Source organism: Dama dama, chromosome 20, assembly GCF_033118175.1.
Source record: "Dama dama isolate Ldn47 chromosome 20, ASM3311817v1, whole genome shotgun sequence".
NCBI lineage: Eukaryota > Metazoa > Chordata > Mammalia > Artiodactyla > Cervidae > Dama > Dama dama.
Genome location: NC_083700.1, coordinates 28,640,810 through 28,784,988, shown reverse-complemented (window position 1 = coordinate 28,784,988; position 144,179 = coordinate 28,640,810). Strand labels below are relative to the sequence as shown.

Here is a 144,179-nt window from a genome sequence, read left to right as displayed (position 1 = left end):
TAGTCACAGTGCTGGCAGTTTTCACATACCTGCTTCACATATGCTCCAGAGCAAATCTGCAGGGCAGGCAGGGAAGTACTATGATCCCATTTTACAGAAGGAGAAACAGGTTTCGAGAGATCACAGCCAGAGCTTACACACCTGGGCAGGAAGAAAGCCAGAATTCAAACCCAGGTATTCTAGAACCACTGCCCAGTTTCTGTCCACTGCACCAAACTGTAATTCTAGACCCTGACACTTCTTAATTATGAGGCTTCAACTTTCCCTCTTTAATTGAGAAGGAACTAGATACCCCAGGAGATTTAGAGACTCACCATGGTGTGTGCTGACTGGTTGCACCCTACGCTTCACTGACAATAATTTCATGTTTTTGTGTTTAGGGAAGTAACCATATAATTGGGCTTCCCCGGTGGCACTAGTGGCAAAGAACTTGCCTGCCAATGCTGCAAATGCAAGAGAGAAGCAGGTTTAACCCCTGGGTCTGGAAGATCCCCTGGAGGAAGGCATAGCAACCCACTCCAGTATTCTTGCCTGGAGAACCCCATGGACAGAGGAGCTTGCTGGGTTGCCGGCCATATAGGGTGGCCAAGAGTTGGACACAATTGAAGCAACTTCGCATGCATGCATGTGTTTGGGGTATAATGTGTTCCTGAGGGTTTCTCTGCCTCCTGACACCAGCTTCACAGACCCTCTCCAAGTCTCAGTGTCCTAGTCTGTAAAATGGAGGCAATACTAACACATACCTCGTCAATGTTTCTCACACTGATGAGAAACATTCTACACAGTGTATGATTCATAATATGCCCTTAATCGCTGTTATCTATTGCAATTGTTGCGGCTGCTGTTGTAACCAGTGCTCCTGTCGTTATCATTGGTACTCAAGATAAAATTCAATCCCAGTGTTCTCCAGGCATGTACTCAGCAGTAATTGAGGGCCTGGCTCTGTAGCAGGCTCCGTCCTACATACGAGAGATACAGCAGTGCCTGGGAGGCCGTCCTGCCTGTCACAGAGCTGACACCCTAATCCAGGGGGAGACTCAACACATAAAGAAACACGGTGATTTCAGGCAGTGGAGAGCACTCTGAAGCACCTAGAACAAGAAAATAGGATGGAGTGATTGAGGCTTGGAGCGGGGAGGGCTGCTTCGGATTAAAGGTCGGGGAAATTATTTTCAAGAAGCATTTCAGTACATCAGAGCTGAACCCTGAGTGATGAGAAGGAGCCAGTTGAGCAAAGATGTGGGGAACAGCAGACCAGGCAGAGGGAACAGCCAGTGCAAGGTCCTGAGGTGGGAATGATCTCAGCATGTCAAATATGTTTTCCTGATTGCAGAACCTCCTCACACCAGTATGAAGTATTTATAGTCATTACAAATGCAGACAGACACTGGAGCCAAGACTGCTCAGTTCCATACCCAGACTGTGACCTTGGAAAAGTCACTCAACCTTCTAAAATCTAATTTGAAAAATTGGAAAAACAATAGTGAATATGAATGTAGTTAGATATGAAGACACATAACAGTTCGTGGCACATAATGAGCAGTCAATAAGGGAAAACTATTAATATGAAATTAAAAGATGCTTGCTCCTTGGAAGAAAAGCTATGATCAACCTAGACAGCATATTAAAAAGCAGAGACATTACTTTGCCCACAAAGGTCTATCTAGTCAAACCTATGGTTTTTCCAGTAGTCATGTATGGATGTGGGAGTTGGACTATAAAGAGAGGTAAGCACCGAAGAATGGATGCTTTTGAACTGCGGTGTTGGGGAAGAGTCTGGAGAGTCCTTTGGACTGCAAGGAGATCCAACCCATCCATCCTAAATGAAATCAGTTCTGAATATTCATCGGAAGGACTGACGCTGAAACTGAAGCTCCAATCATTTGGCCACTTGATGCGATGAACCGACTCATTAGAAAAGACCCGGGTGCTGGGAAAGATTGAAGGTGGGAGGAGAAGGGGATGACAGAGGATGAGATGGTTGGATGGCATCACCGACTTGATGGACATGAGTTTGAGTAAGCTCCAGGAGTTGGTAACAGACAGGGAAGCCTGGTGTGCTGCAGTCCATGGGGTCGCAAAGAGTCAGACATGCCTGAGCGACTGAACTGAACTGATTAATATTATTATTACAAGTCCTAATTAATACATACATAGCACTCGAACAGTTTCTAAAAGTAATTAGCAGTCAACAAGACCCCATGGGTTGTAGCCCACCAGGTTCCTCTGTCCATGGAATTCTCTAGGCAAGAATACGGGTGGGTAGTCATTTCCTTCTCCAGGGATCTTCCCAACCCAGGGATCAAACCCAGGTCTCCCACGTTGCAGGCAGATTCTTTACCATCTGAGCCACTAAGGAAGTACCAACAAGCATGAGCTGTTGCCCTTGGTGCCTGACACCTAGTGTGTTATCAATAGCACGTGCATTGAATGGGATTTCTCATGGTGCCCTTCCATCTAGATCGTGTGTAGAGGAAGGATTCTTCATATCATTTTAGGATTTCATTTACAAATGCATCAGTATAATCTCCATGGTCAGGGTGACTTTTGTTTATTAACATGTCTGCCTTATTGAATGGAAATGATGCTTTTAAAAAATAAAAGAAAAAAACAAGAGTTACAACACTCGGGGCACTTTTTTGCCAAACGATTTAACTACTGTCTCCTCAGTGTTGACTTGAGAATTGTGGTGCCTAATATCTCTGTTGCCTTCATCATTTCCTGAAGACGCTCTTCCCTTCAGGAGGTGAAATGCTGCTACGAAAGGGTCAGTTCAAATTCGGCCACCATGGAGCTTGGATTGGTTTCAATGACTTCCCATCAGTGTTTTTCTGACTTTCGTGTTATTACCTATGGGCTATTGGCCCTGGAGACACCATAACTCACAGCAGACATGGTTTTGTTTCCACGCCAGTCAGCGAGTGCAAATTCCCCCACACAACTGTCAAGAACTGGGTTTTATGAGCCTCAAACCAAGAGGGCCTGGCTGGACCATGATGGCACAGGTCTATTGGAGCAGGAGTCCCTGGTGGTATTTCTCTACTTGGGGGACCTTCCCCAGTGGTAGAGCCATGGGACCTGAGTACTGGCGCTCCTTGGGCAGCCTCCCATTCCAATTGCTAGGCCCTTCATAGAGAAACTGATTTTACAGATTCTCTATTTAGGACATCAAGATAGGTTGCCATGGAAAAATGACATCTTCTAATTAAAAACACAGAGAGGTCACAAGTTTCCCAGAACAACTAGGGCACAGATCCTAAGAGGAAAGAAACGAAACATTTGAGAAAAAAAATAAAAATAGTCAAACAAACCTCCAGAGCTGCGTCAGCCTGTAACTTTCCAAACCTGAATGAAATGCCTTGTGTAGACAGAGCATGCTGAGTGGATAGTGTAAATTCACCCCAGTTGATGTCGATTTTGGCCAGCAAGGGCTCAGTTGGGCAACAGATCAGAGATGCTCAGGGAATACTGATCAAGGGCAATGATTCAGGGCTGTCTTTTAAACTGTGGACATCTTAATCTGCCTCCTTGGGTCATGAAGCGTACATGAAAAGGAAGAACTTAAGGCTCAGAAAGCTGCTAGCTGCAGGGGAGAACACTCCCACCACTCTGTCAGCTTCCCTTCCTTACTTACTCTGGGCCTGTATTGAGAGCAGCACCTGTCACATGTGTTGTGCTAACTGCTGTCACCCCCAGAAAACTGTAGTTTTCTCCAGGACAGGCATGATGTTATATTCATCTCTGTATTTCCAGTGCCCAGCATAATGTTTGGCACATAGAACATGTACAGTAAATCCTGGTTGAGTGAATATTAATAAAAAATAATAACAGTTGTCATTTACTGAGCGCACTGGGCCTTGGGATATTATTAACCTCCTTTTACAGTAAACAAACTGCAATTCGAGGAGGTAAAGTAACCACATAAATCCACACTGCTAAGAAGTGACAGAGCCTGGATTTAAACCTGACACTGTCTGACTCCAAAGCTCAGGAATAAGTGGATCCTTATGGATCTGATTATCTCTCACTCAGAGACTGATGAACCAACATGTGGTTGGAGGGGTCCTTTGCCCCAGCTCCTCCTCCCTCTCCCTAACTGGAGCTGCCGTTCTCTAGGCTCCAGGAAGGCCTGTACCAGAGTGAGTAAGGGAAGAAAAACTTTGCACTTCAGTCCGGCTGTTTTAACCCAGGCTGCTGTAAAAAGGGGGCTTCCCAGGTGGCTCACTGGTAAAGAGTCCACCAGCCAAGCAGCAGACCCAAGTTTGATTCCTGGATCAGGAAGATCCCCTGGAGAAGGAAATAGCAGTGTGTAAGGATGGGGGTTCCCAGTTCTTTTCTCTCCTCTCTCTCTGCCCGTTCCTTGTGAGCACTCCCCACCAAAATCAGCTATGCTGACACATCCTCTATCACTGGGCATGTAGGTGTCCTTAGTGTGGATTGAATTTGGAATGGATTCCCCATCTACAATGAGTTGAAAGTAGGAGATTCTCATTTAGCAAACACCACCATGTTGCCCAACTCTGTGGGATCCAGGGGATAGGATATCATGTGAATAGCACCACTGAGGTCTGTGTAAGAATATCTTGGATGAATTTTTTCAACTTGCTGGTGTGTTTTGCATCATACATTAGAAGCAGAGGATCACAACAACAACATTGGTAGCCTTTGATAGTTTAAAGACGACTTTTCCACACATGCATTCATTATTAGCCTGTGAGGTGAGTAATGCTATTTACCCCCCTTAGGGATGATGAAACTAGGGCTTGAGGCCTGAGTTACTTAACCCTCTCTCAGTCCTGTTCAAAGTATTGTCCACGGACAGGAAGTAGCCACAGAAGCTGGAAGCTTGTTAGCTGTTTAAATGCTCAGGCCCCATCTCAGAACTACTGAATCAGGATGGTTGGGCCCAGGAACCTGAGTTTTAACAGCTCTCCGGGTGGTTCCGTGCATAATAAAGTTTCAGGAGCTCTGCCCTAGACACAGAACAAGTGATATTCTCTCCTACAGTGTTCTGCCAAGCTGGAGGTACGGGAAAAGGTACAGAACAAGTTAAAATCTTGAGTACATATTACAGGGCAACTTTCATTTGTTGAAAGAAGGTGGACTCAGCATTTAACCTCTCAGAGGTTCAGTCATTTGTTCTATACTAATAGTATAGAACTCTAATAGTATACAAGGCATACTATCTACTTAATTAACTTTAGTGGGCAGTTGTGAAAATCAGGTACATAAATGCAAGTTAAAGTACCTTATACACTGTTAAGTACCAACATCGATAAATTTTGTAGTTTGCTATTATTGTAACCACAGTAATTACTGTATTGTTATATTTTAAACATAGAAAAACTAAGGACAAATAGGTTAACTGAGGTTTAGAATATATAATAATTCCCCAAATGTTCCCATTACATAATCCTATTCTGTAAGTATAAAATTAATTTCACAGAAGAGAAAATGAAGGCTCACTGAGTGAACCCCAGCTGGTGAACAATGACATGAATCACCGAGATAATGCCTTGTGTATAAAGAGGTGCCGCACCGTCTGCCCACAGGGACCCGGCCTGACAGAACGGAAGGAAGATGGGAAGCAGCTTCCAAATACCTGGGCCCAGGCACCACCACTTACAGGCCATTTGATCTCAGATAAGTCACTTCACCTCTAAGAGCCTTGTTCCTCTCATGTAAACCTGAAATCATCATGATAGCTACATTAGAATAATAACGATTTGTTTGATGTGAGGCTTGGAGACAAGGATGTCTGTGAATATGTTCTGCAAACTGCAATTCACTGCACAAACACTAATTGTTCTGTTATAGTTTACAGTAGGAGAGACGCCACGGCGCTGCAGAGAGACAACAGTGGCTCCAAGAGGAACCGCTGAGCCCTGAAAGGAGAGAGACTGGGAAGGGAGAAAGATCAGAAAAAGGGTGTGTGGGGGGAGATTAGCCCCCTTAGAGACTGGACAGCAAAGGAGGACAGCTCTCAGATGTGGGGGAGCCTGAGGAAGCCCAGAGCCTGAGGGTAGCAGGTGCCACTGCAAAGACACCAAATTCTGGGAGGGTCCCAAGGTCACCCAGGAGCAGAGCATCAGCCCACTGGAACTGGGAGGACCAGACCAACACGTCCAGCTCAGGGCCAACACAGACCAGGCCTAACTGCCCAGGACTTACATTCACAATGGCTTCAAATGTAGGCTTTTGATGCTATTCCAGATGAATTCACTGGGTCACAGAGATACGACAGAGCAAGCTCAAGTGTGTCTCATCATTAGACTGTGCCTATTTCCAGTGCACTAGGAATTCCCTTCTTATAAACCCTTTGATCATATTGTGGGTATCCCAAGTATATTTTCAGTAAAAATACTGATTTTTAATTACAAAATGCTGATAATGAGCCAGAATTTTTATGAATGTTTTGCCCTGTCTCCATTTTTCACTGTATCAGGAGCCTCTGAGGAGCTCCAGTGAGGGTCAGCAGATTTAGAAATCCCGCTGCCTCGTGGGACACAGCTGGAAGATCCATCACGTTCAGAGATATGCTTGTGTGTTACCTGAATCTTCCTACCAGAACTCTTTGTGTTTGCATAATTTTTAAAACATACAAAGTGTTTCATCTACATTCTCTGCTTCATAACTTTATAAGTAAAGCAAGGTAATTTTTTTTATCCTTTATTGTTCTTATTCTCTATCGCAATATAACAAATGCTCTCAAACCAGGTAGGAGAAAACAACAACCAAATCACTTTATGAATGAATCTTCCATCTGCCCTGGGAAGGGACAGCTCAGCTCTTGCTCTACTCAGCATGGGGTGTTGTGGCGCAAACCTGGGACCTAGAGTCACCTGGAGGCTTGCTCACTTGCCCATGTGTCTCGGGTCCAGGCCAGGAAGATTTAAATTGGGGGGCTAGGACAGTTGGGACTCCTCAATCTTTCTCATGTGGTCAATTACTGATTGTAATAGAAGATACAGAGTATCTAAATAGGCTGCTCATACAATGGCTGCTCAGTAAATGACAAATACTTGCTGTTGAATGTACCTCCCTAGAGGAAACAAAAAAAAAAGAAAACATTATAAAGTTATTGTTACACCTTGGTTTAAAGTCAGGGAGAAGACTTGTGGTATGGTCAGATAGCTGAAGGTCTGAGTGGTATTTAGTTATAGGGGATGTTACCAAAATAGCCCATTCATTTTCTATTTTTGAATATGAGCACTACTCATGGTTTCATTGCAGAAAGCAGAAATGGACAAGGACACGGAGCTGATCACCTCAAATGCCCTAATACTCTTAACTCCCAAAACACGTCTTTGAAGAAATGGGCCTTGAGTAGATGCATACGTCTAGGTCTGTATGGGTTTTGTTTCCAAATTAGCTTGCTTTCCAACTCAAGCTGGGTTTTTCAAACTCACCATAGGTCACCCCCCTATGTGACCCAAAATTTATCTGCTAGGAATGAGGTGGCAAAAAGTCAAGTGGTTCAGTGAAGAACAGAAAATGAGAAAGCTGCTCTCAGAGGCTTTATCCTCCTGCTGCTTTCTAAAAAGCCAGACATGCTTTAATTGGGTTTATGTTTCTCAAAGCCGATACAGTTGTACCAAACTCTAACAGAAAGAGCTATAATGTAAAAGTTCACAAAGAGTGCCTGTCTTGCTGGGATTTTTAAGTGCCGTGACTAATCAGAATGAGGGCTAGAGGCACGCAAGTCTTTTCAGAATGCTGATCTATACTTTGGCAAATGTAGAAAATGCCATTCATCTTCACTTAATGAGAAGGGATCCTTTTTGAAGTCTAAAACCCGAACTCTCTGACCAGAACATAGTCTATCTACTGATCCTTAACTGTGCAGCAGTGGTAAATTCCTTGTGGCTCTCCCGGTAAAAGCGGCACCAGTGTATTCTCTCTGAGAAAGACACATTCAAATTTGTATAATAATATGAACCATGACGCTTTTTCTTTCTGCACTTTCAGATACATGGAGTTTAGGTTCTTGGTCAAATTCTGCCAGCCCTGGAGGTATGGTAATATAATAATAACAACAACAAGAGCAGCAGCAACAACAGCTAACACATAGCATTTACAATGTGCTGGACACTGTATTTCATGCATATCATCTCAACTAATCCTCTCAGAAACACTAGGTGGTAGGTCCTATTATTATACCAGTTTTACAGAGGAGAAAATTGAGACTGAGGGTAATTTGCTCAAGGTCACACTGCTAATAAGTAGTGAACCTAAGATCTAAGGCAAGGCAGTTTGGCTACAGAATCAATGTTCACAAAGGACAGAGTCCTAGCAAACTGGTGTATTTAGGGGTGTGAACAGAGGAAAAATGTTTGCAAAGCTCCAAACAGTCTGTCAGTCGCATGGTACTACCTTCCCTATGGAAGTGTGGGTGGGCACATGACCCAACTGGCCAATCAGAGCACCTTATCTAAGAAATTTGCTGGTGGGCATTGATCAAGAAGGACCAATCAGAATTCAGAAATATGTAGAGATTCTGGGAGGAAAGATCTCCCTTCTCAGATCAAAGGTGCTCTGAGACATAAAATTTTGAGTCATTGAGAGCCATTTTGAAGGGATTATCATGAAGGGAGATCATTCCTGAGAATAAAGTGAATACAGAGAAAACCTGAACTGAGTGATGAGTGGAGAGAGGAGAAACTGATGACACTCTTGAAACACTTGTGCTCCCTACCCTTCCCTACATGAACCAGTGCATGCCCTCTTTTTCTTAAGCCAGTTTGAAGTGGGTCTATCATTTTGCAAAGAAGGATTACAGGGAATTTTTACCAAAAACATTTAAGGGAGTTGTAGTGGGCAGAGCAGAACTAGGACCACCAGGCGTAAGTTATAGAGAAGTAGATTTGGTTTAGTGTAAGTCTATTCAGCGACTACCATGTCATTACATGCTTAAAAACAAACAAACAAAAAATACACACAAACTTCTGTTGAATGAAAAACTGAAAATAAATTTCTAGGTCTGACCAGACTGTGGGCAGTGGTTAGAGTTATAGAAATGACTCAAATTTCACTGGCTGATTGTATCCACATACATAGCTCAGATCCTGTAGTACCCATAATTATTTCCAAGTGGCTCTGGTGGCAGCAGACATTGTCTTCTGGGCCTGGTGACTTGTCCACTGGGACCTCTTTGTCTAAAGCAACGGGACCCTCAGGATCAACACTAGTAAATAGTGAGAGGTGAGGGGGGAGACCATGCCTTCTGTCTTTCCAGTGGCATGCTGGGGGGAGTGTTGCTCCTGCCCCAAGTCCTACAGACTTTTAAGTCCAACTGCTTGTCTGGGTTCTAGCTTTTTCTAGAATTCAGACATTAATCTTATGGAAGCTGGACTGGGAGATGTGAGTGACAGATATTGACTTATTCTCTCAAATGCTCCTCAGTGCCAAGGTTAATTTTTTTTGTTGTTGTTGTTCTGGGCAATGTTCTATATGTCTCTTTCTTTCTGCCCTTGGTATGGGTTGTCCCAAGGGACTTCTTGTGCCTTGACAAGTGATGGCCAACTTCAAGGTTACCAAACATGCCTGCATTTGTCTGATATCACGTGTATCACACACACTAAATATAATAAGGTTGAAAGACAGGGATGAAGCACAGAAGGACCCAACAGGGACTGATAGTGACTTTATAACAAATGATTTCCTGCCTGTGATGAAGACTTTGGTTCCACCCTCTGTGACCATTTCTGATAACATCAGAGCAGGTTTCTGCAGCTCTCTTGCTGCTTTAATAGGGAGCTTGACAGACATTAATTAATTAAGCTCAAGGCTAAGATCCTATCTGTTGCCCATATGACAAAGCTCCAACTCTTCATTAAACTCACATTCTTATAAGCAGACAAAATCAGTTTTTAACAAGACTGACACCCAATGTCAATAATTACCCTCTCTTTATCTTACATATCACCAATCAACCTTCTTCCCCAAGGACTATCGTTCATTCTCACCACACTCCACTGGAAAAATTAAGTCCTGGTGTCTCATGTGGCATTAGTCTCTAAAATTTTGCCAAAATAAATTCTAATTTCAGAGACAATGAGCTTTTACTTGCTCTTGTAGTGATTTCCCATGTCTGATTCTTCAGTAGATAAACTTGTTTGTGGGTAGAAATGTTGCATGGATTCCTACAACCTGACAATGAAGAGAGCCTTTCTAGTTATAATTTAAATCCAGAATCAATATAAGCAAATAGTGAAGTGATAAATTCAATGACTTCAAAAGGAAAAATAGACTTTTTGCATGCTAAAACTGTACTTCTATATATTGGAAAATAGGAAGGATCAATGGCTCAATAGAAACAGTGAGCCAAAGACACGAACAGAAAAGACTCATAAAAGGAAGTAAAATTGGCCTTTCAAAATATTAAAGTGCATTCATAATTTAAAAAATGCAAAATAATAGAATACTGAGATACCATTTCTCATCTATCAGATTGACAGAAATCCAAAAGTTTGATGACATGTTCTGATAACAAGTCTGGGGGAACCAATATCTTCATCACTACTCTTAGGAAAGGAATACCACAGCCCCTATGGAGGGGAATTGGCAACATCAAGCAAAATCACAGATGCACTGACCCTGGGATGTGGCACTGACCCTGGGATGTGGCAGTTCTAATTATAGCAATCTGCTCTAAAGATAACATTTCTAGTTGCAGTTCAGTCACTCAGTCATGTCTGACTCTTTGCGACCCCATGATTTGCAGCACGCCAGGCCTCCCTGTCTATGACCAACTCCCGGAGTCCACCCAAACCCATGTCCATTGAGTCGGTGATGCCATCCAACCATCACATCCTCTGTCATCCCCTTCTCCTCCTGCCCTCAATCTTTCCCAGCATCAGGGTCTTTTCAAATAAGTCAGTTCTTCACATCAGGTGGCCAAAGTATTGGAGTTTCAGCTTCAACATCAGTCTTTCCAATGAACACCCAGGACTGATCTCCTTTAGGATGGACTGGTTGGATCTCCTTGCAGTCCAAGGGGCTCTCAAGAGTCTTCACCAACACCACAGTTCAAAAGCATCAATTCTTTGGTGCTTACCTTTCTTTATAGTCCACATCCATACCTGACTACTGGAAAAAACAATAGCCTTGACTAGACAGACACAAAACAAATATAAAATTGATTGTGACCTTCTTTAATAAAAAGATTAGAATCAACCTGAATCTCCATTCCCAGAGGACTGATTAAGTAAATATGGTAAACCCACACAGTGGAGTACATGTAGCCATAAAAAAGATGAGAAAGAATTCTAGTAGTTTTGTGGTGTGATCATCAGAATTCACTCTTAAGTGAAAAAAGCAAGATGCAGAAAAATACAAATAATATTCTACTGTTTGTCTTAAAAGAGGTCATGTTATAAACAAACATTCATACTTGTTAACATTTGTAAAAAGAAATACCAGAAGCATAAATCGAAATCTAATAAAATGATTATCGTGGGATGAGAGGGAATGTGGTGAAGAGCTAGGAAGGAAGCAAGATTCACCTGAGTGCACTCCAAACATTCATTTAGTATACATTCACTCTACTTGGCCTTCCCTGGTGACTCAGTGGTAAAGAATCTGCCTGCTAGTGCAGGAAGTACAAGAGATGGGGGTTTGTTTCCCTGGGTTGGGGAGATCCCCTGGAGCAGGAAATGGCATCCCACTCCAATATTCTTGCCTGGGAAATCCCATGGACAGAAGGAGCCTGACGGGCTGCAGTCCACAGGACTCCAAGAGTTGGACATGATTTAGTGGCTAAACAATAACAACATATAGCTTATTTACTAGACAAGCTGAGTGTGATTTATTCTAAGCACAAAATTAGAACATAAAATAAGCAAAGAACAACAAAAAACTGCAAAGAAATCTTAAGCTTTATTTTTAGTTATGTCCTATTGTTAGAAGTGATATTAGCATTGGCATTTTGAAGCTATTTTCTATTTTCTAAGAGTTTTGCAGTGTAAGATTTATACTGTAAGATAGTATAAAAGACATAAAAGCACAAAATCAAGGGTATTAGATAAAATTCCATAAACTTGAATTTGAATTATAAGTATTGCTATCAATGTAGACTTGTAGATTTACACCTATACATACTGCCTTTTTTCTTTCTTCTTTTTTTTCAGCAATCTAAAGCTCTTTCTTTGCTCTGTCTTATAACAGACCCTGGAAGCAACATCAGCCCTGTATAAATGAACATCTTTAGTGTCCAGATTTGCTTTCTCACTATCATTCTCCATTAAAAGGGCTTGGAGTTCCTAGGAGAAACAGCTAAGTCCAGGAGTAGGGCAGGGGATGTATAGTATGAGCCTGACACATCTTGTCAGAAAGCAACAAAGCTATCGACGGTTAATGGTATACTATCAAAAGGGCACAGAATCCAGCCTGAAGGGGCTCCTGTGAGCTAAACTTAGGACAATCTGCGTATCAAAAGAACAGATTAGAACACATTGGCAATTTTTTTTTTAAGTGTAAGAAAGCCTCACGCTCACCTCTCAGAAAAATACCATAATTTGTCACCATTGAAGATATCTATTACACTGGCTTTTTGTTCTGAATATTGATAATTAAAAATTTATTTTCTTTTCCTGTAGGAACTCTATTTTAGGTTGTGACAGACTGTATTTTCCAAAGATGTTCACAATGCCTCTCACCCCATGTGCTCTTCTCCAATGTGACCGTCCCACCCTCCCATCAAGCAGGAGGTCTATGTCCTCTCCCCTTAAATCTGGGCAAGCTGTGACTGCTTTGACTAACAGATTGTGTTAAAAGTGATACTTTGTAGTTTCTGGGGATATCAAAGGGCAATTCACCTTCTGCCATATCTGTTGGAAGATTTATTCTGGAGCCCTGACCATCTAAGTAACACAGTTCAGTTTCCCCTAGTTCACCATGCTGTGAGGAAGCCCAAGCCACACAGATAGTCTATATGCAAGAACTCTGGCTAATTGTCCCAGCTGAGCTGAGGGTTCAAGCCAGTCTGGCCTGAGAGCAACTGAGAGTGGAGTTGTTTCCAGATTATTCAAACGTCCAGTTGCTGAGTCATCCCAGCCTGCAGGTCTTTCCAGCTGAGGCTCAGACAGTACAGAACAGAGACGTGTCATCTGCACAGTGCCCTGTCTGAATTCCTCACCCACAGAATCCACAAACATAATAACATTTTTGTTTTATACCACTGTCTGGGAGGCTAGCTGCACACTGATATTAACCAGGATGCAGGATCACTAAATAGGCCTAGTTAATAAGCTCTTGTTTACAGAAGTCCCATTAATAAATTGGAAAAAAAGAGAAAGTCTCAGTAGAATTCTAGTAAATAACATAAAGTGATAAAAACAGAAATTAATATTTTGCAACTCCTAGTGAGATATTCAATTTAGGTGATGTTCAGCCATGGATGCCAAAATCATTAGGGTAAAAACTGAAGGGGAATTGAATATTTGCAGGATGCTAGAACATCATCCCACTGATTACTTGCTGTTCTAAGTGGGAAAAACACAACTTTAAATTGGACTGATCAGACTGTCACTATTTAAACTCACTGATCAATTAATCTTATCATCGTTTTTGGTGGAACACTTTCATATTATGTACATTTATGGTCCCCTGTGAAGTATTTTTTTTTACCAAAACTGTGATTAAGATTCAACTTTTAATTTAAATGCAAAGATTAAGAGAATATATTTAATGACACTTCCAGGAAGCAACTCAGAAGGTAATTCTAATTGGAAACTGACCCAGTTTCCTCCACAAGTCAATGGAATAGAAAAAGACTGGGAACAGAGGAAGTATTCTAGGTTAAAAGGGACTCAAAAGCCATAACCACAAAATGCATTGCATGGACCTTATTCAGATTTAGGTTTGAGCAAATAAATAGTAAAAAGACATAGTGAGGACTATCGGAAATTTTGAATATTGACTAAAAATTAGATAATATTAAGGAACAAATGTTAATTTTTATTAAGAGCATCTCATACTGACATTTGAAAAAGTTCTTATAATTTAGAGATGCAAACTGAAGTACTTAGCAGTGAAGTGCCTTTTTGTTTACATTTTAAAAAGAAATCTGGAAATTATTTTTTAAAAATGTAAACAGCCTAGTGTTTAGCTATCAGGGAATACCTAATTTGGTCATGGAACATCTTCTGGACAGAATAGTTAGTTATTTACAATTATCATTATGGAGATTATAAAAACAAAAAGAGTTTGCAATTTCTATCGAGTATGAAGATACATAATTATGGTTTCATGGTGACTTCAGTTACACTGGGGGCTATGTATGTGTGTCTGTCTGTGTGAGTGTATAGTACCATCTTAAAAAATGAATCAGTTTTACGTCACTTCTCATTTTCTTGTTGATTGGTCTTTGGAACAGCTTGTCAGAAGGAATCAAGACTGATGACACCACGTACCAGGCACTGTATTGGATCCTCTTAGGGGACAGAGATCTTCTCAAGCATGGCGTTCAACATTACCTTGAAGGTGCTTCAGGCCTTTGGGAGGACTCCAGATTATCTCTTGTGAACCTCATTATGTTTTGTCACTCAGTTGCTCAGTCATGTCTGACTCCATGAACTGCAGCACACCAGGCTTCCCTGTCCTTCACTATCTCCTGGAGTTTGCTAAAACTCATGTCCATTGAGTCGATGATACCATCCAGCCATCTCATCCTCTGTCATTGCCTTCTCCTCCTGCCCTCAATCTTTCCCAGCATCAGGGTCTTTTCCAATGAGTCGGCTCTTCATATTAAATGGCCAAATTATTGGAGTTTCAGCTTCAGTATCAGTCTTTCCATTGAATATTCAGGGTTAATTTCCTTTAGGATCAACTGGTCTGATCTCCTTGCTGTCCAAGAGACTCTCAAAAGTCTTCTCCATTACCACAATTCAAAAGCATTAATTCTTCAGCATTCAGTCTTTTATATGGTTCAACTCTCTGTACATGACTACTGGAAAAACCATAGCTTTGACTATAGGGACCTTAGTCAGCAAAGTGATATCTATACCCATTTAAACTATTTAAAAAACCAATGGAGAGAGATTGCCAAGGTTAGAAAAAGAGCCATGTGAGATTCTTGATCACATGAAAGTCAACAATGGCTAGCTCTTTTTCTTTTTCTTCCCTGCTCTAAATTTCCCAGGCAAGAATAGTGGAGTGAGTTGCCATTTCCTCCCAGGGATCGAACCCACATCTCCTTGGCATGTGGATTTTCTACCACTGAGCAACCTGGGAAGCCAAGAAGATGATAACTTCAAGTTTATTCATTTCTCCAATATTCAGAGATTTTATTGAATGCCTATCACATGCCAGGAGAAGGAAATGGCAGCTCACTCCAGTGTTCTTGCCTGGAGAATCCCAGGGACGGGGGAGCCTGGTGGGCTGCCGTCTGTGGGGTCACACAGAGTCGGACACGACTGAAGTGACTTAGCAGCAGCAGCAGCTGCAGCATCACATGCCGAGTGCTGTGCCAAACCCTGAAATCTTACCATCTACTACTGAGGAAAGAGGTATGTAAACAGATGATTTACAATACAATGTGGTACATAATAGAACTAGGCACAAAGCATTTTGAGGCACTATGTGTAAAATAGGTAATCAGCAAGGATGTACTGTATAGCACAGGGAACTCTACTCAATATTCTGTAATAAGCTATACGGGAAAAACACCTGAAAAAGAATGGATATATGTGTATGTAAAAACTGAATCCCTTTGTTGCACATCTGAAACCAACACAACATTAAAAATCGACTATACCCCAATATAAAATCAAATTTTAGAAAACAAAGCATTATGGGAACACAAAGAAACTAGCTTTTCCTAGGTATGTCTGGAATGATTTCACAGAGAAAATGACAGTTGAGCTGGGTGACAAGGACAATTTATTTAACCTCCCTGTGCTTTGATTCTTCATCTTTGAGTGAGTGAGTGAAAGTCGCTCAGTCGTGTCTGACTCTTTGCGACCCCATGGACCATACAGTCCATGGAATTCTCCAGGCCAGAATACTGGAGTGGGTAGCCTTTCCCTTCTCCAGGGGATCTTCCCAGCCCAGGGATCGAATCCAGGTCTCCCATATTGCAGGCAGATTCTTTACCAGCTGAGCCACAGGGAAGCCCAGTCTTTGAAATGGAATTAATTTATGGAAGAACTATAGACTTGAGAATCAAGTAAGTTTTTGCATGATGTGGAGTATTTGAAATAGTGCCTTAAAGGCAGAGATTATTTGAAAAATAGCAACTATCAAATATCAATATCCAGATAGGATGAAGGAGAGGATGAAAATTTGCCACTAAAGGAATAAAAATGTTCTTGTCAGAAGGCACAGCATGGGCAAAATACGGGGTCACGAAAGAGCACAACATATTAGGAGAACAGAAGCTGCTCAGAGGAGCTTGAGCACCTGGGGGCTTGAAGCAGGTGTGGGTTTGGGGTCAAAGGAGGAGGATCCCTCCCTGCAGGGTTAGTTCACTGACCCATGCTGGTACTGCCTTATCTACTGGTTGGTTGGTACTCATGTCATATTATTCAATTCTTGGGTACCTACCTCCTTTACATTAATTGTAAAGGGGAATGGGCAATAAATGGGAAGTGATTTTAAACAGAGAGGAATTGCACAATCAGGCTCTTTTTAAAGGTGGTAGCACAGATGTGGTGGCCGGAGCTGGGACAGGCTTCCTGGACCATAAGGTGGAGGTGCATTTTGACAATGGTGGACTGATAAGATGGAAAGCTCTTTAGTCCTGGATGCCGTGAACTACCACATTAGCCCTGGCTGCCCAGGCTTGAACTTTCTGTGAGAAAGAAACCTCTGCCTTAACGAAGTCACCGCCATCTTGGCCTTTGTTACAGTAACCAAATCAGTATTCTAATATCCCTTCCCAGACAAAGTCTGCAATATGTATACATATATCTCCTCCTTTTTGAACCTTCACCTTCCACCCCATCCCACCCCTCTAGGTTGTCACAGAGCACCAGGTTGCATTCCCTGCATCATACAGCAAATTCCCCCTGGCTATTTTACATATGGTAAGATCTATGTTTCCATGCTACTCTCTCAATTTGTCCTACCCTCCCCTTCCCCCGCTGTGTTCAAAGTCTATTTTCTATGTCTGCGTCTCTATTGCTGACCTACAAATAGTTTCATCAGTACCATTTTTCTAAATTCCATATGTGTGTGTTAATATACGATATTTGTTTTTCTCTTTCTAACTTACTTCACTCTGTATAACAGGATCCAGGTTCACCTACCTCACTAGAACTGACTCAAATTCGTTTCTTTTTATGGCTAGGTAATATTTCACTGTATATATGAAGCACAATTTGTTTATCCATTCATCTTTTGATGAACATCTAGGTTGCTTCCATGTCCTGGCTATTATAAATAGTGCTGCAATGAACATTGGGGTGCATGTGGCAAGTATTTCTTCCACACCTGTGATGCTGTCTGAAACTCCATGACTAAAGTATTTCTTTCGATTAAGCATTGTTCTCCTTCATTTTAAGGAAGATAAACATGATCATATTAAAGACTTAACTAAAACTTTATTCAATAAAATGGGATACAGAGAGAGAAACTAATAACATCTAATAAGGGACCAACCCTTTCTTTTTGGACACTGAGAGATAAGAATGAAAAGATAAATATCTCCAAGAACAATATCTACATACACTTTCTGAACTTTTATAGGCCATATAAAGAAAGAGGCTGGAAGTGCCCAAAGGCACCCTTCTCCTGTGATCCAAGCCCGTCCAAGGTCTCTCCTGGTGGGTACAGAAAGCACAGAGGGCCTTCCAGACACAAGAGTTCAGTGTTGATTAGGGCAGCATGGGAAGACTTTGGTGGGGGGTGGCGGGGACGCGGGTGGCTCCAAAGAGAGAGGGAAATCTGCTTCAAACAAACTGACATTTTTGGATAATGGAAGCAATAAATGTCATAGTATAATTTTTAAACTGGTGAAGAAGCCAAAAATCCTCTCTCTCCCTCCTTTTTTTCTTCTTCTTTTTTTTCCTTTAGCTATATTTGGGTGCCAATTATACATAGAAAAGACAAACTCAGTTTGTTAATGTCAGACCATAGATACATGTGATCTGGCAAAGGGCAATCCCTTTGCAATTTTGGAACTTGTCATCAGGATTAATGGACTTGGAGCAAAATGTCTAGAGCAATGTTTGGCCCTTCAAAGACCCTGAAGCTCACATCCAGTGGGGCTGGGCAACCTCCCAGAGCTAGTCAGCCACATTCTCATGATTCCATATCTCTTGGCAGACTTCCAGGCCTGCTGCTCCCTCTTTCTTCCCTAACACCACAAAAAAGCTCAGAAAGTGCCGGTTACTCCCATGGGTCACCTGGCAGATGCCCCGTCCCACTGTGGGAGATCGAGTGGAATATTCCCTGGAACGACTTGTAGGTTTTCTCTTTGTCATCTGAGAAGTCAGGCAATGACCCCCAATCAGAGATGGCCACCTCTCCTGGGTCACAGGTAGCACTCTTTCTCCTCAGATCACTCACTTGCTGGGGGCCTTGGACTGACCTTGATGCATCTGTTGTCAAGAAGATCAAAATAGTCGTCTGGAGAAAACATCCAGGCTCCCTCAAAACCTTGCACAGTCTTGTGTTGTGAGAATATTATTTATCTTCTCCTCTGGAAGATAAGAGGGCTGAATCACACTTAGTAGAATCCTGCCAGTTATCACAATGGACTTCAAGTTCTGAAGAGATCTATGTTATTCAACTTGGTGCCTGCCTCTCCTGCCTGCTTTAAGAACTAATGATACTTCTCCTTTTTCTAGTGTGTTTTCAGTGAATCTTACTTTTTGGTGCATCTCTGAATTATTTGTGGAGCTTTTTTAAAAGTAAACTTGCCCATGCTCCATTCACAGATGCTCACCGTGTAGACCTAGAGGGGGCACTGTGCTGTGAAAGGCTGTGGTCTCTGATTTACCCAGTATTCATGATCAGTTCAGGCGAAGCCACCTCATTTTCCCCTGGGAAACAATACCCATCCCCCCATGCTGCTTGGAGGGAGTGTTAAGTCAACATTCCACCACCCTAAGCGAGGTATGAGCATGGAACCAATAAGTCACCCAGACTCTTCCAGTATCCAAATCCTGGAAGGAGGAAACAGGAATGAAAACTCATTGCCCCTGAAGTTAACTGCCTGTTATGTCCCCTGGCAGTTCACTTCAGATCCACCAGTTTCATCCTTTCCAAGTAGCTCTTCTACTTTCCATCCATTCTGTGAGCATTCTGGGTATTCCCAATGCATTTCTTGCTTGCTTGACGTTAGCCAAAGTAAGTTTCATGCTTATAACCAAGTAACTCTGGCTTCCACACCTGGACATCTTGATTTTTAAAGCTCTGCATCACTGGCCTGTGGAGTTGAGCTGAGAGGCTCTGGTCATCTGTGCATCAGGTTCTACGCTAAGGCTCTATGTACATTTTCTCATTCAACCGGCACAAAAATCCAGTAAGGGGAGAAACTGAGACCCTGAGAGGTTTAGTACTTCGCTGTAGGTCATATAGTCAGTAAATGGTTAATTCCAAGATTGGAACCTATCTACTTCCAAAACCTCTCAACCCCATTGATACATTGCCTTCCAGTGGAGATATATCACTCTCTTGGACTCACATGGCCCTTTGACTCTTTAAATATTAATTTTCTACTCTTTATTATACCCATTATGTGTCTGTCCTAGAAGCTGTATTATTAGACCAAAAGTTCCTTGAGGTCAGATATAAAGTAGGATATATCTTTATGTGGCCTAATATGGTACTTTTATACTTGTATACCACACACAGACATCCCCCTATATTTGTTGAATGAATGAATGAATGAATAATGATTACTGGTTACTACAGAGGGTGAATCAGTGAGTGACCAGCCATTGATGAGTTCACCTACCCAAGTGAAGGAAGCAGGAAGGGTTGACATGGGCTTACGTAAACATGTGGCCATGAAGGCATTTCTTCCTTTGGAGACTCATCAATTAATGACTTTCCCTGACCCTGGAAGTTTTCCTTCTTCTGCTCCTTGGTTCAACACCCAACCTGAGCTAACCTTTCCCAGACATCCTCCTCTCCTCCTTGCCCCAGGTCTAACAGTTGAGGACAGGCAGGTAGGATGACTCATTCTCCATAAGCTTAGAGAACTTCTCTTGGTCACCTAAATATAGAATCTCGATGAGCAAGGGCAATAGCCAAAGAGAATGAGGCTAACACTCAACCTTACAATTATCTGGGTTTTATAGATTTGCCCACTTAAGGAAATGCTACTAGCTCTTCTAGGACAGTAATTTATAACATACTGAGCAAATATTTTTAGTTTGCCTCCTATCTGCCGTTTAAGTGAACCGAAAGAGAATCCAGATATCGGGGCCTGGCCAGAGTTCTTGTTCAGCTGTCCAACTGTTCACAAAGTATTGAGCACCAATTTCCTTTCAGGCTCTGGTCTTGCTGCTGAATTAAGAAGACAGAGTCCCAAGCCTTAAGGAGCTCATACTCAACTAAAGAAGACCAACCTGTAAACAGGCTGTTCAACACCATGTAATAAGGGCTGAACTGAGATGAGCACAAGCTATTTGAAAGTGGAGAGGAAGGACATAAACCTGGCCCCATTACATCAGTGGGGCTGCCTAGAGAGGGTGTGTTTAAGAAGATAAGCCAGAACTTCCCTCCCACAAAGTCACTCCCTTTAGGCTTTTAGTGCAGACGGCTCCACAAAATAGCCTTTTCCCCCAACTATCCCCTCCCCCAAGTGTGGAGACACTTTGTCTCCCACAGTTGGTTCTAGATTGTAAGTGACCACAGGACCCAGTTAAGATGGGGTAAACCGAGATGTCAGGGGATCATTGGACAGTGGCCAACCCTGACTGAGCACTTCCTCCACGTCTGCCGGGATACTGAGAAATTCACTGCAGTAGCTCATTGAACCCTAACCACAGACAGATTTCATAACATAGGCATTTTGATTGCCATTTTCTAGATGAGTAAAATAAGGCTCAGAGTGGTTCAGGGCTTGCTCAAGATCTCACTGGAGTGGAGCCAGGGTGTAAGCCCAAATCTCTTTGACCCAACAGTGCTTGTAACCACTATGTATCTGCTTCCCAAGCTCAGGCTTGTAGCATATAGTGTACTGATGAAGATTTCACTCCAAGAAAGACTTAACAACTCTATGAGAGAAACAAATGACATTTTAGAGTTTTGTAGTTAATCTCCACCTGCCCCAACTCAGTTTTTAAAGTTGCAAACACAAAACAAAATAAAAACCCGAAAAACCGAAGTTCAATTTAGGGACAATTTCCAGTGCACAAGATGGTGCCCATAGGCCTGAACAAGCTACTGGAGTCTGAGGAACTCCTTTCCGTGGTGTGATGAGCAAGCTGACAATTGTACATGCTAGGCCCAGCTTCAAGACCCTCCTTCTGGAAACCTTTCCGGATTCCCTCCATGAACATAAAACTCTCTCACCTATTCATCCTGACCTGTGTCTGTCTATACTAGGAGTCTGTAAGATATGGACATCAAGGCACATTTTTCTTACTCCCCTGTGTATTTCCCCTGTGGCCAGTTGTGCGCGAGCATACAGTAAGTCTCCAAGAAATGCTCATAAAGCACATAGGACATTTTGGTAACAGTAGGCCCATTCTCAACACAAATAATCACCCCTTCGCCACTGTATGCTGTGCTGTGCTTGGTCACTAAGTCATGTCCAATCACTAAATCATGTCCAACTGTTTGTGACCCCATGGACTAGAGCCCAGCAGGCTCCTCTGTCCATGGGATTTTCCAGTCAAGAATACTAGAGTGAGTTGCCCATTTCCTACTCCAGGGGATCTTCCCTACCCAGGGATCGAACCTGCATCTCCTGCATCTCATGCATTGCCAGGCTAATTCTTTACCATGGCGCCATCTCGGAAGACCCATCCTTCATCACTCAGTCCTCTCAATACTTGCCTGAAATATAAACTAAATGAGAGCCCTCCTCCTCCCCCAAAGAAGCCCTGTGTTTCTCATAAAATACTTTGCAACATATCTCTATCTACATTTTTCCGAGAGCAGATGAATGGCACTCAAAAAGACGTTTAGCCGTGATTTGAGACACACTCTGATCAAGCACAAACTATGCTATTTTAAAATTAGAAAATTGCAGTGCCACACGCATGCACACACACACACACACATACATTCTTGATTTCAAAGGGCTTGTTTATTTCCTGAGTCTCACAAAAATGTCAGTCTGTAAAATAATCTGAAAAAAATCACCTATGGCAAATTCTTGCCAGACTTGGATCTCAGAAGCGATGTCTCCCTCAAAAGTCAGTTAGAAAGTCTGTGGTACATAATTAAATCAAAGTCGTTTGTTATTATTGCCCCGCAGACTCTCTTCAAAGCTTTGAACCTCAGTGCATTAGCCTCCACAGCCAAACCATTTCACCAGCCACTCGGCATGTGTTTATGCCTGCTGCCCCCGGGAGCTCCCTTTGGGGGGCCTCCCAAGCTGCCTATAGGACCCCTGTCTCACCTCCCTTGTTCTAAACGTGTCCAGATGGCTCTGGCTTGCCAGCAGGGTTTCAGAGCCCCCACAGAGAAAGCCTATGACATTTTTAGGGGTAGAGTGGTACATGGCTCACTCTGAAAAATAATTTGGGATCTTGAGAATTTTGCTATTTCTTTTTATTGAAAATTCCAGTTGCTGGGCATACATCCTGGGAAAGAACTGTGAAGCTATTCTGTAATGCTCAATGCTTCATCTGCGATGCGTGTGCTCAATCACACGTCTGCAAGTTCCACGAGGATCAGAGCCACATCTGTCCTGTCACGTTGCATCCCCAGTGTCTAGACAGGGTGCTGAGACATAACAGGTACCCCACAAATGTTTGGAGAATGACTGAGTCGCTGAAAAGGGAATCTTTTCATAAGCTTTCGATGTCACCACTGGAACAGATGATGTTTACTAACCAGTTTCATTTCTTTTCTCCACCAAACTGACCAGCCAGGTAGACTGACCATCCAGGTATCTGACACAAACCTTGAGTTCTCTCATTCAGGGCTGACATTGGTCCAGCACACAAAAGAGCCCCAGTGTCAAATGGCTGAGTAATACATGTAAGAATAGAATTTGTTTTCTCTTCAGCAATATTCAATAGAACTTTCTGTGATGAAAATGTTCTATTTAAACAGCCACATGTAAGCTAGTGGTTACTATACTGGACAGCACAGCTGTGGATATTCTTGATTAACTAGTCCATTGTCCCAAGAAGAAGCTGAGAAATACACTGCTCTGTCCCTTGTTCATCACAGGCTCATAAATAATCAAGCCTGTCTGGGTGACAATCCGGATTAAGAGCATTTCAGTTCTGCACTGCGCCAGGGCCCATCAGCAGAGGCAGGATTCTCAGAGCACTATCCCGATCACTTGTCATCTGGGCATATGTGTTACCTTAGTTTTTTAAATTAATTCTGGGGTTCTCTCCACTGCTGCGCATGGGCTTTCTGTAGTTGCAAGGAGCAGGGGCTCCTCTCTAGTTGTGGTGCAAGGGTTTCTCATTGCAGTGGCTTCTCTTGTCATGGAGCACGGGCTCTAGGCATGTGCCTAGCTGTGGCACATGGTTTAGCTGTCCCGTGGAATGTGGAATCTTCCTGGACCAGGGATCAAACCTGTGTCCCCTCCACCGTCAGGCAGATTCTTAACCACTGGACCACCAATGGAAGTTCCTCTCTTAGTTTTCTGGCACAGTTGGAGGAGGACGTGGTGATCCTGAGCCCTGTTCCATGAAACCCCGGGCATGCCTCAGGTCCTCTATCCTCATCTACGCCTCAGCCATTGGCCCGTCGGAGGTGAGGCTGGAGGCAGGAGTAAGGCTGAGGTTCTCAACCTCTACAGTGATCTAGAGTCTGCATGTCTAGCTAGCACTCCAGGTGATTCTGGTGTTTATGGGTCTCAGACCCCACCGGGCAGCACTGTAAACAGGTGTAGACAGTAGACAGGTCACTATTCAATGTCTCTGATTGAAGAGTAACACTGGGCAGGTCACCAATCCCTGGGAAGCTACTGTACCTCACCAATCCCCTACATGTGCTCTTCCTGTCCCTACCAAGGGGGTCCTTCTTTCCTTCTCCACCCAGCAGAATCCTTACCTTCTGGATCCTGCCACACACCACGTCCTCAGCCTGTGTCCTCCCAAGTCACCCATGCATCTCTTTGTGACAGTCAGTGAGACCCACTGGGTAGGAAGGGGGCTTACTCATCTTTGCAATCACAGAGCCAAGCCCAAAGCCTGGCCCAGCATGGCATTTCCTACCCCATACCCCCATTCACATTTCTCCGAGTTCTTTCTTTAAAGAGGAGTGAGTGTCTGCAGCAACTCATTTCAGACATTAATGTGAGACCAGGGACCCAAAGCAAATGAGATCGGATGGGCGAAATGAAAGCAGCTTAGACAAGGGTAAAAGGCTTTAGATTCCTCACACTAAGAGTTTATTCCAGTTGAAATCGAACTTCAGACCATAATCAAAGGCCCTAGGCCAGGTAGTGGGTGAGAAGGGACGCCCCGCCCCCACCCGCCCCGACCCCAGTGAATTTCATGGACTCTGGACCTTGTCACTCTCCTCTTCTCCTGCATGTGCCAGGGCCCCAGGGAGCTGAGCTCACAATGAACCCTGCCACCCCCAGCACACACACTCACACCAGGTCTTATTTCCATTGATCTCCCATCACAATTGGCCAGGCTCATTGTACACTCAGATCTACCTGCACGATGTAAGTGCCCAAAATTGTGGATAACTTATTCAGCCTTGTGTGTGAAGCACCTTCCAGACTGGCCTTGTTAGCCCTCATTGTAAAGGGGAGAAACTTCCCACGGGTGGGGAAGATGGGGGTTTAAAGTGATCGTTTCTCCTCTTCACTTTTGCACAGCTTACTGAGGTGTCCTCAGTAATGAGTGTCCCCAGAAACCAGAGCATCCCCAGAGACCAGAGCTGGATCACAGGTAGGCGAAGACATGGTGACCTTAGTTCCACTTCCTTGATTTCTGTTACCACAAGCTTTTCATTAGCTTTTATGTATTTCACAAGCATCTACTGAGCCTCTACTATATGCAAAGCACTGGGCACCCTGAAGAGCACAAATAAATGAACATAACCCCCACCCACCCTGAGGAGCTCACAGTTCAGTGGAAGTGCCACCAACTCATCAACGTGTGATTTGTGGCTAAGTTCTGCCATCAGATGAGGCTTTTTTCTCTTCTCTCCTTTGGAGCTGATTTTAAGATGCCTTTGACGTTATCAGGGTCAGTGCTTCTCAAATGATGAGTGGTGAATGAATAGTATTTTTCTCCCAATCCATTCCAGATCCATGTTTTTTTTTAAAAAGATGATAAAAAGTCAATCACTAGCAAACTGAAATCTTAGAAAGTAAAAAGAAGCCCAACTTTGATGCCACTTGTTTTTCAGCCATGTCAAATTACTAAAAAAGAAAAAGAAAAAAACATTCTGCAAATTTCCTTTTAACTTCTGCGCTTATCTCACTGCTGTGGGTTAACACATGTTTTGCCGAGGTGTATGAGCCACGGCCCACACTTTGAGTAGTACCAATATAGACCAGAGGAAGCAGACCACTATAACACCTTCCCTTGTCCCAGGAACTTGGCAGCCAGTTGGACAGCATGCTCTGGAAGATGGTGCCAGCCACCCCTAGCAGCCAACCTGTCCACCAAGGCTTAAATCTCATCCTACCTTCACAGTCAGCCCTCTGCTGGGGTGTCCAGCCTCAAGGCACTGAAGCCCCCTCCACGTGCAAGACAAACCAGTGGTAGCCTGGGCCATCCTCTCTCCTGGATTGGAGCCCAGAATGGGTGCAATATGTTACATGTGTCACTGCCTCGTACACACCCAGGGAGGTGGACAGGTTATCCCTGTTTTTATAGGTGAAACCCCTGAGCACTGAGAAAGATAAACAGCTCAGAGCACGCAGCCAATGAGTGACAACCCTACTACTGGCTCCCAGGGTCCTGACAGCATCTCTTACATCTCCCTCATGGCACTGTGACATTTCTCTGAGGCCGCACGGTTTTTATTAGAGTCTGCGGTGGAGGAGATCAAGAAAGGGCAGTCAGCCTATGGGGACATTTCCAGAGGCCCAACAGCTGGGCCAGTTGGAGTTTTAGGAAGGAGTAGAGCTTGTCAGTAGGGAAACCCCAGGAAATCTGCATCCCCCCCAAACAAGAAAGCCCAGCCCTATTGACAGCCTCAGGCCACCCCTTCCCTGCTTGGCCGAGGATGGAAGTGTCCTTTCCCAGAGGGGTTGTGAGGCCTACTGCCATACAGTGACGTGCTGCAGTTCCACCCATGACAGAAACCAGGTCTACAAGGGATGGAGGCAAGCTGTGTTTCTGTGGTGATGAGATAGGCTGGGATGGGAGTGTGATAAGCTGCTCCATCCCCATCTCTACCCTTGAAACTGCCCTCAGAATCTCTCAAATTATCCATACTGCCCTGAGCTCATGTCATAGCATGTCATGACAGGGGTGATGTTGTTGATTTTGGAGAGGGCATTTTATCCTCAAACAGCCAGGAGCATGTCCCTGCGTGTGTGCTCAGTCACGTCTGACTCTTTGCGAACCTAGGAACTGTAGCCCACCAGGCTCCTCTGTCCATGGGATACTCCAGGCAAGAATACTGGAGTTGGTTGCCATTCCCTCCTCCAGGGGATCTTCCTGACCCAGGGATTGAACCAGCCTGGAATCTTGTAAGCAGCAGTCCTAGGCCCAGAAGCATAAGCCAGTGCACTGCTCCCTTCTGGCTTGCCTGCTGAGGCAAGGCCTCCATGTAGCTAGATTCTCGAGGGCCCTTTGGCTGCAGTGGGAGCTGACAGGCCTGAAATGTAGTTAGAGGAATCCACACCACACACAGGGTCACACAGGGGCATGTGCATGAACACACATTTCTCCTATTTGTCATCACATTCACATACTCTCTCCCATAGACATGCCTGCTTCTTCTACCAAAAGATACATTGCACTTCCCTACTGCTTAAGCAGCACACACACACAGACACACAACCTTCCTATCTGCCTTAACATGTGATGAAGGGACAGAGAGGATCACGGGGTATTTGGTAGAACGAGGCTGGTTAAGAGCATATTTTTGAGACCCATCAGCTTCTTTCTACCCAGAGTCATCCTCAGAGAAAGGAGTGGTCCAGGGGCTAGGAGAATGGCTCACTTTATAGGATAGGTATTGAGTTTGTGATTCTTTACCCAGAAGTGCAGAGAAATGGACTCCCCAGGCAGTACTAACGGTCAAGAACCTGCAAGATTCCAGGCTCAGCAGCCACGACCCCTTGGGAAGACATGGGAGTGTGCATGCAATAAAACAAAGCTTTCTGCCTCGTGTGGCTCCCATCCTGACCCAGATCTGCTGCCCTGATTGGAGAGAAGGTACAGGAAAGATTGGAGGCTGTGAAGGGTATAGACATTATTTGCCCCACGGACCCTCAAGCCTCTCCCCAGCTTCACTTTGGATGGACTCAGAGAGCTGGGCACCTAGAGGTGTCCAAACCCAAACCCACTTCTTCCTGGAATCTCTGGATAGTGCCCAAGGTACAAGAAACCAGGAGGGCCTGGGCATCCCTTGAAGGGAGAAGGGAGTGGGGGAGGCTCTTCTTCTGGGACCACCTTTTTTGATGAGTCTGTGACAACAGTAGTGGGCTGGTCTTATACCACTGCGGAAGAATACGAGCAGGAGGAATGGAGAGGGTTGGGATGCAGGGAGTGATTCAAGCATCACTCTTCTTATTTTAGTCAATTTTTGAGTGCCTACTGTGTGCCAAACACAGGCTGCCTCACTTCATCCTCACAGTAACTATGCGGGGTGGGCACATCATGCCCACTTGTAGAGAAGAGAAAACTGAGATTGAGCAGTGTGCCCAAGGCCACATAGCTGAGAAGATACAGAGCCAAGAGCTGGAGCGCTTGCATGCTAAGTGGCTTCAGTCCTGTCTGACCCTGTGCAACCCCATGGACTGTAGTCCGCCAGGCTCATCTGTCTATGGGATTCTCCAGGCAAGAATGCTGGAGTGGATTGCTATGCCCTCCTCCAGGGATCTTCCTGACCCAGAGATCAAACCCAGGTCTCTTATGTCTCCTGAATTAGCAGGCAGGTTCTTTACCAGCAGTACTATCTAGGAAGCCCCAAGAGGCAGAGTCATACATTCTAACTCCTAACACACGACAGTCTCACCTGATCTGGCCTGCACCTTTTCAAGCAGAGCCAACTCTTTCACTGAATGAGTCGTCTCGGGAGGCAGGGTTGGCGGTCAACCTAACTCTAACCTCACAGTTCTCCACACTCCGTTGGCGACAGCCAAGGTGAAGCCACCAAGCCCAGAGCAGTTCCCCTCCCCTCAGACCTCACCAGGCATCAGGCATGGAGATTTTGCCTCACCCACCCTTCCCCACTCCCACCCCCTTCTTCCTTCACCTGAGCTTCCGGTCCCAGCGTGGCCTCAGGGAGGTTAGCAGTGGGAGTCCAAGGAGAGCTAGCGTGCCCTTCCTCACCTTGAGTGCCTCCGCCCAATCCCCACCTTCAGTTTTAAAAGACACCAGAGCCCAGCGTGGTTCTGTGCTTGGCTCAGAGCTGGGGGCCTGGGCTGGGGTTTCCTTTTGGAGTTGGGGGACTAAGACAGGACATGCAGTCCCCACTTCCACCACTTTTTTGTTCTGCTTTCCTGTGGTTTCTCTAATGTCTATCCAATATGGTCTTAACAACTGTTCCCTCAACAGATTACCTTCATAAAATGTTACCAAGTACCACTCTTGACACATTTATGTCTGTTCTCTCTCTAAGCTCCTTAAAAGACAGCAAAGGAACAAGAAAAGCATAAACTCTCAAGGACAAACAGCAGGGAGAGGAAACCGCAGCTGATGAAAAATGACAACCAGATTTTGAAGATGGAAATTAGAGGGGGGCTTGACAGCAAGCAGAGCTGGCAAAGAGTTATGTGGAAGAAACAGGATGGATGCACCCTGGGACCAGGTCTCAGGGCTGGAATGTGTCTGGAAGGGATGAAGACTGTAGTAGAAACGGGGACTGGCTGAGAATCTGTCATGGAGAAGTCAGACTTCCCTTGTGCCCTCTCCCCAGCCATCACACACAATCTGCAGGGAAGAGGTTAGAAGCTTCCCTTCTTGAAGACTGAAGTACAGACACTCTAATCATGTCCAGTAGAGATGCACTAAACATAATGAGAGTGGGAACAAAGACGGGGCTGGAAAAATAGACTGTGGGTAAGTCTGTGTATGAAATGGTGAGCCTTCAGCTCCTTTGCAACTTCTGGTCCCAGAAAGGAGGTGGAAAGGTATAGTCTCCCCAGATGGGAGATAGATATCTCAACGAAAAGATCTTCAGATACTGACATTGGAGGATGCCCCAGGGAAAGCCAACTCAGAGCCTCCTCTATAGGGTACTGTGTGCTACCAGGTCATGAGTTTGCCCACACGTGAGCTTCTTGGCCCTTCCTCTATACTTCTCAACCATGAACAGAGGGAAGTGCCAAGGGATCACAGGAATTTGATGGAAGCCTCTAATTTAGAAGAGACCAAAGCAAACAAAAACACAAAAAGAGACAATGCAGGATGCAGAAATAATGTTTTTTTAGAAAATCCGTCTGTAATCAATCTCTTCCAGGGGCATCTGAGGAAATTTTGCATCCATAAAACAAGTGGTAGGTGCAATAAAAATAGAACTCATCAGAGAGTCAGAAAGGGCCTTTGAAGTTAAAAATATGAGAACAAAAAAATGTTTTAAGGTAATGAAACTGTTGGAAAACAAAGTTAAGGAGTTCTCTTAGGAAGTACAACAAAAAGACATCGAGAGATAAAATAAAAGAAACTTAGGAAAACAAACCAGAAGGTTGCTTTCATCATATCAGAGCCCTGAGACTTGACTGTGAGGCTTTAGAAAGCTGTTCCTCACATGTATATGGAATTTAGAAAGATGGTAACGATGACCCTATATGTGAGACAGCAAAGAGACACAGATGTATAGAACAGTCTCTTGGACTCTGTGGGAGAAGGCGGGGGTGGGATGATTTGAGAGAATAGCATTGAAACATGTTTATTATCATATGTGAAATAGATCGCCAGCCCAGGTTTGATGCATGAGTCAGGGTGCTCGGGGCTGGTGCACTGGGATGACCCTGAGGGATGGGATGGGGAGGGGGGTGGGAGGGGGGTTCAGGATGGAGAACACATGTACGCCCGTGGCTGATTCACGTGAACGTATGGTAAAACCACTACAATATTGTAAAGTAATTAGCCTTCCAATTAAAATAAATAAATTTAAAAAAGAAAGAAAGAAAGAAAGAAAGCTGTTCTTGGGAGCTCCCTGGCAGTCCAGTAGTTAGGACTCTGCACCTCCACTGAAGGGGCACAGGTTGAGCCCTGGTCAGGGAGCTAAGATCCCACAAGCCTTGTGAAAGCTGTTTCTTCTGGCCTGCTGGCATCATTCCCCACAATCCACCATACCCCAGCACCTCTCCCTTTTGAATCCCATTGGCTCTGCCAGTTGTCTCTGACACCACAGCCACAGAAGGGGACCCGGGGCCAAGAGGAGGAGCCCTAGCCCATTCTTCTGTAAGCTCCCTGAAGCCTCAGCGGAAATGAGAGTGCCCGTGTAGTGGGGCTGCCCAGAGAATGAAACATTCACTCAGAGAGCTTCACAGCACCCGGTAGGTGCCCAGGGAACGGCGGCTGGTGTCACCCGTGTTCTGCGGCAGTCCCTGGGCTGTCCCATCTCCCCAGCACCCCTGCACGCCTGCTCCCTCCCTGCTGCTCGCTCCCTCTGCTCTAGGGTTTGTGGGGAGGAGAGGGAGAGGAATGAGGGGCAATCAGTCTCGCCCACTGGCCGTGATTGCCACAGTCTCGTCAGACCTGCTGGTGGGAAAGGACACAACCTCACTCTCCTGAGATACCTGGGATCCATGACTGACTCTCCACCAGCAGATGCCTCGCTATAGGGAGAAGTGAGGTTTGAGGGCAGGGCGCCCACCCCTTCCAACTAAGACACGTCACTTAACTCCGAGGTCTTGGTTTCTTCCCGTGTCATAGTGAACAGTCCACTCCCCTCACATCCCTGGGTTGATGTGGCACTGGAAGAAGACACTCCTCCTTTCAAGTTCACACTTCTGTACCTCGGGCTTTCTCCACTCACTCACTACTGTCGTTACTGGACTTCAGGTCCCACCACGTCATTAATCAAAGACTTCGGCTTGTGACTTTCAGACTTCCCCCACCCCAAGCTTCCCGAGGTCGTCCTGGATGGACTACCATCCACACAGGTGTTGATTCAGCCAGCACCCTGGCCCCTCAGTTCCCGGGGTACCCTCCTGCCAATGGTCCTCCCCTTCACTCCACTCCAGTCACCCACTCCCATGTGCTGCTCTAGACTTTGTCATTTGTTACTGCTCTGCCTTCAAAAAGACCATCTCAAATATCCCACCCTCAACCTGCTCTTCATCTTACCGCTTTCCAGCTCAACTATTCCCTTCAGATCATGGGGTCACAGAGTCGGACATGACTTAGTGACTAAGCAACAACATTCCCACCAAGCTGCTCTTTCTTCCCACCTGTCCATGGTCGTCTCTGCTTTCTTCAAGTTCATCCATCCCATTGTGATTTGACTTTTCTTTTACATCCAACTTACATTCCACAGTGTATCGTCCAATAACATTTCTTTTCTTTTTTTTCCAAGGCCCTAAATTTCTTTGTCCTCTATCATTTAATCATCACATTTGGCAAAAATTCACCGAAGGGTCTGATGCTGGAAAAACCCAACCATGCACTTTCTCTGCATTTGTACTCAAACAGCCAAGCACTCTGGTGGTGGTAGGGGGCATCAGAGAACAGGATAGACTGGCTTCCTACAGAGCCATGATTGCATCCTCTTGGTTTCCCCGGCCAGTTCCTTTCCACTTTCTACAACTATTTCACTTTTTCTCTATTTTCCTCACACCCCTAAACCCCTTTCCATCCTCAACTTTCAACAGAAATCTTTGCTTCTTATTTGTCATGGAAGATAACAGCCACCACCCAGTTTTCAGTACAGAGCAAATAAACCACCCAACGCAACATACATCCTGTCTTCCTTTCCACTGTTCTAGTGCGGGGGGTGCTGGCCCAAGCTTAGCAGCTCAGGAATCTTACTGTATTAGTCATCCCTTCCTTTCAACTGAGTCCTTTCTATGCCTTTAAATATATTCAGCTCCCTCCCCTCATTGGAAAGGAAGGAGGAAGGAAGAAAGGAAGGGAAAGAGGGAGGAGAGAAAAGGAGGGAGGGGAGAAAGGGAGGCAGGAGGAGAAAGCTTCTCATTTGTTTCTCATGCCTCTCTAGCTATCACCTTCCTTCTTCTTCTTTTTAGCCCAGCTTCTCAAAGTAGCTACCTGTATGACACTGCTTCCTCTCCTGCCCTCCTTCTGCCCCACCTGTGTGATGCTGCCCTCCTCCCATCATGGTTTCAGCCCTTCTGCTTCACTGAGCAGCTCCTGCTCAAAGCACTCATGGCTGCACATGCACTTGTTACCCTGAGTCACACCTAACTCTGCAGCCACACCAATTGTTTGTTCACTACTCATCTCTTGGCTCCAAGGACACCTGCTGGTTTTCTCTGGCCACTCCCTTTGGGTCTCCTGTGTAGACTCTGTTCCCTGCTGGTCCCTGAAAGCTTGTGACCCTTGACTTTGCTCTGTACTTTCTCCCTGGCTAATTTCATTCAGACCCATGACATTAAGTACCCATTGCAAATGATGCATGAATCTTTCACCGGATGCATATATCCACCTGCCACTTGGTATCACCCCTGGGATATCTCATTAGTTGTCCCACATTCAGTAGGTCCTTGAACTCATGGTCTCCACAACTTTCTTCCCCTTCTGGAATCCTGGTTCTCTTTCACCGCACCCCATATATCACAAAGCATTTACAAACTTCTCTCTCCCTCCCTAATTATCTATATCTAATCAACCACCAAATCCTGTGAATTTTATTTCCTAACTTTCTCTCAATTCAGTCCAATCTCCTCCACCACACACACCTACAGTAGTCCAAGCTTCTGATGTAACTCTCGAGTTCAAATGCCATGGCTTCCTGACCAGTATAGGCTATAGTATTCTAGACCTCCCCTGCAGTCATAGTGATCTTTGTAAAACATATTTAACTACATCATCCCCTGCATAAACCTTCAATACCTGCCTGTTGGTTGTAGGATAAATGTAGAACTTCTTAACATAGAGTTCAAGAAACTTTACAGTTGAGCACTCATCTCAGTTGTGTAGTAGGTTCTGGGTCATACTGCCAAAATTTACAGCCTGACACTCCCATCACTTCCTGTCAGTCTGACCTTGGGCAAGTTACCGCTTGAACCTCCCTGTAGTTCAGTCTCCTTATCTAAGAATGAGGCAATAATGGGACCTATCTCCCAAGGTGGTTGTGAATTGAAGGCGGCAAGCACTTCGAATGGGGCCTGGTGCACAGGAAGCTCTCATCATCCCCTGCCTCCTTGGTCTCTCCTTTCCTCCCCTTCCCTCTCATCAGTCCTCTTTGGCCTGATGCTGGTTCTGTCTCAGGCCTTTGTTCTCTCTCTGCCCTCATTCCAGAGGCTCTTTGCACAAGTCATTCCCTTTGGGACACTACTCCTTCCCTCTCAGAAAGACCCATCCTGGAGGCACAGAACCAAGAATGTCAGGAGGCTTCAGCTGGGGAGCACCTTAGAGGCTGCCTAACCTTCTGCCTCATTGAGCTTATTTGGAAACTGAGCTTACAGAGGAAAAGGGATGGGCCAACACCACAGAGCAAGTCCATGGTGGAGCCAGGACTAGAAATCAGGTCCTCACACCGGCTTCAGGGCTCTTTGTACTGCCCATCACAGCTCACTAGTTCACTCACTTAATAAGCATTATTCCCTCTTTTGTGCTGAGTGGAAAAGCAGATGCCCAGGCATGTAAATAACTGAGGTCTGTGCTCTCAAAGAAGGGCTTATTCCTTCTTTGTGAGATGGGGGCCACAGCAGACAGCAGTCAATCCCAGGCTGAGTCAGGACCAACTTTACCAAGGAGATGGTGATTTTGAAGATGATAACCCTGGAAGAAGGAGCAGAGTGAAGGCAAACAAGAGCCACATAGGCTGAATAAATAGCACTCACTCGGAGTTTATGGAGCAGGTGTCTGTTTAGGAAGCTGCTCAAGACTGGTTGAAAGCTACCAGGAAAAGGAAAGAAGCAGAGAGATGGAGACCCAAAGGAGTTAGGGCCAAGTAGAGAGAAACGGGAAGACTGACTGCCCTGCTTCCTGTCTGCAGAAGCCTCCTGAAACCCCAAGGGGTGCCCATCCTTCCCACCATTACTAGGAAAACTGAGGATGGACAGTCCCTCCTTCCCCAGCTCCCTGCTTCCAGAAGGTTCCACCAGGTACTTTTTCTCAAGCCAAACTGTGGTGCACTTCCCAATAAGCAGCCACCCCCACCCCCCGCCCCGAGGAGCTCAGGGCCAGTCTGGGAGTGGGGCTGCTGGCATCACTGGGCACAACCTTCCTCTCCCCTAGCCCTGCTTTCTCCAGCCCCACTTCTGGTTACCCTCTCCTCTGCCTAGCCAGGTGCCAGGGATAGAACATATTACTGGCTCTTCTGCCTTCTGCCCTGAGATAATAGATCAACACATAGGAGAATCACAACCTCCCAGTGTGTGGAGTGTACAGAGGGAGAAGGATTCTGGGGCTACAGTCTTCAGTGGAACCCAGAGAGAGCCCCAGAAGAATGGTGTGGACCTTCAGGAGCAGAATGCCTCGCTGGTGACTCCTGCTGGTGCTCTGGGCTTCCTGCACCTTCATTCTCCACACGGACCCCAGGGCCTTCAGGCAGAGGGAAGGCAAAGGGGTTCCCCTACCCATCACTGCTGGCTTTCGGATATGTAATGTCATCCGGTCCTCCCCACCAGCTAGCTGGGCAGGGATGGTCCCACTCAGCGAGGCAGGTAACTTGCCCAAATTCACACAGACATCAGTCAAGCCCTGAAGCCAGGTCATGTGACTCCTGCCCAGAGCCCCCATTAGGTACCTCTCACTGGGCCCAGGATGGAACTCAGAGATGATGAAGACAGGCTGTCACCCTCAGGGGCTTCACAGCTGAAGTATCCAGGTGTGGACACAGTGAGCCTGGCCAGGGAAGCCGCCGAGGCCACTGGAATGGGATCCTTGGATTTTCTTGGTGGCAGTTCTGTTCCACTAGCAAAACTAACCAGCTCTGAGACTGTGGGCAAGTTATCTCTTGTCAAGGAGCCTCTCAAGTCTCACTTTACTCGTTTTTTAAAACAGGAATCATTCCAGGACCGACGGCAGAGGGTTGCTCAGAAGATTTACTGAGATGATGATGCATGCAAAGCCCTTACCATAGAGCAGGGAACCTTGTAAGGACTCTGCTGTTATTAGCACTACAAGGCGGATTATCGTAAATGTTAAGACCTAAAAGGCAGTGAAAGGCCAAAAGCAAAGCTTAAGGCAGCCCAGAGGAAGGAGGAGAAAGACAGCATCTATTCTCTGCCAAGCCCTGTGGGAACAAGCAATTCTCTCCAGCTGCAGAAGGGGAGGAGCAGGCTTGGGAGAGGGGGCCTCATGATGCGGAGGGAGGAGGTTTCCATTTGGAAAGTGCAGGTGGGACCAGAGGACCAAAGAAAGGAGGGCGGGCTTTGTTAACAGTAGTGGTTGCTAAATCTATCAAATGCTTGGGATTTCACAGGATCTTTTCTCATGTCTCAACTCAAATCATTACCCGCCACCAACAGTTCAAGAGTCCCATTGTACAGATAAGGGTATTTGGGCTCAGGAGGTTGAGTAGATAATCTGAGGCCATAAGTCAGAGGCTGAGTTTGGACACATGCCCGATGGGTTGTTTCCCCTTCCCCAAGTTCCTGGTGAGAAATTGCTAGACTGGAAGGATAGAACAAGGGCACAGATAGAGTCAGGGCATGGTGGGGGCAGTCCCACCCCCAAGGGAAAGGCAGAAGGAGGTTAAAACCTCCCTCCCTTGTTCTCCTCCAGAGGAGAAGTCAGGCCAGGGTACGGCCAGGGTGGAGAGGGCTGTCAGGTTTTTCCAACACAGTTTTGGGAATTTTACCAGTTGTTCTGTGCAGCACACTCCACAAGGCATTTAGGGAGATCTAAGGGCATGATCCCCGTTCTCAAGCTGCTTTCATTGCCTCATGCACATGCAATGTACATTTATTGGCCAGCGGGCAGCTAATTTAATCCATACAGAGACCCTCCGAGCGAGGCACTGTCGTTAAGCCCGTTTTTATAGAGGTGCTCAGTGGAGGCCCAGAGAGGGTATGTCAGTTGCTCAGAATCACATAGATAGTGAGGGGAGACACCTGGATTCAGGCACGGCCTCTCAGCCACTCTGCCCTCCCTCCCTTCATGTTGCGCTGCCTCCAAAGCATCAGGTCATGCAGTGACTGTGAGCACCCAGGGGAAAAGGAGCAGGAGACCGAGAAAAGGCGAGGCCAGCATAGACTGTGGGTAAACTTGGGGTAAACTTCCTGGAAGGGGGGCACATGCTGGGCTTTGAAGGATTAAAGACCTGAGTGGATAAAGGAAGGGAGAAGGAAGTGATCTTTCTGAAAGGGTATTGGTAAAAGTCAAGTTCCAGAGCAGAAAGCTCTTTGGTATCAATAGTGGGGAATGCACCTTCTCTGAGGTCAAACTTCTGGTTCCACGTTTTCCCATCTGTAAAATGGGAATAGTAGAATTACCCACCTCATAAGAAGGCTGAGGATCAAGTAAGATCATAATTGTGGGAACACTTTGTGACCAGTAAGCTAGAAAGTAAATGCAACAAGTTGTTTCCATTTTTGTATTACATGGATGGGTGTGAGAATAACATCCATGTTCTTTGACACGACGGTGGGACAGTCAGAATGGGAAATAAAGGAGAGTGGAAGTAAAAGAGAACTAACAGCTGAGAGGAAAGTGGGAGTCTCCACCTCGATGCAGAAAGTCTATTTCAAAGTTAATTTGAGCAGGGGTCCTGCCCCTCCACCCACAACTGCTAGGGACATCTTCCTGGAGGCATCTGAGAACAGTCTTCCTGTCAGCAGGGCCCAGGGGGCTTTTATGGAAATAGGGTCAGATACAGCTGCTTTGAATCCCTCCTCCATCACTTCTGAGTCACTACATCCTCAGTTTCCATGTCTTCAAAATGGGAAGGGTAAGGACAGCTAAATTGCAGAGTTGTTATGAAGCCTCCATAACAATGTGTACAATGTTGGCACTCACCCAGCAACACCCCAGGATGCTATGAGTTTCCCAGGTCACTTTAATTCCACCTCCCCAACGTTATGGGAAGGTGTCTGGACAAGAAACTAAGAATCAGGAGCTAGGCTCAAACACATCTGTCTAAGGACAAGGTATTCAGACTCTCTGAAGATGGTGTCCTTCCTCTCTGCCAAACCCAGTTCCATGAGTCCACATCACTCCCTGGTGCTGGCCTGGTACCTGCTCCCAGGGGTCCAGGTGCTCCTGTGGGCTGTGATGGGCATCTGCTGCCACCTATCGGCCCCACGTGGCATTGCCTCCCCCGTCCAGCATCACGGGACACCGAAGCCTTCATCTCCTTGGAGAAGTCACTGCATATTTCTTTGCCTGTGCCCCAGCCTGCTGGTGATTCCTGAAGGCAGCAGTAACTGTTTCTATCTATATCTCCAGCACACAGCACAGTGCCAGCACAGAGTCTTACTTACTTACTTACTTACTTACTTACTTTACTTACATCATAGTGTTCAGCACGAGATGATGGAATGGATGATTGAACGCGTGGCCTTGCAATGATGGAGGTCCTAGACAAGAGGCACTTAGCAGAGGCTTACTTAATGCCCATGCAGTTGGACTCATGGAGACTTGGAAATCCTCTCTTAGAGGCCACAGGGAACAAAAGTGAGTCTTCAGTGTCTGGCTTAAGGTTGTGGGGGAGTAGTAACAGAAACAGAGGATGGCTTCAGGGACCTGCTATTGTGGGAGTACAGGCTTCTTCTATTTTCCTTCCTCCCCCTGGGCCAGGATCTTCCTCTAGAAAATGCTCTCAGTCTAGAAAAGTTGGAAGGAGTGAGGAGGCAAACCATAGCCAGGCTCAGTGATGAGTGCAGTCAGTTCACCAAACACTGTCCTTCGGTAACAGCACCTGCTCTGCCACCCTCATCAACCACCTGGACACTCAGCCTCACCTCTCCTCCCCATCTCATTTCTCTCTTAGACCTAAGACTTTCTTTCCTGCAAGGTCCATTCTCTCCTTGCTGTCTTGGGCAGAATTGCTGAGGAGCACATGAGAGCTCCAGAAAATCCCCCGCTTTATAGCTGGAAGGCCTGAAGCACACGGGGCAGGAAGAAGCTCCAAGCCCAGGGGTCACTGGTGTGTGGGAGGGGTGTGTGACTTTAGGTATGGTTTCTGTGACCAGGCTCAGCACGGTTTGACCTTCTATCACACAAGTGGTTCATCAAACTTCTGGGCATGTTCCCGCTTCAGTTTCAGTGCTCTTGCTTTGGCTTTTCTCTCACTAAGTCTCCCATTTCCTTGAAAGTCTTAAAACAGAAAGCCTCCCATCCAGTCACTACTGGAAAATGGAAGCCCAGAGAGCCTAATTCCACCTTAATCTCCATGGGGGGAGCCCAAGCAAGACCCCAAAGCCCAAGGCCCCTCCGGCCCCTCAAACAACCTCTTTGATCCCTACAGACCCAGTGCTATGGCAACACCAGGACTGGGTACCTGTTAGAGACTGAATGTTTGTCTTCCCCAAATCCATTGAATAAATCCTGACCCCAAGGTAGGAGATGGGACCTTTGGGGGGTGATTAGGTCATGAGAACAGAGCCCTCGTGAATGGGATTTGTGTTCTTATCAAAGAGACCCCACAGAGAGCTCTCTCACCCTCTTCCCACCATGATAGGAGACTGTAACCCAGAAGAGGGCCCTCACTGGAACCAACCATGCTGGCACCCTGACCTTGGCCTTCCAGCCTCCAGAACCATGAGAAATAAGTTTCTGTGGTTGATAAGCCTCTCAGCTTTGTTACAGCAGCTTAAGTGGATTAGGAAGCACCTTACCCCAGAACTTCAAAATCACCTTTGACATAGGTTCGGACAATCCCTGGGTACCCCCTACCCCCAGCAAGAGCAGTTCTCTTTTTACTGTTTGTGGTGAGTCCCGGGACCTCTGGGCCTCTCCCCAGCCTCCTGCTCTCCCTCACTTGGGTGATCCTGACCCATACCCAGTTAAAGCCCCCCTGCTCCTGTGTGAACTGCTTCCTCTCTGTTCCCATGGCCCTGACAGGGAAAAGAGGGCACCCATTTTCTAGAGACGGCCACCAGGATTAAACAACAAGTTCCAGGAGCTCTTGGCATGCCCAGAAGACCACGTTCCAGCTTCCCTGCAACCGAGACAGGGCTGAATCCTCACACCCAACCCAGGTACCTGAGCTCCTCCATCCCCATCCTCTTCCACAGCTTCTTACTGAAGACCCTGTGCCCAGCATCTTCTCCCCATCTCAGTGTTGGCAATTACTTTAAACTGTACCATTTAACACAAAATCTTTAGAGATATAGGCACAGAATAAGTGTCCAAAAGACACAGTCCTTGATCCATGAAAGACATTTCCCAAGCACCCGGCTCCATGACAAGCCCACTGCAGCACCTGTCTTCAACCACACTGGCCATACCCACTCATAGCCTGTCTCCCAGCCACACTGCCTAGGCCTCTCTTGGGCAGACCTGAGCCTGTGTCCTTCTGCCAAAGATTCAGTCACGATGACTCCTTGGACTCCTCCGGCTACGTGAAAATGGGGTAGAAATCACCACCCAGTATTCACTACAGTTCAGGGAAGGTCAACGTCTTCCTGAGCCAAGACATGGGGTCACCCCAGGTCATTTGACCCCTTGCCCTTCTTGTCCTTAGCCCCTCTGGCCCCTCCAAAGATAACATATAGGGGAAGATTCACTCCACTCCACTCTGGAGCCTGAGAGTTGAGAGCACTCTGCTCTGCTGCTCCTAGCTGAGCTCCAAACTGGGGATTCTGAAGGACTTTGCATCTTGGTATGTAGGGCCACTGACCTGAGGACTCTCCCTGTGAAGCCCATGGCTTCCCTCACGTAGAGACAACCAACTTCATTCATTCATTCCTTCATTCATTTGCTCACTCATTGATTCAATTGATATTGCGTGCTTATGTGCCAAGCACAGCGCTAGGCCCTGGGCGTACAGCCATGAACACAGTGCCCAGGACAGAGTCCATGTCCCAACAGAGCTTACAGTCCAACAGGCAAAATATAGAACCCTACCGTGAGATGAGTGTCACAGGCACACAGGAGATACAGGGCTGAAAACTGGAGATGCTTTTCAATTCCCGGAGAGCTTCTGTGCCGGTCAGCAAGTCTTGCGGGAGCTTCTGGTTTAGGAATACACTATAAGTAGGCAAGGAGGGCTCATCAGAGTAACACTGCCCATTGAAGTCCTGCAATGCGGGAGACCTGGGTTGGATCCCTGGGTTGGGAAGATTCCCTGGAGGAGGGCATGGCAACCCAACTCAGTACTCTTACCTGGGGAATAGCCATGGACCGAGGAGTCTGGCAGGCTACAGTCCATGGGGTCACAAAGAGTCAGACATGACTGAGCGACTAAGCACAAGATGAAAAGAAGTCTCTGGTTTGGTGAGAGAAGAGGAGGCATAGAGAAAAGGCCAGCAGTTGGTGACTCCACAATCAGGGATGGTCTTGGGAGAAACTCTTTTAGGGAAAGCAGATGGCGAGTCGCTAAGAGGAAGACATTGGTGTTAGAATGTGGAGGTTATAGACATAGGCTGTCCTGAGAAATTCAACAGGGAAGAGAATGCAGGGATGGGAGGTAGGGGGAGATGCAGGAGAAGCTGGGTAAGGAAGGATGGGTGTTCTTCAATGCCAATGGAGGCCTGAGCAAACTTTGTAGGTGAAGGAAAGAGCCAGTGGAAAGAGAGATTGAAAACTGGGAGGAGGAGCAGATCAGAGAGAACACGGGAGCTGGAAACTATGGGTGGGATGAAGATCCAGCAAATGGGAGAAGGCAGACCTGGTGGAGGAGAGGGCTTGCCTCTTTACCTCAGTGAAGAGGAGGGAACATTTCATGGGATCCTGGGGCTTCAGGGGAGGGGCGGGTGGGAGGACTTGCTGATTTTTGCATAAACCTACAATTATACTTGCACAAAGTAACTTGTGCACACCTTCACCCTGTGCCACACGGGCAGGTGTATGCGGGCCTCTCCTATGAACGGGAGAAAGCCACATCCCACGCACGCACACACTGGAAAACCAGCCCAGTTGGCCCCAAGCTGTGAGAGTGTCACGCAGTGTGGAGGAGAGGAAGGCATGGGATGGGTCATGGGAGCCGGGGCTCCAATTCCTCCTGCCTCACTCCACTCAACCTGCTCCACTTCAGGAAGTGACTTCACCTCTTGGTGACTCTGTTGCCTGAAGGGCAAATGAGAATGAATCATACCCACCCCACTAAGCAACCTGCCGGTGAGGCTGACCCAGAACAAAAGATTCCTCATCGCTGGCTCTTTCTCTGCAGAAATTCCAAGGAGATGAACCCCACATGGTCTTGACCCGCCAGGACTCCCTGACAACCTGGCCAGATCCACACAGGCTCCACCCCTCCTTATGCTCACCTGGTGTCCCTGCTCACCCCCATCCAACAAGCCCCAGAGTCACCTCACGGGCACCTGTTTCACCCGAGGCCACACAAACCTAAGGGAGGGTGGGGCCAGTTTGTGCTTTGCTTGCATTGTCCTACTCACTGTCCTTGTGCCTGCTCTTTTTCTGTGACCTCACTGGGCTACTTTATGAGTGAGGCTGGACCATTCCAGAGCAATTTTATGGGGAGAAGCAAGAAAGGTGGAAAAGCTGTGGGTTCTGCAAGCTTCATGAGGCAGCTTCCCAACCCAGCCTAGCCCTGCACCTGTGCCCAATTCCCCTTGATGCCAGGGTCCCTGGGTCTTGGAGATTATGGGTCTCCATGAGATTATGATTTTTTTCTGTAGGCATTTCCCAGTTGCTAGGGGGAGAGATGGTGCTGGGAGGCAGCAACTTCCAGTATTAGCAAGGGAATTTCCACCACGTGAGCCTCAACAAGACTGGCTCCTGGCCAATCAAAATGAAAGGGCCAGGGATCTTCAACTGTCCCCACTCTCCAAAAACACTGCTGCCGTCCTCTTGCTCCAACCCCAAATACAGCCACTACTCAAGGCACTCTGTCCAGGGGAGGAGGAGAGCCTAGAGATAGGAGAGTTGGGGTAGGGGCTTCTGGTGACAGGCAGTGGAGGGTCACTAAGCTGAGCACGGGGGCAGCACCTTCTCTCCCCAGCTCACAGCTTACCCATCATCCACTGCTGCAGCCGACCACCAACACAGCTCCAATCACCACCCTCATTCAGAAAAGCCATGCAGCCGGGTGGCGGTCCATCAGCCTCCATCAGTCAACTGTCTGACTGTGGCCTCAACCGGCTCTGTGCAAAGTGCTGCGGAGCAGACCAGAGTGCATCATTCATCTCAGGTCCCACCAGCTCCCTACCGCTGTTCATGGAGGGCCTGGGGACAAGGAGTTGAGCACAGATGAGAAGAAGCCACCGAGAGGCTGAAGGTGCCAGGGGAACATCAGCTCCGAAATCACCCCAGGCGCACCAGGTCCCAATGAGACCATCTGGAGTAGCCTCACCTCCCGCATGCTTTTCACCTGTGTAGCTTGATCCCCAAGGAGGGAGGGCACTACTCAGATGTCAAGTGGGCCCCCTTTGCCGCTTTCCCGTGAGTCGAGGACTGTAGGCAGGTGCCCAGCCCCTGAGACCTCTCCCCTCACCTTGGGGGCAGAATCACACATTCACTGTAAAGACAGTGTATTGCATGTGAGTCCCCTCAGTGGCAGATAGGAAGGGTGGGTGGGGACCCCTGAAGGGGATAAGTCATTATACACAGATGACTTGCTAGAGTAGTGATTGTCACTTTGGCTGAATGCTACTGCTGGCGTGCATGTGTGCATGCTCAGTCACTCATCTGCTTGCCACAGAATCCCTGGCCTCCTGGTAGCCCGCAGCCCATGCTCTAGGTAGTGGCCACCGCATCTGGAGACAGTGACAGCCCTCACTCTCTGACAGGCAGGGGCGAGCAGGTCGGGTTCCCATGGCTGCTGTCTTGGCTTAGGCGATCCATGGGCCTGGTCCACCAGCCAGAAGCCGCGCCTTTGACAGAAGCCGCGCCTTTGACAGAAGCCAGAACAAGTTCAGAGCCAATCAGCAGAGCAGGCGCGGGGGCCCGGCTGGAGCTGGGATCTTGTAGACGACAGTGAGCATCCTTCTAGAGGTTGGTCCCAGGGTTGCAAGGCTCCAGTGCAGGAGAGGTTTGGAGAGGTGGTTTGTGTATGTATTTCCCTGTCTTTTTTGGCTACTAAGCAACACTACACTCCCACTTCCCTCACCTGTGCACTCCTCTCGAACCCAAACTGACTCTGTAGCCTGGCCCCTCACTACCCAAGAGTGGAGACAGGAGCCTTTGGAGGAAGCCCCCTCCATCACACACACTTTGCTGCCCCCGATCGTTGTAGTAGTGGGAGCTAAGCCTCCGAGCTCAGAGCTCCAGGCCCTTGCTTTCTGTGGAAATCCAGCCAGCTCCAGTCTGCCCTGGACACAAGCCCTTGCCGTCGCTGTAGCTCTGCACAGGGCCCCTCCCACCCCAGCCGGTGCAGTCTGGACACGGTGGACTCCCCAGCTGACCTGCCTTCTCAGAAGAGAAACCTTCACCTGCCCACCACCCCCAACACTCTACTCTGCCCCTGACGGGGTTGTAACTTCCCGGGGTACTTGCAGCTTGTGATGGACAGGAGTTAATGTCCCCTGTAGATGGGCCTTCTGGATGAGAAAGCAAAGTCCTGGGGAAATTCAGGGCCCAGGGGGGAGGCTGACAGTGCCTTCAGGTTAGGGAGGAGAGTCACATTTGCATAACAAAAGGCCTGGTTCGGTAGCACACTGCTGAGGCTTCTAGTAGGTCAGAGGTTAATTCTGTGAATGTGTGCAAAGTCATTTCAGTCATGTCCGATTCTGTGTGACCCTGTGGACTATCCCGCCAGGTTCCTCTATCCATGGGATTCTCCAAGCAAGCATGCTGGAGTGGGTAGCCACACCCTCCTCCAGAGTGTCTTTCTAACCCAGAGATCCAACCCTTTGTCTCCTGCATTGCAGGCAGATTGTTTACCACTGAACCACCAGGTTAATTAGCCTGAGGTTAATTCCAGCACTCCCGAGATGTGCCTTCTGTCAGTCCCCCTGCTTTCTGGGCCTCAGTTTCTCCCACCTGGAATCCTTCTGGAGGTCTGCTAAGACCCCTTCCAGCTCTGTCACACCACAGACTCCCTAATTCCAGGGTTCCTCTCTCCTGTCGCCTTAACCAGAGAGACTGCTCTCCATCCAAGTGCCTCACGTCTCTTCTGGTACAGAGCTCCGAGGAGCGGTGAGGGCCTCTGACCACTGAAGCCTCAATGTGGGTGCCAACCTCAGAACCCTCCTGGATGGAGCAAGAGGTGGAGCAAAGAGTCTGATGCCTGACAGACGGTGAGTGCTGGAGTTACTTTCACTGCTAGTCTAGGGAACAGCCCTAATGCTACTGAAGGAAACGCATTCTTTGGGAAGGGAAAGCTTGGGTTTCAGATCTGATTTTCTGCCTTACGCAAGCCCTGGTGGGCACCCTGCTCACCCCAGGTCCTCTTGCCTCTGAAAACACAGCCTCCATCTCTCACCTACTATATATGTCTATCTAGTATGTATACTTCTCCTAAGAACAATGATTCAGTATTCACTAATTCAGTGTTAATGGTGACTCTCTAGAACATAGCTGCCACAAATAACTAGAATTCAGTGTAATCATCTTTAGCTCTGTTTGGCTCAGAAACAGCCAGTTAACTGTCTGTAGCTTCACTCCATAAACTTATCACCACCATAGACCCAACAGGGCAACAGGCAGGGAGTGCCGAGGGTGGGACCCAATCTTCTCTAGACCGCTTTATTAAAGGAAAATAAAAAGGTCAGAGAGCCTTTTCTAATTTTTAGAAATTAATGTACTTTACATTTTAGAGTAGTTTTAGGTTCACAACAAAACTCAGTGGACAGTACAGAGTTCCCACCAACCTCTCCCATCATCCACATTTCCCACCATTTGTTGCACTCAATAAACCAACACTGATACATCATTATAACCAAAGTCCACAGTTTACGGGTTTCAACAACTGTATTATGGCAGGTACCTATGATTATGGTGTTATATAGAATACTGTCACCGCCCTAAAAATTCCCTCTGCTGCATCTTTTGCTCTCTCTCACTTCAAACACCTTATAGCCACTGATTTCTTTTCTTTTCTTTTTTACTATCTCTGTAGTTTGCCTTTTCCAGAATATTATATATTTGGAATCATTCAGTATGTAGACTTTTCAGACTGACTTCTTTTACTGAGTAACATGCATTGTTTCCTCCATTTCACTTCATGACTTAATAGCTATTTTTTAGTGTTAATTTTTAGTAGTTAATTTTAAAATTTTATTTATTTATTTTACTTGGAGGCTAATTACTTTACGATATTGTGGTGGTTTTTGCCATACATGGACATGAATCAGCCAGGGATCCCCCCGATCCTGAACCTCCTGCCCTCCTCCCTCCCTACCCCATCCCTCTGGGTTGTCCCAGAGCACCAACTTTGAGTGCCCTGCTTCATGCATCCAACTTGCACTGCTCATCTATTTCACATGTGGCAATATACATGTTTCAATGTTATTCTCTCAAATTGTACCATCCTCTCCTCTCCCACATAGTCCAAAAATTTGTTCTTTACATTTGTGTCTCTTTTGCTGTCTTGCATATAGGGTTGTCATTACCGTCTTTCTAAATTCCATATATATGCTGTTTTGGTGTTTCTTTTTCTGACTTACTTCTCTCTGTATAATAGGCCCCAGTTTCATCCATCTCATTATAACTGACTCAATGCATTCTTTTATATAGCTGAATAATATTCCACTGTGTATATGTACCACAGCTTCCTTATCCATTCATCTGCCAATGGACATCTAGGTTGCGCCCATGTCCTAGCTATTGTAAACAGTGTTGTAGCTAAATTTTTTGGTAAAATTTCATTATGTAGATATACACAGTTTATCCATTCACCTACTGAGGAACATTTTGATAGTTTAAGAGTTCTTTGTAGATTTTGCATAGAAAGTCCTTTATCAGATATGTGTTTTAAAAAGATTTTTTTTTCTCAGTTTGTGGTTTGTGTATCTTAACAGTATATTTTGCAGAGAAACTTGCAAAAGAGAGTGAAGTCTAAATCATTAATTTTTCATGGATTGTGTTTTTCTTGTATTTAGAGTCACCACCAAACCCAAGGTAACCTTGATGTTTTTTTTTAGGAGTTATATAATTTTGTGTTTTGAATTTAGGTCTGTGATTCATTTTGAAGTGATTTTTGTGAAAGGTGTAAGGTCTGTGTTTAGATGTATTTTTTTTTTCTTTGCATGTGGATACTCACTTGGTCCAGCATCATTTATTAAGAAGACTTTCTCCACTGAATTGTCTTTGTTCCTTTGTTAAAGATCAGTTGACTGTATTGTGTGGGTGTATTTCTGGGCTCTGTATTTCACTCTACTGATCTATTGTCTGTTTTTTTCCACCAGTACCACAGTCTTGATTTCTGTCACATTATAATAAATCTTGAAGTCAGGAAGTTTCATTCCTCCAGCTTTGTTCTTTAATTTTGTGTTGAGGCTCTTGCTTTTCCTTATAAACTTTTGAATCAGTTTGTCAATAGCCCACAAAATAACTTGCTAAGATTTTGAATGGGATCGCATTGAATCTATGGATCATGTTGGGAAGAACTAACATTTTAACAGTATTGAGTCTTCCTATTCATGGACATAAACTATCTCTGAATTTATTTAAATCTTTGACTTCTTTCATCAGAGTTTTGCAGTTTTCCTCCTATAATCTAGTCATATATTGTTAAATTCATTTTTGCTCCATCATCCAACAGGTTGTATATGTGTGTGTGTGTGTGCTCAATCATGTCTGACTTTTTGTGACCCCATGGACTGTAGCCTACCAGGCTCCTCTGTCCATGGAACTTTCCAAGAAATACTGGAGTAGGTTGCCATTCCCTTCTCCAGGGGATCTTCCCAATCAAGATCCAAACCCAAGTCTCAAACCCAAGGGATCAAACCCAAGTCTCCTGCATTGCACATGGATTCTTTATCCTCTGAGCCACCAAGAGAAGCCCTATATATGTGTGTGCATGTGTGTGTGTACCTGTGTATGTATTTGTAGTTACCAAAATTTAAAAATAAAGATATATCCCTTAAAAATCTGGATTTGCACTTCTCTTGAAATTGGCCTTTGGCAACAACTGACTGGAAGTGAGCAGCTGTCATTCCCTGTAGGCAGGTCAGTTTGTCCTCGTCCCCACCACTCCCTAAATACTATCCACTCCCAAAGGAGACCAAGTAGTCACTGCACTTTATAATAGGTTTTTATGCTTTGCTTTTCTTATAATAGAGTTGAAATAAATGTGAAATATTTCTTCTGTCTACGTATCTATCAAAAGTGGAAAAACAAATAGGCCAAGACAAGGAGTGGTTCAAAGGAAAGCATTTTCTTAAGTCTCACTGGAGTCTCTCATTTAGAGTCTGCACACTGTCGGTATGTGAATTTGCAGTCTTTGTTTTAAGCAGCAGCTACATCTGGCTGAGGGTCTTCCCTAGTGACTCAATGGTAAAGAATCTGCCTACAATGAGGGAGCTGCAGGAGAAATGGGTTTGATCATTGAGTCGAGAAGATCCCCTGGAGGAGGGCACAGCAACCCACTCCAGTATTCTTGCTTGGATAACCCCATGGACAGAGGAGCCTGGCGGGCTACAGTTCATGGGGTCACAAAGAGTAGGATACGACTGGAGTGACTTAGCATGCACGGCACACCTGGTCAACTCTGCAGAGACTCTGCCTCAGCTGCTCCTGGACATCCAGAGAAACTGAGCCATCACCAGATCACGGGAAGGGGTTTCCAGTGCTCATGCCAACTTTTGGGGCCAGTGCAACAGATGCCCAGAGCTTGCCTGCCCACACTCCAGAGTCCTAGGCAAGCATCCAGGGACATGATCAGGGAGGCTTGGATTCCTGTGGAGACACATGACAGGTTTCAAGTATGAATGACTCCTGGCTATGGTTCCATCGGGAAGTCACTTAGCCTCTTTACACCTGTTTCCCCATCTGTAAAATGAGGATAATGAGTTCCTACCTCCCAGGGTGGTCCCAAGGACTGGTGGTTGATATTGGCAGTGTTTAGAAAGAAGAGCATGACACTAGTAAGCACAGTGTGGACGTTAGTTAAAACACTGCTTCTGCACTCCAAGGACCCAGAGCCTCAGCATCACCTGCAAGCATTCTAGAGCTTTCCAGACTCATGTCATGAGTCTCACTGGAGTCAAAATCTTTGGGGTGGGGCTCAGAAATATGCTTTAGCACGTGCTCCAGGTGATTCTGATACCCACTAGCTTGAGAGGAATTGTTGAATGCAATTTATAACTTTTTTAACATGAGGAATAAATTTATAGGGAGAATGTAAGGCCAAAAGTGAGATATAGTGAAACACCCCTTAAATTAAATTGCAGGTGCACTATATTTGTATATTTATATCAACCCTGTATAGTAAAATGTATCTTATAACATAGATAATGAACAATGCAGTGCTATAGTGTCATATATAATAGAGTATATCTACAATGTTTTTAGTTAAATAACTACAAGAACATTATAGTTGATATATATACATTGATATAAATAAAATATATATTAACATATAATTATATTTATAGAATATATATTATATAAATAAATATAATATAAATGTATAATATAATGGGAAATAGATGGGGAGACAGTGGAAACAGTGTCAGACTTTATTTTTTGGGGCTCCAAAATCACTGCGGATGGTGACTGCAGCCATGAAATTAAAAGACGCTTACTCCTTGGAAGGAAAGTTATGACCAACCTAGACAGCATATTAAAAAGCAGAGACATTACTTTGCCAACAAAGATCTGTCTGGTCAAGGCTATGGTTTTTCCAGTGGTCATGTATGGATGTGAGAGTTGGACTGTGAAGAAAGCTGAGCGCCGAAGAATTGATGCTTTTGAACTGTGGTGTTGGAGAAGACTCTTGAAAGTCCCTTGGACTGCAAGGAGATCCAACCAGTCCATCCTAAAGGAGATCAATCCTGGGTGTTCATTGGAAGGACCGATGTTGAAGGTGAAACTCCAATTCTTTGGCCACTTCATGCGAAGAGTTGACTCATTGGAAAAGACCCTGATGCTGGGAGGGATTGGGGGCAGGAGGAGAAGGGGACAACAGAGGATGAGATGGCTGGATGGCATCACCGACTCGATGGGCATGAGTTTGAGTAAACTCCGGGAGTTGGTGATGGACAGGGAGGCCTGGCGTGCTGCAATTCATGGGGTAGCAAAGTTGGACACGAATGAGCGACTGAACTGAACTGACTGAACTGAATATAAAATTAATATAAACACACATTATATATTAAAATATTAAATTTAATATAAATAAATAAATATATATATAAATATTAAAAATATATAATGTCTATATAGTTCATTTGATTCCACCATAAAGATCAGACTGGACTAAACTCTCCTACGCACTCACCTTCAGGGGGCACAGTGACCTGGGGATTGCAGTGGGACCCAGGACGGGACACTGCAGAGGGAAGAGAGAGGCACGTAGCTGACCCTAAGCACACTGGCCCCCTCCCACCTCGGTCAGGAGAAAAGAAGAGTCCAGCTTACCCTTGGACTCTGAGGTGTGGGACCCAGGGAAGACAGAGGCACATAGCTGACCCTAAGCACACTGGCCCCCTCCCACCTCGGTCAGGAGAAAAGAAGAGGCCCCCAGCTTACCCTTGCACTTTGAGGTGAGGCTCCCTTCCTCATCCCCCAGGGGCCTGGAGGGTGCCCTGGGAACCAGGAGACTCAGCCCATTCAGGCACAGGAGGAGCGGACAATGCGGGTGAGGAGAGCGGTGGAGGGAGGAGTTTCCTGAAACTGAGCAGCAGTCTCATAACAAACAAACCTGGGGCTCCGGCTGTGACTTAGTCAAACCACTGGAAACAAAGCTGTCCTCTCTAGAACATCAAACAAAAGAAATAAGAACAAAGAAGTCAGCAGCACTGAGGTGAGAGGACAAAAGTCAACCAGACTGTAGGGTGTTAGATGAAAGTAAAAAGGCCGTAGGAAGTGTGTCGGGCAGGTAGTGCGGGCCTGTGGGCTCCTGACCACTGTGTCCCTCTCCCACCGCTCTACTGGGCATGGGCGGCCGCCAGCTCATCTGCTCGTGCCAAGTGCTTGGGGCTCATGTGTTTTCCCCATTCTGTCCCAGACTCCTCATGCCAACCTGTCCCCACTTCATGGCCTTCCGGTTCCTGTCTCAAACTCTCTTCCCCACATAGCCCAGAGGCCCCAGCAGCAGCAGCAGGATTCCTGATTGGGCCATCAGGCACACAAAGCCCATGGGACTGGTTCTGGAGCTGGGGAACAAAGGTGGAGGCCAAGGAGGTTCTGATTAACCCCTGGCTGGTCTGAGGGCAGATGAGCTGTAAGTGAAAAATATACACCAGGTTTCAAAGACTTACCATGAAGACAGAATGTAAAGCAGCTCATTTGTAATTTCTGTGATTGAGCACATGTTGTAGTTATATGATTTTGAATACGTCCATTTAAATAAAATACAATATTGAAATCCATTTCACCTGTTTCTCTTTACACGTTTTAAGTGTGACTGCTAGAAAATTTGAGGCTTCCCAGGTGGTGCTAGTGGTAAAAAACCACCTGCCAATGCAGGAGATATATGAGTCATGAGTTCGATCCCTAGGTCCAGAAGATTTCCTGCAGGAGGGCATGTAACCCTCTCCAGTATTCTTGCCTGGAGAATCCCATGGATGGAGGAGCCTGGCGAGCCACAGTCCATAGGGTCTCAAAGAGTCAGACACAATAAGCGACTTAGCATACACACACACACTAGAAAATTTAAGATTATGCATGTGATCTGCATTCTGTTTGTTGGACAGCACTACACTAGGACATCTCCTGCCTTTGTGCTTCAATTGCTATTTCTATTCACATTTAACCCTAACAGTACCTCCAGCCATAATATCTTTATAGTGGGTGGATGCCTTCTGGACTCTGATGGCTCATTCTGGCCTCCAGCATAGCACCTAGTAACAAAGAAAACAGCTCTGGTGACCAGCCAAGCTGGCTTGTGGGGCTCGATTCCCCAGGGCCTGGCACTCACCAGCCAACCCCTCCAGACCCTGCCACCGAGGCCCAGGCCCCTCCATTCCCATAGGCTCTGACTCACCTGCAAGCACTGAACACTGGTTCTCAACTGGCCCCTTATCAGCCCATTTACTGCTGGAGTGACAACATCTCAGACCCAACAGGTCCCTCTCAGAGAAGGGAAGGGTCCTAGGCCCCTCTTTGCCTCCCTCCTCCTTCCCCAAGCACAGGCTTGTTGGAGAAGAGCAAAGCCGCTCCCGGCCCTCTGACAGCTTCAGGAGGTCATCAGGAGCCCACTAGATGGAGACCCTCTGTGAGGAGCATCAGCAGTGAGCTCTGGACCGAGGCGTCCCAGCCACGGAGCAGGCGCAGGAGCAAAGTGTGGGAGACTAAATGAGGGGCCAGAGTAGGGTGGGTGGAAGCGAGGGGTCCCCGTGCCATCCCTGCTCTATCACTCAGAAGCTGCCTGTCCCTGCACAGGTCACGGCACCCCCTGCAGGTTCTTCTATGAACAGGGGCTATTTGGGGGAGTCCATGGAGCAGAATTTAGATGACTCACAGCCTTTGAGGTCCAATAAGCCTGGGTTTAAATCCCTGCCCTGCCTGACTGACTTGTGTGACCTTGGGCAAACAGAGCTCACTGAGTCTGTCCTTCATCTATAAAGTGGGCACAATAACCCCAGACCTCACAGGTGTCTGTGAGGAGTCAATAATACAGGTAAGCAATAACTCATTGCCCTGCATACTGGGAAGTGAAGTATGGCAGATCAGGGCCGCCCTCCATCAGCTGGGATGTCCTAGGAGCTGGGTCCTGGGCTGTACCTTGACCTGGGAAGGGCAGCATCCCATGGCAATGGGGCACACCCCCGGGGTTTTCTCATCAGCTACCCTTCCCCACTTCATAGCCACCTGTCCCAGCACAACCCCAAAACAGCCTGTGGCCCCACGTAAGGAACGTGGAGTCTGCTCTCCCTTCCAGATCCGGCTTCCTTCTGCTCCAAGGACTAGCCCAGTCCCTAAATCCCCAGAAGAGAAAAATACTGTGTTGCTTTGAATGGGCTCCCAAGCCTCCTGCCTAAGCCCTTCCCAAAAGAGGCCCGCAGACTGATGACCCTTGGCCTCCTGTCACAAACCCTTGTCACAAGCGTGATGACCATCATGTGCTTAAACATGTGTGTACTTTTCCACATGTGCATGAAAGCATTTGTATGTTTGTCCTGAACGCAGATATCAGCAAGCACCTCCCAAGAAAGGTGGGATGCACACACAAGGGCCGCTTCACACGTGTGCAAACACTGACTCAGACAGACATCGGTGTTGTCTGCCTTGAACAGGCCGGGAACAGAGACGCTTGAGGACTGCTGTGTGCTGGGAAACCTGCCCAGGTTTGCTGGTCTCAGCTTCATCTCCAACCTGGCAGGGCCTGGAGAAAGGGCTGTGTACTCCTCTCAGGGTCAAGTAGGTATAGGAGGGGCAGAGGAAGAAAGAATGACAGTCTGAGGGCATGTTGGGAGGGGCGTTATAATCCACTCCAAGATAGGGCAGGAAAGGTAGATTATGAATGATCGGAAGGCCTTCAGGTCACACCAGGGTAAAACAGATCAACTTGGCCTTCTCCAGTCTCTCAACTGACAGTCTAGAGTCAGGAGATTGAGATAAAAGCCTTTGGGATCAGACAGACCTGGATAGGTAGACAGAAATCTCAGCTGTGCCCATTGATTGCTGTGCACTCTTGGGAAAATGACTTAACCTCTCTGAGCCCCAGTTTCCTCCTCAGTGGAATGCGAATAAAAAAACCTAATAGAGAAGAGTGAGCATTCCTAACATCCCAAAGCCTATCATCTGTGCTTATTTTACACTCTAATGGCATTTATACACTCTCATGGACATTGTAATGATACATGTACACACTTCATTTATTACTGACTCATCCCATAAGTCACTCAGAGGACCTGCCCCACCCCACCCAGAGTATGGTGGAAATATACTTATTTTTGCTCATCATTGTAGCCTTTGAGTCTAGCATAAACTCTGGAGCATAGCAGAGGTTCGATAAATATTCACAGATAAATAGAGTACCATACAGTTGAGTAGCACAGCATAGGGCAGGTGGTATCTACTACTATTGTCATTATTAGCTGCTGCACTCTGAGGTTATCCCCCACAATCCTACTCTCCATACCCAGTTATCCTCAGCTGCCTCTTCCTTGCATCTTAGCTCTTCCTATGAGTGACTGAAAGCAACGAAGCAAGTCCACTTCCTTTTGTTTTCACCTCAAGACAGATAAAAAGTATTTTCCATAGTTTTGTGGTTTAAAGACCCTGTTGAAGTCCTCCCTAAGTCTCTTCTTTTCCAGAGACTTAAAAAACTCTCAAATTCCCTTACTTCTTCTTTACAAAACATGTCCCGGGTGGTGGTAGTGGTTTTAGTCCCTAAGTCATGTCTGACTCTTTGCAACCCCCTGGACTGTTGCCTGCCAGGCTCCTCTGTCCATGGAATTCTCCAGGCAAGAATACTGGAGTGGGTTGCCATTTCCTTCTGCAGAGGATCTTCCCCACCTAGGGTCCGAACACTCGTCTCCCGCATTGCGGGCAGACTCTTTACCACTGAGCCACCAGGGAAGCCCCTACAAAGCATGTCCTGTGCTTCTTCAATTCTCCGTGTGGTTTCTAAGGAGATTTTTAAGGTCAGTGTCACAACTCTACCACTCCAGAAGCTCAGAAGCCAAAGGGAGATGTGAGACCTTGCTTTAGGTAAAGTTAAATCTTCACAACACACAGCCTTTGGCCATGGTTATTTTCATATGCCTAGGATTTGGAAGAGCCAGCATAGGGCAAGGAGAGGAGGCTTCACCCAATTTCCCAAAACACTGGAACATCAACATCAGCATTATTTTTTCTTCCATTTTCTTTCTTTTTTTTTCATTTATTTTTATTAGTTGGAGGCTAATTACTTTACAATATTGTAGTGGTTTTTGCCATACATTGACATGAATCAGCCATGGATTTACACAACATCAGCGTTATAATCTTACCAAGAAGACACAGCTAGAGAAAAAGATGCTGGCACATTACCGGAGTCCCACTCACTCGTTAGCAGTTAATCCACTCACTGTCATGTCACGTGACCAAAATATCACTCAGGTTTGCAGACTTCCATTTGATCATTTTGTGATTGTTGTTTAGTCGCTAAATTGTGTCTGACTCTTTTGCTATCCCATGAACTGTAGCCCGCCAGACTCCTCTGGTCATGGGATTTCCCAGGCAAGAATTCTGGAGTGTGTTGCCGTTTCCTTCTCCAGGGGACCTTTCCAATCCAGGGATCAAACTCACATCTCCTGCATCCGCAGGCAGATTCTTTACCACTGAACCCCCAGGGAAGCCCATTTGGGGCAGGTTCTGAAAGCAAGATTGGTCCTAGTGATATATGGCTCCACCCTTTCTGGCATCTCATGTAACTGAGCTAAGAGATAACATCACCACCTGCTCTGAGCTCTTTTACAACGTGTTGTACTAGATCTGCCTTGGTGTATAACCACTTACTTAATGCCTGTACTCTCAGCTACTCTTCCTCTGTCTCTTCATTTACACATATATGTTTCCACCTTGTTGAGGAATGTCAGGTTTGGTCATTGTTCTGGGCTAGATTACTGATAGCACTATTAGTGTAGCGAATGCCTCCTGCTCAATCCACCAGCCACAGGTTCAGGGGTCCCCAGACCACCTTGACTTCTGACCAGTGGGCTCTGGCCCCTCCCATAGAGAGATCGCTCTCTTCCCTACTCCATGGTGCACACTGTCTGCACATGCCTAGACAGTTTGAAACCTGAAATATACAGTGGGGTTTCCTTCCTTCTAGGTCCTTCATTCAGGACCACAGCCTGCGGGCCTTGCCTCATATAAGCACAAGATTCCCAATAGGAATTTGCTGAGATGCCTGGTGAATGCCCCCTTAACCCTTGAGGTTATATTTTCCATAAGATGCCCCAAAATATCCTTAGTTAGTACAAATGGAAAAATGTGAAGCCAACGTCTTATTATTCTTGGTTATTTTCAGTTGTACTTTGATGGAAAAATAAGTTATTCCTTACATTAGGCCTTAACCTACAGCTATTCTGATTACATTTCTGAGAAACACAGATTTTGGGTTTTTTTTTATGGGCTCATCTCATGTTTCCTTTTGGGTTTTTTTATGGGCTCATCTCATGTATCCTTAGATTTATATGATTACCATATACATTTTATGTTTCCAAGTTGTTTATAAGAACTGAAATTTTTTCCAGGAAAAAACACAAATGTCTTTATGATCTGACCCCTGCATACTCATACAGTCTCATCTCCATTCACAACCTCCTCTCCCAACACTGTTTTCTTTATTTTCATTTCCCAAGCTTTCTGGGTTCTCTCCCATGTCCCCACCAGGCAATCTGATATCATGCTTAGGAACACAGAGCCGAAGTAGAATGGACTCAGGCTAAAATTCTGCATGTGCCATGTATTGGCTAGATGACCGTAAGCAAGTTACTAAGCTTTCATTCTCTCACCTTAAAAAAAAAAAATGCTAATAATAATGGTACCTGTCTCCCCATAGTGTAATTCTACTTCAAACCCCTTAAGATAGCCAATATCCAAAAAATAGAAAATAGAAAGCCCTTGCAAGAATGTGGAGAAAGTGGGCATTGCTTCTGAGAATGTAAAATAGTGGCAGCCTCTGAAAAAACAGTATGACTGTTCTTGAAAAAAATTAAGAATCTGTTTTCGCGGGTAATTCCAGAATTGCCATAGGAGTCCACATTTCCCCTTCTGGGAATAAACAAAATAATTGAAAGCAATTGGACAGATTGTGGACAGATATGTGGACATCCATTTTCACAGAAGCATAATTCACAAAAACCAAAAGGTGGGAACGACCCAAGCAACCTTTGCCGGATGAATGGATCAACAACGTGGGGCGTATACCTACAATGGGATCAAAGGAATGAAATCTTGAGGCAAAATACAATATGGATGAACCTTTTGACATTATGAGGATTGAAATAAGCCAGTTATGAAAAAACGAACATGGTATGATTACACTTGTGTGAATTATCTAGAGTAGTCGAATTCATAGAGACCAAAAGTAACATGGAGGTTGCCAGGGGCTGGAGGGTGGTGGAGTGGGGAGTTAGTTGTTTTGTAGCTTCTGAGTTTCAGTTTGGGAAGATGAACAAGTTCTGGAATTGAACGGGGATGGTATGAATGTACTTAATGCCACTGAACTGTACCCTTTAAAGTTGTATTATGTTATCTACATTTTACTACTTTAAAAAATCTAACTGCAGTACCTGTCTCAGAAGGTCACAGTGATACATAAATGTGTGAAATATATTTGGCACAATGCTGGCATAGAGCAGGTGCTCACAAAGTTGATAACATTTTTTCCTTCTCTCTGTAAAGCCCTTGCTCTGCTATCAAAGTAACTCCCATTTAAACATCTACAACTCTGAACCTGTTCTAATGCCTTGTGCTGACCTAACCCTTTCATGCTGAGTTGGATGTCTACTTCTCTCCTCCCATGGCAGAGGCTTCCAACCCACCACTGGCTTCTCTGTGGTCCATCTCGACTTCCTTATCTTTTCTTCCCACTAGACTCTGAGACCCTTGGGGACAGTGTCCCATTCCTTTCTTGTCCTAGTGTCTAGCAGAGTGCCTGCTAACTATGTTTAGGATGTTTATCATACATGCAAATAAGGGAAGGTTTGGGAGAATCAATAATTTTTAAAATGACGATTGCTATTCATTCCTTTAAAATAGAGGCCTTGCTTAAGTATAAGGGGCTCTCTTCCAAAATCAAACAATTTCATGGACCCACACGCAAACCACTAGTTTAATTTTTAATATTTGAAGATAAAAATTTTATTTTTATTTCTTATTTCTAAGACCTGATGGTCTTAGAAATGTAGTACTTTTAAACAGAACTGACAGTGTGACAGTGTTAGTCATTCAATTGTGTTCAACTCTTTGGGACTCCAAGGACTATGGCCTGCCATGTTCTGCCGTTCATGGAATCCTCCAGGCAAGAATACTGGAGTGGGTGGCCATTCTCTTCTCCAAGGAATCTTCCCGACCCAGGGATTGAACCTGGGTCTCCTGCATTGCAGGCAGATTCTTTACTGTCTGAGCCACAAGGGAAGCCCAAACAGAACTGAACCAACACACGAAGTTTGATGAGCACACAGATTTTTAGGTCAGCGGCTGTAACTCCTGGCCTCATGGGAGTCTGGGATACTCCTGTTGGCAACTGCAATGGATACGGAATTTTCAGAGCAGGTTAACGACTTCTACAGCTTATGAGTAAACCTTCAAGATGAGTCTGAGTTAGAAAGATAATAAAGCATTTTTGGTTTGTCCACTCTGTGCACATAAAAAATAAATCTTGTGACCATTCTAGAATCTTTGTCAAAGGAAGAAGAATTGTTGGAAACAGGCAATCCCAGAGCTAAAGGTTAGGTGTTGGAAGCCTTGCCTGTTGAGTTGGAATTTTTTGAGAGAAAGAAAAACAAAGACTCTGAGACTGTGAGCTCTGTCCCTCTAGGAATAAAAGTGGTCCACAGGGAGATGATCACTGCCAGCAAGGAACATCTATGTGGGAAACTTTGTACTTGTGTTTATTAATTTGCTGTAGCTACTGTAACAAAGTACCAACGCTGAATGGCTGAAACAGAAATTTATTGTCTCAAGAGTCCTGGAGGCTGGCAGTACAGGATCAAGGTGTTAGTAGGGCTGGGAGGGAGAATCTGTGCCAGACCTCTCCCCTAGCTTTTAGTGGTTTTCAGGCAATCTTTGGTGCCCTGTGGCTTTGGTTGCATCACCCCATCTCTGCCATCTTCACATGGCATTTTCCCTACACATCGTCCAATTCACCCTTTTTATGTGGACAACAGTCTTATGGGATTAGGGACCCACTGTGGTGACCTGTGTGTGTGCACGCTCAGTCACTCAGTCATGTCTGACTCTTTGCAACCCCATAGACTATAACCCACCAGGCTCTTCTGTCCATGGGATTTCCCAGAAAGAATACTGGAGTGGGTAACCATTCCCTTCTCCAAGGAATCTTCCTGACCCAGGGATAGAACCTGTGTCTCCTGCACTGGCAGGCGGATTCTTTACCATTGTGCCACCTGGCCTTACCTTAACCAATGACATCTGCAACAACCCTATATTCAAATAAGGTCACATTCTGAGATCCTTGGGATTAGGACTTTGGCATATAAATTTGCAATGAGCCACTGTCTAATGAAAGGACGTCCTCGGGAGATACAGCATTAGAGGCCTCTTAGATATGCTCTCCTTTCCCTTAGCAGCTCCTATTTACTTTTCATAATACCACATTCCTTTACTTTCCCAAGAATAACCTAGCAAAGCTTTAAACATATACAAAATAAATATGAATGGATGCCATGTAGAAAAGAACCAGGCTTTGCCATTGACATGACTAGATCCTGGCAGAGGTTAGTGGCATCTGAGTGGTAGAAAAGGGTGCAGACTCCATAGTCAAGGCTATGGCTGGGCAAATGCTTTCAGTAAAGGTTATGGCTGGGCAAATGAGATCCCATGGACTATACAGTCCATGGAATTCTCTAGGCCAGAATACTGGAGTGGGTAGCCTTTCCCTTCTCTAGAGATTGAACCCAGGTTTCCCACATTGCAGGCAGATTCTTTACCAGCTGAGCCACAAGGGAAGCCCAAGAATGCTGGAGTGGGTTGCCATTCTCTTCTCCAGGGGATCTTCCCTACCCAGAAATGGAACCAGGGTCTCCTGCATTGTAGGCTGATTCTTTACCAACTGAGATATCAGGAAAGCCCTTTCAGTAAAGGACAAGATAGTAAATATTTAGGGGGTTTGCAGGTTATATGATCTCTGACATAACTATTCATCTGCTGTTGCTACAACATGAAAGCAACCATACACAATTTATAAACTAAGGATGACTGTTTTATTCCATTAAAACTTTATTTGCAAAATCAGGCAGCAGGCCAAATTTGGTCCATGTGCCTTACTGAGGCACTCCTTTTGGCAATCACATCCCTAATGAATATGATATCTTCAAAGCAGTTTCATGACTTCTACAGCTTATGAGTAAAACTTCAAGATGAGTTAGAAAGACAATAAAGCAGTTTTGGTTTGTCCTATAAAAGGGAAAGCTTGGTCAAGCTTGATCAAGACCATTGTTCCCCCTACTGATTCCTTTCCCTTTATGGTTTTATTTTTTCTTCTGTGTTATGCCGCACATCCCATCATCCCCTCTCATATCTTCTCCCCCAGCCCTACATTCATGGCTTTTCTTCTCCTCCACATGACTTAACATGAACAGACTTCTGCCCTCACTGCCTCCCCCTTTCTTTGCAATGTTCCTCTTTCCCCCATCTCAACCTGCTACACAGCCTCATCCTCAGAACATTCTTCTCCATCCCAGTTCTGATCCTGACACTGATTCAAGCTCCACCTGCCCTAACTACCCCATCCTTCCATGCCCATAAAGGAGATAGCATCGGTATTTGTGCAGGGTGGTTCAACACTGAGCTTGGACCATGCAGTGTGTATATCACCGTATGTGTGCAGCATATGTGGAAAATACTTGCAGACCATCCATCTCAATTTATGAACCTCCTTGGCAGCCTTTGTTCTGCTCTCACATCAGGCTCTGCCAAATATATAAATACTTCCTCTGAATGACAATAAATTTGGTCTCCCCTAATCTTTCACTCCATAGATAAAATCTCATCGAGGTTGCAATTGCACTGACGCAAAGTTAACTGTTTTCTTACTTGATCTAACACTCTAACCAAATGGATTTTGAGGGCCTCCTATTCATGGTTCACAGCTGCTTGGCTCAAGGATGTTTGCCTATCCATATCCTGAAAGTTGGAAGCTAACCCACTTGGATGCCTGCCTCTCACACTGTCCTATTCTGTGAAGTCAAGACCATTGATAAAAGCCAGACAGTTTACAGAAGGGCCTGAAAAAGGTTATTTCTCTGAACACTTGGCTGTACCTTCTTCAACAACAGATGAATTTACCAGATGTAACAGAAGTGGTTCTTTTTTCGCTCAGGGAAGACAAGATTGCCTTTGGTTTTGATGAACCATAAGGAAGTTTCAGGTAAGGATACATGTTAATAATTTGTCTTCTCATATTTGCTTTTTCTCTTAAATTTTTCCACTTTATTTTCTTCTGTAACTTGTCAGTTGCTTCTTACAGTACCAGGCACATAGGAAACATTTTTTTTTAAAGCTGTCTTCTTGTCATTACAACTACCCAAATCTCAATACTCATTTCTTTCTTCTGCACTTACTCAGCTATCCAAAACTCATTCAACTACTTCATAAATTTTTAACAACTGGTTAGCCCAGGCTACAGTACTCTTAATTTTATTTTGTTGCCTGAATTGATAATTGATCTATTTTCAATGCAGTGAAGTGGCCATGTAGTTAATATTTGAACAATGAGATGTGGAGGAAAAATTCCCTTTGAATTCTATTTTCTTTCCCTATTCATTTTCAAATACACACAGAGAAAAAAGACATGGAGACACAGAGAAAAAACAGACAAAAATAGAGGTCAAAGGATCTTGAGAAAAGATATAGCTTCTCAAGTGTGACATGTGTGGTTAACTCTTTTTGTTCCATTTTATTTTCATTTCTCTTTTGTCTCTGCTTCTGTTTCCTCTTAATTTCTCCCTCTTTTTTCTTTTCACTGTCTCAATTTAAAATAAATTATATAATGGCATCAAATGGTTATGCTTTCTTTTCCAAGATTATTACCACCTGAATAACACTGACTAGCTAGTTTTATCTTGAGTTTTTTATAATTTAATTACTAGCTACTAATTGTTTGAGAATAGGATCTATTTTTGGATCCTTAACTTGTTGCTTCCATGTGTCTAAAAAGGTATAACTCTAAATGGAAAATAAAGTCTTTGTCAGAACAGAAGGAAGAAAGGATGATTTAGATTATTTTGTTTCTTCCCTTATTTCCTCCCTCCCTGCTTCTTATTAGTCACACTCAGCTGTGTCAACTCTGATGACCCATGAGCGGGGCACCCACCTTGGGCTCCTTCTGGGGGAAGTCATGACTCAGAGCATCCACCTCCCTCCCGTGGAAGCCACCTGCGCTGCTCACTGCCCTGGGCTCAGAACCCGGCTCTGTACACAGCATAGTGTTCAACCAACAAAGAGTGTTGATTGTCTGAGGGGCTGGATGGCCACCAGGCTGGCCCTTGGAGGATGTCCAGTGAACAGGCCAGCAATCGCACTCAGAATCAGACAGAGCCGGCCATGGGGAGACAATGGTGAGATTCCCCACTACTAGGCACAAGGACTTTGCAGTACCACAGATCCGGATTCAAGCCCTGCCTCCTCCTCTTGAACTTACAGATTAAGAGACCTTGGGCTTCTAAGTTCATACATCTGAGTGTCAGTGTTCTTGCCTATAAAATAGATAATGCTTCCTATGTAAGCATCCAGAAGACAACACAGTTATGCACCTAGCATATCACAGAGCAGCTGAGAAAGAGCAGAGAATTGCGGGGGCCGGGGGCCGGGTGGGGGGAGACGGGAGCAAAGAGCAGCATCTAGAAGTTAATATGGGGGTGGGAGCTGCCTGGGGGAGCTGATCCAAACAAGCACCAATTACAGAAAAGGCACCGGTGGGAGAGATGGGGTTCTGCGCTCTGAGGTCTGTTTTTCCGGACTTGCTAACTCTATAGCGCCACCTAGGGTCAAGCATGCTCCGAGCTAACGGTGATCTCGAGGCCCTTTGCTGCAGAATTCCCTCGTCCCTTTCTTGCCCTTTCCCCTAGCTCATCTGTCCCTCGATCCCTTCTCTCTCACCCCATGTCCTTTCCCACCCCACCCTTCTGCCTTTTTCTTCCTCTATCTCCTCTTCCTGGTGCAGTGTTTTTCATAGTGGGGTCCTCAGGGCTTTGGACAAAATGATGAATCTGTGGGAAGTCAGATAGTGAACATTCCCAAACATCTCTCGCCCTGCCTCCGGTGCTCCATGTTGCTGACTCCTTTGGATGGCACTGGAAGCTCCTGGACTGTCCCAGCAATGCTGTTGCAGGGGCTCTGATGAGGGCCCGCGCCATGGACATCGGGCCCTTGGCTGCCACCACGGCAGGCGTCAGGCTAATGAAGAGAGGGACAGCCACGCTTCTTTTCTGTCCAGGTCCCTGGGGCCCACTTTCTCCAGTGTGAATTCCACTGTGACTCCTTACTTGTTCTCTAACCAGATCGAGAACTCCACTCAAAGAGCTCACAAGCTCAAGACAGCAGCAGAGATTTCACTTAAGATAGGGGGAAGAAAAAAAAAAAACCCACTCTTCAAAGAGTGGAGGACAATTTTGGCCAAGCCTGTACCTTAATAAGGCTTGCCAAATTTCTACTCCTCATTCCAGAAACCATGATTGGAAAACAATGCTGAATTATTTTTTTAATATACATTTAAAAAGATATTCTGGATCCAGTTCAGCATTCTCTCCACACTTTCTTAAATCTCTCATTCTTCTCAAGAGCTGATTTGCTTTCAAATCCCAACAAGTTACACTTGAAATAGCTTCAAATTTGTTTAATGTAAAGTGGTTTTGAAAGCTCAGTGGGAACATTGTAACAGGATCGTGAATCTCCTGAGCCATTGTTAGAGGGCATCATTTCCAAACACATGTGTGTTTCTGCTTTTCCCAACAGCTTATTGAATCCAGGTTTCAGTCTGCACAGGGAAGAGCTAGAAATACGAACTAGTTACATTCTTGTTTGTCTTTTCCCTAAACCAAATATTACTCAGTACACACTTGTTCTCTGACTATGGCCATTAGTAAACTAAAATTTGGGTTTTACAAATTGTTTAATTCACTTAGGGGAGTTAATTTAGCAAGTATTTTTTAAATTATGAAAATTATTTATCTAATCTCTTATAAAACACATTATGTGCATTTATAGAAAAAGGCAGTGCAAAAATATTAACAGATTTAAATATAACATGTAGCAAAACACTTTTATGTCTTCTAAAGCTGTTTGAAAATGATACATAAGAAAATTTGTTACAAGCCATAGTGCTTTTATAACCTATCAGGAAAAAAATTATATTGGCATTCCTTTATGCTTTAATACAAATGTATTCTCTGAGTCATACTAGGACAAAGTAATTTGTTTTTATTTCTTGAAGTAATTATTAGTATGTTTACAATTGTTAAATATATCCTTAAAATCTTTCATTGCTTAGGGGAAAAAAGTAAGCTAGCTGGGTTTCTTTGTTTATTTTAGTAAATATTAATACTTTCATCTCAGAAGTCAAAATTGAGCAGGAGTGCGATATACAAGGGGCTTCCCAGGTGATTCAGTGGTTTTTAACTGCCAATGCAGGAAACATGAGAGATGTAGATTCGATCCCTGGATCAGGAAGATCCCCTGGCATAGGAAAGGCAACCCACTCCAGTATTCTTGCCTGGAAAATTCCATGGACAGAGGAGCCTGGCAGGCTATAGTCCATGGGGTAGCAAAGAGTTGGACAGGACTGAGCACGCACACAACCTCTATACAAGGTATATAGTTTAAATCTTTCAGACAAGAGACTATAAGAAGGCAAATAAGCCAGAACCCTGCTGTGATCTACATTTTTAGTGGTATAAGATTAGGAACACATACTTTTCAATTAAAGCAATTCTAATTAAGGCAAAATGGTCTGTGAAAATGATTGCCTATGCCAATTGAAGACAAAATGAAGCATAATACATACATTTCCCTTTCTGGTGATCATCCACTACATGAATAATGAAGCTACTTATTCATATGATTTCCCTGTCTAGAGCACCCTCTCCCTCTAATGTCTAACTAGAAAAGCACCTAATCATTCTTTGAATTTCAGTCAAATGCCATCTACTAAGTAAAACTATCTCTTAACTCTGGAACAAACAGGTGCTGCTTCTCAATGTGTCCAGAGAACTGTCTACATGCCTCCCTTATGGCAAAGATCTTGCTATATCCTAATTTTTTATTAATGCCAGTCTCCTTCCTACAGCAAATCCCTTTGTTCTCAGTGAAGCAGTACCACTCTGCGCCAGACTATCTTCTGATACCTTTGCACAAATAGGGGACTTGTTTGACCCTCATAGTAACACCGTGGAGAAGGGTTTCTCAAACAGGGTTCCACGGAACCCTAGCACTGTTTCAAACTGGATCCAGATTGGAAAATGAAAACCACCTCTTTTTAACTGACCGTGTAACCAAATGCTAGTACTCACAGTGATTGATTAACTGTGACTGAGCAGCCCAGGTAGTAGCTTCATTGGAGGTCATTCAGCCTCATAGGACAGTGTGCATGTTCAAGTGGTTGAGTCCATTCTCAGGTTTGGACGTGACAGATAACTGGTGAGCCCTGAACTGCTCAGAGAGAAGGAGGATAGGCTCTTGACCTCAACCTCTCCTTTCTGAATTACCTCCTGAAGACTCACCCTTCCAGCCACAGGCTTAACAGAGCAAGCATGCCTACAGGTGTGAAAGCAAATCAGAGGGGAATCTTTCTTTTAAGGAGGAATTTTTATGTACTCAGCTACCTCCCTACTGTTTGATTACTGCTGTAAATATGGAAAACCATGGTTTTTGTAGTTACAAATGAACTGTACTGTAAAATATTTGTACTTTTGACAGTTTTCTCATTTTAAGTATTTCTTATTAGTGTCTATTTTATAAATATGGCTGACTGTCCAATATGACAATATTTGAAGATGACTTGTGAGATAGAAGAGACAAATTTTAAGCCAAAAATGCAACATATGTGCATAATAGTATTCTAAAAACTAGGCCTATTTTGAGTCTGGAGTCTGATCATGTCTCAATAAGAAAATGTTTTTTCAAAGTCTTATATAAAGTGGTCTTAGACTGTATTTTTATTCAAGGCTTTGGCTTATGATTTGAGTACCTTGACTATTCAAGATAGGCAATAAAATTTTGTATTGTCAATTATAGTAATTAAACTCAGAAAACAACCTTCAAGTTAAATCTATAATTACATGGCTGATTCATGTCAATGTATGACAAAAATCACTACAATATTGTAAAGTAATTAGCCTCCAACTAACAAAAATAAATGAAAAAAAATCTATAATTAAAATTAAATTACACAATTTGGTATAAGCTAGTTGTATAATAGAAATTTTATTACATTGCCTTGTGAACTTTTTAAAATTTATGAAGAAAAACAAATAATTGCATGAAAGGTAAGATTATCTTAACTACATTTTTTTTTCCAGGAAAAATCACCCCAAAAGTTATTGTCACGGAAAAAATTATTCTTGCATGTTTTGGGTACAATACTTCTTTCGCATCTTTTGGTGGGGGAAGACTTTTTAATCAAAATATAGTTGTTGTCTAGTATTATGTAAGTTTCAGGTATACATCATAGTGATTCACAATTTTAAAGGTTATACTTCATTTATAGATATTGTAACATATTGGCTATACTTGTATTATAAAGTCCTAGTAGCTAATTTATTTTATACAGAATAGTATAAATTCTATTTCCTATCCCTATCTTAATCCCCTATCCCTATCTTGCCCCTCACCCCTCCCCTCTCCTTACTTGGTAACCACTAGTTTGTTTTCTATTTCTGAGTCTGTTTCTTTTTTGTTATACTCACTTGTTTGTCTTATTTTTAGATTCCACATGTAAGTGATATCATACAGTATTTGTCTTTCTGTGTCTGACGTTTCACTTGGCATAATACCCTCTGAGTCCATCCATGTTGTTGCAAATGGCAAAATTTCATTCTTTTAATGGCTGAGTAATATTCCTCTGTGTGTGTGTGTGTGTGTGTGTGTGCGCACATATATGATGATTTGGCTGTTGTAAATAGTGCTGCTGTGAACATTAGGGTGCTTGTACTTTTTCAAATTAGTGTTTTCTTTTTTTCAGATATATATCCAGGAGTAGAATTGCTGGATCATATGATAGTTCCATTCTTAGTTTTCTGAGAATCCTCCAAACTGTTTTCCATACTGCCTGCCCCAATTTATATTCCCATCAATAGTGTTCTAGGACTCCCTTTTCTCCACATCCTTGCCAACATTTTTTGTGTTCTTTTTGATGAAAACCATTCTGACAGGTGTGAGGTGATTTTTCACTGTGGTTTTGATTTGCATTTTCCCAATGATTAATGATGTTGAGCATCTTTTCATGTGCTTGTTGGCCATCTGTGTTTCTTCTTTGGAAAAATGTCTATTTGGTTCTTCTGCTCATTTTTTAATATGGTTGTTTGCTATTTTGATGTTGAGTTGTATGAGCTCTTCATACATTTTAGATACTAACCCCTTATCAGTCATATCATTTTTAAATATTTTCTCCTATTCAGTAGTTTGTCTTTTTGTTTTGTCTATGGTTTCCTTTGCTGTGAAAAAGCTTTTAAGTTTAATTAGCTGCTGTTTTTGCTTTTATTTCCTTTGCTGTTGGGAAAAATAGAGAAGACTCAAATAAATAAGGCTAGAAATGAAAAAAGAGGCATTACAACTAATACGAAGGGGTCAAATACAAAGAGTCATAAGAGAATACCATGAACAATTAAATGCCAAAAATTAGATAGCTTCGAAAAAATGGATAAATTCCCAGAAGCACACAACTTGCCATGACTGAATCATGAATGAAGAGAAAATCTGGGTAGTTCAATAATGAATAAGGATATTTAATCAGTAATCAAAAACTTCAGGACAAAGAAAATCCCAGGATAAGATGGTTTCACTGGTGATTTCTACCAATCATTTAGAGAGCACCTAATGTCAACCCTTCTCAAACTCTTCCAAGAATTTGAAGAGGAAAGAATGTTCCCAAACTCATCTTATGAGGCCATCATTACCCTGACACAAAGGCTAAATAAGGATAGTACAAGGGAAGAAAACTAGAGACTAATATCCCTGGTGAGTATAGATGCAAACATTTTCAAAAAAAACTTAGTTAATTGAATTCAGCAGTACATTAAAAAGATCATGCACCATGAACAACTGAGGATTACCCCTGGGAGGCAAAGATGGTTCAACCAATGCAAATCAATAAATGGAATATGCCATTTTAATAGAGTAAAAGATAAATATCTTGAAATCATCTCAACAGATGCAGAAAAATCCCTTGACAAAATAAACAGACTTTTACAATAAAAACGCTTAACAAACTGGGTGCAGAAGAAATATACCTCAACATAATAAAGGGCGTGTATGGCAGAAGAAAATGGCACCCCACTCCAGTACTCTTGCCTGGAAAATCCCTTGGATGGAGGAGCCTGGTAGGCTGCAGAGCGTGGGGTCACTAAGAGTCGGAAATGACTGAGCGATTTCACTTTGACTTTTCACTTTCATGCATTGGAGAAGGAAATGGCAACCCACTCCAGTGTTCTTGCCTGGAGAATCCCAAAGACGGGGGTGCCTGGTGGGCTTCCGTCTATGGGGTCGCATAGAGTTGGACACAACTGAAGCAACTTAGCAGCAGTAGCAGCAGCATGACAAGCCCACAACTAATATTATAATCAATGGTGAAAAGTTGAAACCTGTTCCTCTAGGATCAGGAATAAGACATGGGGGCCCATTCTCACCATTCCCATTCAGTGTAGTACTGAAAGTTGTGGCCAGAATGAGCAAACAAGAAAAATAAAAAATAAAAGACCACCAAATTAAAAAGGAAGAAGTAAAATTTCCTTTGTTTGCAAGTACAATCTTGTGTAGAGAAAATTCTAAAGCTGCCACCAAAAAATTCTTAGATTTACTCAATGGACTCGGTCAAGTTAAAAGATAAAGACATCAACATTAAAAAAATTGCATTTCTATACATCAACAATAAAATATCTGAAAAAGGAAAATTTAAATTCCATCACTATGGCATCAAAAACAATAAAATACTTAGGGAATAAATTTAACCAAGGGGGTGATTGACCTGTACACTAAAAATTATAAGACATTAATGAAAGAAATTCAAGAAGACACAAATCGAAAGATATCCCATGTTCATGGATCAGAAGAATTAATATTGTTAAAATGACCATACTACCCAAAGCCATCTACAGATTCAATATAATCCCTGCCAAGATTCCAATGTCATCTTTTACAGATAAAGAAAAAAGTCCAAATTTTATATGGAACTGCAACTGCTGCTAAGTCACTTCAGTCATGTCTGACTCTGTGTGACCCTACAGATGGCAGCCCACCAGGCTCCACTGTCCCTGGAATTCTTTAGGCAAGAACACTGGAGTGGGTTGCCATTTCCTTCTCCAATGAATGAAAGTGAAAAGTGAAAGTGAAGTTGTTCAGTTTTGTCTGACTCTTTGTGACCCTATGGACTGCAGCCCACTAGGCTCCTCCATCCATGGGATTTTCCAGGCAAGAGTACTGGAGTGGGGTGCCATTGCCTTCTCCAAGACACCCCAAATAGCCAAAGCAATCCTGAGAAAGAAGGACAAAGCTGGAAGCATCACACTTCCTGATTTCAAACTATATTATAAAGCTGTAGTAGTCAAAACAATGTGGTCACAGAATAAAAATAGACATAGACTGGTGGAACAGAACTGAGAGTCCAGAAATAACCCATGCACTTGTGGCCAACTAATGTTGGCACAGAAGCCAAGAATACTCAATGGAGAAAAGAGAGCCTCTTCAATAAATAGTGATGGGAACATTAGATATTCACATGTAAAACAATGATCCAAGATAAAACAAGTTTTGGTGAGAACGTGGAGAAAAGAGAAGTCTTGTGCAATATTGATGAGAATGTAAACTGTTACAGCCACTATGGAAAACAGTGTGGAGGTTTCTCAAAAAATTAAAAACAGAAATAGTATATGGCCCAATATTCACACTTTTTGGTATATATCCAAGGGAAATGAACATAGGATCTCAAAGAGATATCTTCACTCCTGTGTTCACTGTAGCAATATTCACAATAGCCAACAGACAGACAACCCAGTGTCCATCAGTGAATGGATGAAGAAAATCTGGGAGAAGATAGAGAGAGAGCAGAAGGGTAGCAAGAGCAGAGAAAGGAGGAGGAAATCGGGCAATGTGGGTCAAAGGATGCAGACTTAGAGTTATAAGAGGAATATGTTGTAGTTATGATGCTGTATCGTATACTTCAAATTGCTAAGAGTAGGTCTTAATGTTCTCACCACAAGAGAAAAATGGTGCTTATGTAACCATGGTGGCCATCATTGGGCAATATATAAGTATATCAAATCAACAGATACACACCTTAAATGTACACAGTGTTATATGCAAAGAAATAGAGGAAAACAATAGAATGAGAAACACTAGAGATCTCTTCAAGAAAATTAGAGATACCAAGGGAACATTTCAGGCGAAGATGGGCTCAATAAAGGACAGAAATGGTAGGGACCTAACAGAAGCAGAAAATATTAAGAAGAGGTGGCAAGAATACACAGAAGAACTGTACAAAAAAGATCTTCATGACCCAGATAATCACAATGGTGTGATCACTCACCTAGAGCCAGACATCCTGGAATGTGAAGTCAAGTGGGCCTTAGGAAGCATCACTACGAACAAAGCTAGTGGAGGTGATGGAATTCCAGTTGAGCTATTTCAAATCCTGAAAGATGATGCTGTGAAAGTGCTGCACTCAATATGCCAGCAAATTTGAAAAACGCAGCAGTAGCCACAGGACTGGAAAAGGTCAGTTTTCATTCTAATCCCAAAGAAAGGCAGTGCCAAAGAATGCTCAAACTACCGCACAATTGCACTCATCTCACACTCTAGTAAAGTAACGCTCAAAATTCTCCAAGCCAGGCTTCAGCAATACATGAACCATGAACTACCAAATGTTCAAGCTGGTTTTAGAAAAGGCAGAGGAACCAGAGATCAAATTGCCAACATCCGCGGGATCATCGAAAAAGCAAGAGAGTTCCAGAAAATCATCTATTTCTGCTTTATTGACTATGCCAAAGCCTTTGACTGTGTGGATCACAATAAACTGTGGAAAATTCTTAAAGAGATGGGAATACCAGACCAACTGACCTGCCTCTTGAGAAACCAGTATGCAGGTCAGGAAGCAATAGTTAGAACTTGACACTGAACAACAGACTGGTTCCAAATAGGAAAAAGAGTACGTCAAGGCTGTATATTGTCACCCTGCTTATTTAACTTATATGCAGAGTACATCATGAGAAACGCTGGGCTGGATGAAGCACAAGCTGGAATCAAGATGGCTGGGAGAAATCTCAATAACCTCAGGTATGCAGATGACACCACCCTTATGGCAGAAAGTGAAAAGGAAGTAAAGAGCCTCTTGATGAAAGTGAAAGAGGAGAGCGAGAAAGTTGGCTTAAAGCTCAGCATTCAGAAAATTAAGATCATAACATCCAGTCCCATCACTTCATGGCAGATAGACGGGGAAACAGTGGAAACAGTGGCTGACTTTATTTTTTGAGGCTCCAAAATCACTGCAGATGGTGACTGCAGCAATGAAATTAAAAGACGCTTACTCCTTGGAAGGAAAGTTATAACCAACCTAGACAGCATATTAAAAAGCAGACATTACTTTGCCAACAAAGGTCCATCTAGTTAAGGCTATAGTTTTTCCAGTGGTCATGTATGGATGTCAGAGTTGGACTGTGAAGAAAGCTGAGTGCCGAAAAATTGATGCTTTTGAACTGTGGTGTTGGAAAAGACTCTTGAGAGTCCCTTGGACTGCAAGGAGATCCAACCAGTCCATCCAAAAGGAGATCAATCCTGGGTGTTCATTGGAAGGACTGATGTTGAAGCTGAAACTCCAATCCTTTGGCCACCTGATGCGAAGAGCTGACTCATTGGAAAAGACCCTAATGCTAGGAAAGACTGAGGGCAGGAGGAGAAGGGGCGACAGAGGATGAGATGGTTGGATGGCATCATTGACTCAATGGACATGGGTTTGGGTGGACTCTGGAAGTTGGTGATGGACAGGGAGGCCTGGTGTGCTGTGGTTCATGGGGTTGCAAAGAGTCGGACATGACTGAGCGACTGAACTGAACTGAACTGATATCTCAATGAAGCTGGAAAGAATAATAAAATATTTGAATGTGTTTACATTCTCTGTGGAGTCTTCTTTGCACCTGTTTTAAAATTCATTCTATCCCATTCCCCCATTTTATTTGTTTTCATAGAAATTATCACCTTCCAACATAGTAATTTACTTTGTTTATTTTCTGCCTCTCCTCCCCACCTTCCATGGAAGTTTCATGAGAGTAAGATATCTCCGTTTCTCACAGTGCAGTGCTGATGGACAGTACTGAAACAGTGGGATTCCTTCGATCCTGTTTTATTTCTGCTTCCCTGTCTAAAAGAATCCTCTCTGTGCTGAAAATTAGCTGTTCGGAAGGGATGAGAGTCTTTGAAAGATGACAAAATTAATAAAAAATACCCCCACCCTCTACATTAGACTTGGCTTCCCATCCCAGAAAACTGAGAAATTGCAAACTGTGAAATGTGAACTTTGGGGATATATTTTTTTTTAATTGGAGTGTAATTGCTTTACAATGTTGTGTTAGTTTCTGCTATAAAAGCAAAGTGAATCAGCCATGTGTATACATACATCCCCTTCCTCTTGAGCCTCCCTCCCAATTCCCCATTCCACCCTTCTAGGTCATCACAGAGCACCAAGCTGGGCTCCCTGTGCCATATAGCAGCTTCCTGCTAGCTATCCACTTTACACGTGGTCGTGTGTATATGTCAGTGCTACTCTCTCAATTTCCCCCTTGCTTCCTCTCCTGGCCATAAGTTCTGTTTTCTATATCTGCACCTCTATGAGTCAGTTGTGATGGGGGTATTCTTGAGGGTAAATTCTGTGTTCTGGAAAGACTACCCAGAAGTTTTTCTACTGGAGGGGGAGAAAATGTTTTCCTCTTTCCATCTTAAGGTCTTGGCTGGGGTTCTATGTAAAAGACAGATTAACAAGAGAAAAACAAGTTTATTAGCATCTGTAACGAATGGGAATATTCAGAGATAAGCAACTTAAAGAGGTAGCTTAGAATTCAGGCTCATAAAGTGTCTTCAATAAAGAGCAATAACTGTAGAGAAATGACAGAACAAAGGAAAGAGGCTTTCAAGAGCAGCAAACCGTGGGTAGGTAAATATATGAGGATCCAGTGGTAGATAAAAGCTAATCAGTAAAGCTTGTTATGTAGTCCTCCTCTCGTGCTTTCTTCAGGCTGATAAATTGTTCCTAGTGATTAACTTTCATTTTCCCTGGTAGAGAGACGGAGGGATATCTTTGTATTTTTATAACCTGCTTTTAGGCAAATAGAGGAAGGATAAGGCACTTTTCTTATATCTTCTTCTCATTACCTCCCGCTCAAAATAATCCTTATGCCAAAGTAGCATATTTGGGGGTAACATATTCTAGTTTCTTTTACTATCAAATAACATAATCCCCATTATGTTATCAAATAACATAATCCCCAGCCAGAGAAGACACCATCACAGCTCCCCAGCGAATCAAAAGAGGTCCCAAGATGATTCCACGTATGTAGAGAAAATAGTTATTCTCCTGAGCATATGTGGACAATGCCTGAGGAAGTCAAAACTACTGGAGGGCACTTCTCTAGTAGTCCAATGACTGAAACTCCGCACTCTTTATGCAAGGGACCTGGGTTTGATCCCTCGTCAAGGAACTAAACCCCACATGGTGCAACTAAAGATCCTGTATGCCACAACAAAAATCAAAGATCCCATGTGCCACAACTAAGACTCAGAGCAACCAAATAAATAAAAAGGGCTGTATCATACATGTAATGAATGGAGAAAAGTTAGTCTTACTAGAAAGCGGAAAGCACCAGAGACAGAGAAACACAGATTGTCAATGTTAATTTTATACTCTAGCTGGTGGATCTGAACCACCAGCTGGATATGAGTGATGTGGGAGGCTTGGTAGCACTGAAACAAAACAGGACCCCGTGGGGGTTCTCCAGGCTACAAATCCTTTCCATGTCTCTCATTTCTTGTTCATAGGAAATGGGCTTCATTCAGTCTCCTTGACCTTACCTGAGGCCCAAAGTCAGATTCAAACAGTTGCTAATGAGAAAAGTGAAAGAATGCAGAAATAAAGGAGGGACAATCAAGAAACAATAGTTTCTTGCAGCAATAAAGCAGGACGCTGGTTCCTCCCTAAGGGATCTATATCTTTATATATATATATATATATATATATAACACAATATCTTGAGTTGTTCTGCAAGAACGAAGGCCACCACCCAGGTGAAGGATGAAGGATGATAACTTCAGGCTGAGCACAAGATTCCTGGAGCACCACCCTATTACCTCACCACCAACCAATCAGAAGGAAGTCTGCACACAGGGGAAGATAACACAAAATCTGACCCTTCCCCAGATGCTGTGTGTGCTCAGCCTGTCCAACTCTTTGTGACCCCATGGACTGTAGCCCACCAGGCTCTTCTGTCCATGGGATTATCCTGACAAGAGTACTGGAGTGGATTGCCATTTCCTCCTCCAGAGGATCTTCCCAACTCAGTGATCTGGTCGGCGTCTCCTGCCACTCCTACATTGGCGGGCAGATCCTTTACCACTGGCCACCTGGGAAGCCCACATGATTAACTGTGATTAACTTCCCTTTTCTCCCTTTAAAAACCTATGTAGTCAAGCAAAATCTTGGGAGATGGTTCTTGGACATGAGTCTGCTTTCTCCCCAGGTTATCAGCTTCTTGAACAACAAGGCAAGCTTTGCTTTCCTACCAACATTTCTGTCTCAAGTACTGGCTTTCAAGAGGTGCATAACCGAACCTGAGTTCAGTGACAGCGCTTCATACAGTCCAGGCTTCAGGTATCTCACCAAAGGCATGGGACACACATGGCTTGTTCTGTTCACATTACAGAATATTGGATCACACCATGGGATAGGACACGTAAGTGTAGATTGCTTTCATGTAGCTCCTATATCATATGCACCAATATCTTTCACATGGTTAAGCCTATTGTGTCTGCAGCACTACACGTGATGATTTGAAGCAAGCCCTACAGACTGCTCTCTTGTCTGAGGAACCCATTTCCTGGTCACTATGTTGCAAACACAAGCTTCCTTGCCTGAACCTTGCTTCTAAGGCTGTTCTTTTCTCAGCTTTTGGGTCCAAACCTGTCTGTCTCCCCTTCATTCTGCTTCATTTCCATCTCCTTGCCTCTGCTCTTTTGTTTGAATAGGAAAATAAATCCAGAAAGCAATGTTTAAGAGGCGAAATTCTAAAAACAACCAAACAAACAAAAATCCAGCTGCTATGGTTTAAAGCTTATTAATGCTTGTGGGGAAAACTGCTGAGTATAAAATATATTTCAGTAACATTTTTGGAGGGGAATTTGGCAATATCTTCAACACATAAAATTTAAATATCCTTTGAATTATCAATTCCACTTTAGCGAATTTATTCTATAGATAAATGTGCACAAGTATGCAAGTGTGTGTGTGTACACACATCATTATACCAACTTATAATTGATTTTGTAGCAGTATTGAAAGAGCAGGAAGTTAATAACAATGTAAATGCCCATCAATAGGCCTGCCGAAATAAATTAAGACACATTCATACACTAGCTTACCACATAATCATTAAAATAATGAAATAGATCTATATGTATTGAGTTTTAAAAGATATCTAAGGTATACTGTCAAGTAAAAGAAATCAAGTTACACAAAGATGTATTAATTTCCTTTCGCGCTTTAAAAAGTAGGTGTGTTTATGTGTGCTTGTGAGTGCGTGTGTATCCACCAATATTTTCTGAATGAAACCAAGAATTCTTAGTGGCTGTTGCCCATTGGAGTCACACTGGAGCTTGTGAAGTGGGTAGAGAGCGTGGTTAAGACTTATTTTTCACTCCATACCCACATGAACTCAGAAAAATTTCCTCTATGGGCATAATTTATATTAATAATTTAAGATAAACTTAAATATGAAATATGTAACTAATTCAGCTAAGTTTTATAAATTATCTTCCATGTCCCAAGTCATTTGCATCATTAGGATGTTTAGTTAATCACAGTCAGTCCACTCTCATCTGTTCACATCAGTTCAATTCAGTCACTAAGTCGAGTCTGACTCTTTGTGACCGCATGGACTGCAGTACACCAGGCCTCCCTGTCCATCACCAACTCCTGGAGCTTGCTCAAATTCATGCCCGTTGAGTTGGTGATGCCATCCAACCTTCTCATCCTCTGTCTCCCCTTCTCCTCCCGCCATCAATCTTTCCCAGCATGAGGGTCTTTTCAAATGAGTCAGTTCTTCAAATCAGGTGGCCAAAGTGTTGGAGTTTCAGTTTCAGCATCAGTCCTTCCAATGAATATTTAGGACTGATTTCTTTTAGGATTGACTGGTTGGATCTCCTGGCAATCCAAGGGACTCTCAAGAATCTTTAACACCACAGTTCAAAGCATCAATTCTTGGGCAGTCAGCTTTCTTTATAGTCCAACTCTCACATCCATACATGACTACTGGATAAACCATAGCTTTGACTAGATGGACATTTGCTGGCAAGATAATGTCTCTGCTTTTTAATATGCTGTCTAGGTTGGTCATAACTTTCCTTCCAAGGAGTGAGCGTCTTTTAATTTCATGGCAGCAGTCACCGTCTGCAGTGATTTTGGAGCCCCCCAAAATAAAGTCTGTCACTGTTTCCACTGTTTCCCCATCTATTTTCCATGAAGTAATGAGACTGGATACCATGATCTTAGTTTTCTGAATGTTGAGTTTTAAGCGAACTTTTTCACTCTCCTCTTTCACTTTCATTAAGAGACTCTTTAGTTTTTCTTCACTTTCTGCCATAAGGGTGGTGTCATCTGCATATCTGAGGTTATTGATATTTCTCCGGGCAATCTTGATTCCAGCTTGTGCTTTATCCAGCTGGGCATTTAGCCTGATGTACTTTGCATAGAAGTTAAATAAGCAGGGTGACAATTTACAGCCTTGACATACTCCTTTACCCATTTGGAACCAGTCTGTTGTTTCATATTCATTTCTAACTGTTGCTTCTTGACTTGCATACAGATTTCTCAGGAGGAAAATCTACTTGAATAGCAATACGTTTATTATGAGATGCTGGATAACTCACAGAATCGTTGGAAGGCCTGGAGCACAGGGTTCTAGACCAGACTTCAAGGAATGACTCTTACAGCCACAGATTTGTGATGAGGGAACTGTCCAGGCCCAGGCCCAGCCTGGAACTCACTCCAAACCACCTCTCACTCAGGCAGCCATGACCTATGGGATCTCAGTCACATGTCTGTCATCTAGCAAGGAGGTAGGAAATATAAGAATAAAAAGGAAAAAAAAAAAAACCTTCCTTAGAAAGGTAGAATTCACAGTGTGGGTGGGAAATACGAAGATGTGGAGAGGTGCAATTAAAAAGATGAAGGCAGTTATGATAGACATCCACTACATGGTTCTACAGGTTACCTCCTCTGGGATACTAGTAATTAAATATATTTTATCAGAGAAAAAAAGTTATTCCAAAATTGTGCTGTGTCACACTGAAAATGAATGAGAGCAGTGATTTGCACCATCCCTAGTTAAGAATTTGCCAATTACATGTGGGGAGCTTCTCTGGCAGAAATATTTAGAACTCCAAAGTCTGATGAAATCCAAATAGATCCTGAATTTAGATGGTTTTCTCTGAGTTTAAGAATTGTAATGATAGCTACCAGTTAATTGTTGTAAGTCGTGTCCAACTCTGTGACTCCATGGACTGTAGCCCACCAAGTTTCTCTGTCCGTGGGTTTCACCAGGCAAGAATACTGGGGTGGGTTGCCATTTCTTTCTCCAGGGGACCTTCCCAACCCAGGGATCAAACCTTGCGTCTCCCGCACCTCCTGTACTGGCAGGCAGGTTATTGTTGAGCCACCACTTAGTTAATATTCATTTTATTTGAGGTATCATGCCAGGGTGTTTATACATGAAAAGGGAAAGAAAATTTGTCTTAAAGAATATTACTGTGGCCACCAACTCCACACCCTATTGTTTTCAGTCAGAGTTCAACGAGAGAAACAGAAACAGCTGGAGATGTATATTAAGAGATTTAATATAAGGAATTGACTTATGCAGTTTTGGGGGTTGATGAGGCAAGTCTGAAATCCAGACGTGCCTTCTGAAAGACGTCTGAAATCCTGAAGGCGTGCCTTCAGGAGAGGCAGGCTGGAAGTCTTGGGCATGGGCCAAAGCTGCTATCACCAGAAAAATTTCATCTTCTTCAGAGAAGCTTCAGGTCTGCTCTTAAACCTTTCAAATGATTGAGTCATGCTCACGCAGAATAGCTAAGGGATAGTTTCCTTTAATCGACTGATTGTGAACCTTAATCACATTGACAAAATACCTTCACAGCAACACCCACACTAGTGTTTGAATAACTGGGGATTATAGTCAAGATAAACTGATACATAAAACTGACCATCACATCTACTACTGCTAACAAAAGCCAATATTTTATTCTGCAAAGATTGTTCGTGTATCTTTAGTTATGCAAAATAGCCCATTTGGTATTAAACTAGAATGGGAGTCATTGGGAGAAGAATAATTTGCACTCATTTAATTCATTCAGTTCATTCTTGAACAAGGACTGAATGCTTTACTACAAGTTATTGTTTTGGTGTTTGGCATATATCAGGAAACAAAACAGACCCAATTTCCTGTCTCCATGGAATTTTTATTATTTGTATAATAGAATGGTGACAGTTGTGAGCTTCCTCCATGCATGTGTGTGAATGTTCTTTTGGAAGCTGCAAGAGGTTTCAAGTTTTGAGATCTGGCATCCAAGAAGAGAGCTAAGGAAGATAGGTCTTAGGAAAGAATGGGTTCCAATATAGTAGCAGGTTGGAATAAAAAAAATGCTGATCCTTGGGAAATCTTTTTGTGTTGCTGACAGCTGACTATTAAGAAAAATGATTTTCAGCAGTCTAGTTGCCTGGTCTGCTGTATTTTCCTCCATTATCCCCAAAGCTTCTGTTAAACTTAGTGACATACCCAGCCTTAGATTAGTGAAGTTTGACAGTGGCCGTGCGTTGAGCAAACTGATGTAGAGTGAGGACGGCAGCCACAGGGAGCCAGAGGGCTGGCAAGACAAACAGAACTAGCAGCTCAATATTTCTATGCCTGTATCTGTATCTATCTATCTATATATTTATAAGTAAGTAAGTAAGTATTAGTCACTCAGTCATGCCCGACTCCTTGCGACCCCATGGACTGCAGCCCACCAGGCTCCTCTGCCCATGAGATTTTCCAGGCAAGGACAGTGGAGTGGGTTGCCGTTTCCTTCTCCAGGGGATCTGCCCAACCCAGGGATCGAACCCAGGTCTCCTGCACTGTAGGCAGATTCTTTACCGACTGAGCTATAAGGGAAGCCCATATATTTATATAGAGAGATAAATAATATATAAATATATATTTATAAATAGGGAATTCAGTATATATATTGGAAATAGAAACATATATATATATATATATACATATATATATATATATATAGGAAAGAATGGTAAAGAATCTGTCTGCTAATGCAGGAGATGCAGGTTCGATCCCCGGGTTGGGAAGATCCCCTGGAGGAGGAAATGGCAACCTACTCCAGTATTCTTGCCTGGGAAATTCCATGGACAGAGGAGCCTGGCAGGCTACAGTCCATGGGCTGGCAAAAGAATTGGACATGACTTAGCAATTAAACAAGAGTAACATATACATGTATATATAATTGATATAAATATATTTTCAAGAAATTAGCTTATATGGTTGTGGGAGCTGTCAAGTCCACGACCTGCAAACAGACCCACAGACCGGATGCCTTTGGGCAGGAGCTGATGCTGCCATCTTGAGGCACATTTCCTTCTTCCTTGGGGGATACCTCAGTTTACCTCTTAAGGCCTTTCATCCGATTGGATCAGACCCACTCATCTTATCCACACAAAGTCACAAAGTCAACTGACTGTGGATGTTAAGCACATCTGCAAAATACCTTCATAGCAACCCATAGATTCATGTTTGATTGAATGACTGTGAACCATAATCTGACCAGGGTCACACATAGAGCTGCCCCTCACAGGCTGGAAATTGAAGCAACTTGAAGACTCGAAGACCCCAGGAACCTCAGAAAATTGAGAATGAAATTGGACTTTTGTGGGATGGAGTTTGAGACAGTTTGTCTACTGAAGTAGTAAGGAAAAAAAAATAAACAATTTGGAAATAGGCAACAGATGACTGCATGTCCTGTGAGTATCATCCTGAAGCACCACCAGCTCCACCCAAAGATTATCTCATTCTCTGGAGGCTTCAAAGTACTGGACTCATGATTTACTATTGATTAGGATATTTTACAACTCTGGAAGGGGGGGCGTTAACTTGTTGAAGATGATTCTTATCTAACTGCAATGCAAACATTTTTTGGCTGATAGGAGGGGTACAAGAAGATGCTACTCCAAAATATGCCTCTGACAAAGACATGACCCTTACTTAACATGCTTTTCTTGGTCACCTTCCCATTACTCCTCCCCTCCCCATCTCCCAACCACCCAGAAGCCCCAACCCCCTTTTCCTTTGTTTTACCCTAACAAGATATATAAACCCAAGTTCTAATCACCCTTCTGAGTTACTCATCTCTGGGTACTCCCATGTGTAAGCACAACCACAGGCTAATAAACTCTATTTGTTTTTCTCTTGCTAATCTCTTTGGCCAGTCTCCTTTACAGAGCCTCAGCTGGATATTCTAAGATGGGTGGAGGAAAAGAGTTTTTTTCCTCCTGTACACATAAAAATGAAAATTATTTCCACCCAGAGCAAAGATATTCCCTAAAGGTTGCCCTGTGGATCATTAAGCAGCTTTGTCACAAATCTAGCAGTCTTACTCATCAGTCTTCCCTTAAGTGACTGTAAATATGTATCTCTACTATGCTCCTTTGAAACAGCTTTGTCAGCCTGGTGCTTCCCTCATATCAGTGAGTTATGTAAGTCTTTGATGTGTGTACATTTTATATCTGCATGAAAGACCTGTTTTTAACTTTTGAAAATTATTCTTGGGCAAAAGGAAAGAATGAAGGACCCAGAAGGCTGAATAAACTTGGGGGTTGGAGGGTGATACTTGTCTTATTTTATTTATATTTCATTTTATGTATGTATTTATTTTTGGCTGCACTGGGTCTTTGTTGTTGCGCCCGGACTTTCTCTAGCTGTGATGAGCAGGGGCTACTCTCCAGTTGTGGTGCGTGGTCTTCTCATTGCGACGGCTTCTCTTGCTGCAGAGCCTCTGGGGCAGTAGTTGAGGCACTCAGGCTTAGTTTCCCTGCAGCATGGAAAATCTTCCTGGGCCAGGGATCAAACTCATGTCCCCTGCATTGTCATTCACATTCTTAACCACTGGACTACCAGGGAAGTCCCCTTATCCTCGTTAATTTTCACAAAATCACAGTGGTTTAGTTTTATTGTTACTATTTTAATATATGAAAAAGTAGATACACTCCAAGACATAAAAGCTTGCCCAGAACTACATAAATAACGTGGCAGAGAAAGACCCAAGCCCTGGTCTCTCCTTGCCTCTCACTATGTTGTGCTAGCCACACCTAAGAGCAGGAGGAAGGGATTCCACAAGTAATAGTCACACTCTGCCCAAAGGCCCTCTGTAAGGTCTTTGATACATAGTTACTCTCTTCCATCTCACAGGACCATTGTATTCACTTTTGTACAGTTTATTTTCTTTTCTGGCTCATCCTCTATGTTCTCAATCACTCCTCAGAATGTCACATACTTCAAATCTGTAACTTCCTAGATACTGGCCCTTCATCAGTTATTTGTGAATATCCCTCCTCAGACATGGCATCCTGAATTGCCGTATCATAACAGTATACATGGAACTGATTAACGAAACGTAGAGAACTATCAGTCTTCTTCCTTGTTGTAGAAAATATTCTTTCATTATTCTGCCTAAGATTGAGTTAGCTTTCTTGACTCTCAATAATTGATAGTGTACATTAATCTTGTAGGCAAACAAAAAATTATGTCCTTTACATCTTGATATTATTTATTTCACTACCTCTTGTTTTCTCCTGTCTTTCACAGAAATGAAACAGGAATATGTGGCCCAGACCTAAGAAATCCATGAGAGGATATTACCTTTCTTTTTTTCTTTTCTTGGTAAAGCAGCTAAGCTGAAACAGCCAGCTGCAGAAGTTCCTAGAGGACAAAAGATACATAAAAAACAGAAATCAAGATTTGATTGATGTAGTCTAGGAAATATTTTAATGTAGACAAGAGTCATTTGAAAGTTTTAAAGTGAATTTCTCAACCATCAAAATAAAATGTTGCAGCGACACAAGAAATAAAGCTGTGTTTTTCAAAATAAACAAAACTGAATTTTGAAAATAAGTCATTCGTGTTTGCTTTCACAAGCAGTTGAATTACATGGAGAACTACTCGTTTTAACAGCTGGATGCTAATGATTGCATGAGGACAATGCTAACACATGTATATGCAAGAAAACCATCTTTTTAGATCAAGAATAGCATTAACCTCACCTGAAATCACTGAGTCTGGAGCATCAAGCAGAGTGAATTATGTTTCTTTGGATGACAGAAACCTATTCAAACCTTCTGGAAGACAGGTTTCGTGTATTGCAGGAAGCACCCAGGGTTACACATCCAGCTATCTCTGATTCCGCTTCTTTTCGAGTCGGCATCCATCTCTCCAGCTGAGAACAGCAACTTCTGCTATGTGGGCAGTGTGGTCAGTCACTGGCTCACATCTCCACCCCCACAGATCTGAGGTTCTCTAAGGAACCCCTCCAAGTAAGACCTCCCAAGCAAAGGGCTCTCGTTGACCCGTCTTAGACTTGGTTCGTGTCTGCCTCTGAATAACCCCTTGTGGCCAAGGAAGAGGGGTGATATGGTTGGCCTGGCTCAGGCTAGATACTGACTCCTGAAGCAATCACTATGACCAGTGGTGAAAATGACAAATCCTAAAAGAATGGCAAATCCTATCCGAAGCCTGTGGTTATTATGAGGAGAAGGCATACATTAAAAGGAAGATAAGGTACTCTTTGGGTGCATTCTGAATAATAGATATTCAATTATCAGGGACATTTAATGTTTGGAATTTGGTTATTTACTCAAAAAAAATTGGTTTTACATTAGCTTTAAAGCATTATCTATTTCAAATGATTAGCCCATATATCCTGTGTGTAAAACTGTCTTAAGGACCTGTAGGAATAGAAAGGTCTTGTTGCCATTTATGTACATATCTCTTCATTTCATACCTCCAAGAGCTGTTATTTCTTGGCAACCCTCCATTAAGCCTTTGATTAAGTTCGAGGTGATGAGACTATTATTTACATTAGTCATATTCTAGTAGACTCATTCTGCTCCCCTCTCCATTCCTTTGATCATTACTTTATTCATTTGCTCAACAAATATTTAATAAGTGCTTATTATGTGCCAGTTGTCTAGATATAGAAAGAGATAGAAAAATAAGCATGGTCCCTGCCCTCAAGTGCTACATCAAAGAGGGGATGTCAACAAGTAAACAGATATTATACTGCAGTATGACAAGTGCTATGATTGGCCTGTTTCATTTTCCAATAGCCTCTAAAGTCACCATGAACAACCTGTTTCTTTGCACCTCAAAATGCTTATTCATCCAATCTACTGATGTCTGCCTTTTTTCAAGCAGAAATTAACTTCCATTTACAAATACAGAAGAGGATTAAAGTACAAATGCAATGAGAACTATTTTGAATTCACACTGAGGTCAAAGGACTCATCTTTTAGATCCTTTCTTATAAGTAGGATAGCTATCTGTTTCATCGCTTCCAAGGGTGAAAGGGGTGCTACCCAGGTGAGATACCAAGATAACAGGTATCAGCTAAGACTGTGCTGGGCGAAGCAGAACAAGAGCTCCCCATTAGGGAGAGATCATCAGAGAGACGTCATAAAAGCTGGGAGGAAGGGTGTATGAAGAGGAAAACATGGAAATAATCTGATTCTTCACACCGTTGCCAGTGGCCAACAGTGAAATCAGGGAGGTGTTCCTAGAATTGGGGGAGGCTGGTTTAATTTGGCCCATTTTGAAGCTCACCTGTGTGCCATGAGTAGTTGAGTATCTGAGATGCAGAGGGATGGCCAGGGCATGGGTGACTTAGATCTCCTCCTTGTAATGAGGATGGTAAACCACCCTCAGTCACTAACATTTAGATCCTGTCCTTATGAAATACGGTGGACAGCAGTATATAATAAGTTGTGAGCCACTCAGAGGGTGGAGCCTCAGGCTCTGAGCAGACCCCCTACTGGGGATGGAGGAGGAAAACAGGAAGAACATGAGGGCTTCCGGCCCTGAAGACAGGCAGGACACTGGAAGCCGGAGGGGTGGTGAGGAGTTCTGCAGACAAAGCTCACCTATTTCCCAATTTTGCCTAAAGTGAGAAATCCACAGAAGAAAGAGTAGGGCCGAGATACGGGGGTGGGAGTGGTGATGGAGAATTAATGAACAGTGCAAAGAACAGGTGAGAGAAGTTTAAGTAGGAATTTATGCCTTTATGAAATTCCACAATATACTGCTCCCTAGAAGTTAAGCAGTCAGTGCTTTTTCTCTGTCAAGCAAGTGGGAACTTGCGGTTTGTGTCCCTAAACTTTCTGAATAAAGCAAGGACACTGGTCACCAGGGAAACCCCTTTGAGACTTTGGGAACTCCTTGCAGATGGTCCCTTTGTGGAGCAGTGATAAATTTTTATTCAGGACGGTAAATTATGGGAAGCAAGCTCTACTGAATGCAACTGAGCTATGTAGCACCACAGGCTTTATTAGCGGACATGAAATATTCCTTACAGACCTTCCAGCTGGTGGCGACATTCTGTTGAGTCTAGACATCAGCTCTGTAGTTGGTACTAGGTATTTGCAGCAGAGTAATTGTTCAAGAAAAACCCTCCTGTCTTCTTCTGAGATCAGGGTGTTCTGAAGCCACTCTGCTTGCTGTCTGGCTGAAGTGAAATTCAGGGTTCCTTGTGAAATTACTAGGAACCAGGCCCCATTTTAATGCACTGTTAAATATAATTTGCTTTTCTCTGGGTCATAGTGGCTCTGAGCTCTCTTTCACTGTGGAGATGCAAACTAGTATATTTCATGTACTTGGATTTATGAGTCCTCTGGCTCTTCTAGGCTCTTCTTAGCTTTACCTCAGCCCACAAACCAAAGTAAGTATCTGTTAATGTTTCCCCTGACCGCTATTCAAGAAAAGGAAGCACTTGATATTCATCATGATGGCAGAATTCCCTGACAGTCTTTGGTCCAGGGCTTGTGGACTATAATGCTAGCCCAGGGACTGCAGTGCCTGTGGTACATTGCTAGTCTAACTTTGTTAATCCACGAAACTCCTTGAGGAGTTTGCTAGCAATGCCAAATCTGAGTCAAATTCTCCCAAAGATTCTGACCCACCGGGTCTGGGGTAGGACCCAGAAATTTGCAGTGTTAACAAACCTACCAACTGAGGCTGCGACAGATTTGCATGCGTGTATGAGTGCTAAGTTGCTTTAGTCATGCCCAACTCTTTGTGACTCTATGGACTTAGCCTGCCAGGCTCCTCTGTCCATGGGATTCTCCAGGCAAGAATACTGGAGTGGGTTAATTTCCTACTCCAGGGGATCTTCCTGACCCAGGGATCGAACCCACATCTCTTATGTCCCCTGCACTGGCAGGTGGGTTGTTTACCACCAGCGCCCCCTGCCTAAGGAACAAACTTGAAATACAGTTTTCCCCCTTTCATTAGTGAAGTTGTTGGCTCATGCGGTAGATTCATTCATTCATTCACACTTGTTACCCAGCACCTGCTTTGTCTCCTAACTTGAATTTCTATTTCTAAAGACTTTAAATTCCAGGGACTTCCCTGGTGGTCCACTTGAGAAGTCGCCTTTCAGTGCAGGGGACTTGAAATTGACCCCTGGTTGAGGAGCTAAGATCTTACATGCCAAGGGCAACTAAGCAAAATACTGAGCCCAAGCACCGCACGTAAGACCCAAACAGTCAAAAATAGATAAATAAATATTTTTTAAAAATTATCTATGGCTATGTGACCAAATATTTCAAACTTAGCGCTAAAATAAAAATTACTTATTGAAAAAAAGACTTTAGATCCCATCATCAAGTTTCACTTTTCTTGGGAGATTTGCCAAGGGTGAGGCTCACAAGAGACAGAATGAAATTGGCTGTAAGAGTGGTCACCCCAGCTGCAGGCCTGGAGTGGGAGGGATAACATCCAGGCAGTTGGAAACCATCTGGTAGGGAAACAGATCCGATGATGACCCTCACCTAAGGAACTTGGCTGTTTGTCTAAGCCTCCAGAGGGAGTGATCCTTGGCCCCATAATGGGTTGAAGCGGCTTCAAGTGTTATGAGGGAATGGAGATTTCAACATGTGTGATCGGGAAGCTGAATAAAATCTTTGTTTGGGAAGCTAGTGGGTCTCTTCTGTTTTCTTTACTATTGTACTGTGACCAACAATTGGCTATTTGATTTCTGCTATATCTCAAAAATTATGGATCATGTGAAATGATGGCTTGCAATTATTCCACATGGGTGTAGCCCCCTTACATCTTCAGTTCTCTCAAAGTACTTTTGGAGGATTACAGTCCTTCAAGACAAACATAAGTTTCACTTTAAGTCTGACCCTAAATCAAAGAGTTACATATGGACGCCTTCAAAAAGATCTTGGCCACCCCTTGGGTTGGGGAATGTAAAGGAGTCTGTCTTGAGTTTTGGTTGGTTGGTTTCAGTTTTTTTTAGTTTTATTTGTGGGAGGGATGGTAGAATTTCACAAAGATTTGGTGGTTGGGGGGGGATGAGCAAGGAGAGAGATAGCCGAGGGAGGAGGAGTACCCTATACCCCACGTCACCCTCTGACCTCTATCACCCTGCTCAGGCTGATACAACGAAACACCCCAGACCGGGTGACTTACAAACAAGAGAAATTTATTCTTCACAGTCCAGAGGCTGGAAGTCCAAGATCAGGCTCAGGCTTTGAGTTTTTTTCCAGGTTGAAGACCACCATCTTGTTTCCTCATATGGCAGAAAGAAGATATGATAACTCTCTTATACAAGGACACTAATCCCACTTGTGAGAGCTCCACCCTCATGAGCTAATCATCTCCCAAAGGCCCCACCTCCAAATACCATCTCTTGAGGGGTAAGTGTTTCTAATATAGATTTTAGGGGACATAAACACTTGGAGCATACCATGACCTCATTTTTTCAATGGACCTGTAACCTGTCTCCAGAAGAGATTTGGGTAAGGATAAATTGTGTGTGTGAGTGTGTGTGTGTGTGTGTGTGTGTGTGTGTGAGAGAGAGAGAGAGAGAGAGAGAGAGATCTATTTGTCTATGTGTTTGCTGCAGAAAGCAGTGTTGTGGTGAGTGGGTACACACATTTTCAACTCCACGATCGCCTATCCATGGTAATAAATGTGCTTAATTTTGGTTTGCCCCAAAAGTGTAGAATTCTAAAAATCCTGATCCTTGAAGTATATGGAGAAGAGTCATTTCAGTTGGGATAAAGAGAGATATCAAACATCCAGGCAGGAAATGGAAATCACATGGGTGTTACAGTCTCACCCAGCCAGAGCCTGTGTTCTCCCCACCCCACTGTGATAAGTGGGGATGCCTATGAGGACAGGTCAGCCACATGAGAAGATGGAATCAGACTGGGCAAGCAGGCAGATGGGCGTGCAGATACCCAGGCTTTGCCTTTCACAAAGTTTTCCCAAGACTATCCAACCCTCTATCTTCCCTGCTCCTTCTGCTGCCAGCCAAGCCTAAACATGGGCCCGGGAGGCTCTCCTGCTCACCCAGAGTCTCTCTGGCAGCCTCACTTAACAGCTGTCATAATCTCATGGCCTTGCTGGGAGGACTGACTTCCTGGGTATGCGACCTGTGCAGTCACATAGGCCTTGCTTGGTTCAGTGCTCTGCTATCACCATCTTGAAATGCTTAATAATTTTTAAATGAGAAGTCTACAAAGTATGTCTCCAGTCATACTTGCAGGGCCAGGAAGATGCTTCTGGCTCAGTGGTGGGCAGGGCAGGGTGGCCCCTGGTTAGGTCCTCCACAGCAGAGCAGGCCTGTGTCTGCTATTTATCATCTGCCTTCTCCTGGTCCCTCTAGAAAAGGACCTAGAAAGACACAGAGGAGAGAGAGCTCTGGTGTAATTTATTACTATTTCTGGTAAGATCCTGGGGAGAGCATAGAAGAAAACTGTGAATGTTGGGACTGAATAAACTTTGATCAGGAGAGGTGATAAGAATGGCCCTCAAATATTCCCCAAGCACAGGGGTAAGTGCTGCTTATGCAGGCAGAGGCCGGGCCCTGGTGGGATGAACTCCTGTCATAACCACGTTCATCATAGACTCTCTCCGTTGGCCCAACAGAGGACTGGCCTGGATCCCAAGAGACTGACTGGCATGCTGCTAAGAGCAAAGCCTCTCTCTACTGACCTGTGTGCTGTCTGCCAGCACCCCAGCACCTCATGCTGGCCTCATCATTCCAGAAAGGAGCGGGATCCTCAAATAGGACTGTGACTGTGGTTTTTGCTGATAACCAACACTGGCTGCCATTAATTGAGTATTTGTTACATACCAGGTCATGGAGCTATCTCCCACTTAAGCCATAAACACAGTGCTGTCAGACAAGTTAAATTATTCTCCCCACCTCATGGATTAGGAAATGGATGTTCAGGGCAAGTGTGCAACTTTTCAAGGTTGACAAAGCTCATATTTGAATCCAGGTGTTTCTGAAAAGAGGGACCAACATTTCTCCCATTAAGTTGTTTTGTCTCCCTAATGTCTACCCATCTCACTGGGTTGCACGTCTCGCACAAATCCCACATCAGTCACAGGTACATACACATTTGTGTGGGTCCAACCCCTCCCCTGTCCCCCAGGGGCACATGCAGCTGGATGATAGAAAAGGTTTCTGGGTTATTACTCTCCTGTAATACTGAGTATCAGGAAAAGAGATTCTCCTGTCTCTTCAGATGATGCACTGATGCCCTGCTCAGCCTTCTTGCACACACCTGGCCAGCAAGAACCCTTGATAGTGAGAGTGATGATGACAGCTAATATCTATGAAACACACTTCTCCCGTTTCCTCATTTAATGTGACCACCCTGTGAGGCAAACACTGTCATCACTTCCATTTCCTGATGATAAAACCGAGGCTTGGAGAGGTTAAGTACCAAGTTCACACAGCTAGACGTGGGGGTCATTTATTGACTCATTTAACAAGCATTCTTTAAACACCTGCCTTCTGCCAGACCCTCTCCTGGAAACAATAGTGAGCAGCATGCAGAGAGAGCCCATCCTCACAGAGGCCAGTGGGCAAACACACATGAGTGAGGATGGTTAGAGAAGGTTCTCTTAGAAAACTGAGGTGTGATCAGGAGTGACTGGGTCAAGAGAATATGGAAGAGACTCATTTGAGGGACCAGTATGTGAAAAGCTTGTGGTGGGATACATCAATACACAGTCAAGGAATTGAAAGGTCAATAAGTTCAGTAAGGCTAAAGTGAACAGAAGGATTGGTCCAAAAAAATTCTCAAGAAGAAAAAGGTCAGGCCTCTCAAGGCCTTTGAGAATTTGTCTTTACCCTAAGTAGCTGGAGGCTTCCTTGATAGCTCAGTTGGCCAAGAACCTGCCTGCAATGCAGGAGACCCCAGTTCGATTCCTGGGTCAGGAAGATCTGCTGGAGAAGGGACAGGCTACCCACTCTAGTATTCTGGCCTGGAGAATTCCATGGACTGTATAGTCCACAGGCTCGCAAAAAGGCAGACATGACTGAGCGACTTTCACTTTCACTAAGATCAATGAAAAGCCACTGCTGAGTTTTAAGTAAAAGGACAGAATCTAGATTATAATTTAAGAAGCTCACACTGAGTGATGCATGGAGAGCGGATAGAAGAGGGGCAAGAGTAGAGATGGATGACCAAAGAGCTGGCTATTCTAGAAGTCAGTGGTCTCTTGGGGACAATGGTGGAGTTGGAAAAAAATGAGAGGGAGAAAAGAGGTAACATTATAACAGTTGACTCTGGATAGGGGAAGTGAGAAAGAGAACATTTTCAAGGCTTTGAATTCAGGTATGTTAGTCTCCAAGTGTTAGTTGCTCAGTTGTGTCTGAGTCTTTGCAACCCTGTGACTATAGCCCACCAGGCTCCTCTGTCCATGGGATTCTCCAGGCAAGAATACTGGAATGGGTTGCCATTTCCTTCTCCAGGGGATCTTCCCGACCCAGGGATTGAACCCAGGCCTCCTGCATTGCAGGAGGATGCTTAACCATCTGAACCACCAGCGAAGCCCGTTAGTTTCCAAAGACTACTTTTAATCACTACTTTTAAACACTTGGCTCTTCAGGGTTAAGTTCAGCTGTATACAACCAGAAACTCCAAACATCAATAACTAAAATAAGATTAAAAACTTATTTTTAACTCACACAGAAAGACTCTGAAGATAGTTAACCCATGACTAGTTTAGGTTTCTGCCATATTCACAGGTGTCGCTAGTGGTAAAGAATCTGCCTGCTAATTCAGGAGATGCAAGAGATGTGAGTTTGATCCCTGGGTTGGGATGATATCCTGGAGAAGGACATGGCAACCCATTCCAGTGTTCTTGCCTGGAAAATCCCATGGACAAAGGTGCCTGGCAGGTTACAGTCCATGGGCCCACAAAGAGTCAGACATGACTGATCAGGTACACACACACACACACACACACACACACATTAATGATATAGACATCTTTTATATTTTTGCTTTGCCTTCCCTAGCACACAGGTACCACCTCCTGGTCTGAACTGGCAGCTTGAACTCAGCCATGATATATGCATTCCAGCACAAGAGGGGAAGAGGAGAAAGGACCCAACTCCTCCCTTTGAGGGTATTTCTTGGGAGCCACATACTATACTTCTGATTATATCTCATTTACCAGAAATTAGCCAATGGATAGTCCTACACAGGAAGCTGAGAATCGTCACCTTTATTTTGGGCAATGAAGTACCAGCTTAAAATCAAGGGTTCGATTATTAAGAAGAAGGGAAAAATGGATGTCGGGGTACAGCCAGTGGGGTATCATTAGTCCTTAGTCTGTGCAACGTCAGATGATGTGCTAAATGATGAAAAGTCAAAAATAGACTCATACATAATGAAGTAAATTTCTCTAGGTCTCAGTTTTATACATATTCTGATGTCCTCTTTTTGGATAGCTGTTAGACAGCTTTCTAGGCTAAAATTACCCACTTGAATATAAAATGGTACAGCCACTGAAGGAAAAAGTTTAGCAGTTCCCCAAAAAGTTAAACATAGAGTTACCATATGACCCTACAGTTCCACTCTCAGGTATATACCGAAAAGAACTAGAAATACATGTCTATGCAAAAATGTGTACACACATTCATGACAACATTATTCACTTTAGCCAGAAAGTGAAAATATCCTAAATGCCCATCAGCCAACAAATGGATACATAAAATGTGGTATGTCCATACAATGAAATATTATTCAGCAATAAAAAGTACTGACATATGCTAAAACATGGATGAACCTTGAAAACATTATGCTCAGCAAAAGAAGGAAGATAGAAAAGGACACATCGTATGAGTCCATTTCTTTGACATATCCAGAATAGGCAAATTCATAGAGACAGACAGTAGATTAGCCGTTGTCAGGAAATGGGAGGAACAATCAAGAGTCATATTTTTGGAGTGATGAACTTATTCTAGAATTAGACAAAGGTGTTGGTTGCACACCTTGATGAGTACAGTAAAGACTGTATGCTTTAAAAGGATGAATTTATCACATGATACTGCTTATATGTGGAATTTAAAATAATAATACAAAGGAAACTATTCACAAAACCAAATTAGAGTCAGATGTAGAAAACAAACTTATGGTTACAAGAAGGGAAAGAGGGGAAGGGATAAACTGAGAGATTGGGATTGACGTGTACATATCACTATATATAAAATAAGTAACAAATAGAAACCTACTGTACAGTACAGGGGACTCCTCTTAATACTCTGTAGTGACCTAAATGGGAACAAAATCTAAAAAAGATTGATTATACATATATGTATAACTCGTTCAGTTTGGTGTACAGCAGAAACCAACACAACATCGTAAATCAACTAGATTCCAATAAAAATTTATTTTTAAAAAAGAATGAATTTCCTGTTATAAAAAATATGCCTCAGTTTTAAAAAGCCCTCTGTCTTTAGTTCCACATATAGCTCTCTTTTTTAACCTCTTCCCAAATCCTATGTATATGTGTGTGTGTGTGTATGCTTAGTCGCTCAGTCATGTCCGACTCTTTGCAACCCCATGGACTGTAGCCCACCAGGCTCCTCTGTCCATGGGAATTCTCCAGGCAAGAATACTGGAGAGGGTTGCCATGCCCTCCTCTGGGGAGATATATATATATATACACATCCCCACATATAACATATATATATGTTAAATCTAATGAAACAACAGTGTTCAAGTTTGGCTTTTGTTTCATGTCCTCAGGATAATTTTAGCTATAGGAAGCCAGACATCTGTTTTTGCCTGAATTTTGAAATTTTCCTAGGGCTGCTGATCATCCCACATCACTGCACTGCGGCTGTGTATCAAGGACGGGGTAGCAAATTACACCACAAATCTGCAGCCTAAAGAAACAAGCACTAGCTATCTCAGAGCTTCTGGGTCAGGAATCTGAGAGCAGTTTATCTGTTGGTTCTGGCTCAGGTTTTCTCATGGGATTTCTGTCAACCGTCAGCCAGGGCTGTGGTCCCGGCACCCATGACTGAGGCTGCAAGACATGCTCTGAAGCGCCCCTGAGTGGCCGTTGGCAGTGCAGCGCCGCGCTGTGAGCCTCTTTACAGGGCTGTTCTCAGCAAAGCTTCCTCCCAGAGTGAGTAATGAGCGAGAGACGCAGAGAGAGAAATGCCAGCTGCTGTGTCCTTTTTCACCTAATCTCAGATACGACATCCCTTTACCAATAAAGGTCCATCTAGTCAAAGCTATGGTTTTTCCAGTAGTCATGTACAGATGGGAGAGTTGGACCATAAAGAAGGCTGAGCACCAGAGAACTGGTGATTTTGAACTGCGGTGTTGGGAGAGACTCTTGAGAGTCCCTTGGACTGTAAGGAGATCAAGCCAGTCAATCCTAAAGGAAATCAGCCCTAAATATTCATTGGAAGGACTGATGCTGAAGCTGAAGCTCCAATACTTTGGTCACCTGATGCAAAGAGTCAACTCATTGGAAAAGATCTTGATGCTGGGGAGGATCGAAAATTTTCATTCTCCCTCTGAGAATCTAGAGGCACAGCATGCAACTACCAAGTCCTTACTGTGAGTCAGGAACAGAGAGGCGAGTAGCAGAGGATGAGATGGTTAGGTGGCATCATCAACTCAATGGAGATGAATTTGAGCAAGCTCTAGGAGATAGTGAAGAACAGGGAAGCCTTGCATATGCTGCAGTACATGGGGTTGCAAAGAGTGGGACATGACTTAAAGACTGAACAGCAGCGACAGACGTGACACCCATCACTTCTTGCCGTATTCCCCTGGTCCCACAGACCAACCTGGCACAGTGTGGGGGCGGGAGGCCCTGCGCAAGCCTGTGAACACAAGGAGGTGGGATCCCTGGGGCCACTGAGGGGGCTGGCTGCCCTGGGGAGGCTGTAGTACTCAGCCTAGACAAATCTAGAAATCAGAAACTCGGTGATGCTTCTCAAAGCTCGTCACTCAGCCAAACCTGGCTTGAATGCTGTAAGGTGAAGGGTGCATCTACCAGCAAGAGTGACACCCAGGGGTCCAGCTGTTGGTGACGCTGCTGCGGGAGCCGCCCTGAGGACAAACCTGGGGAACAAGGCCCTCTGAACACACTCTGTCAGCTCCCTGCTTCATGAACTTGGACGTGGAACTTGGACATGAAGCAGCTGTCATCTATGAAACGGACAGTGTGATTAGACCAGTGTTTTTCAGTCTGGGCTCTCAGGGCCCCCAGGAATCCAAGGATGAAGCTCTGGTTTTATCAGGCCTCATGTAAGAGCTCATTTGGTAAGATAAATAAAAGTATAATAAAGAGAACAGTGGTAATAAAAAGGATGCAGTGGCCTTGAAAGCCACCGTACTGCATGATGTTTGAGCCTCCTGTTCACTTTTGAATGTCCTGATCTCAGAATCAGCAAAGCCTTCTCTATAGGATCACTTTAAGTCACGCTGAAGGTATGCAAAGAATGGAACAGTTCTGCTCCATCCCAGGGTTGGCTAACCAGGTGGAAACTGCCCTTGTATCAGATATCACAGTAATTGTCATTCAATCGTTTTCTTGTTGCCTGGAGGGGGAGTAATCAAACAGAAAGGGCAGTGGTGGCAGTGTTGAGAAGGAGCCAATATATTTGCATGGAAAGAGAAAGATCCATCCTGGGGGTGAAGCCAGAGCAGAGACACAGGAAAAAGTGCAGAGGGAGAGAGTGGGTTTGAGAAAGGGCTCCACCAGGCTCCTCTGAGCTCAGTTCTCCTCACTGAGATCACCTCATAGAAGCCAAGGTGAGCAAATGAAGTCGTGGCTCACTTGGAAAGTGTACGGAGGGGTTGTGCCCCAGCTGAGGGATGCTGTAATGCAATAGGGGTGGTGGTACCCGAGGGGACAGGGCAGGAATCCCTGGAAAGGGGAAGCCTCCACTCCCTCTCCACACAGGAATTCAGACTCAGAGTGGCAGATCTTCGTGTTTTCCCGGAGAAGTCAGAAATCCAGGTTTTTATGTGAAACGTCCCAATTTCAAAACTTGCCAAGGGCTTCCCTGGTGGCTTGGTGGTAAAGCATGCACCTGCCAATGCAGGAGACACTTTGGATCCCTGGTCCAAGAAGATAGATCCCACCTGCCTCGGGACAACTAAGCCCATGGGTCACAACTACTGAGCCTACGTTCCTCAACTACTGAAGTCCGAGAGCTCTGGAGCCTGTGGTCCCCAACAAGAGAAGCCGCCACGAAGAGAAACCTGAGGACTGCAACTAGAGAGTAGCCCTTGCTCACCACAACCAGAGAAAGGCTGGTGCAACAGCGAAGACCCAGCACGGCGAATAAATAAATAACATATACACACACACACACACACACACACACACACTTGCCAAACAGAACTTATCACTGCATTAGACCTGATCCATTGTCCATTGGTCCACTTTGTGACCCCTGAATTCCAAATTAGTGCCTCCATTTTAATTAAAAACCCCAAGAAATTTGGATTAAAATTTCCACTCTTCTTCTGAGAATCTAGAGGCACCCTATCCAACCACCAAGCCCCTACTCTGTGCCAGGCACAGAAAGGATTCCAGGACGTTCTCATTTTCTCATGACTTCTCTGACCACAGAGCCTTTTTCTCCCTTGTTCCATCCATTAGGATTTCTGTATGTGGGAAAGTGGGCAAAATGGAAATAGAGGGGAAGGAAAACCTAGGCATGGAAGGAAAGTTGGACTCATGTCCCATTCCATGGGTGGGGGTAAAATTATGCCCCCCAAATCGCCATCTTTGTTTCCTTAGCAACTGGCCCACAGCTCATTCATCAAAAGGCTCAGTAACGATTACAATGATGGATCACCTACTGTATGCCTGCCTGGCAAGGGCGTCATCATATTAGTATATATTTTATTCTTCATAACAGGACCGCTTTGTATAAGATGAAGAAGCCAAAGCCTAAGGAAGCTAAATAACTGGCTGAGATCATAGAGCTCTCAAGCAATGGGACTAGGATTTGAATCTCCATGTGTCCAACATGGAGCACACATTTTTAACATTATACAGAGTGAATGCATGAATGAGTGAATGAGTGAATTAACATGTGAGAGAGCAAAGCCCTCATCCTCCAGCCCTACCCTGCCAGCAGTGCCTGCACTGGTTTTGAGACTTATAAGACCTGAATGACAAATTTGCAAGTTTCCCAGAGGAATCTTGGGGCCATCAGTTCTCTTACTGGCTCAGGGGGCTCCTACTTGTCACGGGCCTCCCAAGAGCCGTCAGTGTTAAACACACATTCAGTCTCCTTCCTGTCAGGCTGATACACTTGGCGTCATTTGCCTCTTAAACATGGTGAAGAGGAAAGATTTCAAGAAAGCAGCAGGTTTTATGCATCAAGGAGGGGTATTATTTACCAGCGAACTAGTTTCTGTTGTTTTTGTCTGTTCCCTAGTGTATAATCAGAGCTCATAAAAGTGCTACTGTGTGGGAGGTCTACATTTCCTCTCGATTAAGCATCCCCAGATGTTCATAGATCTTGACATGCCGTGCCTCCCTGCCTGCTTCGGTTCACCTTTCAGCCTCACTCTTCCGTTTTGCTGCAGCCCAGGAGCTCAGGTCATCCAGCCCTGCGGTTGAGTAATCAGTCACTCTTCTCCAATACTGCAACTTGACGTCTGCCTGAGACCGTCTCTTGCTTGATGTGGTCGAGCGTCTACTGTCTGCTTTGATTCAGAAACCTCTCCTTCATCAGAATCTGACTCCCGAGGGTGGTTGGGTTTCCTTGCTGGTTTTGGAAAGTACCAGCAGCATTCCCCTAGTGCCTCCACATGAGTCCCTGGGTGACACATGCTGGCCTGATGGCTGGACAGGCAGTCAGCAAGCATTTCTCTACACCGCAGTTAGCAAACTCGCACTTTCAGGAGCTGTTGGGATGAAACCAGGAAATTCTGTGGTCCTCCAGACAGCCCCAATGATACTATTTTTGCAAAGTGTCATACCCAAAGGATACTAAGTGAAAGTGAAGTCTCTCAGTCATGTCCGACTCTTTGCGATCCCAAGGACTGTAACCTACCAGGCTCCTCCGTCCATGGGATTTTCCAGGCAAGAGTACTGGAGTGGGTTGCCATTTCCTTCTCCGGGGATCTTCCCAACCCAGGGATCGAACCCGGCTATCCTGCATTGTATGCAGATGCTTTACCGTCTGAGACACCAGGAAAGATCAAAGGATACTAAGCATGACCCAAACAGGAGCCTCTTTGCTTTCACCCCAGATTCCCTCCCTCCCATCCAAGACAAGCTCCCTGGGCTTAATGGCTCCACCCTGAGGACTTTGGCCTTTGTTACCCAGGAAAGGACACTGAAAGGATGTTAGAAAGACATGACTTGGAATCTGCAGAACTGGGGTCACATTCTTGCTCTGCCATGTGTTAGTTCTGGCATCTAAAGAAAATCACTGAATCTGGGGTTTCGTTTTCCTCCCCTATAAAAATGAGAGTAATAAGGACAAAAATTGCCTCACAAAATTATTGTGAGAATGAAATAAATTGGCATGTGTGAACGTACTTGGGACTGAGTAGGTTTTCACCAAACGTTAAATGAATTTCCTTAATGAAGGAATGAAGATGTCCCCTTTCATTTTCCCCTCTCACTACTGAGGTGAAAAAAGGACCATGGCCTCCAGGGAGAAGTCCTGCGCCCCAACCTGAGCACACGCCTCTCTCAGCGTGATGGTGGAGTTTGGTCCATTCTAGTCTTGATTTCTTCTCTCCACCTGGCCAAGGAGTCTGGTGGGTTGTTTTTTTTTTTTTTAAGACTTTTTTTGGGATGTGGACCATTTTTAAAGTCTTTATTGAATATGTTACAATATTGCTTCTGTTGTTTTTGTTTGGTTTTTTGGCTAGAGTCATGTGGGATCTTAGCTCCCCAACCAGGGATTGAACCTGCACCCCCTGCATTGGAAGCAAAGTCTTAATCACTGGACCCTGAGGGAGATCCCTGGTATCACTTTAACTCTACTCTTTTACTTAATTTTTTTATTATGAAAAATTTTACACTTATAAAGAAGTGAAAAGAACACTATCATGAACAATCTACCAGCTAGTTAGCATTTTGCCATATTATACATATTGTGTTTATATATGCATGTGTATGTATATATACATTTATTTGTTGAACTATTACAGAGTTAATGACTCTTCATCCCAAATTATTTCAACAGGCATATCCAAAGGAAGTCATTCTTTCACATAACTACATTGACATTATACATTTACCAAATTAACAATTTCCTAATATCATCTAACACTCACTTCATGTCAAATTTTCCCAAATTATTTCCACAATAGATAATCAAAGGTACATTGTTGTGTTTCTTAAATGTTTAAAAATCTAAAGCAGACTTCTTCCCACCCACTTCCAGTCCCAGCTTACCTGCCACACACACACACACACACACACACACACACACACTTTGTCTCCTTTGATGCTAAATTTGATTCTTATGCTAAGATGGTGAGCAGCCAGACCTAAAGGCAGTTAAAACATAGATTTATCCTTTATAATTAGCAAGTTATGAGGGCAAAGGGGAGAAGGGGAGTTGGCTTTTCTCTTTCTATCCCCATGTTCCTGCTGCTCCTCTGGTGCTGAAGAATAACCATTGGTTCTGGAAAAAAAAAAAAAAAAAGAGGACCTCTCAGTGAGTTTGACTGAAATAGAAGTTTAGCAAAGGGAGAAATTGCTATCCCTGGGAGATGTCAGTTATTTTCATGCATCAGATGGCACCTTGACCAGCTCTTGAAGACTGCTTTGGCAGATGTGGAGAAGTGTGCCTGGCAAGAGGAAGACCATGAGGGAAGACTTGAAAGTGGCAAAGGCTGGGGTGATGTGTACCAGGACCAGTGCCATTCACTTTAACTAGAGGGTGAGCTAGCCCTGATGATACCACCCACAGTGGCAGAAAATGCATGTGAAAGGACCCAGTTGTTGTCAATCATGGGTACACTCAATGGTCTAGAGGACAGAACAAACATTGCTTCACTGTCCCCTTTGAGTCTGAGGTAAGGCTGACTATACTTTGCAAGGGTTCAGGGGAGTTCTTTCCCGTTGGGTCTTCTTCCTTGCTGTTCTACCTTGTATCTCCATGGTCTTGGCTCCACCTCACTGCCTCTTTCTTTACCTCTGCAGCCAAGTCCCATGTCTCCCAGATCTATGCTATCTTCAGTTAGCACCAAGGAGGCAAACCAGTCTCCACTGCTCTACTCATTGCCTCTCATAACTTTAATACTTTATTATGCTAAAATGAATATGGATAAATAAATAAATAAATATGTAAAATAAAAATGAGGATGGAGAGAGTCATGAGGGTGTCGGGAGCAAAGAACCCTGTACTGATGAGTGAGTCAGGCAGAATATCCAAGTGATAGGAAGTAAGATTGGACGAGTTCCTTGGAATTTGGTCACCAAGGATTTCTGACCAGATCAGAACTCTTGAATTGTGTTGATCAACCAGATGTGCATAAGTGCCGAAGATGGCTTGGAGAGTAGAAGTAACCTGAGGATGGGACGATTTGGATGGAGACGCCAGCTGGCAGGTGGCAGGTGACTCTAAAATCATGGATGTCACTGTCCAGAGAGAATTGTGAGACAGAGGAAAACAGCAGCAAGAATGACTCCTCAGGTGACACCCAAGGGCTGGAGGTAGAAAGAAGCACCTGAAGTAGAGAAAATAGAAAAGGCTCATCCTGAGTGGGAGGAGATAAACTAGACCATCTCTGTATAACAGAAGCACATGAAGAAATTGCTTGCAAGGAAAGAGTGCAAATAGTATTCGGGGCTGAGCTACTTTCACAGAGCTAAGAACTGAGCAAGAGACTTCTAATTGGGTGCACATGTTTCTCCTCCAGCCCTACCACTTGCTTGTCTACATCCACCTCCCTTTCCTGTGATCCTCTCCTGCCACCCATAACTCATCTCTCCTGTAAACTCTGGGTGCCATCTCTTTCTTTCTTCATGTCCCGTCAGTCTCTCCCCTTCCTCTCTCCCTGCTCAGCCAAGAAGAGGCTCAAGACTCAGTTATCTTAATAACACAAACCAACCAATCTACCTCAATCTTTCTCTCCATTCAGATCTTGCCCTTATTCTCTATTATTCCACATATAACTCTCGGAGGAACTTACCTTAACTGCATCTGTTTGCCTCCTTTTACTCATTCCTTACCTCTGCCTAATATCCCTTCTCCAGAACGTTCTCATTGTGATCACTGATGATCTCCATACAGTTAAATCCAATGGATGTTTGGTCTATATCTTATCTCAACTTTGAGAGTCATTGATAACATTAATTACTTTTTTTTCTTGTAACCCCCTCTTGTCTTGCCTCTGAACACACTTATTCCTGTTTTCTCTCATCCTTCTGTATCCATTCCCCCTCAGTCTCCTCTGTTCATGCTTGAAATCATCCCTGGGCACCCTCAAGGAGGCCCATTGTAACCACCACATTTTTATCCTGATGAATTCCAGATCTGTATTTAGCCCAGGCTTCTTTGAGCTCCAGAACAATGTATGGTATCTAATTGTCTATAACTCTATTTTTATTCACCAAATCCTTTTTACTAGGTAGCACGTGCTGCTCTAAACACCTATTCACTCTCCCATCCCAAAGTGAAAACCACATGACCAGACCTGAACTCATCATTTTCAACCTAGCCTCCTCCTGCACCCCCACCCCACCCTGTGAGGCTGGCCTTGTAGAAAGACGTCCACCATTCACACAGCCCCTCCAGCCAGGAGTGAGTGGTCTCTCCTAGACATACCTCTCTCTCTCACCAACCTATCTTTGCCCTTTCCCTCCAAATACAACCAGTCTTCAAGGTCCCGCTTGTTTCTCACCATTCCTACCCTCTGGCTGCCACTGCTTTAATTCATGCTTTCATCACATGTGACCTGGATCATCTAGACACCTTCCTGCCTCTGCTCTGACCCCTCAGATCCACTCTCCATAGTGCTTTCCAAATAATTTCTTCTAACATACAGTTTGAGCCCATCCCCACCTGTATCCTCTGCCCTGATGTTTATGTCCTTCCATTTCGCTTCAAGGTTTAAAGAGGAATAAAATTCTGGGACCCAGGGAATAAGGTTAAGAGGTCCAGGTGGGCTCCAGCATGGCTAACTGCCTCATGCCTGTGAATATTCTGCTATGCCCTTCCCCTCTTCTCTCTGTAATCATCACATACTCCTTCATATGTGACTTTGGCTCTCAGAAGGCTTTCTTGTTCTGATTTAAACCCCCCTTGATGCTCTCATAGCATGTTTTGCGTGTATCTACTGTGGTATACCATCCTGTCTTTTATTTGTGGTCTCATCACTGACCATAAACTTAAGAAGTGAGATTAAGAATTATTAAACTGTGACTCTCCATTATTCAAAAAAGCTTTTCTTGGATGAATTAGCGAATAAATGAATAAATAGCAATGACTGAGTAGTAGTATAATTAAATAAGTAAATATTTAAGGATGTGGGGTTTTAGATCAATCTAGTTCAGTTCAAATCCCAGTTCAACTATCATTTACAATCTGTCACTTTGGGCAAATTTCTTAATATCCTACACCTTGGTTCCCTCTTGTATACAATTAAGATTAATGAGAGAACTACATTGATTCAACTTGAAAATTAAATGAGATAATCTATATAAATCAAGTAGCAAAATACCTAGTTCACAGTAATGCTTAATAAGTGTTTGCTATTATTATTATCTTTAAGAAAGCAATTTCTTTTGAGGTGCTTGGAAGTAATTTTTTAAATGTAGATGGAATGTTCTCCCTGAAATTTTTAAAACTAATTTTTATATGTTTCACTGACTACTGTTATTGCTGTTGATTTGCAGAGTTAAAACTTGATTTACTATGGCTGATTAGTGGTGATGTTTGCTAGAAAACAACATAATACTGTAAAGCAATTATCCTTCAATTAAAAATAAAAAAAAATTTTTTTTAAAACTTGTTTCATAGCTAGGGAAAGTTCAGGCTAGCCCCTGGCACATTCATCAAAACTTACACCAAAATAGGAGCTGAATTCACGAGATGATCCTGCCATGTTGAAAGTTGCAGAGTCAGTTGACTGGGGGATATTGCCTTTCATTCCAGGAATTGGAGAATTTTGCCACTCAGTTAGGCTTTCTGCAGTTTCCTGAATGATCAAGGTATACATTGACCCATACCCCAGAGACCCACTCACTGTTGGTACCACTGCCCACCCCTGCACATTTCCTTTCACTAGTTGAAAAGGGCGTGGGGATGCAAAGATATTCTAATATTTGTAAAAGCAATATCATGGATGCTTCAGAACACTTAAGTAGAGCAAGTTAACTCTAAGACTAAACACAAATGGCTTCTGACCTAGCCACAGATTTGGAATAACCATGTAAGGAATACCCATCTTCAGCAAAAACGGAAAACTGACTACAGAATTTTGAAAGCCTGTCTTGGTTGTTGAGAGCTCATTTCAACAGCTGATTAAACAATATCACAAATGTAGTTGACAAACCACTCATCAGCTCAGTTTCTCCTACTAATACCCTTTTACCTGAATGTACTTTTACATTTGGAACCAGTCCAGCTGCTGTTGCTACCAGATGGTTTATAGATGCATGCTGAGACACATCTGAAAAGTAACATCTGGAAATCTTCGAATCACATTCTTCTTGCTAAAATATCCCTGGGGGAGCAGGGGCCTCAAAGAGAGAAAAATCCAAACTTTTAATGTACACTGTGAAGGATGTGAGATATTAAAGTTTTTCTGTCTTAATTAAAAGTTCCAGAGACCAAAACAGAAATTGATCTAAAATTCTAATTGGAAAAGCATTTAACACTATGGATAAAGGAGTATCACTTTTCAAACTGTATTATGAAGATGTCATTTATGAGAGTGTCATCCTTAATACAAGTTTATGAAAATGCCTGGCCACTCGTAAGGTCTGCCCTCAAAACCATTTGTCCAAGCGTGGTGACAGATTTGCAATGACCCTTTGCATGCATGTTTGCTGCAAAGGGCCTGGAGCAAACAACCTTCCTGGACTGTTCCAAGGTTTAATGAGATAATGAACGTGAAAATGCTTTGTAGAATGAAGATTTTGTAAACCGTTAAGGACTACATTAACACAAGATTAGTCACTGTTAAAGACAAACTGTTTGACCAGAACTCATAGAACAGAAAATAAGTGTGCACAGAACAAAGAAAAATGATTAGCTCAGGTAGATACAAAGCCAAAACTAAGTATTTTCAGCCCAGTGATCAAATCGCCACAATTAAAGGGTCAGCTTGCATTACAGACCTGGGATGAGGATGGGGAGCCTCTTCTTGTTTTTCCTATCTTTGTAAATACCCTATATAGGTTATTACCCTAATTTTGGACTTCCTTCCAAACTTGTGATTTCAGACTTCTTGGGGCCATAGGGTATCCATGGCTCCTTAAAGATCCGTAAGTATCCATGGCTCCTTATCCTGAGCCAGCCCTCAGAATAGTCTGGACAGTGTGTACTTACTAGGCTCTAGTAATATTTATTAAATAAATGAATAAGCCACCTCCTTCATTTACATACTGTGCATGCTGTGTGCTAAGGTGCTTCAGTAGTGTCTGACTCTTCACGACCCAATGGTCTGTAGCCGGCCAGGCTCCTCTGTCCATGGGATTCTCCCGGCAAGAATACTGAAGTGGGTTGCCATGCCCTCCTCTAGAGGATCTTTCCTATCCAAGGATCAAACCTGCTTCTATCACGTCTCCTGCATTGGCAGGCAGGTTCTTTCCCACTAGTGCCACCTAGGAAGGCCCTAGTGAAGTAGTTAGGTCATGTCCGACTCTTTGCGACCCCGTGGACTGTAGCCTACCAGGCTCCTCCCTCCATGGGATTGTCCAGGCAAGAATACCGGAGTGGGTTGCCATTTCCTTCTCCAAGGAAGGCCCTAGTATATTTCAAATTGGGCTTTCCGGGTGGTGCACTGGTAAAGAATCCGCCTGCCAATGCAGGAGACGTGTGTTCAATCACTGGGACAGGAAGATCTCCTGGAGGAGGACATGGCAACCCGCTCCAGTATTCTTGCCTGGATAATCCATGGACAGAGGAGGGCTACGGTCCATGGGTTTGTAAAAAGTTGGACATGACGGAGCATGCATGCACAGACATGTTTCAAATTATGTAAATACAATTGTATTTAGATTATCTATGGCTTAAAACAACAGTGATCTGTCATTTCTCATGATTCTGTGGGTTGGCTGGGTGGTCCTGCTGGTTCTGACCGGTGTCATTCATGTGACTGCATTCAGTTGGGAATCAGCTGGTGAGTGGAAAACAGTTCAGCTGGGACAGCTGGGCCTCTCTTTCCCCTTTTGAAACTAGACCAGCTTCCTAACATGATGGCAGCTGGGTTCCCAGAAGGTGAACCCCAGTGGGCAAGTACTTAAAAACCAAGTTACCGCTATGTTAAGTTTGTTGATGTCCCTTTGGCCCAGCAGGTCACTGCCCAACCAGAGTCAGTGTGGCAGGAAACGAAATCAGGAGGCTGATTCTTTTAGGACCAACAGTGTGACAATCTACAACATGATGATTAATTAATTGAAAATTCAGGGTTATTGAATTCATAAAGAGCTTTTGCTCATCAGAATGTTCTCTAAAGCATCAGAATGTTCATTAAAAGTTCAGATGTTCTCGTGAGGCTCCACTAAATTGTTTGGCATTTTAAAGGGATCCTTGTAGTCAAAACAGATGGGAGGAATTTAAATTATTTGATCTTATTGATACATTCCGGATGAGTTTTGATGTATTTGCAAAATGTTGCTTTAATATTTATGATGTTTTCTATCATACTAGGACCATGTGCGTTAAGTGAAGAATGTATAAAATGTTAATCCATTACTTCACTTTTGCTAAAGAAATAAGATATAGCATTTGTTCTTTCTTATTCAGGGCAGAGCATGTCACCTGGAATACGTCTGGCCCATCTGTGGCTCTAATGACTTTATGAGGCAGAAATCAAGGATTAAGTACCAAAGGTCAACCTTTGAAAACAACCACAACATTGTAAAAAGCTGGCAACTGATAAATATAATAAAAATAAATCTACTTGTAATTACTAGTTCTGCAGTGCCAGTCAATAACTACAAAGTGAGAAAAATCATCAAACAGTATTGGCAGGGGGAGGGAATTAATGGCAAGTGAGTAGATGTGCCCACTGACAGAGAATCTAGTGGTTATCCTGTTTAGAGGGCTGAAATCAGAAGTGAGAACTTAAGTGTTTTGGTGAGCTGGATATTTTCCTTGGTGATAATGAGTTCATGCTTTCTCTGGGCAATCAATCAACTAGTAATGTAAGGTGATTCTCCTGATGTACTCTGCATATAAGTTAAATAAGCAGGGTGACAATATACAGCCTTGAGGTACTCCTTTTCCTATTTGGAACCAGTCTGTTGTTCCATGTCCAGTTCTAACTGTTGCTTCCTGACCTGCATACAGGTTTCTCAAGAGACAGGTCAGATGGTCTGGTTTCCATCTCTTTAAGAATTTCCCACAGTTTATTGTGATCCACACATTCAAAGGCTTTGGCATAGTCAATAAAGCAGTAACTTATATGCAGAGTACATCATGAGAAACGCTGGGCTGGAAGAAGCACAAGCTGGAATCAAGATTGCCAGGAGAAATATCAATAACCTCAGATATGCAGACGACACCATCCTTATGGCAGAAAGTAAAGAGGAACTAAAAAGCCTCTTGATGAAAGTGAAAGAGAGTGAAAAAGTTCAGTTAAAGCTCAACATTCAGAAAACTAAGATCATGGCATCCGGTCCCATCACTTCATGGCAAATAGATGGGAAAACAGTGGGAACAGTGTCAGACTTTATTTTTGGGGGCTCCAAAATCACTGCAGATGGTGATTGCAGCCATGAAATTAAAAGACGCTTATTCCTTGGAAGGAAAGTTATGACCAACATAGATAGCATATTTAAAAGCAGAGACATTACTTTGCCAACAAAGGTCCATCTAGTCAAGGCTATGGTTTTTCCAGTAGTCATGTATGGATGTGAGAGTTGGACGGTGAAGAAAGCTGAGTGCCGAAGAATTGATGCTTTTGAACTGTGATGTTGGAGAAGACTCTTGAGAGTCCCTTGGACTGCAAGGAGATCCAACCAATCCAACCTAAAGGAGATCAGTCTTGAGTGTTCACTGGAAGGACTGATGTTGAAGCTGAAACTCCAATACTTTAGCCACCTCGTGCAAAGAGTTGACTCACTGGAAAAGACCCTAATGCTGGGAAGGACTGGGGGCGGGAAGAAAAGGGGATGACAGAGGATGAGATGGCTGGATGTCATCACTGACTCGATGGACATGGGTTTGGGTAAACTCCGGGAACTGGTGATGGACAGGGAGGCCTGGCATGCTGTGATTCATGGGGTTGCAAAGAGTTGGACACGACTGAGTGACTAAACTGAACTGAATGTAGGGTGATCCTACATTACTAGTTGATTGAAAGGAAGGAGACCAGTTCCTTTTCAGAGGAGACTCGCTACAAGGATGCTCACCACACTTGTGGTCAGAAGCCAACACATCGGCTTGTGGCCCAACTACAGACAGCACTGCTTCGTTGGGCTGCGAGGGCACATGGCCTCGCAGGGTGGGGTAAATTGTTCACCCCATCTTTGTTGGTGCCTTTCTGGGGCACCTCCCAGCACCACTCCCACAGTTTTCTATGTTATCCTGATGTTTCTCTTGAGACCTTTATAACAGGCCATTTTCCCAGTCTTTCCTCTGTGACTCAGCCCTCCTCTCTAGTTTCCTCTTTGTCTCCTTGTTCTTTTCTTTCATTTATTCAACATGTCTTGAATGGCAGCTGTGTTCAAGGTTCTCTGTGAGGTTCTGGAGCTACACAGGGCAAATGCAGTCAGTTAAGGGAAAGATATCCCCAAATAGCCTCCAAAAAGCAGGGAGTGATAGTAAATGTCACATGTGGTAGAATAAAGGGTCAGAGGAAGGAACTGTTCTTTTACCCCCATGCCCACTCCTTCCCAGCCTTCTTCATGGCCCCCTTTACTCTTTGCCAGGACTCGCTTTCCACTTGCTTCTCTCTCCCTCACTGACCACACAGCCACTCTCTCTTTGGTAACTCGTTCTCAGCCCTGAACATTCTGCTTAAATCCCAACTGCCCTCTCTAGTAGATGTTGTTGTTGAAAGATTCTGGGTAATCAGCCAGGCAGTGTGGCTAAGACTGAATTTATTCTTCTGGGACCTACTGTCACTCCTGTACTCTCAGACTCAGCAATGGCTATAAGTTAGAAAACTTAAGTAGTCCTGGACACATCCTAATTCTGGGTTTCTGACTCTACCTTGCCAAGTACTAGTGGGTTTTACCCGGGAAATGCCTCATTCCATCCTCTTCTTATTAATTCCTGGGACCATCACAACAACCTCTTAACTGGACTCCACCTCCATCTCTTTCTTCTGTAAACTATCCCCCACTGAAACCATGGTGACTTCTTTTTAATATATAAAGTGATCATGTCACTTTCCTGTTTCAGAACTTTATCATTGTGTTGGGTTTCCTTCGTGGCCCAGATGGTAAAGAATCTGCCTGCAATACGGGAGACTCAGGTTCCATCCCTGGGTCAGGAAGATCCCCTGGAGAAGGGAATGGCTACCCACTCCAGTATTCTTGTCTGGAGAATCCCATGGACCACAGGAGCCTGCCGGGGAATGATCATGCTACTTCCCTGTTTCAGAATTATATTATGTACATAGAGTAAATTTTTTGGCCTAGGGTAGAAGGTTGTCCGAATGTGGTCTCTTTGCTGATACATTAGTACCTCCCTTCCACCCCCATCCCCTGCCAGTGCTACACACACAGATACACACACAGACACACACACACACACATTATTTAACTCCTCCAAAAAGCTTCTGCTGGTGGCGGGGGGGAAGCATGAAAGTCTCGAAAATGAAGAAAAGTGGTTACTAGGGGTACCTGCTATGAAATGCTGGCCTTGCCTATTGTGACTGTGACAGAGGTCTAACTCTATATGGGCTGTGTACCTCTGGGTTGCCTTTGGTTGATGAGGCTATTTCACAACTCTAGAATTAGAGCTTCAGTTGTAGAAAACGGATGGTAATACAGATGTCTTCTTCCATAACAAAGCAAATGATTTCTTTCTATACCTATGCAAATAAATTTTGTCTCACAGAGACTACGAACTACTGTAAGTCAAATCTTTCTTTTTTTAATTGGAGGATAATTGCTTTACAATGTAAAACAGGTACTCCTTTACAATGTTGTGTTGGTCTCTGCCATCCAACAACGCAGATCAGCCATAAGTATACATATTTCCCCTTCCACTTGAGTCTCCCTCCCACCACCCCCATCCCACCACTCTAGGTCTGATTTTAACATCTTACTGGTTCCCTAATTAATTAAAGAATTACATAACATCTTTGGTGCACATTCATGTTATATTTCTATGAGAGTCATGAATTTACCACTTGACAATAATACTTTTAAGTTTTGGGTGGTCCTCACTTGTGCTGTGTTACAGCTCTGTATATTATAGAAATTAATAATACATTGTATTCTTATCTGTGGAAATGCAAATTGTGTTTGGTGAAGATGCACTTAATTACTGTCCTATACTCAGCCATTAAAAAAAATTCATTTGAATCAGTTCTAATGAGATGGATGAAACTGGAGCCCATTATACAGAGTGAAGTAAGCCAGAAAGATAAAGACCAATACAGTATACTAATGCATATATATGGAATTTAAAAAGATGGTAATGATAACCCTATATGCAAAACAGAAAAAGAGACACAGATGTAGAGAACAGACTTTGGGACTCTGTGGGAGAAGGCGAGGGTGGGATGTTCTGAGAGAACAGCATCGAAACATGTATACTATCAAGGGTGAAACAGATCACCAGCCCAGGTTGGATGCATGAGACAAGTGCTCAGGGCTGGTGCACTGGGAAAACCCAGAGGGATCGGATGGGGAGGGAGGCAGGAGGGGGGGGATCGGGATGGGGAACACATGTAAATCCATGGCTGATTCATGTCAATGTATGGCAAAAACCACTATAATATTGTAAAGTAATTAGCCTCCAACTAATAAAAATAAATGAAAAAACAACAACAACAACAAAATTACTGTCCTATGGCTATCAATCAGGGCTTGCTCAGTCATTCAGTCATGTCCAACTCTTTGCAACCATGGGGACTGTAGCCCGCCAGGCTCCACTGTCCATGGGGTTCTCCAGGCAAGAATACTGGAGTGGGGTGTCATTTCCTCTTCAAGGGGATCTTCCTGACTCAGGGATTGAACCTGAGTCTCTTGCATCTCCTGCATTGGCAGATGGATTCTTTACCACTGCACCACCTGGGAAGTCTGTGGATGTTAAGTGGTTTCACAGAATTAAGCAAATTTATTTCTATCCCAATGGCCTATATAAATATCTCCTCTTTGATTTCTCCTGTGAACTAGTTATAATGTCCTGCTGTTTCTCATATTAATAAATAGGTTAAATAAAGCCTTTGGCATGAGTTTATTATCATGATTTTACTTTTGTTAAAAAATTTTATTTTTTAAACAGTTTTGGAGGTCACTGTATTTACCTAATGGACTTACCTGACAGAACCAGATAAACTGCAATGCCTCAGGAGTTGTTCCATGGGGAGGTTAACCCAGATATATCTTTTCTTGACTCCCACAAGTGAGTTCTAAGTGGCAATAGAATATAACTTTGCCAACTCTCCCTTTTCTGTATGTTTTTTATTACTGTCTATTGGACTTTTGGTTTGGTTTTGTTTTGCTTATGGCCAAAAAGTTAGTCCTCGTTGATTATAGGAAGGATTCGAAATTTGGCTTTATAATCTCACAATTTGGTTAATTTCTCTAGAAGGATGACAGACATCTATTCTCTGTTGAGAGAGATGACAGATAACTCAGTTTGATAGGGAGTTTTGTTGATCTGTTTGTCTCTTCTATCTAAAATCAGTCATTTGAATTCATGTAGATCATTTTAATACATTAATCCATTTTAGTCCATAAATCAATCCATGTGGTCGCAGCAGGAGAACAACTCTTTGGTATCTACAGTGGCAAACTTTTTTTGTTTCTGTATTTATCTGTGGCTGAAGTTGCAGATGTAAAGCAATAAGCTCTCTGTGTGTCTATTTGTCTGTCTCTAATCCAGAAAGGCCTTTATCACTCATTATAAGACTTTGAAAACATTTCCTATTTTTCGAAGGCTCAAGGTCTGTCATGAGTTTGTAGTCAGCTGTTGGCCAGGGTTGCAGCTTCATGTAAAGTCTCAACTGGGCAAGAATCTGCTTCCAAATTCACTTATGTGCTGGTCAGGACTCAGTTCATTGTGACTGTGGGGCAGAGATCTTCAGTTTCACACTGACTGTTGGCTAAAAGCCTTCCTCAGTGTTTTGCTACGTGGGCCTCTCCGTAGAACAGATCACAACATGGCAGCTTACTTCCCACAGAATGAGCCAGAGAGTGAGAGAAAGCACCCAAGAAGGAAATTGTGGTCTTCTTATAACCTGGTATCAGAAGTAACATCTCATCACTTCTGTGGTATTTTATTCCTTGGAAGCAAATCAGTAAGTCTTGCTACTGACTACACTTAAAGAGAAGAATTACACGAGGTGTGCACACCAGGAGAAAGAATCACTAGTGACCATCTAGATTTTGCCTACCACAGACCCCAAGGAGCTTGTATATATGTGGGTTACAGAACTGTCAGTATTTCCTATATTAGAAATTGATATTCAGAAATTTTATAAATACTCATTTATTAATTGGTCCCTTTAAAGATAGAAGTGATGAATGCATTACATGTTAATGTAAATGACATCTTAGCATTATTATTAAAATAGTTTGAATCTCATGGACCCCTGAGAGAGGTCTGCTGTCTTTAAGTGTGTGTTAGTTACTCAGTCATGTCTGACTCTTTGCGACCCCATGGACTGTAGCCCGCAAGGCTCCTCTATCCATGAAATTGTCCAAACAAGAATACTTGGAGTGGGTAGCCATTTCTTTCTCCAGGGGATCTTCCTGACCCAAGGATCGAAACTGGGTCTCCTACATGGCAGGCAGATTCTTTACTGAGCCACCAGGGAATCTGTCCTAAAGCATCAGTTTACTCCAGAAAGTGAAAGAGCATAATGAAGGACAAAGCTTGGAAAGTTAAATTTCTTTTCCTTGGTTTAATGTACCTGCATCTGAAGAAAAGGCAATGAAATACATTAGAATTATAGCAAAGTCCACTCAATGCTGATGGGCTTACTTGGTTTACCAGTGAATGCGTTTGCCTATAATATGAAAGGTTATTCTCTGCTTTCTTCATAACCTATCTGTGTAGTAGAAACTCTGGGTCTTAAGAGTATAATTATCAGAACTTTATATTGATTTACTAAGGCCTTTATTATTTAAGAAAAACAAACAAAGATTATTTGCTTATAAAAGAACTAAGGTTCTTTTCAATCTTATGTCATCTTCTATGTTTACCCTTCACATCTATTGTCACTTAATGATTGAGTAGGTAACTAAGTACTGTTTATTGTCACCCATGACCCTATCTTAGTCAAGTGTCCAAATCAATCACCTCTTACAACTTCTTTTTTCAATTTTTGCCTTATCAAAATTATTTCCTAGATATAGGAAAGAATAACACTTTTAAGATCACTCTTGAATCTACAACTATCATTCCAGTTTCCTGGAAAATCATGAAGATTTGTTCTTTTATCTTGTAAAAGGAGAGCTATTAGAAAGAATTTGATTTATTTGATGTGCTTCTACTATAAGAGTTACATGGGAAAAGCTGTCCCATCAGAAAAAATACGCATCCTGCCCTAGGTTAAATTTGGATAGATAAAATGTTATTAACATAAATATTCCAGGAATTGTGTGCTTTGTGGGAAGTCCTGGATAATAATCAATACCCTTGCTGTTATAATGTTTTTCTCCCTCTAGGGTAACACTGATCAACACTCTGATGAAGGCTGACATATACACATTACTATATATAAAATAGAAAATAGAAACTAATTAGAACCTACTCGATAGCACAGGGAACTTTGCTCAGTTCTCTGTAATGACCTATATGGGAAGAGAAACTAAAAAAGAGTGGATATAAGTGTATGCGTAACCGACTCACTTTGCTGCACAACAGAAACTAGCACAATATTATAAATCCACTGTACTTCAATAAAAATTCATTAAAAAGGGACTTCCCTGGTGGTCCAGTGGTTTGGACTTCACCTTTCAATGTGGGGGGCATGAGTTCAATCCCTGGTCAGGGAATTAAGATCCCACATGCCTTGCTGCCAGGAGACCAAAACAGAACAGAAGTAATATTGTAACAAATTCAATAAAGACTTTTAAAAAATTAATTAAACAAAACTCTGATGAAGTTGTTTTGCATCATTTTCCTAAACTTGTAAGAATTCTGGAGGTGCTTTGCCTAATATTAGAAAACAACAGTACCATGCTATTTTTATGTATGAGGTTCATTTTATGAAACTTCAGCAGACCTTTCACATTTGAAAATGGTCAATTATAAAATGATAGCCATTATTATTTCTGTGTTGTGGAAACTTTTTTTAAAAAACCCACCCCAAGTGGAAGTAAGCAAAGGCTATTTATCCTGCACTTACTGTAGCAAAGGAGTCACTTGCATCACTTGTATCTTGGCAGAGATTCCAAAGTGGACAGAGGAGTAGGAAAGTTCTTTAGTGAGAAAAAAAGGAAGGCTTCAGGTGTGTCCTGATTGGAGGCTATTGACCTGGAGAAACTGGAGGTGGCAAACTAATTTGGAACTGGGGTAAAAATTCAGAAAGTTATTATTATTTTTAAATTATTATTATTTAAAAATAATTATTATTTTTAAACTTATTATTTATTATTATTTTGTATATAAAATAGTTATTTTATTATTTTTAAATTTTAAATGTCAGTTATTATTATTTTCAAACTTTATATTATTATTTTATTATCCTGGCCATTTGGGGCTGGTTGCTATAGGAATTATCATTTGGCTTCTTGAACAGGTTGCTACAGAAAACAGGTTGGCTTCCTAGGCTGGTTGCTGCAGCTTATGGGTCAGAGTTCTGCTTCCATATGTAGTCTGGCCTCACTCCATTGCTGTATTCGGTCTCCCATCATCATTTACAGATAGCTTTTGTCTCATTCAGTTACTTTAAGTCTCTTCTGTAAGCTATAGGTCAACATTTGTGTCTTCAGCAAAGGACAGTCTAAGAGTCCAGCTTGTGGGGATGGACTTTACCACATCCTACAAACAACTGATGCTTCAAAGATTATTCTCTTAGGTCCAGGCTTCTGTGCTGGCTCTGCTTAGACGACTTTCAGACAACAGCAAGGTTTTCAGAACCGCTTTTAGTTCAGAAACAGTTTCATGAAAGCAAACTACTAACCCAAGAGCCAACAGAACAAGAATTAATGACATAAGAATGAGCAGAGTAATGGAAAACATTTCTGTGACTATTCATTTTGAATATTATTAGTATCACTTAATGGTTTATCTTCCATGTGTATAAGGACGTCCTTTTGCTTCCTAAACTTCCCATAATCCAAACCAATTTGGTAAACTCGACTTTTGTAAACTGAAATAAAACATTTAAAAATGATATCTGATTATCCCTGGACCTCAAATCAGAAGTTCTGAATTCTGACTTTCCTTGCTTTCCAAGGTGATGCATCTACTTGCATACACTCTTACCAGGACATAATTGGACAAATGGATTGTACAACCAAGGCCTTAGCTAAAATGTCACATTTGAGAATGATCCTCACAGAATTAGGTATGACCAGCCTCTTTTAAGGAACAAAGGCTGACTTTACTCATCAAACCAATGCCTACAAAGCCCTACTAGGAATATAAGTTTGGTTCCTGACTTCCAGGCTCCCATTCTCATATATGGTAAAGAAGGCCACTTCCTGGAAAGCCAGAAACGTTCATCAATTTGGGAGACCTGGAGAAGAGAGGAATTTCTTTTACTTTGTGGATTGTGCAGGTAAAGTCTGGTGGAGAGAGTTTCTCTAGTTTGGCTTTCTAACATGTTCTTCACTCCACCTAAAGTCACTACTTCTCTATCAGAAGGATTCCCACACCAAACCCAAACATTCTTCTAGACCCAACTAAACTTCCTTCTCCTCAAGGAAGCCTTCCCAGCTTTTCCTCCACATAGAAGAATTTTCCTTCCACGATTCTCAAAACAGTTTTGCATTTTCATTATCCAGTGGTTTTTCCAGTAGTCACGTATGGATGTGAGAGTTGAACTATAAAGAAGCTGAGTGCTGAAGAATTGATCCATTTGAACTGTGGTGTTGGAGAAGACTCTTCAGAGTCCCTTGGACTTTAAGGAGATCAAACCAGTCAATTCTAAAGGAAATCAACCCTGAATATTCATTGGAAGGATTGATGCTGAAGCTGAAACTTCAATACTTTGGCCACCTGATGTGAAGATCTGACTCATTGGAAAAGACCCAGTTGCTGGGAAAAATTGAAGGCAGGAAGAGAAGGGAATACAGAGGGTGAGATGGTTGGATGGTATCATCGACTCAATGGACATGAGGTTGAGCAAACTCCTGGAGATGGTGAAGGACAGGGAAGAGTGGCATGCTTTAATCCATGGGGTCACAAAGAGTCAGACACTGCTGAGTGACTCAACAGTAACAACAAGCAGGCCTGGAGCAGAGCACAAGACATGGTATCACATGGCAGACGAACACAAAAGAAGGGCAGGAAGCAAGATAGAGAAAACTTGCAGCTGAGAAGAGATAGTGTCTAATGGAGCTTTCAAGAGATGGGATTTTAAAATTGGGTCGGGAGCCCAGATTTAGACTCTCAGTAATGCTTGGGCCTATTTGGGGACCTGCTGCTAGACCCTCCTTTACCTGTCTCCCTCTCCTTGTCTTCCAGGAGTGGGGACATGAAACCCTGCTGTTAAAAAAGCTGGGGAGACATATCTGATTCTGGAATCTTCCATCCCTTACTCCCTCGTGAGCCAGCAAGTTACCCAACTCTGTCAACCTTCCGTTTCCTTATCTGTGGAGCAAGAAAAGCGACATCCACTGTCTGCGTTATCTGATAACTTCTGGCCAGAAGTCAGTCCCGTCCCAGAGTGCCAGTGCCTGCGCTAGTAGCAAGTTAATAAGCAGCCTGACCTCTCTGTGTTCCCTGAACACATCTGTAATCCTCAGCAGCCGCTTCTGCCTGCAGAGCCTTCTCCTTCTGGAGGTTGGAATCCAGAGTTAAAGGTTTTCGCTAGCTTAGTGTGTGTTTCTGAGACTCTGAGGCTCTGACGCTCCTGGTGACTCTGCACCCCACCTAGGAGTTGGTGTACGGAGAAGATTCTGCAGCGTCCCCTGGAGCTGTGTATGTGTGTGTGTGTTTGTGTGTGTGTGTGTGTGTGTGTGTGTGTGTCTTGGCAGTGGAGAAGCTGGGCTGTGAGGCTCAGCCTCTTGGGTGGATCTCCACTGAGGCCCTGTGTTGGGGAAGAGCCAGCCACCCACGTGGAGGAAGCCCCCGGCAGGCCCAGGCCCTCTCCACCTCTGCTTCGTGGGTGGACCATAATCTCTTCCGTGGGTGTCTCCTAACTCAAGGGGCTCCCTCAGAGGGGTGGAGCAGGGAATGCAGGCTGGAAGTCACCTACACAAGCACCTGCTTTGTTTCAAATCCTCTGTGACCCTCTGGAGCAGGACCTCCCACAACCAAGAAAGGCCCCATCTACTTCTGTTTCTTGACGTTTCTGCTGTATTTTTAAGAAATGGATACATGCCAGAATGGGGTCATGAAAGGGCAATTTATACATTATTCATTGGTTCTTTTTAACAAGAAAGGCCCAACTGCATGGCCACACTTGGAGATAGTATGGGGTCACGTTTCAGGCTTCTGGTTCCCTGGCAGACTCAGGCCCTCCCGGCCCTGCTTCCCCTCTCCTCACTGTCCTGTGTGGTCCTCTCTGGGCCAGCGGTGGAAGTGAGGGGATGTGCAGTGTGTGTCGGAAGGAGCACACTGAACCTGATGGGAGGCAGGCTGCTTGTAGAAACATGGGCTGAGGCTGGGCCTTGTGCGGGGGCCATGGCTCCCTCCCCATCTGTGTGCAGGACCCGAGTCCTTCCTTCAACAGTACCACCCAGCCTCAGAGCCAATCCAGCCCAAGCTCTGGTCATGGTAAATGGTCATTGCTTTGACCCTGGGGTCACAGCCATGTCCCCTTATCACAGGAGCTGATCCCCACGCTCAGCCCGGGTCCCCAGGAGCACTGCCTGGCCTCTCTGGACATGTGGCTGCTCCCTGGGGCCCTGAGAACCAGAGGGGCAGGGCTGAGGGATAAGAGGGCACCAGGGGAAGGGAGGATGGACAGACGGCCATGCAGGTGATTGTGGAAGCATTAGGGCTCTCTCTGTCTCTGAAAAGTAGAACCAGGCCCCTGGACTGTGGGTTGAAAACATGGGTCGGGCATGACTGAATGGGTCCAGCCCAGTCTGACCGGGCCTGGAACTGGCCTGTTGCCTCTTGGTCCCTATTGCTGTCCTTGGTCCAGAGACTACAGCAGGAGAGTCCTTGCACTTGTCCAGGGACCTAATGACTAGGCTGAAGACTAGTCTGATTCAGCTGTGAGCCATTAGGCACGGTCATGGAATAGAAGTCTCTAGCCAATGCTCTTGATTCCTGGGCATATAGTGAGGACATGACAAGGGGAGATCCTTGCCCAGGTCCCCACATCTCCCCTTGGCCCCATGTTATCTCTCCAGATCTACACAAAACCTGGAGGTTGTACATGGTCATTCCCACTGTTTCACGTTGAGCATTAAGGAACCTGCCCAAGGTGTCTGCTGTAGAGTAAGTTTTAGGGCCGGCACATGTCCCTGTGTCTCCCCAAATCCAGCATTTGCCCTGATATCATGATGAAATTGTGAAAGGCTGAGCACCAGAGTGTATCTTTCTTGGTCCCAGCCTCTTAGGCTGGTAGTCTCTTCTTGTTCCTCCAGGACCCCTGTTCTGCCTTCTCCTCTGTGCCCTCTGCCTTGGCTAAACTTGACACCAGCATCAAAGGCTCCCCTGCCTTCTTGCAAAGGGAACTTCATACCAGCATCAAAGGCTCCCCTTGCCCTCTGTGCGAAGGGAAGCCTGCATGGAGATTCAAGGAAGATAGATGGGAGGCAGCAGGCAGTGGAGACCCTAGTAAGGCAAGGTGGGGGCATTCCCCGCTAGTACCTCCCCAGTCCTGGCTCTCTCCTACAACTCCAGCTGTCCTTCTAGATTTCAGTCACTGCCCTTGCACTTGACCTTGGCCCTAGGAAGAATGGCTCGTTCCCCACTGTTACCAGCACTGCTGCGATCAGCATCTCTCATTGGTTTTCCATAGCCCTGCCCCTTCCCGTGTACCCTGCTCCCTCCTGAATCCTCTTCGGTCACCCTGTTCAGGTGTATCTTCTCTCTCAGGAGTCCCTGACAGGACTCTCCCTGTTTTTTCCCTCTTCTCAGTGTGAGGCGAGCAGAAGTAATGCCATGGCAGGCAGCTTAGATTAGGAGTAGGCCTTCCTACTCCTGGGTGGTAAGATTATCAGGCCACCTGGATCAGCTTTTGCTTAACACTGACCGCTGTTTGCCAATTAGGAAGGGGGCGGAAACCCCCGGGAAAGTCCCGCACGCGAGAAAGTTTTGACCAATGAAATTGCTTTGCAATCCGCTTAAACCAACTACCAACGGCGTGTGCTCACCCTATAAATTTGTGTAACAGCTTGGGCTCGGGGCTCTCTGACTCCGCACCACTGCGTTGGATGTGGCAGGAGTCCTGACTCGAGTCAGCAATAAACTTCCCTTTTTGCGAGTTGCATTGTCTTGGAGGCCTTCTCTCTTCCCGCTCGGGGATTCGGACATGGGGCATAACACTCAGCTGTGGTTTTCTCCTCTTCCCAGCTCATTGGAAAAGACCCTGATGCTGGGAAAGATTGAAGGCAACAGAAGGAGATGACAGAGGATGAGATGGTTGGATGGTATCACTGACTCAACGGATGTGAGTTTGAGCAAGCTCCAGGAGATGGTGAAGGACAGGGAAGCCTGGCGTGCTTCAGCCCATGGGGTCGCAAAGAGTCAAACAGGACTGAGTGAGTGACCAGCAACAGCTTGTGGTATTCTCGTCTTCCCTCTTCACATACCCCGTGGCCCCCCAGGTCTCATATTTCCTTCCCAGGCCCCCTCCTCTAACACTCCTCTAACACGCATGGAGGCACTGCTTCTGAGGGAAAGAGTCCAGGGTCCCCTGGTTCTAGAGGGCAACCCAGGCCCCTGTGTCTAACCCTGAAACTGGAAGCTTGGCCTGTGCTGGGGGCACATGGACACCCAGGCGGGAGGGGGCAGGCCCCCGGCTCTCCACAGCTCTGCCGCTCACTGGGTCAGAGCAGAGTTCCCCCAGTAAACCTCCCGGCCCCTGCCCAGGCCCGGGCGATGGAATAAGTGTGGCTGAAGCAAGTCAGTCAGGAGGATTCTCCCTGCTCCCTGCCAATCATTCCAGGCTCTTTGGGGCAGATCTTTCTGGGTACACAGTGTCAGAGTACATATTTTAGTCTTTGTCTTTCCTTCACTGTAGGAACGGGCTGGCAGAAATCCTTACAGAATTTCTGCTGAAGAATCCAGAGCAGTCTTTGACAAGTAAGTCCTTTTATATTCTGGCTGAGGGATTATGCGTGAAACGGAAGAGTTCATGTGGGTTTGGTGCCATCTACTGGCCCAGCAGCCACCTGTCACCCTGTGAGTAACGCAGCTCTCTCTAGAAGTCAGTTTGCCTTCTCCCTGGGCAGACGTTCTGACGGGTGTGCACAAAATCACTTGGATGCTTGTTAAATATGAGGACTCCTGGGCCTGTCCTGAGGCTTCAACTCAGTTATTTTGGAGGGAATCCAGGAATGTGCTTTTCTAACTAGTACCTTAGATGTTTGTGAGACAAGGCCTATGGTCCACACACTGAGACCAACTCTGGTGAAGAACTGTATTTTCTAAGTGTCCTGCTTTGCATGGACAGTTATGTACACTTACATGGTTCTGAGAACTATGCTGACCACTCCTAAATCTGAATCTTTAGCAAAAGCTCCTACGTTTCAGGCTTGTGCTTTTGACTGGTGGCTTCATAAACGTCACTAGAAATAAGACACACAGATTCATCACGGTCATCTCTGAATCTCTGTACCTCATTCCCTCTCTTATTTAGAGGAGAGTCAGTCTTTTCCATTCTATTCAGGCCTTCCACTGATTGGATGAGGCCCATTCACAATAGGGAGGGAAATCCACTTTACTCTGTCCATCAATTTAAATGTTAAGCTTATTCAAAAACACCTTCACAGAATACCAGAATAATGTCTGACCAATATCTGGCCCCTCCATGGCTCAGTCAAGTTGACACAAAAAATTAAGCAAGCTCCACGAGGTCAGCCTCGTTAACTTAGCACCTATCACATCGTCTTCAACCATATTTAATCTCCAAATAAAGACAATAAAAAGGTCATAGTTCCACCTCACATGAGATAATCATCCTATGTAGAACTGGAAGTGTACTAACCCCTCAAACAGGAGATGGCAAGAGTGAACATTGACATTTTAGGAATCAGTGAACTAAAATGGACTGGAATGGGTGAACTGAACTCAGATGACCATTATATCTACTACTGTGGGCAAGAATACCTTAGAAGAAATGGAGTAGCCATTATAGTAAACAAAAAAATCCGAAATGCAGTACTTGGATGCAATCTCAAAAACGACAGAATGATCTCTGTTCATTTCCAAGGCAAACCATTCAATATCACAGTAATCCAAGTCTATGCCCTGACCAGTAATGCTGAAGTAGCTGGAGTTAATGGTTCTATGAAGACCTACAAGACCTTTTAGAACTAACACCCAGAAAAGATGTCCTTTTCATTATAGGGGACTGGAATGCAAAAGTAGGAAGTCAAGAAACACCTGGAGTAACAGGCAAATTTGGCCTTGGCGTACAAAATGAAGCAAAGCAAAGGCTAATAGAGCTATGCCAGGAGAACGCACTGGTCATAGCAAACACCCTCTTCCAACAACACAAGAGAAGACTCTACACATGGACATCACCAGATGGTCAATACTGAAATCAGTTTGATTATATTCTTTGCAGCCAAAGATGGAGAAGCTCTATACAGTCAGCAAAAACAAGACCAGGAGCTGACTGTGGCTCAGATCATGAACTCTTTATTGCCACATGCAGACTTAAGTTGAAGAAAGTAGGGAAAACCACTAGATCATTCACATATGACCTAAATCAAATCCCTTATGAGTATACAGTGGAAGTGAGAAATAGATTGAAGGGATTAGATCTGATACACAGAGTGCCTGATGAACTATGGACGGAGGTTCGTGACATTGTACAGGAGACAGGGATCAAGACCATCCCCATGGAAAAGAAATGTAAAAAGGCAAAATGGTTATCTGAGGAGGCCTTACAAATAACTGAAAAAAGAAGAGAAGCTAAAGGCAAAGGAGAAAAGGAAAGATACACCCATTTGAATGCAGAGTTCCAAAGAATAGCAAGGAGAGATAAGAAAGCCTTCCTCAGTGATCAGTGCAAAGAAATAGAGGAAAACAATAGAATGGGAAAGACTCGAGATTTCTTCAAGAAAATTAGAGATACCAAGGGAACATTTCATGCAAAGATGGACACAATAAAGGACAGAAATAGTATGGACCTAACAGAAGCAGAAGATATTAAGAAGAGGTGGCAAGAATACACAGAAGAACTATACAAAAAAGATCTTCATGACCCAGATAATCACAATGGTGTGATTACTCACCTAGAGCTAGACATCCTGGAGTGTGAAGTCAAGTGGGCCTTAGGAAGCATCACTACGAACAAAGCTAGTTGAGGTGATGGAATTCCAATTGAGCTATTTCAAATCCTAAAAGATGATGCTGTGAAAGTGCTGCACTCAATATGCCAGCAAATTTGGAAAACGCAGCAGTAGCCACAGGACTGGAAAAGGTCAGTTTTCATTCCAGTCCCCAAAAAAGGCAATGCCAAAGAATGTTCAAACTACCGCACAATTGCACTTATCTCACACACTAGCAAAGTAATGCTCAAAATTCTCAAAGCCAGGCTTCAACAGTATGTGAACTGTGAACTTCCAGATGTTCAAGCTGGATTTAGAAAAGGCAGGGGAACCAGAGATCAAATTGCCAACATCCGTTGGATCATCAAAAGAGCAAGAGAGTTTCAGAAAAACATCTACTTCTGCTTTATTGACTACGCCAAAGCTTTTGACTATATGGATCACAACAAACTGTCGAAAGTTCTTAAAGAGACAGGAATACCAGATCAGTTTACCTGACTCCTAAAAACTCTGTATGCAGGTCAAGAAGCAACAGTTAGAACTGGACATGGAACAACAGACTGTTTCCAAATCAGGAAAGGAGTACATCAAGGCTGTAAATTGTCACCCTGCTTATTTAACGTATATGCAGAGTACATCATGAGAAATGCCGGGCTGGATGAAGCACAAGCTGGAATCAAGATTGCTGGGAGAAATATCAATAACCTCAGATACACAGATGACAGCACCCTTATGGCAGAAAGCGAAGAAGAACTAAGAGCCTCTTGATGAAAGTGAAAGAGGAGAGTGAAAAAGTTCGTTTAAAACTCAACATTCAGAAAACTAAGATCATGGCATCTGGTCCCATCACTTCATGGCAAGTAGATGGGAAAACAATGGAAACAGTGACAGACTTTATTTTCTTGGGCTCCAAAATCACTGCAGATGGTGACTGTAGCCATGAAATTAAAAGACTCTTGCTCCTTTTAAGACCAACCTAGATAGCATATTAAAAAGCAGAGACATTACTTTGTTAACAAAGGTCCATGTAGTCAAAGCTATGGTTTTTCCAGTAGTCATGTATGGATGTGAGAGTTGGACTAGAAAGAAAGCTGAGTGCGGAAGAATTGATGCTTTTGAACTGTGATGTTGGAGAAGACTCTTGAGAGTCCCTTCGACTACAAGGAGATCCAACCAGTCCATCCTAAAGGAAATCAGTCCTTTATATTCTTTGGAAGGACTGATGTTGAAGCTGAAACTCCAATCCTTTGGCCACCTAATGTGAAGAACTGACTCACTGGAAAAGATTCTGATGCTGGGAAAAGATTTAAGGTGGGAGGAGAAGGGAACGACAGAGGATGAGATGGTTGGATGGTATCACTGACTCGATGGACATGAGTTTTAGTTAACTCCAGGAGTTGGTGATGGACAAGGAGGCCTGGTGTGCTGCAGTCCATGGGGTCGCAAAGAGTTGGACACAACTGACCGATTATGTATATTATACATAGACATTTTATACAATGTTATAATAAATATTAGACTATGTATAATATATATTTTCTTCCACTACTCATTGCTTCATCCTATATTTCCTTTGCCTTCATGGTAGGGCGACCCAACCCTTCATTCCTGAAGAGTTTGGGCCATTCATATTCCTGCCTGTATTGGATAGCTGTCATTTTCCATTGATTTTAATCACAGTGCATGGTAATATTTTAAAATAACTTAAGGAATCCCCCATAGTCCCTATATTTTCCTCTTTGCAGCCATTGTAGAGTCACTGTCCAGTTTCTCCTTGGCATAAGCCACGTCACATAAGCCAGCACAGTAATTCCCTTCTCTGCCTGTTGATTCAGAGGCACAAGGAGGTCAAAGTGACTGAGCGGCAGTCTTAACTCCCAGTTCAATGGAATCATTGTTGTGTCTTCTGGGGGAAGCATTCCTCCCTTTGGAACTAAGACCTCTATGCCAGCAGAGCACAAGATCACGGGAGCAGAAGCAAAAATTTTGCTAGTGGGTCACTGAGGGTCATCGTGAGTGGTGCTGCTCCCATTCCCACCCCTAGTTTCTGGATCTGTGAATCTGAGCAATGGAGGGAAAAGCACACTATATTGGGTGCCGACTGGAGTCTATTGTAGCTTTCTGGGGAACCATGCCCCGGTCTTGCAACATACTGCCCCCTGGTGGGCACCAAAATTGAGTCTTCAAGAGGCCATTCCGCTGTGGTATGGAGCTTCAGGGTGCGGGCGACCAGGGCAGGACCAGTGAACTCCACAGGCACGTGCCCACTGCCGCGCCACCCTCTGCCCGACTGCCTTCAAAGTGGGACGCTGTTTTCCTGCCTTCAGACTCGAACTGAAACATCAGCTCATCCTGGTTCCTGAGACTGCAGCCTTCACCCAGGTCTACACCATCAACTCTCCTGGGGCTCCAGCCTGACAACGACTGGGTGCAGGTCTTCTCAGCCTCCATAATCACACGAGCCAGTCTCTCAGAATAAATCAACAAATGTGTAGGTGGGAGGGGGGACAGATAGGGAGACAGATGCCTAGATAGAGCAAGAGAGAGACATAGAGACATGGATATTGCTGTCTCCTATTGTTTCTGTTTTTCTGGAGAACTAATACATATTTTGTGGTGGGAGCAATGTTTGACCAAGCATCTGAGCACCCTATGACCCACTATAGTTGATATATAAAATTAATCATCACAACACGTTTTCCTTCCTTTAGATCTTTTCAGCACCACTATATTCCCAAACCAAACCAGAAAAGTTGAAATTATCCTTTATTCTGTCTCTTTGTCATCTTTCATACTACATTGGTTGAAATCATAGATCTACCACTTACTAGCTATGTAACCTTAGGGAAGTTACCTAATGTCTCTGGGCCTCAGTCTCCTCATAAGAAGAGACATTTAATAACACCTACCTAATATGGTTTAAATTTTTTGAGATTTAAATTAGTTAATATTCAAAAAGCTTAAACATATCTGTGCTGTGCTTAGTCACTCAGCTGTGTCTGACTCTGCAACCCCAAGGATTGTAGCCTGCCAGTCTCCTCTGTCCATGGGATTCTCCAGGCAAGAATACTGGAGTGGGTTTCCATGCCCTACTCCAGGGGATCCTCCCAACCTGGGATCGAACCCAGGTCTCCCACATTGCAGGCAGATTCTTTACCAGTTGAGCCCCCAGGGAAGCCCTAAAAATATCTAATACCTCGTAAAAGGCTAAATGTTTCTTAAATAAAATACACTTAAAAAAAATAAATCCATGGGATTTCCCTGGTGGTTCAGTGACTAAGATTCCACACTCCCAATGCAGGGAGCCGGGGTTCAATCCCTGGTCAGGGAACTAGATCTCTCATGCCACAACTAAGAGTTCTCATGCTACTGTGACAACAACAAAATGATCACGTTCTGCTATGAAGATCAAAGATGCCAAGTGCTGCAACTAAGACCCAATGCAGCCGAATGAATAAACAAAAAATATTTCTTAAAATAATCCACGTGAAGACTACAGAACACCAAAGGAAAAAATCTTCAAAGCAGAGAAAAGAGAAATGGGCTATAAAAATTGACAGCTAAACAGACAACTGTTTACTCAAAGCTAATAATGAACAACAGAATATAATGGAGTTATATCTTCAACTTGCTGAGAGAAAAATAACTAGAATTATATAACAATAAAAATATTTTTCAGAAACAAAGTTTAAAAGAAAAGATGAACTAAAATAACTTTTAGGCAGACAAAAATCTAAAGGAGTTGACCACCAAAGATTATCACTAAAAAGAAACCTGGAGGATTCTTTAGAATGAAGAAAAATTATTCCAGAAGAAATGATATGATTTCTCACCTGGTATGTGAGAAATAATAATAAGACAATAAAACAGTAAAAGTTGTGAGTAAATCTAAGTACTATTGACTATATAGTACAGTAATAATGATAATGCCTTATGAAATTTAAAAAGAAAATGATGATGGCATGACAATAGAGAAAGTATGGAGCCTTAAGCTCTTTAGGGGAGAGGTGGGTAATTTGGAAGGAGGAGACATCATTTAGAGGCTTGATAATAAAAGGAAAGCAGGAGGAAATATCTGAATTTCAGTGGCCTCAGAAACTGAGAGTATCATAAAATCAGAAGCATGCCTCTGGTGATGCCGCTCACACCTATCATTCGTCCAAGAACCTGATCTCCACAGTACCAACAGAAGAGGGCGCTGTTGACCTAGGAGACTCAGTCAGCCAGCCTCTCGGCCTGGGTTCCCATGGAAGCAGAGTTTGAGACCAGGGTTTGTATGCTTCTCAAGTGATCACAAGGGACAGAAATAATGGACTAGCAGATTGTCAAAGGAAGGAGGGAAAATCAAGCACCATCACGCTGGTTACTGCCGTAGGCAACTCAGGATTCAGTCTTGCTGAAGACCCTCTGTGAAGTCCTGTAGAATACAGCATTTTCTGCCCTAGGGAAAGAAGGAGTGGGTATTTCATCACTGGTTTAAATGTAATTTAATCCCACTGGTTGCTGTGGCAGCCATAGAAGTGTGCTGTTTGGATCTCGCTTCAAGAAGGAATTTATCATTTTGTGGCAAGGAGGGCATTTAGTCGAAGGCCTGAGCTGGAGCGCCCACAGGATAGGCCTTGGCTTTGGAGCCAGCTGTGTGCTGGGGTTCACTCACCCAGTGAGTGAGTGAGCACAATGGGGGTCCTAGGACTTTCCCATACACAGAGAATTTTTTCCTATGACAAGAATTTTTAATATTTACTCTGTTAGCAACTGTCAAATATACATGTTATTAACTATAGTAGCCATGCTGTACATTACCTCCCTTTGACTTATCTACTTTAAAACTGGAAGTTTGTACCTTTTGACTTTCTTCACTCATTTTGCTCAGCTCTCCACCCTCCTGCCTCGAAACCACCAATCTGTTCCCTGTATCTACGAGCTTTGGGTGTCTGGAGAGGGGAGGGGAATTTCACGTATAAGTGAGATTGTACAGTATTTGTCTTTCTCTGTCTTTTTTCACTTAGCATAAAGCCTTCAAATTGCATCCACAGTGTCACAAATGGCAATATTTTATTATTTTTTATGGCTAAATAATATAATTATATATATATTAACATGGGCTTCCCAGGTGGTGCAGTGGTAAAGAATCTGCCTGCCAATACAGGAGACACAAGAGACGTGGGTTCGATCCCTGGGTCAGAAAGTTTCCCTGGAATAGCAAATGGCAACCTTCCAGTATTCTTGCCTGGGAAAATCCCCTGGACAAAGGAGCCTGGCAGGCTACAGTCCGTAGGGTCTCAAAGAGTCAGCACACACATACACAGATTAATATACATAAGTATACATTAATTTATATAATATATAAAAATATTTTATCTATTCATCCGCTTAAGGACACATATGTTGTTTCCATATCATAGATACTATAAATAATGATGCAATGAATATGGGGGTACATATATCTTTTCCAGTTAGTGTTCTCATTTTCTTTGAATAAGTTTCCAAAAGTGGAATTGCTGGATCATATGGTAGTTTTATTTTTAATTTTCTGAGGAAACTCCATATAGTTTTCCACTGTGACTATACCAGTTTACATTCCTAAACACCTACTGATTTTAGCTTTAAGGCTTCAGCGGAAATTCTGAGATCATGATAAATGTCTAGTTCAAGACGAAAAGACGTTCAACCTCTCTGTAGCATAGAAATGTAAATTAAAGCACTAATTAAATATCATTTTTGACTCAAAAGGTTGGCAGAAATTAATAAGAGCAATAACAACAAATTTGGGGCAAGACTTGGAACAATCCTTCAGAGAGTTAATGAGAATGTGGCTATAATTTCTTTTCTTCTCTTCATATGCAGAAAGAAAACCTTTGTACCTTGAAAACACTAACTACAGTTCATTGTGTTTTTTTTCAATATCTAATATGCGATATAACAAAGTTTTAATTTTTAAAGCCTAGTTTATCTTAAACCTTCAAGCTCAACCTACAAATCCATTTCTTCTATATAAATCCAATAGTTCAAAAGAATTATAAAAATTATTTCTACTGCCTCTTTGATTAATGTCAACTGACTTAAGTTTAATAGATTAAATCCTTCTTAAACATTTACTTATTTTATTTTTTAATTAATCACACTTTCTTAGACATTTGAAAATATAATCACAAATTCAATATATTGAATTCTTACAGGCAATAGAAACTCCTGTCATGGTAGACTTAACAAGAACAAAATTATTCTCCACAATTACGAGAATTGTAAATTAATAAATCAATCTTGTAAATGTGGTGTGTCGGATTCTCTTACCCATTTTCCAACATTATAAAACAGAAAAGCAAACAAAGCACATATAAAGCAGTAGAAAGATTTCAAGACTCATTACAAATCCCATACAATATAACCTACCAGAAAGAAGTCTGCATCCAGTATTTCATTATCTCTGTATTTATTTTATACCTGTCTAGGGTTATAAACTGCAAATTCAGTCAAAGGAAACAAAATTACAGTCTGTTGAATGATTCTATTCAAGCTGCTGGTTCAAAAGTTGACTAATTTGAAGGAGAGTGTCTGCACCTTCCTTCTCTGTTACTTGCTTAGGTATCTCATAGCCCACTTTTTCTAGGGTACTGTGTTGGCCAGGAAGATCCCCTGGAGAAGGAAATGGCAACCCACTGTCGTATTCTTGCCTGGAAAATCCCATGGACAGAGGAGTCTGGAGGGTTACAGTCCTTGGTGTTGCAAAGAGTCTAACACGACTTAGTGACTGGGCACAGGGGGGAGGTGATGAGCTTACATGGGGTGGTCACTCCAGCCAATGGGGCCTTATCCATATTCACATGCTAGGGAGTTTACACATCCTCATAGGAGAGCTGAGCCTCTCCTCCACATCAGAGGAAAAGTAAATGCCATGCTAGTCCATCCCTAGAGAACATGAAAGTGTCACTCACTCAGTCATGTCCAACTCTGGTGACCCCATGGACTGTAGCCTTCCAAGCTACTCTATCCATGGAATTCTCCAGGAAAGAATACCAGAGTGTGCTGCCTTTCCCTTCTCCAGGGGATCTTTCCAACCCAGGGATCGAACCTGGGTCTCCTACATTGCAGGCAGATTCTTTACCATCTGAAACACCAGGGAAGCCTTCCCTCGAGAATGCATCCTCCTATTTAGAACAACAAACATTTGTGACAAGCTTTCTTCTCTGTGAAATTTGACTCAGTTTAAAAACAAGTCCTTCTGTACTCAGCCAGGGAGTACCAATGGTAACACTCTTGCTGATGAAGCTTTGGGCAACAAAACCCTTTCATTTCAAAGTTAGACATGGTTGAAACACAAATAGACATACATGTCCCACATAAATTATGTTGACTTATCATATAACTTTTCAGTTGCCCTCTTCTCCCTTCGCTGTTCATCCCAGGCAGAGTCACAGACACCCTCCACTTGCCTTCATTTCTTCCACAACACCCCTCTGCCTATCATTGGGGAACTAAGAGTATATCTCACTGACATGGACCCAATACTTGGCCACCAGAGGTGAGCCTGCATAGGCCTAATTAGCAACCTGATCCTACTGCTGCCTAACTGATCTGTCCAGGGCCAGGCTTCTGTCTCCATTGTCAGCGAAACCCGCCACTGAAACACTAAAACCCTCCCCTACTATATGGGACCTTCCCCTCCTATACATGCTTCTTCAAGAGTGGTCCAGGATCACCTGAAGCAGAAACATCCGAGGCATTTGTTCAGATATAGAATGCCAGGCCACATGCTGAATCTCTGGTGATGGACACAGCACGCTGCCAGTTTGAAATGTGAATCTTCCACACACCAGGTTTTGAGCACCAAGCCCTCGATCATCCTTGTCTCTGCTTTCCTTAGACCAATGGAGGTGGCATCTGACTCCCTACCATGAGTGGCCTGGACCTAGGACTCTATTGACCCTCTGGCAGTGGGCATCACCTCTGACCAGCAAGATCCTAGCAGGCAAGGAGCCACTTACTGGGTATAATTTTCAACCACTTTTTCCTTAAATTCCAGCCTGCTCTGTCTCCATGATTTGACTTAGAGTCTCACTTAACTTGACTTGGCTGCTTTTGGTTTTTATTTCATGATAATTTATTCCATAAGCGCACCCATTTTGACAACTTGAGATGCTAACAACACAGTTTAATTTCTTTCTTGGCTGAGTGAAGTTTCCGCCTCATTAGGACACTCTCTGAGGGGCCACCAATCACAGACTAGTGGGTTTCCAGCCAAAGAACTACTTCCTTCAGTTCTTTGTAGGACCGGAAGCCTGCACCTAATGTGCAGCTGGGTTGTGATCAGAGCTTCCAGGCAGAGAGATGGCCTCCTGTAGGAAAGGCAGTCAATTCTCTTAGGAAAATGGAGCTTTTATGTCTGAGCTGCAAAAGGAACAGGCCAGTCAGCAGCTGGGACAATGGCCAGGCTCCTGGAGAGCAGGTGCAGGAAGCCCACTTTTGGAGTGGCTCTGGGCAGCAATGCCAGGCCCATCTTCTGCCCCTTCTACCCTGAAAAGCAGTACCCACATCCTTCCAGACGGGTCCTCAGCCCTGCACTTAGCACCTGGCTCTGTGGGTTCTAAGCCCCAGGATCTCTCCCCCTGCTTTCCTGGTAAATAACTGACAGATGGACCCACACGAGTTATGGACGGCTTGCTGTGCTGCCTCTTCCTCTAAGCATGTTTGAATCTCCATGAGACGCACAGAGCCATGGTGTGTCAGACCTTAACACAACCTGGTCCAGCTCCTTCTCTAGGGACGAACAAATGAGCTCAAAGAAGAGTGTGTGTGTGTGCTCAGTTGCTCAGTCATGTCCAACTCTTACAACCCCATGGACCGTAGCCTGGCAGGCTCCTCTGTCCATGGAATTCTCCAGGCAAGAACACTGGAGTGGGTTGCTGTTTCCTTCTCCAGGGGATCTTTCTGACCCAGGGATCGAAACTGCATCTCCGTGTTGGCAGGAGGGTTCTTTACCATTATGCCACCTGGGAAGAGAATCACCTGCAAAAATCACCTGCAGGGGAAGGGGTGGAACCTGCGTGTCAACTGTCAGAACCCTGCCCTCCCTCCAGAGCCTTCTCTATGCCTGCCTACAGACATACCTACATGGGACAAAAGAAGAGATGGTCCTCAAACACTACCCTACCTCGATCTGCCCACTGCTATCTCCAGCCTTAACCTCTCCTCTGCAACCCAGACTCACACATCCATCTGTCTACTTGGGTGTCCAACCAAACACGTCCAAAACCAACTCAAAGCCCACCCCCTTCAACTTCCTCATTTCAGTAACTGACACATCTGTCCTTCTGGTTGCTTTAGTTAAACAACTCGGAGTGCCCCTTGCTGTCTCTCTCACACTACATTCCATTCATCAGCACATCCTGTCAACTCCACTTTCTATCCAGGATCTGATCTCTTCTCACCGCCCACACAGTTCGACCAAGGTCCTTGGCAACATTTCCATGGTCACAGTGGCTTCGTGAATGGTCTCCTGGTGTCTACATCTTTCCCAACCATGCAGTCTACACTCCATGCAACACTCAGGGTGAACGTGGACCTACACCACCCTCTCTTACACCCTTCCCACAGCTCCCATCTCAGGGTAAAAGCTGTGGATCCCATCAGAGCCCACAGATCCTACAGGACACAGAACACCTTCGGTTCCTCCTCCCCTCACAAGGCTCCCCTCCCTCACTCTGCTCCTACCCTCCCCTTATTCCTCACACATGCCCAGCCTGCCCCAGGCTCCAGGCTTTTGTTCACTCTTTCTCCTCCACCAACTCTCTCCCCAGATCTTTGCCACTCCCTCCCTCCCTTCCTTCAGGCCCTGCTCAAATATCAACTCAAGAAAGAGGTCTCTGACCACCCCACACAAAATTGTAATGGCACCCCTTCCCCACACTTTCTGTTCCTTTGCTCTGTTGTTCCTGGAGCACTCACATGCGTGCGTGCTAAGTCACCTCAGTCGTGTCTGACTCTTTGAGACCCTATGGCCCATAGCTCGCCAGGCTCCACTGTCCTTTGCATTCTCCAGGCAAGAATACTGGAGTGGGTTGCCATGCCCTCCTCCAGGGGATCTTCCTGACCCAGGAATCAAACCTGTGTCTCTTGCATCTCCTGCACTGCAGGTAGATTCTTTACCTGCTGAGCCAAGGGGGAAGTCCCTCTCCAGAGCACTTACAATCTGATATATAGTTACCTGTTTATTCACCTTTTTATCCCTCTATTCTAGAACACAAGCTCCATGATGGTGCGGAATTTGCTATATTCACTGTTGAATCCCCAGCTTGTAGAGCAGTGCCTGGCACTTAGTAGGTGCTCAGTCAACACTGGCTGAATGAAGGGGTGAATGGATGATTCTTGTGGCAAATGCTCTGTGAGGCATTTTAGGTTCACACCTCACTTCATCCTCACATACCTGTAAGATGGGTGTCATTATCCTCATTTTACCAAAGAGGAAATAAATGCTCAGAAGAGTTCCAAAGTAAAAAACAAAAGGATCACAGAGTTCATTGCTGGTAAATGGTAGAGTCAGGATTTGAACTCAGTTCTAAAGGATTCAAAGCCCTTGCTGTTCACGTAAAGACAGACCAAAGGAATCAAACATATCACCCTTCTTAGAAAGATTTGCACTTTAAATGACCCGGGATGGAGGACATGGTAAAATATTGAATCCCTATTGGTGAGATTTCATCCACTCTGGCATTAGACCTTCTCCAGCCCCTCAAGCCGTTCCCTAGGTGCCCCAACTCTGTCTGCAGCAGGCAGCCCCACGGGGTACCTCTTTATGCAGCCAGCTTGGAAGAGCATCCCCAACAAAGGCTGTCATTGTTAACTTGCTGCGCTAACTCTGTCTCACTTGCAGCCTGACACTTACATCTTGCCAAAACAATAGTGCCAATGGATGAGACACCTCTCCAGGGCTGCTCTAGAATTGTGATAGAATCAGCAATCCCATTTTTGCCCACCTCTCCTCCCCTTGAGTGTCCTCGGGACCATCCCTCATCTTTGTTGAAGTGCCCTTCTCCTGCCATTCACATCCACAGCCTTTCTTTCATTTCACATACATGATGCCCACAGTTGCCTTCTTCACTCTCGTGGGCACAAACATTCACACAGAACTGTTCCCCCATACTCAGCTTTGGATGGGAAGAACTGAGGGCATGGGTGGTAGGTGGGTGGGGCACTGCAGGTTTGGGGAACACCTTGAAGAAGTTGACAATGTCCGGAAAGGAAGGGGTATTTTTGAGAAACAGTCAGTTGGCTAGTGGGTCTGCATCGTGGATGAGTGTGGAGAAGGTTGGGAGTGGAAGAGTGCACAGCTACAAAGACCAGGCGGGCAGGCAGTGGAGGGGGCAGAGTGAGGCACGGCCCTGGATCCTAAGCCCAGAGCAGAGCTTCGAGGGTGCTTCAGCGCCGTCCTCCACAATCCTCCTTCCCCTACCCTGGGTGGACCAGTTCCTGGCCAGTGATGTTTCAGAAAGCCACCCAGTCAAACTTTTTGGTTTTCCTTGATAGCCGGATTCTTGCCTCCAACCGAGGTGTGAATAGATGGAATCTCACCTCCTGGGCAGCCTCTATTTCCCATGCTTCCCAGGACTCCCCAGGCTGTCTGCTGTCTCCTCCTGCCCCGCCACCCCAGCGAAGATCTCACAGATTGCTGGTAGCTGAGGAGTCCCAGCATCACCACTTGCCAACTGAGGAGCATAACCTCTCTAAGACCTCAATCTCCTCTGTGTGGAACAGGAAATTCACCTCTTCTGGCCATTAAGGAAAAGAGTGAATTCAATGTGAAGAAAATGAGGTTTTCTCTCAGGATGAAGAGAGCTGGAAAGAAAGTTATTTCCACCCTAACCATTAGGAAAAGCTGGATAAGCTATAAAATTATACCTTTTATAGAGCCCACAAGTGATCTGTGTTAACAAGGCAACTAGGTGAACCAAATTCCAAGGAGGAAGAAGTCCATCAAAGGCAAGGTGGGATGCACACAGTGTCTCTCCTCTGGCAGAGCCTGGGAGGACGAGGAGGCTGCTAAACAATCAGTTGAAAAGTAAACTAAGAGCTTAACACATTCTTGGAGGCCAAGAGTGGGTCAGCACATCAGTTTGGAACGGTGGGGGCCCTAGACACCAGGAGAGCTCACTTCACTTGTAAGTGCCTCTTTCTGCGCCTCTCCTGGGTGCTCACAAGAAAGAATGGAGGCATGGCAGCAGATTGATGAGAGTCTCCTCTGACACAGAAGGGAAGAAGGTAATGAGGGCTGAGTGGGACAGGCTCAAAGCCCTGCTTGCTTCTTTGGATCCTTTTCTCCTATGAATCAAAAGCCTTAAGCTAGTGAGGAAGAGAGAGTGCACCCTCAAGATGCATAGCTTCTGGGAGGAGAGAAGGAGTAAAACCCATGTTTCTTGGGAGAATATAGGAAACTCTCCCCCAGGAAATAGGCAAAGAACCATCACTGCTAGAAGATGAGTAGGAGCAAAAATCTTCTACCCCCAGGGACAGCAAGAGAGATCTTGGGTCCAGAATTCTACACTGATGCCAAGAAAACTGCATAACTGGAAAGAGATAGATCAGTGGAACAAAATAGAGAGCCCAGAAGTTGACCGTATGAACACAGTCAACTGGTCTTTGACAAAGGATCAAAGGCAATACATTGGAGCAAGCAGTCTCTTCGACAAATGGTACTGAAACAACTGGACGTCCACTTGCAAAAAAGATGAATCTAGACACAGATCACCCTTCACAAAAATTAACTCAAATGGGTTAAAGACCTCAATGTAAAACACAAAACTGTAAACTCCTGGAAGATAACAGGAGAAAACCTAGACGACTTGGATGTGGTGATGACTTAGACACAACAACAAGGGCACAATCCATGAAAGAAATAATTGATAAGCTGGACTTTATTTTAAAACTTCTGCTCCGTGAAAGATAAGGTCAAGGTAATGAAAAGACAAGCCACAGATTGGAGGAAAATGTTTGCAAAAGACATATCTGATAAAGGACTATTACTCTAAATATACAAAAACTAGTAAAAGTCAACAATAAGAAAACAAAAAAAACCATTAGAAAATTGGCCAAAGACATTTCAGCACTGCCATGCAAATGGCAAAAAAGCATATGTGAAGATACTCTACCTCATATGTCACTTAGGAAACGCAAATTGAAACAAGAGACCACCACACACCTGTGAGAATGGCCATAGTCCAGAACTCTGACAACACCAAATGCTATTCAGGATGCGGAGCCATAGGAACTCTCACATATTACTTGTGGGAATGGAAAATGGTACAGTCATTTTGGAGGACAATGTGGCAATTCCTCATGAAAACTAAACATACTCTTACCACATGATCCAATAATTGTGCTCCTTGGTATTTACTTGGAGTTAAAAATATATGTCTACACAAAAACCTGAACACAGATGTTTATTCATAATTGCAAAAACTTGGAAAACAACCAAGGTGTTCTTTAGTAGGTGAATGGACAAACTGTGGTAAATCCAGACAATGGATTATTACCCTATACTAATAAGAAATGAGCCATCAAGACATGAAAAGATCTGTAGGAACCATAAAGGTATATTATTAAGTGAAATAGACCAATCTAAAAGAGTTATGTCTATATGGTTGTATGATTCCAACAATATGACATTTTGGAAAAGGTAAAACTACAGACAGTAAAATAACCAGTGGATGTCAAGGGTTGGGAAGGGATGAATAGTCAGTGCACCAAGCATTGTTAGGGCAGTGAAAATACTCTGTATGATATCATAACAATAAATACATGTCTCTTTGAGAGTAAGTGTTAGTCGCTGAGTTGTGTCTGACTCTTTGTGACCCCAGGGACTGTAGCCTGCCAGGCTCCTCTGACCCCTGGAGTTCTCCAGGCAAGAACACTGGGATGGGTAGCCATTCTCTTCTCCAGGGGATCTTCCTGACCCAGGGATTGAACCCAGGTCTCCTGGATTGCAGGCAGATTCTTTACTCTAGTCTGAGCCAGCAGGGAAACCCACATGTCACTAAACACTTGTCCGAACACTTGTTGAAATCTGCAACCACAAGAGTGAAACCTAAAGTAAGCTATGGACTTTGGATAATTATGATGTGCCATTGCGGATTCATCAGTTATAACAAATCCATCACTCTGGTACAGGATATTGATAACAGGGAAGACTAAGAATGTATGGCATACATATATAGAATAAATGGGATATCTCCCTACCTTCTTCTTTATTTTCCTATGAATTTATAACTGCTCTAAAAGACAGTCTTTTAAAAAGGTAATGAATTAATTAATAATGGATATAAAATGAAATCATGAAGAAATAATTAACACAAATGAAAGCAGGAAAAGAAAAAAAGGGAAAAGAACAAATCAAACAGAAAACAGCCAGCAACCTGGTAGATATAAAGCCAACCACATCAATAATTAAATTACTTGTAAATCACCCATGAGTTCTATTTATACTTTTAGCTAAAATGAAATAATGGTGACGTGGTTTATCCTTCTGCCTGAACCTTTAAAACTGGACAAAACGATGTTTGAGACATTTCATACAAGGCAACAGAGGACACTGATCCCTGATAGACAGGGAACAAACAAGGCTTACTTCCTTGGGCCTACTGTGATTAGGAAAGGCAAACCCAGAAAGTCCCAGCAGACCACATGAGATAAGGAGACATTGCTCTGAATGTCCAGAAACACGAAGCTAGAGCTTATCATGGAGGGTACCAGAGAGGAGAGGGCTGCAGAGATGCTCAGAGTCCCTTTAAAGACTTGTACAACAGTGATGAGTGCATTGATGTGAGGAGAGCATCGAGAATAAGGAAGGGACCACTCCCACGGAGGAGAGGGAAGAACCTGGCGCTCACACTAACTACAGAGAGTGCTGTTCCCACGTCATGACCCTGGGGTGCTGGGTAGGATACTCAGAAATGTCTTCCTTGGTGTTGGGAAGCAACGAGCTTAGAGTAAACATGATCCTGGTCCCATACAAAGTGTTTTAAAATGAGGACCTAACAGGATGAAACAACTTCCAAGTGACTCTCACTGCAGCCCAAAGCAATGCTCAGGAATATTGAAAGGAATACAAAGCTATCCAACATCCAACAAGACAGTTCACAATGTCTAGTATCCAGTAAAAAAGTATTAGACGTTCATTTCTTTTTTTATATGAAAAAATAAAATTAAAAATATATATTCTATTTATTATGAGAAATATATTCTACATGAAATAGATTGTCAGAGATTTATTCATATATTCAACAAACTAGTTTATTTTTTTCATCACTTAGATTTCAATTTCCATGATCTCATTTTAGATGTTACTCCTAATGTTTATTTTTATTTTTTTAATGAATTTATTTTTAATTGAAAGATAATTGCCTTAAAATATTGCATTGGTTTCTGCCATACATCAGCATAAATCAGTCATAGGTATACATATGTCCTCTCCCTTATGAACCTCCCTCCCTTCTCCCACCTCCCACCCCATAGGCATTCAAAGGGCAGAAAAATATAACCATAATGAGGGGAAATAAATCAATCAACCATTTGAAAATGACAGAGAATTGATACAGATGTTAAATTTAGCTGACAAGGACATTAAAATAGTGACTATAACTGAATTTCATAGTTTCAAAAATTTAAGTAGAAACATGGACAATATAAAAGAGACATGAATAAAACTTTGAGGATGAAAAGCAAAAAACGAAAAAGTACACTGGATAGGATTAACAACCGATTATACATTGCACATTAGAGGTTAACAAATTTGGGTAGTTTCTAATGCTATGAGTTCACTCATAATGCTATGAGTTCACATGAGTTTTTTTGAGTTCACTAATCTTTGTTCCAACAATGTCTAATCTTTTGTTAATCCTGTTAATTCTAGTTGGCATATTTTTTTATTTCAGACATTATAGTTTTCATCTCTAGAAGCTCAACTTGGATTTCTTTTATATCTTCCATTTCTCTTGTTGACATGCTTAATTTTCCCCCCGAGCTTTTTAAGATTAATTTTTATTGCAGTATAGTTAATTGTTGAATTCGTTTCTGCTATCCAAAGTGAATCAGTTGTATGTTTATATGTATCCACCCTCTTTTAGATTCTATTTCCATATAGGTTATTACAGAGTATTGAGTAGCAGTCCCTGGGCTATACAGTGTTTTTATTAGTTATTAATATCCATTTTATATATAGTAGTGTGTTTATGTAAATCCCAATCTTCCAATTTATCTCTCTGCTCCCCTTTAATCTTTGGTAACCATAAGTTTGCTTTCTACGTCTGTGACTCTACTTCTGCTTTGTAAATAGTTTCATTTGTACTATTTTTTTTATATTTCACATGTAAGTGATATACTATTTTGTTTTTCTCTGTCTGTCTTTCTCTACCTAGTATGACAATCTTTAAGTCCATTTAAGTCACTGCAAATGGCATTATTCCATTCTTTTTTATAGCTGAGTAATATCTCATTGTATACATACATAGTATATATATATATACTATACATGTGTATAGCATAGTATGTATGTATGTATAGTATATATGTACTACCTCTTCTTTTTCCATTCCTCTGTTAATGGACATTTAAGTTGCGTCTGTGTCCTGGCTATTGTAAATAGTGCTACAATGAACATTGGGGTACATGTGTCTTTTCAAATTATAGTTTTCTCTGGATAGATACCCAGGACTGGGATTGCTAGATCATATGGTAGCTCTATATCTAGTTTTTTAAAGAAACTTCATACTGTTTTCCATCATAGATGTGCCACCCCGAGCTTTTTGAATCACTGTTTTGAAGAGGTTTTTGTTTGTTCTACTGATTATATCATCTGTGTCAGTTGTTAGAGTTCAACTGATAGATTTCCCTCCTCCTTATGAGCAACATTCCTCTGCTACTTTATATGTTTGGTAACTTTTACAGGATCCCAGTTATTGTACTTTACTGGATGCTGCATATTTGTGTATTTCATAAATACTCTTGACCTTTGTTTGGAACACAAAATACTTGGAAACAGTTTGAGGCTTTCAGGTCTTGCTTTTAAGGTTTGTTTGGCACAACCAGAGCAGCATTTAATCCAGGATGTTTTTTTTCCCCCGCTACTGAGGCAAGACCAGACCAATTACACTACCCAGTGCTTTATAGATTATGAAGTTTGCCAGCCTGGCTGGTCATAACAGGTACTATTTACTGTGTGACTCTAGTATTGCCCCCTTTAATCCATGCAAGGGATTCTTTCCTCGCACACATGCACTGAACAGAACTTAACCGAACACTCAAGAGAAACCTCTGTGTTTTTCTAGAGTTCTCTTTACCTGTAGCTTGCTCATCTCTGTCACTCTGCCTCTCTAACCCCTAGCTCTCCCTCTTCAGTGCAGGAGGCCCTCTAGGCTCTGACTGATTCTGTCTTCCCTGTGCCACGGCCTGAAAACTCTCTTTAGGCAGCAAGTTAGGGCAACAGTGGGGATTAATTACCCAGTTGGTCTCCTTCATCTCAGGGATCTGTCTTCTGTTACATGATCCAACTTCCTGAAATCTGCTGTTTCATATATTTTATCAGAATTTATAGTTAATTCATATGGGAGCATAAATCCAGACCTGTTAATCTATCTTGGACCTGGTGTTTTAAAAAAAAGCATTTAAAACAAAACATATGCTTGAAATTTTATTACTGAACTTAAAATGTCAAAATAATTTTTAAATTCAGAACCTAAAGTTTTTGTACTCAAAAGAAAAAAAATTTTATTATATCATGGAATTTACAAATTGTTTTTTTCAACTTTTCACATAGCTGAAAAACACATAACGCAAGTAACACTGCCAAGAAGTTTTTTCTTTAAAGGGAAAGATAGGGCCTGTCTGCACTACTCAGACAGGGATCCATACGGCATTGTTCAGCATTTCCATAATCACTTAAAGGCAGTCCTTGATGTCCTGTAGATAAAGAAGGATGGCCCCAAATTCCTTGCAGCAGAAACTCACTTAGGTAGCATTAACCCTGACTTACAAATTGAACAGTACCTCTACAAAAGGAATCTCTGTGGCACCTACAACATAAAACCAGAGAGAACTTGGGTAAAACTTCTGTTGGCAGCTCTCACCATCGTTGTCATTGAAAACCTGGCTGATGTCAGTGTCCTATTCCCCAGGAACACTGGCCAGAGAGTTGTGCAGAAGTCTGCTGCTGCCGCTGGAGCCTCTTATTGTGAGCACTCCACTCCTGGAACCTTCACTAACCAGATCCAAGGCAGCCCTCAGGGAGCCGAGATTACCAGTGGTTACTGATCCCAGGGCTGACACCAGCCTCTCACAGAGGACTCTTGTGTTAACCATCGTTCCCATAACACAGACTCTCCTCTGCATTATGCGGACATTGCCATCCTGTGGAGCAAGAAGGGAGCCCACTCAGTGGGTCTGATGTGCTGGGTGCTGGCCCGGGAAGTTCTGGGCATACATGGCACCACCTCCTGTAAACCCCCATCAGAAATTATTCCTGATCTCTGCTTCTAAGGGATCCTGAAGAGATTGAAAAGGAAGAGCAGGCTCAGCTGAAAAGGCTGTGACCAAGGAGAGATTTCAGGTGAATGGACTGCTCCAGCTCCCAAGTTCACTAGTACTCAACCTGAGTCCAGACTGGCCTGAAGGCACAGGTGCCCTGGGTGCCTATTCAGCTATTCCCTACTTACAATCAGAGTGCTCAGCCCACCACGGAGGGCTGGTTTGCAGCTCCCACTTCTCAGGCCACTGAATGGATATGAACAACCACTAAGTGGTCTTTAGTTTGATCTTCCATAAACTCTAAAAAATGGAAACAGGTTGATGGAAAAAAAAAAAAAACCAGCTTCTTATACATAAGTAGGTAGATAGATAAAAGATAGACAATGAGAAAGGCTGACTTCCCTGGAGGCTCAGCCAGTAAAGAATCTGCCTGCAGTATGAGAGACCCGGGTTTGATCCCTGGATTGGAAAGATCCCCTGTAGAAGGAAATGGCAGCCCATTCCAGTACTCTTGCCTGGAGAAGTCCATGGACAGAGGAGCCTTGTGGGCTATAACCCATGGGGTCGCAAAGAGTCAGACAACTGAGTGACTAACACTTCACTTCAAAGGGAAAGGTGGAAGGAAAGAAAAGTGGTAGAGGATGGGGTGTGCAGTGATCATTAATCAGAGAAGGGAAGAAGGAATAAAGAAACAGCAAGAAAAAATCTGCCTTCATTGTCTATGACTAGTGCAGTGGGAAAGCCTGGCTGGGAGCCAGAAGGCCTGGATTTAGCCTCTGTGACCTTAGAAATGCCACTTTAAACTGTTTGAGTTTTTGTAAAATATCTAATTTATAGAATTACCAGGAAAATACTATTAAATAACAGACTTAAATGACTATTACAATGCCTACCACACAATAAAAAAAGCACAATAAACATTAATTCCTTCTCTCTGACTGATCATTTATATGGTTCACAAATGAGCACAGCTACAGTAGAGATCCTGCTTTAAAAATGTAGGTTTTATTACTATTCAGGTATAATAAGGCCAACAGATAGAGGGACAATTACCTTTAGGAAGGTAATTCCAAGAGGAAGGGGTACCCTATGCCATACACAGTCACATAGAGAAGCACCAGGGTCAGTCAGGAGGCAGGGAGAGTGGGAGGAACACATGGGCAGGAGCCTTTATTTTCTTGTGAAAAGGGTAAGCAGGCTTAGGATGGCTAGTTTGAATAATTTCAGCAGCATCTAGGATGCTGGGGCTATCTCTACTTGTCCAGTACCCTACCCTGGGGTAATTAGGGCAGATGGATAGTGGTCCTGAGTGTGAGAGCCGGATAAGGCAGGAGGCTGGGTACGGGCTCTGGATGGGTTGTTTTGCCTATGAGGAATATTGCTTGTGAGTATTAACCACCTCCAGGAATTAGCTAGCCCTGAGGCGGGCAGGCTCTCCTGGGGCAGCAAGACCCCCAGATGTCAAAGCATCAGAAATGCAGAAAATAAAAAGGCATGATTAGCTCAAACCCTGATCACTAAGATGGATTAATGTTGCCGTCTTTTGATGACTCGAAGAGGCCCTCCCCTTCTGCGGCAACCGTGGAGACGGGTTCTGGACTTGCAGGGAGTGGATCCGGCTGTGGGCCAGAAGCCGAGGGGCCTTCCTTACACACCTGTGTCTCCTCAGAGAGAATGAGCCCAGGCCAGCAGCAGCAGAGGCTGGTTCACCTTCAGGAAACAATGCCACCTGGGGTCAGTCCAAGTAATTAGCTTAACGCGGTGCGTGAGGTGTTATTCAAGTGCTTCTCATAAATAGGTAATGAATTACTGACGATGACGCCCCAGATTAAAAACAATGCAGAAGAAACTACCAGTCCCCAGAAGGTACTATTAGCCAGCCCGGCCCTGTCCACGGCTGGCCTTGAGTATGATCCTTTGCACTGCCCTGGCAAGTGGAATCGCCTTGGGAATACTTAGAAGGCCCAAGGTCATGTGCACAGACTGGCGTCTTTATTGGGCTCTCTGCCCCTGGCTTCTCTCCTTTCCACTGATAACAAGTGAAAAGGAGGGGCTGACTGAAGCCTGGGCAGCATCCTGCTTCTGGAATCTGAGTTCTACCTGACATCCCACTGCCTCCCAGCGCCCCAGGCAATGAGAGCCACTGGGCCTGGGAGCGGGCTGCCCACGCCCAGGCCTGCAGAGCAGCGTCAACGCCGACACCTGGCCCCACTGGGGTGATGGTGCACTTGGCCCAGGGATCGTGGCTGCTCCTTTAGGTCCCCCCGGGTGGTCACTTTATACAGAGCACATTGGCTTTCTTGTCCACAGACTACAAGCCCGTCAAAGCTATTTAATAGAAAGTCCCACCATTTCCTCTCCTTTTTCAAGTCTCTATTTAGACTATTTAGACATCCCACACTCACCTCAAACAACTCATTGACTATAACAAATCTTAGACATGGAAGAGATTGTAGAGAAGACAATGTCTGGGGTCCCTTAGAGGCCGTTAGAGTCTGTTTGTCCATCCAAATGGTTTGCACAAAGTAGGGAATGTACGTTTTCTGTGATTTCCATCTCAATGGCAATCAGACCCTCCAAGGGCTCCGGAGAAGCTGTCAGATACACCTCTCTTTGGCCCGACTCCATCTCCTGGTCTCCCAGGCTCTGTCAGAAACTCTTGCTTCCTATGAAATGCCCTTGAACCTTCCACACTCACATTTGGCTCACCTCTGTCTGCACCTTTCCAAAGCTGGTCCTTCTACCCATCTCCTAAATTACCCCTCCCTTCTTAAATTTTGAAATTTAAGATTTCTTTTCCCTGGTCTATAAACAGGCTTCAGGGTTTTCTATGTTGAAACGAGACAACAATGACCCATCACCTGCACATGTCCCTGTCATATCTCTCTGCCTCTCTCATTCTGCCTGTTTCTACCCACCTCTTGCTGTTTTCTCTACCGTCCTGTCAACCACGTGTAATCTCTGAAAGCCACATTCATTGTCAGTAGCCGATCTCCTCCAGAGTTGTAAATGCGCACTGCCAAGACGTAGTATCGCTGATGGATTAAAGGTGGGGAGTCTGTGGTCAGCCAATCTGAGGTCAAAGCCTGGCCCCACCTGTCAGCAGCTTCATGATCTCCTGCCACTTCTTTAACCTTTCTATGCCCGAGCTTCCTTCTCTGTAAAACGCAGATGATATAATCCCTAAAACACGGGTCACAGTGAAGGATGAATCAAAACCTGTAAAATACTCAGCACGGTGTTGGTATTTAATAAATGCTTCATAAAAGCGACATATTATTGTTTGTACCTGCACCTCCCCAAGGTACTTGCACTCAACATACCTGAAGCTGAACTTGCTTTTTCTCCTGGAACTTTTTCCTCTCTGTTCCCCATTTATGATTATCATCCCCATTATGATGTAGGCATGATACATGCCTACAAAGGCTGCAATAACTCAGGCCCAGTTGCCACATCAGGTTTCCTTTGTCTCTCCTAAATGGTCCCTCTGCCTTCACTCTTTCCCCAGGAAGCCACTATCCAAACCATGAAGTCAACTCATCTTATTCGTCTCTGTGAAAACCCTCAATCAAAGGCTCCCTATTGCCTCCCAGATAAAACCCACAGCTTTAAGCCCATCATATAAAGCCCTGAGAGCTCTGGACTCTGCCTCTCTTTTCCAGGTCGTGCCAACCCCCTCCACCCATCCCTGCTTCCTCCCTTCTGCTCTCCCGTGGCCAAATTGCCCACAATCCTCTGAGGAACTCTGTTGCTTCAATGCTTCCTTCCTGTCCCCCGTGACACCAGCGCATTTCATTGCCTCATCCCTGCAGCTCCCAGCAGGCCTCCTGGGCCACCCTGCCCCCTCTCTTCTTCAGCGCATCAGTCTCTGCACCCCCACCAGACGGCTTCCTGGATATACTCTGTCACACTTCTGTGCCTGTGCCCAGAATGCTCCCTCCCTCTTTATCTGTCAAATACTCACCCTTCAAGGTCTGCTCCCAGGTCATGGCTGGGTGAAGCGATGCAGCGGCTTCTGCAGGCTGCTCGGATCCTGGTCCCAGTGCTCTCCTCTTCCACCTCGAGCTTCTGCTGAAGCTGCAGTCTCGCCCAGCAGCCCAAGATCCTCAGGACAGTGAGATGCACACCGCACCCCCACTCCCAGCCTCATCCAACTTTGTTCTCTCCTGAGCCCTTGCTAAACCATCTGACATGATATACATGCTGCTTGTTTGTCCATCTCCCCCCACTAGAATATAAACTCCACCAGAGCAGAAGCTTTGGTCTATTTTGATGTATCCCCAGAGCCTAGAATAGTGACTGGCACAAAGTAAGAGCTCAATAAAGATTTGTTTTGACTAAATCGTTAAATCACAGATCAAAGATACATTATTTACTTTTGTATCCCCAGTAACTCATACATTGCCTGCCTCTAGAAGGCACCAAGTATGTGTTTTTGAATGAATGGATGGATGGATGAATACTTTATCATGTTACTAGCCCATTTTTAAAAGTTCAGACACTAGAGTTGGATTTGAAGTTCTCAAACTTCTAATCCTAGTCACTCAATGTTGAATCCTCCCTGTCTCAGCACAAGCCCTTATCTTGAGCTTAACTGCTCTGCTCATGCCCTTGACTGTATCTCCACACCCCTGCGCAGACTCCAAACATTTGTTTAACGTCTCATTTATTCAAATCAGATTTATTAAACAAGCACTTGAGATAAACCAGTCACTGTTACAGCCACTGTCCTCCACTTATGCTCATTCTACTTCTTTCTTCCCTCTTCCATTTTTTCTTTCCTTGACCTCATGGACAATTTGACCCTGACCATTCAGACTCTCCTCGTGGTCACTAATAACCCATAGTTTTTGGCTGCAGCATGTGGGATCTTAGTTCCGTGACCAGGGATCAAACCCACACCACCTGTATTGGCAGTGAGGAGTCCTAACCACTGGACCACCAGGGAAGTCTTTTAATATTCTGTATTTTAACACCTCATCACTGACATTCAGTTCAGTTCAGTTCAGTTGCTCAGTTGTGTCTAACTCTTTGTGACCCCATAGACTGCAGCATGCCAGGCTTCCCTGTCCATCACCAACTCCCGGAGCTTACTCAACTTATGTCCGTCAAGTCAGTGATGCCATCCAATCATCTCATCCTCTGTTGTCCCCTTCTCCTCCCACCTTCAGTCTTTCCCAGCATCAGGGTCTTTTCCAATAAGTCAGTTCTTTGCATCAGGTGGCCAAAGTATTGGAGTTTCAGCTTCAACAGCAGTCCTTCCAATGAATATTCAGGACTGATTTCCTTTAGGATGGACTGGTTGGGCTCCTTGCAATCCAAGGGACTCTCAAGAGTCTTCTCCAATACCACAGTTCAAAAGCATCAATTCTTTGGCACTCAGCTTTCTTTATAGTCTAACTCTCACATCCATACATGACTACTGGAAAAACCATACCTTTGACTAGAGGGACCTTTGTTGGAAAAGTAATATCTTTGCTTTTAAATATGCTGTCTAGGTTGGTCATAGCTTTTCCTCCAAGGAGTAAGCATCTTTTAATTTCATGGCTGCAGTCACTATCTGCAG

At 43.9% G+C, this 144,179-nt stretch overlaps 1 pseudogene; it reads left to right on the top strand.

Annotated features, from left to right (window-relative positions):
• The first annotated feature begins 43,260 nt into the window (after positions 1–43,260).
• LOC133074507 (small ribosomal subunit protein uS2-like) lies at positions 43,261–138,873 on the top strand (annotated as a pseudogene).
• Positions 138,874–144,179: the final 5,306 nt, after the last annotated feature.